The 119,288-nt window shown below is 32.6% G+C and overlaps 5 protein-coding genes across 10 annotated transcripts; 3 read left to right on the top strand and 2 right to left on the bottom strand.

The window, feature by feature from the left end:
• Nucleotides 1-1,269: 1,269 nt before the first annotated feature.
• On the top strand, nucleotides 1,270-3,748 carry LOC124544393 (muscle-specific protein 20). The gene is made up of 4 exons (XM_047122923.1): nucleotides 1,270-1,481; nucleotides 1,771-1,982; nucleotides 2,656-2,776; nucleotides 3,253-3,748. Exons 1-4 carry the CDS (start codon nucleotides 1,452-1,454, stop codon nucleotides 3,442-3,444), a joined length of 555 nt encoding a protein of 184 aa, XP_046978879.1. The 5' UTR covers nucleotides 1,270-1,451; the 3' UTR covers nucleotides 3,445-3,748.
• A 14,450-nt stretch (nucleotides 3,749-18,198) lies between these two features.
• On the top strand, nucleotides 18,199-26,040 carry LOC124544306 (muscle LIM protein 1). Of its 5 annotated transcripts, none has more exons than XM_047122799.1 (11): nucleotides 18,199-18,437; nucleotides 19,036-19,169; nucleotides 19,656-19,821; nucleotides 20,830-20,956; nucleotides 21,437-21,533; nucleotides 21,709-21,793; nucleotides 22,626-22,922; nucleotides 23,005-23,137; nucleotides 23,244-23,431; nucleotides 23,837-23,990; nucleotides 25,148-26,040. In XM_047122799.1, the coding sequence occupies exons 2-11, from the start codon at nucleotides 19,055-19,057 to the stop codon at nucleotides 25,268-25,270; spliced, it is 1,485 nt and encodes a 494-aa protein (XP_046978755.1). In that variant the 5' UTR covers nucleotides 18,199-18,437; nucleotides 19,036-19,054; the 3' UTR covers nucleotides 25,271-26,040. The 5 variants fall into 5 exon arrangements, 4 of the variants coding, with proteins under 4 accessions (XP_046978755.1, XP_046978756.1, XP_046978757.1 ...); XM_047122800.1 differs by lacking the exon at nucleotides 21,437-21,533 and adding an exon at nucleotides 21,193-21,289; XM_047122801.1 differs by lacking the exon at nucleotides 23,837-23,990.
• On the bottom strand, nucleotides 24,077-24,737 carry LOC124544308 (selenoprotein F). Its single transcript, XM_047122803.1, has one exon. The coding sequence runs from the start codon at nucleotides 24,618-24,620 to the stop codon at nucleotides 24,114-24,116; it is 507 nt and encodes a 168-aa protein (XP_046978759.1). The 5' UTR covers nucleotides 24,621-24,737; the 3' UTR covers nucleotides 24,077-24,113.
• Nucleotides 26,041-26,989: 949 nt separating the features above from the next.
• LOC124544305 (DNA repair protein complementing XP-C cells homolog) lies at nucleotides 26,990-34,206 on the bottom strand. 2 transcript variants are annotated; one of them, XM_047122797.1, is made up of 10 exons: nucleotides 33,669-34,206; nucleotides 33,110-33,225; nucleotides 32,473-32,740; nucleotides 29,872-31,491; nucleotides 29,526-29,800; nucleotides 28,915-29,156; nucleotides 28,248-28,473; nucleotides 28,000-28,168; nucleotides 27,597-27,751; nucleotides 26,990-27,455 (listed from the first exon to the last, which is right to left on the bottom strand). In XM_047122797.1, exons 1-10 carry the CDS (start codon nucleotides 34,048-34,050, stop codon nucleotides 27,267-27,269), a joined length of 3,642 nt encoding a protein of 1,213 aa, XP_046978753.1. In that variant the 5' UTR covers nucleotides 34,051-34,206; the 3' UTR covers nucleotides 26,990-27,266. The 2 variants fall into 2 exon arrangements, with proteins under 2 accessions (XP_046978753.1, XP_046978754.1); XM_047122798.1 differs by lacking the exon at nucleotides 33,669-34,206 and having other exon boundaries at nucleotides 33,014-33,144.
• An 18,589-nt stretch (nucleotides 34,207-52,795) lies between these two features.
• Nucleotides 52,796-86,898, top strand: LOC124544351 (LIM domain only protein 3-like). Its single transcript, XM_047122857.1, has 7 exons — nucleotides 52,796-53,197; nucleotides 75,488-75,578; nucleotides 82,723-82,957; nucleotides 83,387-83,512; nucleotides 84,039-84,180; nucleotides 85,326-85,514; nucleotides 85,598-86,898. Exons 2-6 carry the CDS (start codon nucleotides 75,533-75,535, stop codon nucleotides 85,482-85,484), a joined length of 708 nt encoding a protein of 235 aa, XP_046978813.1. The 5' UTR covers nucleotides 52,796-53,197; nucleotides 75,488-75,532; the 3' UTR covers nucleotides 85,485-85,514; nucleotides 85,598-86,898.
• The last annotated feature ends 32,390 nt before the right edge of the window (nucleotides 86,899-119,288 follow it).

Genomic DNA, 119,288 nt, shown 5'->3' with positions numbered 1-119,288 from the left:
AATATATGCCTTATAATAATCTTTTCCTTTATTAATGAGATATAGGTGCTAAATTAATAAAATTATTAGAAAATACATTGAGAGATATTTTATAAATAATAATATACACTACAACAAACTTTTCCAGATTGAGCTCATTTTTACAAACGAAGTGAGTGACTTTAACAAGACACGTGAAACTTAACCCGGGGCAACACTAATATGTTTCATGTGCTTAATTAGATTCATAATTAGTCATTGTTGTCCTGCCCGATTCGAATGAAACTTCGTTAGTTTGGAATTAATATTAATATTTTGATCATTGATAATGATTAAGTTTATTAAATATTATTCCTGTAAAGTTGACCAGTCAGAAGATTCTCAAGTATGATCCTCTCCATGTACTAAATATGAATAAAATTTGTTTTGTTACTTAAAAATAAAATAACGTTATATTTTATTAATCGTAAAATTGTTATAAAAATGTAATAACTGAATGAATGAAGTCAACCAGGCCGTATTTTAGACACGGAAGCTAAGAGGATGTAAATACACCTGAAGTACTGATAGTTCAATGGGACGGCAATTTGACACGATCGGGAGAATTTTAGTAATAGACAAAAGGTAAAACTTCTGACTTGAAGCCTTACTTCTGAATGATAAATATCATTCAGAAGTATGGCATAAATTTGCTGAAATATCAAGGTGATCACGTGACACTTCTGGAAATTTTTGAACTTCAGGTTGGTACCGAAAGTTTTCAATCTAACTATCGATTTGAACTCGGTATAGACTTATAACGTATCAATATAAGGCTACAGGCGTTAACACGTTGGGCCCGTCTCATATGCGAGAAGCAATGTTAAGAGCCGGTGCCGCTGCAGTAAACGCGTAAATATTAAGTATAAAGTCTACGAAAGGTCATATTTGGCATTGAATGAATTTGTAGTACTTAATCAATGATTTTATATAAAAATCGTTTTAATAAAATAAAAAATAACAAAATTTTTATACATTTGGAAATAATTTAATTATTCGTACAATTTTTGATTAATTCAGATAACAGTCTATTTCAAATGGGTATTACATGCATCAAAATTACATACAATATGCATTATTTTATAGTTTTTCAATGTATTGTAAATAAATGATTATACCATTTGAAAAGCGACTGTATTTTTAGGCGTCCAGTGAGTTGAAGTAACGTCGTTCCTCACAAAAGTAGCTGAGTCTTATTATTAGAAAAATGCAAGAGGCATTCATAATTTCTCTAAATAGTGCCTCTTTATAAAGGTTGTTGAGTCAGAAGTTTATTTCGTAGCCTCGTCAGAGTGGAGTTGCGATGCGTAAGAGTTTTCCAGAAGGGCGCAGCCTGCATGCTCTATAAATACGTGGTTGCGGCTTTCAGGAGTTCAGTCTAGCGGTGCTATTGAGAGAGAGATCACTAAACAGCACAAACACAACTCACAAACATGTCTCTGGAACGTCAAGTCCGCGCTAAGGTCAGTATTACTAATTATAACTTTCATTCCGCTCATAAAACTTTAAATTATTCGTAGTTTCCAATTAGCACTTAATAATATGATATTATACTTTGAAAATATGAATTTATTTTTATTGTTATTTGATTGAGTAAAATAATACATTTTTTTCTTAGATATCTTAAGACTGAAACACTTTAAATTAATATCATATTTATACCTAAACTTTTATTTATATTTAGTAAGTGGTAACGCTTCTTCGTAGATATAATGTTACATCCAAATAAAAAATAATATTTCACACCTGTAGCTCGCTGCCAAGCGTGACCCTGAAAGGGAAAAGGAGGCTCAAGAATGGATTGAAGGCGTCCTCGGAGCTAAATTCCCTCCTGGTGAAATATTCGAGGATGTCCTTAAGGACGGAACTGTCCTTTGCCAGCTCATCAACAAGCTGAAACCTGGATCCGTTGGCAAGATCAACACATCTGGTGGACAGTTCAAGATGATGGAAAACATCACCAAGTAAGTACTCTAATTATTATGTTCGATATCACGGGCAAATTTAGTCTTTTAATTAGACTTTGTTTACTGGCTACAAGTACCTTTATAATATATTAAATATTTATGTCCCTGAACCAGCGACTTTATGCACAAAAATTCATTTCTATTATTAAATAAATGAATAAAAAGTTTTATTATGAATGCATAATTTACGAACAAATTACAATGAAAAGTTAATAAAATATTAATTCGTGGCTACGAACTGTCAATGCTATCATGACCCACAGGTAGAGCAAGATAATATTAGAAACAAAATGGTTTGAAACTAAAAACCTCGTTAAATAACTAATGCAGAAACTATAGATAACAATTTCAACAAGTGTTTTTTTTTTTCTTAGAATAAAAATTAAACTCAGTAATGATTATGAGCCAAACTATTCTCGCTCATTGGCGCCTAATAAATTTTAGCTAATGATAAAATTGTTATTACAAGTACCGTCAAGAGATTTTTTGTTACTAGTTTATTTTATTTATCACAGAAATTTCGATAATTTAACCAAAAATAATCAAGTAGTTAAAACAAAACAGAGTCGGTTTTTGTTAGTGTGTATTGTTATTTGCGGTTTTTTACTACACCCATGTGAAACCGGGGAGAATCGCTGGTAAATATTCTAAGATTTTTTTTTCATTTCAGCTTCCAAACCGCTATCAAAGCATACGGTGTCCCTGACATCGACGTATTCCAAACCGTAGACCTTTGGGAGAAGAAGGACATCGCTCAAGTCGTCAGCACACTCTTCGCTCTTGGTCGCGAGGTAAATTATATATCAATGTGATTACCTTAAATTCTTATAACTTGGGAATTATTCTCGTTCTAAATTTAAAAACATTTACTATAACACAAAGAACTAAAGTAAAAGTTAATGAATTAATTCTATTGACAAATTAATTTCGAGATCCAAATTTAAATCTGATAGTTACAGACTCAGTAGATTACTATTTCAAAGTTAACGACTCAGAACACATGCATGTTTAGTTTATGATAAACATGGCTACATTGAACGATGAGAAACAAAATGTTTGGTTTAAACATGTTTAATTTGAGAAGTTGAAACGTTGCCAATATCAACTGAGATTTACGACCTTCGTAACGTTATTTCACTTTTTACAAATATACGAGCGGTAAGGAGAGGCCGAGTTAGGTTATTTAAGACCTGGTCCAAGGACGTTATAAACTAGGTTCAATGGCTTGTTTTTTTCAAATTATTTCAAGGTTTTTGGTTTGTTGTAGACCTACAGGCATCCCGAGTGGAACGGCCCATACCTCGGACCCAAGCCTTCCGAAGAATGCAAGCGTGACTTCTCTGAGGAGGTCCTGAAGGCTGGACAGACTGTTATCGGTCTGCAGGCTGGTTCCAACAAGGGTGCTACACAGGCTGGACAGAACCTCGGTGCTGGCCGCAAGATCCTCCTCGGCAAGTGAAAACCTCGTCTCACCACCCTTCAAAGTGATATTAATTTTAAGTTATTTTTTTATTAAACTGTGTGCACACGGACGCTATGGTAAGACTTGCGAGCTTCTCGTATACATCTAGTCTTGTGTGATGTGTAAGATTGTGTGTTCTCTTGCTTATCAAGAAAACCTTAATAAATTACCTGTAGCTGTAATACCTAGCTGGTATAATCTTATACTGTCATGTAGCACCAAGATGGTTTTACACCTAGGATAAGAGATTATATTTATTTCCATTTTATTATAGCCTTTTTGTAATAAAAAAATATTCTTATTTATTTCTTTTTTTTATAATTAATAATAACCCCTCGTCTACTTTAATCGATATGTTTATATTTAGTGATATCACCTGACAAATACTTCATTCTTTTGGAAACCTTATTTCATATTAAGTGATAATATTATTATGAAATAAAAAATTGTAGAACGTAAATGTAAAAAAGTAAAAAAAATCCAAAAAAATTACCTACATATTATTCGACTTAGCTTTGACAACAACTGGTGAATCGTCATATTACGTCAAAGAATGGTCAAGTAGTTAATTATTTTCTTCAACCAAAACTTTTCTATTACCTTTAACTGATCATATAATTTATTCCTATAGAATTATTAAAAAAAACAGTAATCGAACATCCTATCCTATGACATCTATGAAATTATGAATATATACTTTGATTAGTATAATATGAAATATCAAATGAGAAGTTTATTTACAAATGTATTTTTTGGCAAATAAAATTAATCAAATTAAAGGCAATTCTGGCTGAACGGACAATTATTAGTGCTTATCAATAGTTCTGTAACAATACATAACCATTCCTCAAACCCCCTTACGCCATCAACCTTGGGAATTGAAGTATTATATTCTTGTGTATATAGTCTTGTGCTTGCGGTCACACAAGCTCAATCACCCTTCAAACCTGAAAATAACTGAATTCCGATCAACCGACTTTAAAATGTATGAGTACATATCATGTTTGAAATTAACGAGTAATAAAACACTTTTATGTTTGACGTGTCATCGAAAATATATAAACAAATGAAATTAAATGGAAGAAGTTAAAATATTATAAATTCATTAAATTCTCAAGGTCACAATACAATTACTACTGTAAATGGCCATCTCTTAATTTTTATATTTGCAAAGAGAGTATCCACCCACAATGCATTATGTGCTCGCTGTTCCCATCTCTTCGAGATCTGAAAAAAATATTCTAAAATAATGAAATCGAAACCCACCGCATAACAAGAGAAATGCGACATTGACTATAATCATTATAAATTGTATAGGACACACGTATTTCAAAATTTTCAAGAGTTAAATACGTAGTGAATTCTTGCAAAAGCACACTGCTATTAATTAATCAACCCTTTATTATACTTTTGGCGTGCCATTAGAGAGGCCTTGTCCATTAGTGGACGAGTATAGAACGAAAAATATGATGATTTTAACTTCTACTGATATAAAAGGTGTTTTAAATAAGATTTTCAAAGTTTAACGATGTTATTTGTAAGTGTATATGTATTTTGAAGACATTATTAATTTTGATGGAATAAATCGTTACGATTTCAACATAGTTATATTTATACTTATTTGGTTATACTACAGGTTTGCTATGTATATTTGCTAAAGCTATGCTGCAGATAGATCTTCTTAAAGCACTGACATTAAATTAGTTAAGTAACAAGTTACTCTGAATTACCTTAACACAGATTTAAGAAGTTAGTAGCGGTCGTGTTACCTTGGCTTTACTAGATAAAAGTAACAACAGGAACAACAACAGTTTGTAAATTTCCCACTACTGGGTTAAGGCCTCCTCTCCCTTTAAGGAGAAAGTTTGGTTTTATGTCGGCTCTATGATATAACTAAACATTTATCAAATGTAGAATACATCAACATTTTATTTCACTCGAAGGTTGGTCTACCGACAAACAATGAGGCTTAAAATTTGTGATGAGTGAGCTAATGTCAGGCGTAAGGGAGATGACATTCTAGTTCCTAAGATGCGTTGATAATCTGAGAAGCGTTTGTTAAAAGCGGTAATCGGTGATTAAAAGATCCCAAATGATAAGTACTATCAGGAAGCAATTAACAATCAGCCAACCTACATCACATTCTTACCTATATGAAAAAAAAATCGGTAAAACTTGTGTTAATATTGGACGTAGACGTTTAAATAATTAAGTTTATTAGTTCACGTCGAAGAATAGTAATTATTTTATCTGATAAATTTGTATCGACCGAATAACATACTGAACAGTATAAAATAATATATATACACATTTAAAATCGACTTGTGAAAAGTTTTATCGGGTAAATCTACTTTTCTAATATTTTTTTTAATGAATTTAAACACAGAGTGTAAGAATAGAACTAAAAGATAATTTTTAAAAGGTAATTTGAAGTGGTAAAATATGAGTTCGTATTTTGATGTATGAAGTATTACAAAAAGGGCGTTTATCCTTTAACGGGGTAGGGAATTAAATTAATTTATTTTGATGACCATCAGTAAGGCAGGTTACCTATAACTTTGAAAATGTCTTGTGGTTCCCGAGATTTTTGATGGGATCTTTATATCCAGCACCGAATAAGGGTCAGAATACAAAGCTACGATATGGTATCATCACGTGATGTTGTAACTTTATTGTGGAAATCTACAAAGTTCACCGTAGAAAATCACAACAGCACGTCGCATCTTGGTCCGATGTACAGCAAGCATTTTTAACCATTTATATTAATAGCGATTATAATTAAAAAAATCCCAATTATAATTAAAAACTTACCCAAATGAATTATGAAAAAAAATATATAATTCAGACAATCAGAAATCTGGTCTGGTATGAGCCGAGATGGCCCAGTGATTAGAACTCGTGCATCTTAACCGATGATTGTTCAAACCTAGGCAAGCGCCACTGAATATTCATGTTGCTTAATTTGTGTTTATAATTCATCTCGAGCTCGTAACTGAAGGAAAACATCGTGTGGAAACCTGCATGTGTCTAATTTCATAGAAATTTGCCACATGTTTATTTCACCAACTCGCATTGGAACAGCGTGGTGGAATATATTACAAGCCTTCTCCTCAAAGGAAGCTTAGCCCAGAAGTAGGAAATTAACAGGCTTTTGTTTTTGTTGTTGTTGTATTCAGAATTCTGGTCTATGTTACGTACTGAATAACTATTCCTTTTCAATGGATAACTGACATGAGGTTAAAAAGCGTAACATTCTGTGACTCTTAAAATTTGACACGAGCATAAATGTGAAATTCGTATATTTCGTTATAGCAAGAGCGTGAAAATAAGCTGTATAACATTATCATGGAGTTGCAAAAATCTATATCAATATTATAAATGTGAAAGTAACTCGGTCTGTCTGTCTTTCACGACCAATCCGCTGAACCTTTCACTTGGTGGTAGGTCTTTGTGCAAGCCCGTCTGGGTAGGTACCACCCAATCATCATTTATTCTACCGCCAAATAACAGTACTCTGTATTGTTGTGTTCCGGTCTGAAGGGTGAGTGAGCCAGTGTAACTACAGGCACAAGGGACATAACATCTTAATTCCCAAGATTGGTGGCACATTGACGATGTAACGAATAGTTAATATTTCTTACAGCGTCATTGTCTATGGGTGATGGTGACCACTTACCATCAGGGGGCCCATTTGCTCGTCCGCCAACCTATACCATAAAAAAAGCAAATTGGAACTACAAGGAAGGACAGATTCATGTGTTAGGCATACATTTTTGCCTAACACCTGATAACCAACTTCTAAAGTTGAGCGAAGCCGCGGGTCTAGTACTAAATAAAAATGTTATATCTAGTAATATAATTGTTAGATAGTTCAACGTATGCCGTGAATTTTAATTATGTCCAAACGACAAAGCCGAAAGCTTAGTGATTATTGTAGAACAAAAGGTAATTTAGTTATTTAGATAAACGTATAAATATCAGCTGTAACTTTGTTTCATAATAAATCAAATATCTATAGTATTCCATTATAGATGGTTCTAGAACAAATAATTTTAAAATAACCACAAAAAATATGTTTTAAATAAAGAAACATAAATATGTAACGCGCCCGCCATCTGTCTCGTTAAACGATAAACAGACACATTCGCAAAAGCTTAAAATAACGGCGAACGAGAATAACGATGCCGCTTCTAACGAATTGCGTCTAACGCGGTCGTTAGACTCATTATAGCCTCGTGCGAAACCTTAAAATAGGATTCAGCCTGCCGTTCTCGATTTCAGTGTGGGCTTGTATTAATAGACTACTAGTTGTAGAAGCCTGCGTTATTCAGTCGGGCGTAAGTAGCGGAGCCTTCAGCACCACTATTCCGTCCTCACCGTAGCCAACAGATGGCGTACGGTGGAATTCAAACGTTTTTAATTTTTCTGAGCTCCGTTAGATGGAGTTGTACAGCAAAGGGCTTTCATGCCCTTTATGTCTTTTAGTTTTAAGGTAGTTTTAAAATGCACCAACAGATGGAGACAGTGGTGAGTAAATATTTCTATATTATTATGACGATTTTAATTATAAATTAACTTTAATGTTATTTAACAATAACACTAACCAACCAATTGTTTAATTAGTAGTCTTACTAAATAATTGTCTGATCGATCGCTGAATTATATTGCTTTTTTATAAAAGTTTTTAAGCTTATGTTAACATCATATTAATTATAAAATTAGAACTTGCTGGATAGCAACCATCTTAATATTAAAGATTCTCTTGCGAGGTATATTTATGTTCGAGCCCAAAAATGGCGCATGTCAGTATGTCGGTGGTAGAAACTGTTAATCGCGATATAAATTTAGCCGTGACTCTCAAACAGCTACGGACCGTGCTGTCTACAGCCAACTCCTCGGCTCCAAAATATTAATAATCATTTTTCTCATATGGTACGAAAAAAATTATTGTTAATATTTTCATCTGTTGTTGATTTTTGACTTTTAATTAATAAACGTTTCTGAAGCAAAAATATTTTTGTATATCTTCGTTGAATGGGACGAAATGTTTGCCTTAATTTTGTAATTGACGTATGTACAGATGTTACGTACCCACAGTATGATTTAATGATGGTGGACGAAAGCCATAAAAAATGTAATGAAATTAAAAATATATTAATTATTTATTAATGTAAAAGGCAAATATACACAAAATAATATAGTAAAGTTGCATATGGACTTTGTTTTTATATATTTTTGGTCGATTTGGGATTATATCTTGAAAATTAGACCAAATGCCAAGAAAAACAAATCGTATGACGTATTTCACAAAACCAAATTGATAAGTATAATATTCAGTAACCGTACTCAGTATTATATATGTATATGTGAAAGTTTGTCAACATGTATGTATGTTTGTTACTCTTTGACGAAAAAACTACTGAACGGATTTGGATGGAATTTTATAGGAATATAGGTTATACATCAGAATCACACATAGGCTACAATGTATAATGATTTTATGTAATTTTGTCATAATATAACGGTATAATATAACGGTCAAGTGCCCGTCCGAAGTCGCTAGTGATCTTTACATAGTAAAAAACAAAGCCGCTTCCCGCAGTCTGTCTATGTATGCTTAGATCTTTAACATTACGCAACGAATTTTGATTCGTTTTTTTTTTAATTGTTAATAGATAGCGTGATTACAGAAAAGTTTTTGTATATAATACATGGACAATATAGTAAAAAAAAAAGCTGACAATTTTAGAAGCTCCTAATGTGATGTCATAAATAAACAAATTCTGTACTATATTTATTATCAGAACCGCACTCGTGCGAAGCCAAGCCGGGTCGCTAATCATACATATCACACACATCTCACATACATAAACCATATAATTCCATATGAAATGCATATTTTATTGTTGTTTAAACTGAGCCTAAAAGTATGAATTTGAATTTTTTATAAATACAAATTATAAAGTGTGTGTCTATGTGTATGAAGTATGTGTTCGTGGTTATATGTGCGCGTCTCGGCTGTCGTTTAGTTGGCTAGCCCAACACAAACATTCTGATCTTTCAATATGTTGTTATAAAATCAGTTTGTTTTGTTTATATGAGCAAAATTCGTGGTATATTTTTGTTCATTATTATAGTTTAGGTTTGGCGATAACACTTTTATCGCTAATCCGATACTATGTTACACATACAATTACGAAATTCAGACACAATAATCTATCGATATTTTTTCAGTTCTGAATAATGTGACAATACAATGTATACTTTAGTAATTTCCATAAAATCTTCATAAAATATACTTATATATAAATATACTGATTTATTATCATTTTCTCAACATTAAAGAAAATAATTGTGAGAAAAATCTTCATATAACGAATGATATTTTGCCGTAACTATCAATTCGCATTGGAACAGCTAATAATACAAGCTATAAAGCTTTAAGGGAGAGTAAGATTTTTGTCCAGCTGTAGGAATCATATAAGCTATTGGTTATATTTACTTGGTGGTAGAGCTTTGAGCAAGCCCGTCACTCCCAGTCCCAGCACCACACCACCAGTAACCACAGTTAACACCCACTCATCAATTATTCTACCGCCAAACAACAGTACTCAGTAGTGTTTGAAGGGTGAGTGAGCCAGTGTAACTACAGGCACAAGGGACATAATATCTTAGTTCCTAAGGTTGGTGGCGCATTGACGATTTGAAGAATGGTTAATATTTCTTACAGCGTCATTGTCTATGGGTAATGGTGACCACTTACCATCAGATGGTTCATATGCTCGTCCGTCAACCTACCATAAAAAAAAAATTAGCCGTCTAAAATTATATTTTCTTGCAACACTATAAGAAAGAGCTTGGAACTCATTACCTCTATAATATAACAGAGATGATATAAATCTATATGAATAGAGTACTGTTCGACGATAAATACATAAGGGTAATTTTGAAAATGTATGTTATAATCCAAAATAAAATCTTCCAAACTCCTTAAAGTTATTCCTACTAGTAGTTGCGTAATTGTTTTTTAAATACAATATCTTTTAAGACGTCGTTTTGTACACCTTCCACCGTGCACCCCTACATATAAATAAGATTACCACCATACATACACGTACTAATAATTGGGAAACATGCTTTTAATTAATATATCTTTTAACTGATGTAATATTCTATGTAAAATCATGATACGTGTAACGTAAATGTTAAATACAAACTCATAGCGGAAAACAGCTTATTATTTATAATTATCTAATATTTTATAACTAATTTGTCAGAAATAATTTTAAAGCGAATCCTTGACTTTCATTACTAATATGATACAAAGACTATGTCATTAAATCTAATTACGTTTTGGCAACACTTAATAAAATATTTGATTCATATATGATTATTATTTTTGGATATAGGTGCAATAAATTATGAGCAGTTCATGATTAGCTGTTTTGTTTTAATATTCCACACATTTTGAAGGTTTTCCATTAAATTATTGCTTTGGATTATAAATTAATTTTCCACTATATAACATTTTATTGCAGTTATATTATTTCAATTTATTAGTTTTATTTACTTGGTTATAGTATTTTTATCCGAAAACAAGCAGAGCTAGTTTTCAAAGCATACAATATTGTTGCGGACTTTTGGCAGACATAACACTTTCACATTACTATTCAATGATAGTTTGACATTGAAAAACAATTTTTAAATAATGACACACCCGGTGAGTATTCGCTTGGCTTGCGTCATACAGGTAAACCCAATCCAATGTTGTAAACGAATCAGGGTTCCCGGCTCTCTTTATATAAGATCTTATGATTTTTTAAATAATATCAGCAATGATTTTATTCATTAGATAATCTGATTGCAAAGGGGTTGTATCACGGTTATATTCCAAAATGAATGCTTTCTATTTTAGTTATTATGTAACCTTATACTATTATTTTATAAGTAATAATTCCTAAAATCTAAAAATAAATATCATGTCATACAAAAAAAACATAAAAGATTTTCGATTATCTTATTTTCCAATACTAAATTGGTATGTAAATATTTGTAATATTTAAAAAAAATTATTCAGTATTTTTGTAGTATACTAGCGATCTATTTTAAACACATCTATCTGTTTATTGTAGCTATCTCTTTTCTTTAAAAAGATGCAAAAGTCTTATAATACGTAGAATTTTTGTTTATACGTAATTTCAGTTCAGTTGTGGCCACTCGTATTTCTGTGGCACACGCTTTCAGGTACCGAAATAGCCCCGGATACGTATGCACTTATACATAATATGATGTTATGTCCGCAGTATTCGGTCAGGAAACTGTAACATTTTACTCACGTTTAGACGGGAATAAGAAAATAGATACATTTGTTAGTTATCACTTAGCACCTGAAATAATAAAGAATATTAAAATAAGCACATACTTATTGCTTATTTTTTATTTTCTTAAATCAATATATTGAAGTAGATCTTGAAAGAAAATAATGAAATATGTTATATTAACAATATTATGTGCTCACGTTAATATAATAAAATTGGAGTGTCTGTTTGTATTATTAAAATAATCGCTTTTAAATAACATTTTTATACAATAGTAATATATTATTGGAATTTAAGATCTAGAAGAATGTTATTTCTTTCTAGCATCAGTATATGCAATTCTTTATGTATTGTTATATATATATGTTTTATCATTATTATTCAATATTCCTAACTCTAGTATCGCATGTGGTTAAATTTTGACCTCTATTTTAGTTTAGTAGTTCCACAAAATATCTGTTTTTCACGTATATTTCTTGTGATATGATTTTCATTTATCACCAGTGATAATAGTTTATGTAGATAATAATTTGAACGCATATTTTAATATAGTCGAAATGAATATTATTTATATATTTTTGTAAATTAAAAAATTAACTATTCATTGTAATATATGTTTTATTAGATAGTAGACATGTGTGCTATTCTGAAGCGCATAAATTAATTGTTATGTTATATACGTGGACCACCAAGTCGACCACCTGATGGTAAGTAGCTACCACCGCTCATAGACATATATGCTGTAAAAATAATAACCATTCCTCACATTACATTAATGCATCATCAAACTTGGGAGCTACCATGTTATAACTCTTGCGCTTCTAGGTACACTGGCTCACTTTCTTCAACCTTCATACTGCCAAACAACAATACTTAGCATTTTTTTGTTTGACGGTAGATCATATTATACATGGGAGGTACCTAACTAAACTGGTTTATACCTTTGTGTAGGTCTCTCCCTACCACCAAGTTAAATTAACGAGATAAACTACTTGGAAGAGTGTAAATTATTAAAATTATTTATTGGTTAATAAAAATCTTAACTAAATATTTTTATCTATATAAGTTAATATAAATATATACCTAATAACAAGCATTCTAAAAGATATCTCTTAATATGCAATTAAATCGTCTGTAAACAGACGTCGGGTGTAATGTAACATGACTGTTTTTACAGTTTGATCTTAAAAAGGTTACGTTTCATTTGCTTGCCAAGTGATTGTTTAATTTTGTATACAAACGCAGCAGAAGAGTATAAAAATATTTTTAAAGATATTTCTTTTTGGTTTTTTTTTTTTGAAGATGTCTTAGCTTATTGATTAATATTATTCATCTTATATGAAATAACATAAACGTAATATACAAGTTTAGAAATGTATTTGTCAGATTCTACAACGTAACGTAATAGTATGGTTTTATGATAGTATTAGATATCGTTAATTTCCCGAAAAGTGACTCTGAAAGATAGAATATAAGCTTTGATACGAGAAATTAATGTGTTACAATGGATACATTGAATTAGGTTGTTTTAGAGACCGCTGCCTGCTGAAAACAAAGAAGCGATAAGTAGAGTAGATGATGTTACATTATGATCATCTAAAAGTAGTCTATGAAATTTTAATACAGCGTAGGCGGCTACCTACAGCGGGAATGAGTAATACGTAAGACTTCTGTAGCGCTGAGTAAGCGGTGCTCTGTGAGGGTTTCCATGTTATTTTAGCAGCGGCCCACGCGCTACGCAGAGAGATCCACCACACCTGCAGATTCGGCTTCAAACACCTGAGTGTTATTTAATCTCGAATCTTTTACATTCCACGAATAAAACAATCGATTACATCTACCGAACATTACGAATTTATTTATAAACGTTGAGATCTGTAATGTGTTAATAAGTATATTTTAAACAGCATGTGTTTATCTGATCCATTTGTTGAATATTAATTACATAAAAAGAAGACGTAATTGACCTAAATATGCTATAGTGCCGAGCTGCTAATGTACCAGATCACATGACATATCGGAATATAGATCTAAAATTGAACCAATCGTATGCGAGTAAAAACTTAATAACATCAACAGTTTTTCATGGAAGCAACAGCAACGGATTAACTTTTTAAACAATTAAAATAATTTTAAATTATATATAAAATTCTGAATGTTCCTCAGCATTTAATTAGAGTGTAACGACTTTTTACATCGCTCGATGAAGTAAAGCAAGTCACAAAGGGGCGCGATCGAGATATGGACAAGTTTGAAAACGTGCCAGCTCTGAATTTTGCTGCTAGACATTTTTCACATTTCACGGCCATAAAATTTATGTTGCATGTAATAAACTTTGATACAAAAATATCGCTGTTCGTATAATTTTCACAAAATATCAGTTATTAGAGTAAAAGAGATCCCATAGCGTACATTTAATCGATCACATCCTTTAAATCGTAATTCTCATAGTTTTAATTCTGTAAGTCGATGATTTTTAATAAATGTGAGCCGAAATTTTGAGTCGTAAACTGATATAAAAAAAAATTAATGCCTCAAACTTGTTTTACAAGTTTCTGGAAAATTAGAAAAACGCACTGGATTTCAAAGAAACAATAAACACATACTTTTTTATAATTACAGTATGTTTATTGAAATGAATTAATTATCTCTATATTTTTACGCTTAGTTCTATAATTATAAAGAATATATTTTATTATTAATACTTTCGAAATAAAATAATATTGGACGTAAATTTTGAACAAAATAGTAACATGTAATAGTAATTTATATTTCCTGTCACGATGTTATATATGATGAGACGTCAAGATATAAACAATGCCCTCTCAGAAATAATACATTGCTTCAGTCTCAATAAATTATTGTTAAATAGTAAAAAGACTAATTATATCAAATTTATTACTCCGAAGGTTACATGTTTAAAAACTGACGTACAAATAAACCTTATTGACACTAAAATCTTGATATTAGTCATATACTATATACATTCTGAGCTGCAACATGGAAACCTTAAAACCTGTAAGAAATACCTAATGGGTGTCCTTCTCGATAAGAATCTGAAGCTCTGGAGATAGTCGTGCTGCACTTACATATATATATACATAACCTCGAGAAGCAGACAAAGGCGCTAGTTTAGCCCTTGAGCTAATAATCACAAAAAATCCTTTTTAAAGTATGAAACTGTAGCATGCTTAAAAAGAGTAATCTATCATGCGTCGATAAATAAGAAATATACGATGGTTACAATGATTTCCAACATAAGTGGGGCATTTATGTTCGTAAGTGTAAGCATCCCTTAAAAGGAAACATGCTAGATGTACAACTCTAATTCCATTTTAGATAAATAGCCTTGAGTACATTACGTGTTCGCCATGTGTTCTCAACTAATAAAGTTGCAGTTTTATTATATTTGTTGTTTGTTGATAAAATATTGTTAGTTAATTAAATATTCGTAACATACTCGTTTACGTGATTTATTTAAATTCTCGTCTAGATTTACTGCAAACATGAAACAACAGAGTATTTCGAAAAAAAAAACATCACAGATTAAATAGATAATAATTGCATCAAAGTTTATAAGCATGAATATTTCGTTGGATGTTATAACGTAGCCCATTTTTAGGAATAGCATGTAAATGTCCTAGTTCTGGTCCTTTTAGAAGAACCCTTATGTACAATGTCCAAGATTATAAGCAGTAACCAAACCCATTAAAACAGTGTGAAGATTTTTAGACCGTGAGACCGAAATCTTTAGCTGAGATAAACGTGTTTTAGCCATTTTGTGCACCCTGGCTTATCATTTTATGCAATCTTGTATAGTATGTAAGAATTAATTATATTATTATTATGCACTTGCTTTTATAGTCCATCTTTATTGTAAACAAACATTATTGATTTGATGTAAGCATTAAAACCACTTCATTACAAATGCTTGACCTTAAACCTTTTATAAGGTATGTGCACTTATTATTAATGATGAATCGTTCATTTTATGTTAGTAGGTAGATGCATACATATGTAGGTAAAGCGCCAAAATGGTAGTTTTTCAAAAATGAGTTTTACTAACTTATCTTTGAACTTCATTTCCGATTCACGATGTTTTTAATTTTTATCCAAATGAGCCGGGAGTTATATTCGTTAAAAATATTAATAGACAAGCAGGTGTACAAAAGTTGGCAGAGTGCGTTATACGATGCGATCCGCAACTGGACTAATTGTATACGTACAATAAGTTTTATTTTATCATTAACAACTTGTTACTTCCGGTTTTGTCCGTATTTTTTTTAATATTCACTAAAATGATCAACAATGCTTAAGGACAACTTAAGAATTAATTGATATCGCCTAATATTATCACTTCATAATCAGACAACACACTAATAAAATGTTAAAAAAATCAAAAACACCGACAAAAGGTATACTCTTATTATTGTTTCTTAAATTTTAATTATTATGAATACACCCGAATAAGCGTAAAGTAAATGAAAATTTAATAATCTTGATATTTTATGACTTTCAATTGATGTTGAGACAATACATATTAATTAAATAGAATTATTTTTAAAACGAGTTGTAAGTAATTCTAGTTTTGAACAGCTGTACGCCCTCATCACAAATCATCTTTTCGTCAGCGTTTTGTCGCACGACAAATATAAAATTGACTGTTGGTCATTGTCGATTTATGTATAGTTTAAACTTGCCAAAATTGTGACTCAAGCATGTTGATCTTCAGTCTATCTTTAATTTATTTTTGTCTAATGATACTGATTTTGGAATATGACTCATGTACCGATCGAATAGGAAAACGTCTCACTTGTAATAATAATATTTGACGTCAATATTCTTTTCACATACAATGACGTATTTGGAGACATTATTTATGTATAATATATTATTTTTAATAATTATATGTTATCTACAGTGATGATATACATTCTAAGGACCTACTGAGACATACCAATAATGTTTAAATTGCTACAAAGTGTATGTGTTCTCTGGATGAGTATATATTCCTTCTACTTTTCTTATCTTAGATAAAATACTATTTAAAGTATTAAAACTTAATAATAAAGAATCATTCTGAATAAAAATTGGCAAAAGATACAAAGAATGACTAACTTGAATAAGAGAGATAAAGTGCAAATTTTTAAATTAAGTTATTACATATTAATTGAATTTGAGTAAACTTATGAATACCAAATAAGTGTGTATAATCCAATGATTATATACACTTATTACTTTACAATTAACGTTAAATTTTATTACGTTATAAATATTATTTAAGTCCATGTTCGTCAAGAAAATAAATAACTGTTGGGCCTTTTGCCCTTCTGGGTAAATAGCACCAGACAAATAAACGCTAATATTCTTCTAACTCTTTTTTTTTTCCATAATGAAAGATAGGCAATGATTGGGTTCTTATATATATATATATATCTGATAGTAAGTAGAACACTGATAGGGAACTTTAAATAGTATATATATGATGTCCTTTGTACCAAAAATTATACTCATTGTATTTTACTCGATTGCCTATCTACACGGTAATGCGTAAGTAAATACCTAATTATTAAAAATTTCTTGAGTATATAGTAACAAGTTATATTGTTTTTTATTGAACTTATAAATTTTATTTTATTAATATTTTTCAAAATTCTTAGAAAAGTTATCTAGATTTGGATTTTATAAATTTCATGCGAATAAACATTGATATCCAATATGAGCTTAATCAGTGGCCCTTTACAAGATGACAAGATACGTTCTTGTTAAGAATGAAATATTTGTTTTAGAACTAACGCATAGTTATACTTATATTATATTATTGTTAATATTTTAATTTTTTAGGTTATATTTAGAAAGATGAAACTCTTTATTCTAAGAGCTATGTCGTTAATGCGAATTTTCGCTTTGTTAGTATAATTCTACATAACTTATTTTGCCAAATCATCATTTTGTTTCTTAAATTTATAGCAAGCTTCAATATTTATGGTTTATTTAATAAAAATAAAACACTTAAAACTTATAATATTGTGGTAAGAAGAGATTATAATTAAACATAAAATAATATAATATAATTTCGAAAAGATTTAGTTTAGATTTTTCTAGTAGATATTATTTCAGACTATAATAACCAGAAAATGAAATTTGAAATGAAAAAAAAAATGTGTCGTAAAGAATATATTTTTGAAAAAGTTTTATTAAAGAATAATCAATACTTTTTGTATTTAATTATTAGTACTTGCCCAATAAAAATGCCAATCATGAAAATGCGATGTACCTAGATGATATAAATCGATCGTATTGTAGTTTTTGTGTGAGTATTTCAGTGACGCACCAAGTAAACCAAAACATAAAATTAAATGAAAATTAATTAAATGCGATATAGAACTTTATTTAATTACTTTCAATTGAGTTTTTTTTAGTATTTTGATTGTTGTTGGTTGATGTGGTCACTGATAATCTCTTGGGGTAGTCACGAAGTAGAGCCGAGGGCGAGGGTGCGAGGGCGGCGCGGACGCCCCTCCACTAGGGCCGTGTGCAACTCGCGCATAGACTACGGTGTTCCACTGCCCTCGCGCATCATTCGACCTCCGCGAACCGCAGTCTTGGCACCAACGCCCTGAACTGTATACGCGTCCGGGAGCTCGACTCTCGTAGCGACTCGACGAACAGGTCCGTGACTGGTGAAAGTGATATAGAATCCTGAAAACAAAACTTAACCTAATCGCGAGTGTTTTTACGGCTCCTTCCTTATGCGCTCTATTTATAGAGTTGCATTGCTACTCCAGAAGCGTAACTTTACCTGGACGCCCCAAATTAGGAGCGTCAGAATTAGAGCCCACGCAGTGCCCGCCTGACTGCACACGTCCTTTTGTGATATCTTTAAAGTAATCGGAAAGAGCCGTATTAGCAATTTTTTTTTAATTTCGATGTATGTGGTTGTTGAACCATAAAGTGCAAGTTTTAAAGCGATGTTAGTGAAGCTGGCAACTTGGATTTTGGCCAATGAATGCAATAGTTAGAATTAAATTTGTCAATGATTCAATGATGCTTTATTTTCGTACTTTAATTTATGATGCTTTAAAAGTGACATAACATGATGGAAAAAAATGGAATAAGTACAAATACTAAGTATAACTTACTTAATAATTAAGTATTGACTTGACCTATTTCCAAGATGCTGCTTCAAAATAATTATTTTAGAAGTATTTAGTAATCACAAACATGAATAGTATAATTATAAGTTAAACATGTAATCTTTCTTTTTCAGGATAAGTTAAGCGAGCACAATGCCTTTCAAACCCGCAGATAACCCTAAGTGTCCGAAATGCGGCAAGTCCGTATACGCGGCAGAAGAACGTGTCGCCGGTGGACTCAAATGGCACAAAATGTGCTTCAAGTGCGGTAAGATATCAAAGCATCAGAATAAGATAGTGAAAACCTAGCCAGAATTTCAAATTATAAAAATCGTAAAAAAATATGCCGATTAAACTTAAGCTATTTTTAAAGATATTTCTCTTTCTATGCGTAAAAATTCAATAATAAAAGAGAATGTATTAATAGTCATGGAATTTTCGTTCTTTTTTATGGAAAGAATAATTTATAATTCACTAGCAACATTAAAAATGAAACATTTTTTATAATATATAATTAATAATTTATATATTAATATAAACTATTAATATATAAATTTTGTCAATTCGTAATTTGACGAAAATATCTAGATATTAATTAAAAGTTACAACTGTTGAATTTTAAATTCTATAAAACCGCAAAATAAAAGATCAAAAAATAAAGTGGAGATAATAACATTTTTGATAATCTCAAAACAATTTATCCATAAATATGTTTGTGTATAATTTAAAAGACAATTATTTTGGCGAAAAACAGGTCTTTGCCAGAAGTTGCTGGACTCCACCAACTGTACAGAACACGAAGGTGAACTTTACTGCAAAGTTTGCCACGCGCGCAAATTTGGACCTAAAGGCTATGGCTTTGGTGGCGGTGCTGGCTGCCTATCCATGGACACCGGAGATCATCTTAAAGGAGAGAACGCGTAAGTACAAAATTATTTAGAACTCCCGCCGCCCGCGCATCTGAGGGTCTTTCCTTATCTAAGGTCGTTATATCGACCGGCCTGCGGGCTCGTACGTAACAACATTAACCGCGTGTACATAATCTCATATAAGCAGAAAGTGCGCGCTCGGCTGTAAATTATGCGCTGCCCGACATATGCATGACCAGTCTCCGTTTATGTCGCAACAGGAATTGAGCGCGAGCAGCCGTCCAGCAGAGCTAGCGGGACGCCGACACGCATCTCGGCCAACCAGCGGTGCCTCGCGATCGCCACTGTACTTTAAATTATTCTAGTTAGGGTTATTTATTCGCTATCGCTTAATTTATTTTGTTTATCGGTATAATTATTTATTATTTATAAAAAAATGTAATAAAACAGTCGACTACCATTCCGAATTGTTGTTAAACGGGAACGTGGTTGAGACCGGTTTGGGCCCGACCCGCAACGGCTAAGGCTCTCGCCGGGTCACCGCGTTCCTTCCCTAGATTTTCCTTTCCTCATTTTCGGGGCGAACCGAAAACCACAGCACAACGGTGAGAACCCAATATATAAAGCCTTGGCACGGCTTTGTACGCTCGAGACGCACCACATAGCATGTACAGAAAATCTACGTCATTCTTGTTATTAGTAACTTTCTCCGCAACTGATCCAAACTAACAATTAGTTAATGCTTGTCATAGATAAAATCATAGACAATCCATGTGATGGGATAAGGAAAGCGCCCTCTGATAAGACATATGTAGTATGTGTAACTAAACTTAATCACAAGCCACACGGTGCGGGCGGCCGGGAGCCCTTACCTTCTCCCATTACGGCGGAGGTGCGCCGCCGGCATCACTTGCTTTTGCTACCATAAGTGTGAATCATTTTGTTTTTAGGGGTTATTGGAATACTCCGATGCCCAATAGGCTTTTAACAATTCTTCTTAATTTTGGCTCAAACAGATTGGCTCTGGCGAGTAGTCAATGATTTAGTCTATTTGTACAGAGGGGGTCTCCGAACAAATGGAGCCTGCATGGAGTCTCGTGTCATAGCTAAAGCACCACCGGGTGAAGGTTGCCCGCGTTGTGGCGGCTATGTATATGCTGCGGAACAGATGCTAGCTCGGGGAAAGGTAAGGCATTTTAAAATCGTTTTTTCTATTATTTAGACGGTACAGGATATAATAAAAGATTCCATTAATCTCTATACAATATTAAAAAAAATATCAGTTATACTCAACTTTCATATCATTAATAAATACAAATAAACATGTAAAATCGTATAAACACTTGTAAATCATAAAAATACTCTTCACGAAACGAAAGAGTGCTTATTAACAGAGGAATAACAGCACCATTTGTACCGTAGGGATATCACAAGCGATGCTTCACATGCTTAACTTGCAGCAAGGGTCTTGACTCAATGACCCATTGTGATGGACCAGATAAAGAGATATATTGTCGAGGTATTTGAGTCCTTACGTCCATTACCTGAACGAACATTCCGTTAGGAAAGTTTAGGTGCTAACGTTAAGTATCATTGTGGTAACCGCGTGTACCTACATCCTCGCATGAATGCTCCCACACATCCTCATTATTCACTATATGTCCAGGCGTGGCACAGGGAGTGCTTCAAATGCGGCGACTGCCAAAAGCGGCTGGACTCTACCAACTGTTGCGAAGGCCCTGACAAAGACATTTACTGCAAAGGTTCGTTCCTTTATCCAAATTACAATGAAACTAACTTTCCATAACTGTTAATTTTATTTTTTTCATAAATAATTTTATAATTTAAAAATCCCATGTTTTCTGCCTGTTTTTATTCGACAGTGAATGAATAGATCTGTCAGATGAGAGGTTAATTAATCTTATGTTTTCTCTTTAGTTTGCTACGGCAAAAAGTTTGGACCTAAAGGATATGGTTATGGAAAAGGAGCTGGAGTTTTGCAAAGCGACCCTTACGCCAATGGGTAAGACTTCGTGTTAACTTGGTTTTTTTTTATAAATATCAATATTTTCATCATCAGTGTCATATTAACTTAAAGTAAAGAATGTTATTTTACAATAATCGTGATAAGGTGTTCTTTTTTGATGAATTTTTGTCTTACGTATCAAATTACTTATAGAAGTAGAAGTCTCCATAATATATTAACTTATCTAAAAATATTTTGGGTACCACTGTTATGTCAAAAATTATCATCTCAGGTTACAGACAGGTTTAGGTTATTTCCATCGCATCGCTTTCATAAAAACAGCTTATAATACAAACAAAAGATGGCAGAATGCCAATTCGTAAATAGAATGCGCTGTTCGTTCTCGAACGAACTAATTTTAATATAGGCAAGACTAGCCACGCGCTCTTACAACATATTTAATCTGATGCAGAATCCACCCATTTATCTTATTTATTTATAGATTGGGCGCGAACTTTTAAACAAAATAATTGCATAACTGTATGTAATACTTGGTAACGTAGGTAGTGCATAGAATTTTGATAAATAAGTAGGTGACCACTGTTTTCATTTTAAATGTTATAATAATGAAACGATACTTAGCGAATAAATATAAAATTAAAAAAATTAATACGTTTTCGGTTTGCGAGAAGATGCTATTCATTTTATAAGACCATAAAGTACAACAATATTTCAAAATTTTAATTTATTTATATTAATAAAAATACTTAATATAAATGTTTATCATGAAGCACCACGATGGACCCAATTATATTTCATTTTAACATTTATTCGATCTGACTCGCTGAGCTACCTACGCTAAGTGTGTGTTTATACTTTTACCTAACAGAGACCAAGCTCCAAAAACAACGGTGATTGACACCGCCGCAATCCAGGCGCCTCCTGGAAAAGGTTGTCCACGATGTGGTGGAGCCGTCTACGCTGCAGAACAAGTTTTGGCTAAAGGTCGTGAGTGGCATCGCAAATGTTTCAAATGCCACGACTGCTCTAAGACTTTGGATTCCATCATCGCATGTGACGGACCTGACAACGATGTCTACTGCAAAACCTGCTACGGCAAGAAATGGGGACCGCACGGTTACGGTTTTGCTTGCGGCTCAGGATTCCTTCAAACTGACGGCTTAAGGTAGGTTTACAATAAAGATCTCACAAAAGTTTTAGGTAATTTTTGTTTATGAAATCTCTAAACATTGAATTATTTCTTGCAGCGAGGAGGAAATTTCGGCTAACAGACCTTTCTACAATCCTGATACCACTTCCATCAAGGCACCTAAAGGTCAGGGTTGCCCAAGATGCGGTGGAATGGTGTTTGCAGCAGAACAACAATTGGCTAAGGGAACTGTGAGTATATTTATTTGATAAGTTGTCATTTTAATTGAATTACTTTGTGATCATTGATCACACTTTATTTTAATTTACATCTTTTAAATAAAATTATTGTTAATAGATGTGGCACAAAAAGTGCTTCAACTGTGCTGAATGCCATCGCCCATTGGACTCTATGCTGGCTTGCGATGGGCCTGACAAGGAGATTCATTGTCGCTCATGCTATGCCAAGCTCTTCGGACCCCGAGGCTTTGGCTATGGTCATGCACCAACACTTGTTTCCACTGATTCTGAGCCAACTGTTACATAGTAAGTAGACATTAATTTCTAATGAAAAAATTAACTTTTATTTTCAGATTTACTATCATACAGTCCTTTAATGAAACTGTTGTTTTAAAAATTTAACATATAATTTGAGAAAATAATATTTTCCAATTTACCTATTTAAATATTTGGTTTGTTCTCCTAAGCCATTCTGTAGTCAGATATATGTTAATACTAGTGTTTAAAAATATTTTTTGTGCATTAAATAATGTTAGATTTATCCCTACTTTTTCTATAATGGTAACTGTTTGCACTGACTCACAATTGTTTCCCTGACTCTTAATGAAGTAAAAATGTGTGTTTACAATACTACTTAATTTAAAAATTGTACATAGGTATTTCAAAATGTGATAAAACACAATGTACTTATCATTAATAATACCACTACAGCACAGAACAGTTACCCTTCACTGGACAGAAGGCAGCTAAAGGTCAGGGATGCCCACGTTGTGGATTCCCTGTATATGCTGCAGAAAAAATGAATTCTAAGAATGGTACATGGCACAGAAGATGCTTCTCATGTGCTGACTGCCACAGATCTCTTGTAAGTATTTTTAGTATACTTGTAAGTATTATCTAAAATTTGGCTAGTGGGATCACATAAACTTATACAGTTAATAAAAATTTAAATAATTATCAAAATAATTTATTTTAAAGAAATCATTTATTATATAAGATTAGTTTTCAAAAACCCACGATCTTCATCCTCTTCTTTTACAAGGTGTGTGTTTAAAAATTCTTCAACTGAATCTGTATTCCATTTTTCAATTGCCACTGTATCTCTGACAATACCATCTTTGTCAAGAAGCTTAATTATTGGGTCTAAGCCACGTAGGTATTTAATTTGCAGATTTGGGAATTTAGCAGGTCTGTCACTTTTAACGAATGCTTGAATTTGTGGATAAGCTGGAAATTTGCAAGTGCAAACCTCTAGAATAGCGCGTGCATATTTCTTTTCATTCGGTGTCGATTCATCGTTATGACAGCATTGCTTGCAATGTTCGACTAACTGATCTAAGCTGAAGTCTTTAAGTTGGTCACACGATGAACATAAAAGATTTGCTTTTATGAAACCAAGGGAAGCACAGTCTTCTGTGGAAAATTCTGCTAAACTGATATCGGTCAAGTACACTGTTAAAATAACAAATGCCACTGCGTTTTTTAGGGCAGCCATTGCAATTAAATTCTTATTTGTTCATCAATACTAAATTTATATTGTAAAATGCATAACCTAATATTGATAAAAATATCCTACTGTCAGCGTCTACTTGTCAATGTCAAATGTCAACCAAAATCAATATAGATTATATTCATAATGTTGGTGGAGCCTTCTCTGTCCGCAATTTTGAATTCAATACTGACGTTTTTTGACAAAAGTTTCTTTATACATTTTCTGAATGAAATTATTAAAAACAATGTTTAAAATTGAAACATATTTTTATAATACATAATATTATTCCTAATTATGTATGTAAGATGTACAATAATATTTTGCAAAAATTTAAAAACTGAAATGTATATGTAGGTATATATTTGAACTTAATTCCGAAGCTTAAGAATATTTAAAAAGTCGGAGTTGTCGGGGCATCAGTATGTCTGTTTTCCCAATTCAGTTAATCATAAACAGAATCATTTAATTAGGACTATTTTGAAACAAAACGTTGTTAGAATAATCAAGAATACTAATTTTGCTTGTTTTAGGATTCCACCAATTTGTGTGATGGGCCCAACGGCGAGATTTACTGCCGCGGATGCTACGGCCGAAACTTCGGACCAAAAGGCGTTGGATTCGGTTTGGGTGCAGGCACATTGACCATGGCTTAATAATAGTATGAAGCTGGACTTTATAAGATTACAGAATGCATGGTAGCATGAAAGGAATCTAATCTATTGCATATCGCTACCTTATGTTTCCATCATACCATGTATTAAACTGGTTTTAATAATGGTTGATAATATCAAATAAGACTCATGTATGTAAAAGATTTTATTATTTGATAAGGCGAATATTTTATGATAAGAAAATATAAATTAAGGTTACATTCCTTTCATAAGTACAAACTGTGATGAATGTGTCTGGGCCCTTAGTTTATAAATTCGTCATAAAATATCGTAGCGTAAGATGCATAGACTTAATAGTTATTAATAAGTATGTAAGGTTTATAAACACTTTATAAAAATAAACAAAAATACAAAAAAATATTGAAAGGCTTTTTTAAGTTGGCATTGTGAATATACCTTTTAAATATCACTTTTTTGATATATGAGGTAAACTATCCTGTAAACGCGGCAAAGATTACAATAACATGTAATCGTTTCGACCGACCAGATCTTACAGACAAGATCTGAAGGACATATAAATAAATTAATATATATATCCGTACATATTATATATTTTACACCAAAGATTTTTGTACATAATATTTTTCACTTTATCGTAAAACAGCAGTGAGCTGTACTAGATTTAATACAAAATGCTTTGAAGCTTTCGCAATGTAACATAAAATATCATAATTAAATTAAGGCAGCTTATTGCATTATATTGCAACTATAATATTCGTTATTTATCATATTTAATAAATAAATAAGCACCAGTTTCGTCTTTTTTTTTCATTTAAACATTCCTCTAGATAATGGATATAACGATGATTGCGATGCTTGAATAGGTGTAATTTTAGAGCAGTTCCGTACAAAAGTTAAAGCTACTAGAACACAGTGACACAATAATGGCTAAGTGGAAAAGGGATCTTAAATCTCGAAGAGTATCAAATAAAAATGTTTAATTAATCAAAATCAAAAACATTTTTTTAACATTACTTTTTTCAATTTATAACACTCACTCACTCGTATGAGATATCAATTACGCCTCACATCGTTAATGGGTCACAAACCTAGTCAATTAATATGCTATGAGTCTGGTGCTACACTGACAAAAAATCATAAAAACTGAACATAAAAATACTTAGTATTACTGGTAATATTGCTGTTTGGTGGTAAGATAAGACCCGATGAACCCATAAAGCTCACCAAGTGTCTACGATACTCAAAGTTAAGAATAAAAATTAATAGATGGTGTTTGTCAAGTAAATCTTTACATTGACAATATTCATTGCTGGTTGCCTGACATATTATCCATACTAAATGTAATAAAACAATGAATTTACATTTTAACATTTATTTTAAAAACATTGTAAATTGACATTATTGGCGGATGAAAGTAAAACAATTCTAAAATATTAAAAAAAATACTTATTACCCGTATTTGATGATTATGATCGAATTTATTCACACCAGCCACTATCGACGGAGACTAACCAACCGTGCCAGAGTTTTATTAAAGTGCATAAGTGTCCACACGTTATAAACATAGGAGCTCTATCTTTTCCTTCGATGGATCCAGCGAACCCGAGACACTGGTTAACAACTATGAAAACTCTCTCAACTTTTAAACTGAGAATTTTATGGCAAACTTCAATAATTTTTCTTCATACCGACCGGCGGTGTACATCCTAGAACTTCTGCATCTGAAACCTTGTGAGCTAGCCAATATAGACGCTGAACGCAGTTGAGACGGATGTATTCAATTAGACTTTTTGGAAATACGTAACCAACTGAGGTAAAGACATTAGAGTTTTTAGTAACATCAAAAACGAGACTACGTCTCATAAAAAAAAACATGCAATTTAAAGCTCAAACAATTAGATCTAAAAACATTAAAAAATATTCCCTTGGATTGTTTCATAGAAAATAGGTGGATTCGATAACAATAACATTAATACTATTTACAGACTATTTTAGCCTAACTTCAACTTATATTTAATTATTTTTTCTTTACAACGAGTCTTGGACCTTTAGCTTTTGTTTTGTCTTTAGATGTGCTGGGCTCTTGGAATCCATATTTAGCTTTCAGCCTTTCTTTTATGAGTAAACCTCTTATAAGTTTTCTCCAATTACCATAGACCCGAGCATCTATTTTTTCTTCCTCTTTTCGTTCTTGTTCTTCTTGGTCCTAAATGTTAAAAGTATTTCAAATTATTCTGGTAAAACTGTAGTTAATATGACTGAAGAAAAAAATGTTGAACAAATGACATGACTATTTATATATAAATATGTATAATATAAAAGTTACCATTAAATTTCACTGAATTACCTTAAGCCATGCTTCTGTTATAATATCTTCAAATTCTTTACAAACAACAAATCCATCATATACAGGATGACAATAGCCACCGTTGTAATCAAATCCTGTCATAGCTGGAGCACAATCTATGTTTAATTTCTTGGCTATTCGATTTAAACCATGTACTGAAAATGAATTGAGAAGTTTAATTTATTTAACTTGTACTTATATTTATTAATCTACATAAATATTATAAATGTGACAGTAACTATGTCCCTTTTCCTTTTTTTACGACCAAACCGCTGAAACGAATTTGATGAAATTTGGTATGAAGTAAAGTTGAACTCCAAGAAAGGACCTAAAACTAATCTTGTTTTAATAAAGCTCTTTCGTCATCAGTTAAGAAATAAAAATAATTTCAGTCTAAGCTTACACTTCAATAGAACTGTTCCCTTTGGTAGCATACACTCTTTGAACAATTCAACATTTCCATATGGATTTCGAGGTACAATTCCATTTTCAGCTGTTGGTGGTTCATAATCTTGCACTTGCCAGGGTCCAAATATTTCGAGTGCTTTCCCTGTTATTATCTTGTTCGACAGCTGAATAACAAAATAAAAATATAAAATAACTGAAATAATAATGCTAATGATAAAAAAATATTTGTATCATAGTATTTACTTTGTCCCATTTTGGGCGTCCTTTGACAATTTTGTACGGTTCTTCGCCGAGTTTCACAACTTTTGCATCCTTTAGCCAAATCTCTCGTGACTTGCAAACGTAGACGCAATCTCTGGCATACACTGGCTCACTTCTCACAAAGCCTAGGACAGCTGCATCAGGGGGGTAAATCGCTTCGAATTTAAGCAAATGTCGCTTGAGCGCGTACAATGGATGATTTTTATATCTGTTTAAAATTTTAAAGAACATATTATAAATGTGTGATAGGTAGTTTGAAATGGGCTGTTGTTATTATCAGCAAAGAAAAACGCTTTAGATTGCTTTGCTATAATTTATAATTTGATATAGTTGACGATAGCAAATAAGAACTACTTTTCAATTCCTCTCACCATGTCTGTATAGATATAGATTTAAAAGAAAAGGTTAGAACCTTTTCATATAAAAGAAGATGAACATAATTTATTTCAAACTGAATTATAAAGCAAAATTGGCAAACTCTTACTTGATTCTAAATAAAAACAGTTAAAAACATCCGTCTGTATGTTATTTTCCGCATCTCCTGGTTATTCAAAGGGGCAGTATTACTTATTGTTAAGTTAACTATTAAACTTACAAAATATAAGCAATGCATCTAAATAACAATTACATTGATTTCAACTTCACTTACTCTGAAATACTTTTAGGTAAAGGTGCTTCTAGTAACATCCTGTTTAACCTTTCGTCTTCTTCTCTATCCCTAGCTGTTTTTGGTCCAACCCAAGGCTTAATAGACTCATCCCACCATGCAGTTTCAACGCGCTGTTTACGAGTTATAGTATTCCAATGTGGCACATATCTTCGTGTCAAATCTTTTAAATAATTATTATTATCCCATCCTACAACGTACCTCACAGGATGTGTTGCGCGATTCTATTGAAAAGAGAAAGAAGAAAATTATCAACTAATGCTTTCCTATATATAAAAATATCTGTATAATAAACATAATAAAGCAAAATATAACATATCTTACTGCTCAAGAGACCTCCCAAACTATAGGTCTATTGGCTTGCAATTTATAATAGTCATTACGTTCGAAACAACAGGATCATTAAGGTAGAATTTGAATGTTTTACCCCTACGATATCGGGAGGGACAAAGAGATATATTATTTCTTTTAAATGCAAAAGTTACTTGGTCTCATCATCGTCATTGTGAAATGTTACAAAAACGTTGTTACTACTGTAAGAAGTCGAGGGCAGCAACTAGAATTAATATAAAAATAAGTAATTTAATACTTACATATAGTTCATTAACACAATGCACTTTGCCTTTCGTAACATCAACTGGAACCCATTCTTCCAATTCTTCTACATATATTTCACACCACACATCAATTTTATTTAACGGCAATTCATCATCGGTTGATATGACACGACGGTCAATTTTTTTGACATTCGTTTTAGGTTTTGAAATGGTTTTAGTAGGTTTAAAGTCATCGTCGCTTCCCGCTTTACTTTTTGGGGATTCTACAGCCAAATAATCACTGTCATCGTCAGATTCTTGTTTGATCTTTGCTAAAAATATAAAACTGGTTATAACTTTGTCATGTCGAAAATAGTAAAAAAAACAGATGTTTTGTACCTACTTTTGACAATACCTTTCTTAGCTTCAATTTTTGTCTCCTTCACTCTTCCCTTGATAATATCAATAAGGTCATTTGTTACATCATTTTTAGGTTTTGCTTTCTTTTTTGCTATGTCTTTATGGCTGACTCGCTTATCGTCTTCTGAACCACTGTCGGCCTGTTTAATAGTCCGGGACCTCATTACAGAACCTGAACTTACTTGAACTTGTTTTTTTGAGTCACTATTAAAATATTTACTTTTGTTTTCAGTGGTGGTATGAGCACTTCTTGTTCGGGTTTTTTTAATTGTTTGCTGATCATTATTGTCTTTGGATGTTTTAGGTTCTGATGTTCTTGAACGTTTTCTACCGATAGGTGCTGTCTCTTTTTTTGTAACGTCACCAAAATATTCGCTTGAAACATTATCATTATTTTCATTTGTAACTACAATTTTAGGACCTTTCTTGGATTTATTTTTCGATGCTGGTTCATTAGTTTCATTAATCGACTGCTGTTTATTTGTCGCAGATTGAGTTTGATTAGCTACACTTTTATTACTTCTTGTTCTTCGGGAACTTATGGAGATGCTTTTTTGTTCTTCCTTTTTAGGTTCTGCAGTTTTTTGAGGTTCTAAACGATTCAAACTTAACGACTTGCGCGTAGTTTCAGCAGGCTTAACATTTTTATTTTCAATGGCTTTACTTGTCGTACATATTTTATCTGCAAGAGTCTTCAAATTATTTTCTTTTTGTTTTTTAGTGGAAGTTGTTTTATCATTTCCCTTTTCTCCCTGTGCAGTTACATTTTTTCGTGTTCTTTTAGGAGGTGAAACATTGTCTTCATCTATATTAGTGTTGCTGCTCTTTTTTGTGGCTAAGGTCTTTTGTCGTCTGGTTTTGACAGAAATTTCATTATCATCTCCACCATCTACCTGCATTATATTATCAACTTCACTTGATGAATCATAGTTACCATCAAGTTGAGGTATTTTCTCTTTTTTATGTTTTACCGTATTTTTCGACTTATCTGAATCTTTTTGTTCCTCTTTGACTTTAGCTTCTTTATTTTTTTCACTCTTACCTTCTTTTTCTTTTGTAGATAATGAACAAAGTTCAGAAGTTGGTGGTTTAATTGGTAGGGTTACAAAGTTAAACATAACTCGACACTGCAATCCAAGACTTCTTAACATAGAAACAAAAACAAAAACCATATATTTCTTAGTAGTAAAGACTCTACTCTTTATTTGTTGCAGCAAGATATTCTTCAAGGGCGGCAATTTAGGTTTAAACTTGTTTTCACTTTTGTCTTGATTTATTGTCATCTTATCATTGAACCATGTTGTAATTTGTTCTAAATACTTCATATCCACTCTGTCTCCCGGGTAAGAGTCTTTTGATGGAACTACAGATAATGCAGCTGCCAGAACTGTCGGATCATTTAGAACTTGACTAACATAGTTACCATGTCCTAACCAACACAAAACGTGGACTTTATGCATATAAACCTGATATTCTTTCTTAACTCTATTAATTTTTCTCTTCATCATCATTTCAACATCCAGTTTTTTTGTTCTCCTACATATATCATTAGGAATGTCCACTACGAGTTGCAAACCTTGTTGCGGTATACTGTTGGTTGTTTCTAAAAGTTTAAAAGAGACAATTTAATATATTCATTTGTATATATTAATATAAATCAATGATATTGGTTTTCTCATGTATGTGACTAGATGGCTCTACAATACAATTATTTTAATTTATTTTATATAATTTGTGGTACTTATATTTTTAAGATTTTTTTATTTCTTAACCCCCATAGTATCAAAAATAAGTAGTGTGCTAAACAGTGCATGTACAAACAACCCTTCCGACCACAACAACATTCTAAGTTGAGGTTCGTCCTTGAAAAATCCACTTTTACTCTGAGCCTTCAAGTGCCTGAGGCTTAGTGAAGCTTTAGAAGTCCTTTAGGATAACATCAATACATCTATTTGGTGGTCCACAAGGTAAAAATAGCCTAATTTCCAATTCTGGGTTAGGCCTACTGTTGACATCCTATAAAATCGTAACACTACAATGAGCATAGAGGGTTACTTATATGGATGAATATAATCTAAAATATGAATATTAACAATGCTTTTCTTCATAAACCACACAACATAATCAGCATAATATTAAAATTATAATTATAGGTACTTTTATGGTGTATAATTGTAAACTTATTAATATTTTGATAATAAATACACACCAGCTATATAATTTCTTGCTATATTTTTCAAATATTTCAAAATTAATTATTTGAAAAATCATTCACATTAATATATGTATTGAAGAACCTGAGAAAGACGAGTTTATTGCCCTATATAGTTTCTTTGCAAAAATACTTTTGGTACATCAAAATAAGAATTGTTAAAATTAATTTAATCTCTTTTGTAATTATTAAATTAATAAAAAAAAGAGAGTTTTGTTATGAAAATTACCCTACTTTAAATCAATAATTAGGATATTATTGTCATAAATATATTTTTACCCTGTCCAAGACTGCTACTTATTTCTACTGACTAAATATTATGCAATAATTTGGTTTTGGTAATGAATAGTATGACCTGAATAGTAGACCTACCCTTAACCTCCTCCCAGTCTTCAATTTCTGAATCACTGTCTTGTCTAGTCTTTTTCTTCTTCTTTTTGGTCATTATTTCTGTTGGTACTTCTTCTTCACCCAGGGCAAGTAAATCTTTAACATCGGATTCATTGATTTTATCAATTTTTGTTGTATAATTTTGTATGGATAATTTTGTTTCTTCAATTTTTAACTTTTGTTGTTCTAGTTCTAGAAAAGTTTTCTTTGCAATTTCTGCACTATCATTTTGTAAATTATTCGACCATACCTGGAAATTATATAAGGTTTCATATATAATATGAACATATTTTATTATTAAAAGATTTACGTAACATGAATTAGTAACATCAATAAAGAATAGAATGCTTTAATACAATACCATTATTTAAATTTATTTAAAAATTAAATTTATTCAAATAAGAAATTTTAGTGAGAGAACAGTTCACTTGTTAACTATAGTTCTAATAATTATTGCAATGATAATTATAAATGTGACGAAAAAAACATAAGTATATTAAGGAATGCAAATATCATTATTTACCTAAATTGAGTTCAACAATTATTGTTTGTGTACATCTGCCAAATCTAGTGCCAAAAGTGATTTTGTTGTATCAGACAAGTTACAAAAACAACTTACATCCTTATATTCTACTTTATCGTCTGTATCGTCATCAGATTCATTTGTTTTAATGGTGGTGAAACTCGGCAAGTTATTTCGTTTTGCAATTGTTGGCGATTCATCATCACTGCTGTCTGAAATAAGAATGAAAATCATCAAATTAAAAGTATGAACTTGATTAAACAAACATATGATACAATTAAAAATTAATATAGGCAGTTTGGATGTTACTTATTCATTTCCAAGTTCATAGTCATTAAGCAAATTTAGTGTTACTAAATAATATTTAAGCATGCATCACACTTTGGATCAGAATGTAGATTCTACAGAACATTAATGGTAAGAAACTTATCATAAAAATATGCTCAAAATTCCCTTATTTATAAATAAAACAAATTACGATAATTGTCATTGTTTATCGTAAACATAATATTAATAAAGATTTATTTATTATTTATTATAAAAATAAAAATGTAAAATTGAGCATTGCAGGAATAGGGCCTGTATTTTATTGATAGCACTTGGAAACACTTTGGACTCGACGTATTTATTTTGTCTTAATAAAATAATGACTAACCACTTTCTGAGAGATTCAATATAGGTAACAGTTTATCGGTATCGGTTAGATCTTTGACAGAAAAAAGAGCCGGAGAAACATCAACATTTTCTTCAATGTCTTGTTCCTGTTGTTTATTTATTTTGTGAATAATAGATTTTGTAAAGTTTGTTTTCTTAACAGCGTTAGACTTTTTAAACGATGTCGATCTTTGCTTTGACTTCGGTTTTTTAGGTTGAAAATCATCTTCTGAAGAATGATGCTCTTCCTCTTCCTCTTCATCTGAACTGGTTTGATCAGTTATAACTGCTTCCGAGCCGGAATCACTAAAATCACCCCCTTCATTTTCACTATCTTCATCTTTGTAAACTGTTTTTATAACCTTTTTCCTTGTGGTCGGCATTATGCCATTAAAATAATTTAAAATTCAATGAAATAACAATTTTGAAACATATTCCGCAAATTTTAAATGCGTGTTTAAACAAGTATCTGACCTTCAAATCAAATTTTATCAACATAAAAAACTGGTAAGTGGGGGACGAGCGAGTGAGTATTCAGTATCAAAATTTGACATTGACAATCGCAGTGCGCACAAACTAAGAAGAAAGAACACTTTATGTAGAAACTAGAAAAGAATGACCCTTAAAATTTAAAACAATATGAATTTTAGATAAGTTAGGTATAGGTACCCTTGCAAAGGGCTTTATATTTGAATTAATCTTCAAATTTATAAAACCTAGTTAACAATTTAAATGTTAATTTAAGGTCTCTTGGTCCATTCTGGTAATTTATAAAACTCAATTCTTTTCTATTCATGCCTTTTATGTCATATATAAGAACTGAAACACTTCTCCTTACATATTTACTATTAAATATTACGGTACACAGATAATTTAATAACAAACACGACCAGAATGTTGCTTTCATAAAAAAACCTCCCCAAGCTGGACCAAAATATTCTTACAGTTATCGAATACATTTTCAAATTTCCTTTAATTATCTATGTAACCTAGTAAGTGTATTAACCTGGTTATGTTATAAGTATATATATTTACGTTCGAAGCAAAATATATTAATTAAGTTTAGTTACGTTATTGATATCCTTGATATTTTATTGATAGCCCAGCAGTGGGAATTTACAGGCTGTTGTTGTTTGATATCCTTGTAGTAGAATTCACAAATCTTACTTATTAGTTTTTGTAGTACGTTTGACTAGCTCAGTAAAGTGTATCAGGCTTCTCGCTTATCAATTAAAGAATTAAGTTGTCTGGCTACCTTATTATTCCTTCAGAGCACAAATGATGAAATATTCATCTCTTTATATAGATTTTGTCTATACATAAATGTTTTTCAGTGAAAACTCTTAGACCTTGGGATTGGAGTAACGCAAAAATCTTTACTAAAACTATAACACGTCGTCGTTCCCTCTACTGGTTAGAAGAGGGTTCTATGATCTATGAGGGCTCTATGGTTCATTCTTGGTATCATTTGAACGCTCTCGTGATTTGTACTGTAGCTATTTTTATTAATTTATTGGCCTATAATTATGAGACCTTAACGTTAAAATATAAATTGAAAACAGTTAATGAAGTAGGTTATTCAAAATCGGAAAAATAGTGTCTTCAAATGCTCTTGTTTATTCAAGACTATATGAAGATTCAACATTGATTTCGTGTTTAAGATCAAGTTTTCAGAAAAATGAAACAGGTGACTTTTTTCCACAAGCTTAAGTTCAAATGGTTGAACCATATTTTTCCAAAATTAGCATTTTTTTTATTTTATTATTATATTTTTTGCGAAAAATAATTATATTTAGCGTTTATAGGAATTACAAAAATCGAAAATTTATATATCACAGCCTGATTTACGAGACGTGTTTTTGCAAAATGGTTGTGAAATGTTTGCGATATTCAACGGGGGTTTTATGCGGAAATGTTAATGATAATATGTGATCGAGAAGGTCGCTGCGCTTTATCTTTTTAAATTACTATAACATAGGTGAAACGCAGATCAAGATATTCAAGAATTCCACTTATTTAAACTCAGCCAGTCGTTTATTGTAAGTCTGTCAGTGTGAGTGATGACACGCTGTACAACATTTTGCCTTGTTGTTTTGCTGTACAGAAAAAAGTGTATACTCTCAGTGTATTTTAGTGTGTAAAAGACAAATTACAGATAATAATAGCGAATTTAACAGTTATTCTTGCAAAAGTATAAAAATATTTTAGCATTAGAACAAAACTCATCAATTTTTTTTTTAAATAAATCTTATAAACTGCTCGGTTTTAGTAACTGGATTGTGTACACGAGATTAGAAGGTTACTTTTTGTCAATGTTATACCTAAGTTTATAATCTTGAAATTCCATATGGACAATAGAATAAGCAAATACAAACTAATTTGCTATTATTTTATACATAACAATTTGTATGCATTTAGAGATACTGTTGAAATCAAATCAACTAGTTATTCTATTCCGGTCATCATTTGTCAGCTTTACGTAACCTAGAGATTTTATAGGTAATTTTTTCCATCATCAATAAATAATAAGCCTTTTTTGTAGTAATGTCTAAACTAAACTACCTACTTGCTAAAAGTGATACTAGAAGAAGCAGAAGCAAGTATTTAAAATAATAAATATGCTATAAAAGAAATAAGTGATCTAGCATATGGCGTTCTTAAGTACAACTGGAGGCTTTACACTCCTAGACAAAAATGAAATGAGCACCAATGAAAGGAGCAACCAAATCTTACTATCCAAAAAATTACCCCATTTTAGTTTCAACTAAAGCTAAGACCAATCTCTGTTGGAAGCAACCCTCTTGACAAAAAGTGCCACAAATAAAGTAGGCGAAGTACCAGGGTGTGGAAAAATAACTTGGATCATACTAAATTTTAATATTGAAGAAGTAGTTATAGTGATCGATACAGCAGACTATCCTCACGAATGGTATCAGATAGTAAGACAGAGTATGTTGCGATCGGTTCTTAGTTGACGCAATAAAAAGTCAATTGCGTCAGAGTAGACAAGGAGCAACAGGAAATTTCTTATTAGGCGAAGAAGATATTGGTTTTTGGGAAATTTTATCTTTGTTTCACCAGATATCTGGTCTCGTCCATAGACATCGCAGCCATGTACGAAGTACGAACTATTGGCCATTACTTACATTGACAATGCATCACCCTTAGACAGTTTACTTACCCTCGAATAAGGGTCGGATCGGAACACAACACTACTAAGTATTGCTGGCGGTAGAATATCGGATGAGTGGGTGTTAACTGCCCTGACGGGCTTGAACAAAACTCTAGCAGCTCAATGATGAATAAGAAAAAAATGCACATTTAATATACCTGTTTCAATTTGTTGTACTTTACTGCAGTTTTACAAGTTAAGCACTTTATAGGTATTTTTTTGAAAGCTGTGGCAATAAGTAAAACAAATCCTGGGGCCTTGTAAGGATCTAGCTGTCCTGTTTGTATTCCATCTATATCAGATTTATCAATATTGTTCAGTTTCAATACTTTCCTTCGGATATTATATTTTAGCAAAACTTTATCCTGAAAGGTTGCAGATTATTGTATTAACCCTTTTAGTAGATTTACAATCTAATACAATAGGTACATTTACTTACTAAATTTTATTTTTTGCAAAGTGCAATTTATGCTACATTCTTCTTAGAAATAATAAAAGTAGGTACTTTCATACAATATTTTAGACGAAATGAAATTAATGCAAGTTGTAGCATTATTGTTATTTTTATTAAAATTGATGTAATTGTCATTTGTCAAATGATAATAATAATTTAACTTTTATATTATGAAGGTAGATTGATCGATATCAACTATTGATGGTTTAATCTTGTCACTTACATTTTTATATACAAATTGGGATTAACACATTACGATTACATTTTAAAATTAATCAATCGTAACCTACATCTAATATTTTTAACTTCGTTTTGCTAAAAGGTTTTATAATTTACGATAATGGAAAGGTTTTTGTGTTTGTTTAAAGAATGGTAAATGGTCTGAATCAATCCCGTTAAGTGCTTTTCAACAGAGCTTTATTGCTTGTATAGCGATGTTAAGTGGATGAGTCGCAACCTGCAGAAATGTCTATTGACACCCCTTCCATTACCTAGGTGATCTTTTAAAAACTTATTCGGGTTAGGACTCAAAACAAATATATTTTTTTGTTACAACATTGACATATATCCGGTACATAGTGTGGAAATATATTTATTTATTATATTTACATATTAATTGTTATTTTATATATTATAAAAAAATCATGGATAAAAGGCATTCATTTGATGTTACTTGTGACTATTTTGAGACGCTATTCTAAGAAGACAGTGCTCGCCATAGAGCATAAACTAACGTAAATAACTTCAATTGTTTGCTGCCTTATTGTTAACTTTAATTACATTTTGAATTAATTTTGTAATTAAAACGGAAGCTAGAGCGCGGCGCGTGAAGTTTAAGTGGCTGGAAACGGATCGACCCGGCCGGGGATGAGGCGCGGGTGGAGGGGCTTTTAGATGCAATCTCTGAGTGGATTAATTAATTCTGAGGTGCCGGTTATCTCCTGTTATCATTTAATAAAGTTATGTTAGGGTATAGAATTCTCGCTTTACAGCGCGGCGATGATCTGCGCCCGGATCAACAGTAGTATTGAAGTGGAATAATTTGATGCGTGCCAAATCTGTTATCGTATTGATATGTCGTTTAATGTTTCATGAGATGTGCAGGCATCACCTGGCATGATGAAAATAACGAATTCAGAATGCTTTTCAAAACAACACTCTGTCGGTGCTACATTATGCATGAAGCACTCCATTTACTGATCCGCTCAGGAGTTCTACTCGCGGCTCGTTAAGCGCTTACATTACCTACAAGCACTTATTGATTTTGTGAGATTGATGTCATTTATATTTAGAAAGCCTCCGATGCCACACACCATTGTCATTTCTTTACAGATTTTCTTTGTTTATTTATGTAATGTAACGATTTTTTTTTTGATAATTTTCCATGCAGAATTTTTTTGTCGTATTTATTGAATCTAATCCTTCAGGTCCTCCTTCTCACAGGATGATGCTAAAGTCATATTTTTAATTATTTAAAATAGTAAATAAGAAATTATTTTACGTTTTCATAGTGTGATTTATATTTAATACGTATATGTGCCATTATCAAATTGGATTTCAATGAGAAATTTATGTTCCATAGAAAGTAGTGGCGGTTGCGGGAACTCGAAGGGAGAGTTAGAAATGCAATATTAATAGTAGTACCGAGTGGCAGCCTGAGTGCATTTACTTAATGGATCATAGGCGAAATGTTAAGGCAAACGAAAAATCGTTAAAGAAACCCAGTTTCAAGTCAAATAAGTCAGTTATATTTTATGATTTATGTGACTTATTGGGGACGTGTTAAGTCAAACAAATAAAAAGTGGTACTTCCGCTGTTCAAATAAAAAATAAACTTATACGACACCTCTACGACGTTAGGAAAGAGTGGGATACATTACCGGAGTGGAAAAGTTAAAAAGCTTAAATGTATCTCCGGCGCGGCTAAAAGTGTCTGACAAAAGTTCGACTTCCATTTTAAAAAGCTCCATTACAAAACATCGAGATTCGCTTCCGCCACAGTGCCGCCACCATATCTGGTAAGCTGACGGTGAGTTGGAGAGATGGAATGAAATCCTAAATTCAGGCTCTATTGTTTTATGGATGTAAAGTAAATACACGAACTTAAACTAATATTTTAATACAATGAATAAGTGGTGTGCTTACTAACTAAATGAATACATAATTATTATGTCCTATTACATAGTATAATATAATAGTATAAATAAAACAAAGGCTGCATGTCCCTACGTATATGCTTAGATCTTTAAAATTGTGCAACGGATTTTGATGCGTTTTTTTTTTAATAGATAGTGTAATTCGAGAGGTTTTTGTATACAATTAATGGACAATATAGTAAAGTAACAAGAAAAAAAATCTGTAGTATATTTAGTATACGCATTGCATCCGTGCGTAGCCGGGGCGGGTCGCTAGTTTATTATAAATTTAAGTTAATTTACAGTTGTTACATATTACGGCGGCTGGAATTTAAGCACAGAGAGCATGTTGTTTTTTGAAGCGTGTCTCTATCGTGACCCAGTGCGATGCGGTTTTTTCACGTTTTGCGATGCTAAACTTGAATTCGTTACATGAATTCATATAGATACTGCGACTGACCACTCTTAATACGTCTTAATAAATCTTAAGAACTTACAATGTATTTTATACATTAAGTTAGTTAATATTTCTAGTGCTTTAATTTGTGGTAAGTGTTGCTTTTGAATTTAAACTCATATGAATTGATTTGGTCATTTAATGAAATATAGTTTTCAGATGAAGATTTCACTATAAAAACTACCGTCATTATAAACGAAACTGTAAATGTCTAAATCGTTCTGTATTTTGTAAGCAAAGAAGCATCAAATTACTTATAAAAAATATAAATCCAAGTTTCATATTAAATGTATTAATAAAACGAAGTTTCAAGATTATCTTTAGTAGTACACAGTTCCATATGGGTATCGCCGCGCAGAGCAAAGTAAGTTGAATTCGAGAAGAGTTGTAAGGCTTTGGCTTCGAGATAGTGCTTTTAGGCCCTAACCCCGGGGGTGATGCAGTGGGTCCGTGGAGCTTCTTAAAATGTTTTCACTTATGTATATCTGGGAATACATTACCCTTCCTTCGGGTTACTTGAGGCGCACACTTACTTCTAACACAAAATTGAAGTGACGTAAAGCTTTCACTCGGCTCCCGGGTGTACGTTAACTTAAATTACGTTGTATTTGAAATCTGAAACATATAGCACTTACTTATTATCTCACTGAGGATTTCATTTCTTATTTGAGCGAATTCTTCAAAAATACAATAACAATTTTGGCTTGAGTTAACGTATATGTAATTACGAAAGTTTTTCAATCGGAATCCTCCATAGGATGTGCCTATCGTGATACGTTTTCTATTTGTTTTAGGAAATGTAACAATACATATGTATATACATACCAGTGTACATGTATGGATCATGTGCTACTATAATTATCGAAAAATTCCACTGACAGTTTAATTTCATTCAACGTCGCTATATCTACAGTCATAAGACTCATCGGTAAGTAATTACATATCTAGGCTTTCTTGCATCTACAATAATCACTTAGCTTAATTACGGGCGTTAATTACCGCCGATCTCGCCGGTTCAAATTACGTACTCTAAAACGCATTAGCGCCTGACAGCTGGAGATTATCCGTCTAAGCGACGACGGCCGGCCGCCGCGGGACCAATGCTATAATGAAATTTAATGAGTCTTAATCGTCGACGACTTAATGAACGCACTGTTAAGATAAGTGCCCATACCCACTCCTGAGTGCCAAAAAGGAAAAAAGAACCGTACATCCCGGTAGCTTTATGCAATGTACTAGACTACTAGATATTCTGTTTTTGCAACATAAAAATACTATAATGGAATGATAGAACGCTTTTTTATTTTGTAGAGATTGTAGTGAATTTTTTTTTTTATGTATTATATTTTTACGATTCAGATTTCATAGAAACATTTTCGTAATTAAATAGTTTATATCGAATTCCAGCTGAGATGGCCCAGTGGTTAGAACACGTGCATCTTAACAGATGATTTCGGGTTCAAACCCAGGCAAGCACCACTATATATGTGTGCTTAATTTGTATTTATATTTCATCTCGTGCTCGGCGGTGAAGAATTCACCGAAATACTGCCACATGTGCATTTCACCAACCCGCATTGGAGCAGCGTGATGGAATATGTTCCAAAACCTCTCCTTAATAGGAGCGGAGGCCTTAGCCCAACAGTGGGAAATTTACTAGCTGTTACTTTACTACTTTATATTTTACTAGCGACCCGCCCCGGCTTCGCACGGGTGCAATACTGACACTAAATATGCTACAGAATTTGTTTAATAACGACATCACATTGCAAACTTCTAAAATTATCAGTGTTTCTTTACTATATTGTTCATGTATTGTATACACAAACCTTCCCCTTTAATCACACTATATATTAAAAAAACCGCAGACAAAAACCTCAGCCAAGAAAACCCCATAGTATATCTATCAAAAAAACAATACGATATACTTTAAGATATATGTTTTTACAAATTAACTTTTACAGGATAATATACTGGGGCTCAATCAAGGGGCTCTTACCCTCATGCCCGTGGCTAACACCGGCTCCAAATATAGCAATAATTATAACTACAGTAGATAATCGTAGATCGACTTTTGAGTAGACTAATATTTTTCATTTCATTTTACTTAGGAGGACTCTAAAAAATATACGTTGAATACGCAATTATTTTTATTATATTTTAGTGAATATTTTTGTTTGAAGTCTCTTTTTCTTTTTGTTAAAATTTTCATTTTTGTATTAACTATTGTTATTTCCCTCGCTACAGAGCTCCGATAATAACCGCGTCCGATTGTTGCTAAATTGAAAGTGTTACGAAAATTAGCCATTATGGTAAAAAAAAAATGACAAAAAAATGTTACTGTGGGTTATAACTAACAGATAGACACATACCATCGCGGCGTTTTTTATAGACATTTTTGAGGTGTATAATTCTGTAGAACATTATTTTGATCTATCTCATAGTATTCAGCCAGCGTTTAATATATACGCAAAAATGTGTCTTTTTACGACATCACATTAGAAACCTCTAAAATTATCAGTGTTTATCTACTATATTGTCCACGTATTATATATACTAAGTCATTCTCTTTAAATCACTCACTCATGCTATGCAGTGATAACAAATAGGTACAATATACACACACAGTTTTCACTCATTAGGAAATACAAACCTCTATGTTCCGTGCGTTTTAAAACTGTAATATCTTCGAAAATATTCATTTAAATAACATTTTTTTCTCGTAAAAATAAAACATAAAAAAATGTTTATTGTGGGTTATCTTAAAGAGATAGACATATACCATCGCGGACTTTTTTCTAGACATTTTTGAGGTGTACAATTCTGTAGTACATTATTTTGATCTATCTAGTAGGGTTCAGCCAGTGTTTACAATGTAAGTGCAAGTAAAAAAATTAAAAAAATTACGACATTACATGAGGAACTTTTGAATTATCAGTGTTACTTAACTATATTGTCCATGTATTATATATAAAAACCTTCCTCTCAAATCACTCTATCTATTAAAAAAAACCGCATCAAAATCCGTTGCGTAGTTTTAAAGATTAAAACGTACAAAGGGACATAGGGACAGAAAACGTGACTTTGTTTTATACTATGTAAAGATATCGCATTCAATTTTGATTACAAATTTATTCACAAAACTTAACAGTTTTGTAAATAACATCAAGTAGGTAGTAAGTAGATTATTTATTAATAGTCGATACTGTTTTTTACAAACATTATTCGTCTATTTTAGTTAGCCTCTATGAGCTCCTATATACTTATAAGTTAAATTTTGATATTATAATTGGTCCCTTATTATTTAATTATTGTTTTATCATAAAAAGTATATAATCCATAATTTCTCATCACTTATGTTGCCAAATATATTTTACTATCTTGTAAGGTTGAACAATTTGTTTGTTTGCATCGACTAGTGGTATTAACAGTCGGATTTGAAATAATATTTTTGCTTGTGATAGCAACTTTATACAACAAGATAGATCCCACAGTGCAGAACGGTAATAGTTCATTATTATAATCTAAACATATAGAAACGCAATATCCTGATTGATTTTCAACACAAGCATGTCTCTATGTTTTATACTTTTTTAACAAAGATATTTGTAACTTGGAGGTTTTATATGTAATTTTTTATTATTTCATTTCACAAGAAATCACTGTCAAAATGATGCTTGTGGTGAAATGTAACGGGCATGTTTCGAATGACATCTTGCCACGTGTGTTTATTACTTAGACACTGGAGTCCGAACTCAAATAATCCGAACTCAATTGAACAAAAAATTGCTTTTAAAACTAGTTTATATTAATAATTCCTGCAATCTAATTGTACATTGTTACGTTGTCATTAGTACATAATAAGTGAATAAATAACAAAAGAAAATCACAGAACATTCGATTTTACACATTACTTTTATTTTTGAATGTTGTAAAAAAAGGTTTTATATATGGCAAATTTGTTGATTATAATTAAATAAATTTAAATGTATATATAATATAGATTTAATTAAAATAAAATTCGCAGACGCGAACACGTTGTATCCAGCAACTTAGATTCAGCATAAGCTAAAAATATTTTCGTCGACAGTATAGGACCTCAGCAGTTTATAGGCTGTTACTTTGCTGTTTTGTACCATCCATTTCAAAATATATTTTAGGCTATAGATAATAGGAGGCGCTCTTACAGCAACTCCTGAGGTGTCATATTACAAGTTTAATTTTATGTTAGAAACAGTTTCTACCGCTGTGTAACACCAAAGAACTCAGTAGTTTTACACAGGTGACCAATATATTATGTACTTGCTACTTTCGTCCATAATAACCCCGTTGTGTGGGACTAGGGTTATCTTATTATGACGTTTTAACTCAGTATGTAATTACGGGTTCGAAAAAAAATGTTATAATAGTTTAAATTTAAACACTGTATTTAAATTAAATGGAACAAAATTGAATTTGAAGTTGAGTTGAATACATAAAGTGTTCACATAAAATATCACTTTTCACACAATTTTATTCTGTTAGGATTTTTCACCTTTGATTCTACTACTTATGTCGGGACTAAGTAGTCAAATAAAAAAAATAAAGAATAAATAAACTTCCTTCCTTCGTCCTTGTTTAGTGTTCTTGTAGTTTTTTTTTTGGAAAAACGTGTAACTGTTTAAAAATAATAATATTTTATAGTAGTATTTTAACGACTACCAGTTTGAAATAATTTTATTGCTAAACGGTATTTGTAAAGCGTTACGACTCGGTTTGAAAATGTTTACTTATAATAGATATTCTATTACATCGGTATGACAATAGTATGTTGTGGGTATCTTGTTAACTGATTAGAGGCGAAGTGGTGTCATCTTGAAACGTTCCAATTACCGGGAATGGGGCCGGGTGGGGGTGGGGTGCACGGGGTGCGAATGATCCATTTCGAAAACTAATTTAGAGTTGGCAACTAAACAAAGAGCACTCTCGCAGATAATAATTAACGCTTGTGGTTTAGTTCCACTAAGTCCGTAACGTTTAAACCTCATCGACCGACTTAATTAAATGTTTTTTTTTTCCGGTGTTTGAATATTAGTTTGCGATGCTAATTTGCGTTAGAATTTATCACTTCTGATGCAAAGCTAATAGCAATATCATTAGTAAATTTATCGCATTGAAAAACATTAATGTGACTGAACTTTCATTACATTCGTGTAAACTGGTTTCTAAGATTACCATTTAAATTTTCATCTATAAAACGTTTTACATTGTACTTTATAATAACGTGAGATGTGTGAAGCAACATAATTATAAATTTTAATTTTATCACGTGAATTTAATCAACGCTCGGAATTGTAGACAATTAATAGTCATAAATAATTAACAAGATTATGTTTGACGGAACCATTTCTGTTTATTTTATAGATATATGATCTAGACTGTTAGAGTATCATGAAAGGGAACGTCCTGACTGACTTTCAATAAACACAACCTTAAACCATAACAAATAGGTAGTTGAAATTATTATGAAGCCTTCTATTGTTAACATAATCGGGGACTTATATAGCATTTCCGATAATTTTATTCTAAAGAGGGCGCCCAGACTTCGTGTATTATGGTATTTTACCACGAAACAGCAATATTTGGTATTGTTGTATTACGGTTTAATGCGTGAGTGTACAAACATATAATATCTTACTTCCCAAGGTTGCCGGTGCATTGGCGATGTAATTAATATTTCTTACGGAGACAATATCAACGGGTGGCATTGTGGCACTTACCATCAGGTGGCCCATTTGCATCTGCGCCATCATATTTTATGCATAAAACAAGTACTATATTTTTTAGTAATTTAATATAAATAAACATGGTTTAAGAGCTGAGATGGCCCAGTGGTTAGAACGCGAGAGTCTTAACGGATGATTTCGGGTTCAAATCTAGGTACCATTATACATATCTAAGTGCTTAATTTGTGTTTATAATTCATCTTGTGCTTGGCTGTGAAGGAAAACATCGTGAAGAAACCTGCATAATTTCGTCGAAATTCTGCCACATGTGCATATTCCACCAACCTTTTTGGACGAGTGGTGGAATATGTTCCTCTTCCAATAAGGAGAGGGTCCTTATTGGAAGAGGTGGCCTTAGCCCAGCAGTGGGAAATTTACGGGCTGTTACTTTATTTTTTACTTTAAACATGGTTTTATAAGTGCGTTATTGGTAACAGATAAAATTGCCAAGTTGAAAAATTAAAATTTTTTTTCACTTTCCGAAGACTTAGGAACGATGAGTAGGGCTTAGGTTTAATTAAATGATACATTTTACGTATGATAATATAATTTGAATTAGTTAAAATTAGTTAATTTATTTAAATAAATTATATGATGGTGAGGGTCCACCACTTGTTCTAATACCCTTCCCCTATTCATATAGTGTCAGTTATCATTGACCATAACATGGATCGTTTTCTCGTATGTCTTCTTGATAAAAATTTAAACGTGAATTGTTTACATTATAATGATAACAATACTATCGCTTTGAGTGCCCTTCTCGTTAGTTATATCGATAAACTTCAAGTGCATATAAATTGTAAAATCATGTCTTTTAACACCAAATATATTTAGCCTTGGTTAATAGAATAGAATTAAGAGACAAGTGTTTCCCTTCTATTTTTATAGGCTTCTCTCTCGGACATTCTGCTTCCATTGATGTTATTTTTGTAGAAATATTTTTATTTACCGCTTAAAAATAAAGGTTTTTACCGAGTCATCTACTTTATTTTTGTTTATATTTAGATATGTTGAATATATTATATAATTGCTATCATCAATTGGTCATAAATGTAGGATTTTGTGCAAGTCTCAGCGTGTAAGGACCAAACATCACAAATTCAATCGCCAAACAGCAATAATTAGTACCTATGTTGTGTTTGGTTTGAGGGGTGTCGTAAGGTACTAGATCTCAAAGTTGGTGGCGCTTTAGCGTTGTTATAAATGGTTAATATTTCTTAGGACGTCAATGTATACGGGCAGACGTAGTCTCTTACTTACAGCTTGGCTTTTTACCGGTCCTACTGCCTATTTTATGATGATCCTTAACTCATTAATTTGCTATTGTTGCTAAATATAGTACAGCTTTTGAATTTTTGTTCTTGAATTCCCAAAAATCCTACATCAGTCTAGATCTTTAATACTAAACTATAATGATGTTTTTTTGTGTATTTTATAATAAAAGCTACACACACAAAACACTACCCCATTAGAAATCAAGAAACATAAAAGCTTTTACAGAATAAAATGTAATATAGAAAAGGCACATTCTTTAATCAGTAAAGAGCAAAAAGCTGTGGCGGCACGTAGGGGTTTAAATCGCGTTATGTTAAAGTGAATGTCTCTGTCTTTGAGTGTTTGCGCCGCGGCCCTTGTCCAGATAAAAGCTTCTCCATTGCACGAAAAAGCACTCACTCCAAATATTGATTTGTTACTTCGCTACTAAAATAGGATATAGGTGTGTCTTCGCATTCTTCTAGAAGCGGAAATGGACAGATTTCTTCCATTTCAGTCCATGTCCATCCGGTTTGCTTTAAAAGTTATCTTGATAAACAAACAAGTTTTCAATAAAGAAACTTTGATAAAACAGTTTTGATATTTGACAATACAGCTTTAAAGTATCTACGGTGAACACCCAAATATACTTTTTAATTCAGATCTAAGTATTTTTTTTTTTAATTCTTTATGCTACATAAAAGTTAATTGCTAGTCGAGTTGTTCATTATATTGATAATGTAGCTCATAAATATTTTTCTGTAATGTATTTATCTTTAGAATGAATAATACTAGATAATTAATAAACTCATACAAAATATAAAAAAGAATCACAATCAACTGTTAATATGTTTTTCGGAAAAGATGCATATTTACGGACCTATACAGCCTAAGTTATATACAAATAACTAGGATTCTTTGAATTACTTGATTTAGATATTAAGGAGGATTATTCCATGTTATCACTTCTTAAAATATATTTCTTAGGATACATAAATAATTGCTGAGCTGGTGAAAGCGAAGCGGGACACGGGTGATACTTACGTCAAGCCCAAATTAACTACTATTTAATAGGTAAGTACTTATAGAACCGTAATAAAAAAACTTGTCACGGCAATTGGTATTGCTAATCAAAGTGACGAAACAAGCAGTAAAGATTTGGTAAATAATTTAATCAAAGTAAAATACAAAAATCAAACTCGGTTAAGATTACTTTACAAACACATTATACATAATTGAATATAGCACGACCTTGCCAAAAATATAAGTGATATATCGCTCGCCAATTAATTTATTATGAGTTTCGTTAATGATTTCTCGTTTGGGCAAACACGTAAAGAATTTCCTTATAAAAATAAGAATTAAAGGATTTCTTTATTAATATTGCGGGGCACTAATTGCAGGGTAGGTAACCTTCATTTAGTCGTGACGCCCCCGTTGGAGGCCGGCCAGGGCCGTATGTAGACACGGTAATAATGTACCTCGCAAGATTGCAATTATAACCTTCTATAAATTTACCCCTTAACCTAAACACAAATATACTAGCAAATCTCCACAACTTATTACTCTAGTGTAAAGTTTAAAACTTTCCGGGATATTTTTATATACTGTACAAACTATATCTCCATTATTACTATTCCGCAATTTGTAAATTAATTTCGCGTACATAAAAATACCTTTGATTAGTTTAATTAAAAAAATAATGCATAAAGTCATAAATCATTTTGAGGCAAATGCCGTCTGATATTAATGTAACTTGTCATTTTGTTCGGCAGTTTAATAAGAGATGTTGAATACGACTCTGGCAGGCAATTACAGTACCTATTACTTATTAACTTTCAACCGCCCTTAATGGTTTCGGTATTACAGTTCAAGCGGAATGTTGCTTTGGTTACATGCACAGTTTCTTCTTAATTAAAGATGTTAAGTAATAATTTTTATTTTTAATTGAACTTTAATATACTTGATCTCAATAAAATAAACTACTTTTATTGTTAACTTTTAAACACTGACGTTAATAATGAAACCGATACATATACCGTAACGGGTGTCTGAGTATTCATAATAAAATGAAAAAAAAAGTTCTTAAACTCAGAGCTTTTAAAAGGATATTAACGCAATGACTTTATTGCTAAATTGCTTTAGTTAGATAAACCCGACCAAATCGAACCCACAAAAAAGTTATTAGTGTTATATATTTTTAATAAAAAAGAGATAAGTTATTACGTTTTAAAATTTTAACATGTCATTACTGAGTTTTTGCACTTAAAATTACAGTCGTTTCAAAGTTTAAAAATATTTGAATTGTTTTTGTAATAACTATTAATAATAAATTTGGTTACGTCTTAAAGAAATAACATTGGCGAAATGTTATCATCAACGCTACCGTGTCAAAGGAGTTGCACCGCGCCTCGTAAGTGGCTACAATAAACCTCTCGCTACATTAAGCTTCCGCTATTGCGCCGTTAGCGAGATAACGAGACCCAATGCCCGCACCGCACATAATTTATACCGTCCGAGCTCGTTAAAAACTTATAAAGACGCACATTGTTAGTGCGGCCAATATTCGCGGTTATCCTGGGATATACGACCGGTCTAACGACTGCACGCTCCATGTGAACCATTGCAACAACTAGCAACGAACAACTAATAGCCAACGAACAAAATTATCGGACTCCGCATCGCCTTGTAGCCCGGTCGCTTAAACTTCTTTTGCTATACCTAATCTACTATTACTAAAAATGGAACTCGTTAAAAATCGTTGGAAAGTGCTGTTTCAATTTTATTGCAAATGATTACTACAGGTCCAATGTGTAGCTGCATAAAGAACCAGTAATGGAAAATCCATGTGCTGATCCAATCTGCCGAGCTTTTAGGCCGACCGAGTGTTTCGTTTTACACTTAGTTTAATATGCGAGCGATCAAGGAATGAGCTAAAAATGCAGCACCCCTTGTTCTATTAGAGCCTATGTACGATTTTTTTTTGAATAAATAAAATTAGTACAATTATTATAAAATTTTATCGAATATATATATACGCTACTCAGTTTAATGTATACCCCAGTAATTGTTTATCTCTATTGCTCAAAAGCACTTAAATTTGTATTTCCTATTTTATGTTGTAATAAAACACAAAATAACTTTATAAGCTTTGCAGCAATATCGATTAACGAAACTGGGTAGGTTTGGCGACGCGGTCGGGCGGGTGTGGATCACGGACTCTAAACACAAATCAACAGCGATTCTCCATTTGTTAGACACGGGAATGTAATTATGGCCGGAACACTTAGCGGGCGGCGCGGGGACTGCAGCGCACGTCATTCAAGCTTTTAGTTCTGCTCGACAACGATACTTACTTTGGAATGGTGCTGTATGCTCAAAAATACATTCGTTTCGATTGCTTGCCAAAAAACGGCAACATAATTTGTATTTTTATAACATTCTAAAAGGCTTAATAATTTATTAATAAGTCGAGGAAATAATCATGTAATTTCAATTTGTGTAATACTATTTACATTTTCAAGGCGTTTAAATAAACTGGTTCGGTTTTAATTGCTAGCCAGAGACTGAGATGCCGATGATGCAATTTTGTGTAAAGTGTAGCTATACTTTTATTAAATTGAAAGAAAACTACAATTACTTTACTTCACTTTTACTTTTACCGGCGGTATTATTATATTGATCTATTAATTGCTTTTCGCGTGTAAGTTATTGTAAGTAATAATAGTGTATTCAAATTAAAAGATACGTTAACAGCGTGCGAGCTAAGGCAGAACTGCTGAACCGGTGCCGTGACACGAGTTAAACTAAATTAATAAACTTGCAGCAGTCTCCGGCTTTATTAAAAAACACTCATTAAAGCAGAGAAAAAGTAGGTAAAGTCGCCGGCGGGGACAGCGCCGCTAATTGCGCCGCCTTTATTGCTTAAATAAAGTTTTAGTGGGAAACACAAGTTTTAATTAAAAATGTGAGAATAGTTTTTAATAAAGGACGGACTCGGAGTGCGAATATTGCGAAACTTTAAGCGATACGCTTAGCTTACGGGAAGTCCGGTCATATTACGTCTTGCGCTCGAACCTATTGACCGTGGGTTTGCCTTTGTCTTGAATGTAGCGCTTTAGAGCAATTTATGCTTATTATAGGTCAACGAGTGAAGCTACCGTAGGATGTTTACCGTGCTGTTTTCAATATATAGAAAGTGTCTTTTTAGATTACTTAGTAATATTATGTCGCTTCTCCTTTTCTATATTATTGTATTTTATATATAATATGGCAAAAAACGTTTAATTTAAATGTAATTTTTTGTTACGGTGATATCATTACTATGCATCAATATAAATGACAAATAGCACGAGTAACAAGAGAAACTAATAATGGTTGTGATTTACGCCCGCCCTTGTTATTACGACTCATGCGAAATGTAATTTCGGCATACTGCGTGTAGTGTGGCACGCACACATTGAACAAGCGAGTGTGCAATACGTTTAATAAAGGAGGGACGCGAAGTAAATCCTTCAATTTCGCCGGCACACAGCGGCGTATTCTCGTTAACCGTGGCAATAAGTTAAACGGGCGGGCGGGCCGGTGGGCCGGTGCCGCGCGGCCGCTGCGCCGCGCCGAGCCTTCGTCCGCTCCAGGAAATTAAAAAAGGTCTTGAGCCACAACGTCGAACCGCGGCCTTTCGCTGCCACGTATTCGCCATAGCTTTAGATACACTAATTACCTCGTGTTACTCGAAATGGAAAACGATTAGGTGACTGGTTACTGGGTTTGGTTCTCGATAAATGAGTAAAAAAATATAATTACTTTATTATTCAATATCGATTATATTCAATAACACAGATGTCATTCGTTAGTAAAGTAATTGAATGGATATAATTTACTAATACAATAAAGTCAATTTAACTTTCTGCATAATGCCAAAACACAAAGGATTAGTATAATACATAGCTCTAAAGAAAATACAAAAAATATCCAGCCTCATTATTGTATAATTTTAGTGCAATATATGTAATATTCATATTTCAGTTCGTCATTTCAATCAAAGTTAGTTTGGAGCGAACTTAGTTCAGCAAGATTGCCTCATATCGAGGTAATATAGGCCGGGAGTAATATCTGTCTAACAAAGAATACACACGTTCCCTCCCGACTTGACTGCACTCCCAATTAGATGTTCGATGAAAGTGTAATCAGACGTTGGCCGGATCCGGGACGTAATTAAACGGCGCAGGCGAAGAGTGATTTATTAATAGAAAAGCTCGAGCCGTAATGAAATACTGAGCGGACAATGGCGGCAAGGGCGGCCCGCCCGGGGAAATTAAATTCTCAGAGACGTTGCTCGGACACTGGACATACACTTGCCGTTTCTTTGCGGCTACCGTTGACCACCGGTTGCTTAATAATGTACACTGTCCGGCAGCTATCGACTCTACTACTCACAAGCGGCTACCTATCGTGGGGACGTATGGACGAGCATAAATTTGTCGACGAGGGAATGTAAAGAAGATTGGTTTTCTACGGAAAAGGGTATGGAGAATGGGGTGGAATTGAATTTAGGCTGTGGTATTCACTAGCGATCGAATATTATATTCTTAGCGGTTCGTAGAATGTACAAATGGAATAAAATCGGCTTTCAAATTTCTATAATTACACTAGATATATTTGATTAAAGGGTTCTTAAAAAGCGAAACGTTTATCAATGAATTAAAGAGCACACACCTGCAGACTGTTTACTAAAGGTTTTAAAGCTGTTGTTGGTGTACTTTTCAAATTAAAGCATTAAAGTGTTCCGACCCCATCATTATATTAGAGTGTTGTTCCATTCCACCCCGTTTTCTGGCGCCCGCCCTTAGCACTGCGCCCGAACCACGACGTCGTGTCGGCCTTCTTTCGGCTGTCGCTCGCGCTCGGCTCATTCCGCCGCAAGCTCCCGTTGAGAGTGGACGTGTTATTTTGCCTCTTCTGAGCAGCAAACTTTACACGTGTTCGTTCATTAAAAACATTCACGATATTTTCTTAAAATTATCGTGAAGCATTTTAATAGACCGAGGCGATATCATCGTTAAGACCGTCAGCTCGAGTGCGTCACTAGCTGCTATTGAGACTTCATAATTCGGAAGCGATTTAGGCTATAAATCGTATTCAAAGTGACAATATAAGTGGACAAGCGAAATTTGGTTTAGTGTTTTAATATCATAACTGTGAAATTGTTGTTTTGGATTTGAAAGACACGTTGAGAAAGAGCACTTTCAGTTAAAGTGTGTATATTTGAGAACAAGACAACATCTGTAAAGGTAAGCTTAATACTATTATATTACATTGTAGGTGACATAAGATAAAATATTAACATAATAAAAGTTTTTGTCTGTTATGTATACATGCATACAATATTTAAGCGTTTAAAATGAGTACTCGATTTTGTTTATATGACAATTGATGTGTTTGTTTATTTATATTGATTACTCTTTCTTGAGTCTTATTTTTTTATTGTTAAGTCATATTCTTCAGAGATTAGATTTTCATGCTGCCGTTTTATTGTTTTTGCTGAATGAATGTAACTAACTGCATACTGCACTGCAATATTTTCCAATCGCGATGGTACCAAACATGAATAAGCTTAGTTTATTAATTTTGACATAGAATAGAAATAACAAACAAGAAGAAAATTAATATTTTCATAAATATTTAAAAACAAACCCTTCACTAAGGAAAGTTTAATCTACTTTTATTAATCTTTAATAAGTGTAGGCGTACATTGGAAAGATAAGTGTGTATCTTATAGACTTTTTTATTTATGTTTACGCGATTGTTCCTACGACAACATATTAAACTTCCATACGTACATAGTTAATCCTATATGATTCGAGTTATTAATCATTGCCATTGGGCAGAACTGACGCAGTAATGAACAAATTTTGCAATTATGTATTTAATAAGCACATTATTATTGCTTACATCGTATGTTTTTTAATGATTAAAGTTTGATGTCGTTTGTTTTTTTTTATATACTTTGTGTTTGTTCGTAATAAAAACGTATGACAAAATAAATTCACTAAGGTATTATTGTCATGTTGACATTTCTAAAAAATTAAAAATGTGTCAATAGAAAACCAAACAATAATTTAATTAGGAAATTTTAACCTTGAATCTAATATCTGAGTTTCCATGGCCACGCAATGAATTAGCATGGTGGAACGAACTCTAAAGTGTTCTCCATATGAGGAGAACTCTGTACTATTATGGGATATGTACGGAGTGTTTCTTCTAAAATAATCTTGGAACTAATAGTTATGCTCAAAAAATGTTAAAAAAATAAAATTAAAACGCAATTTTTTCGTTCGGAAAAATATTAAGGCTCATCAACGTGATTTATTAATAAGTACAGTACCCACCTAGGTATAGTCATATCTAGATATATACATATCCATGAGTAAATAATGACATTATTATTTTATCACACGCTTTACATGAGCAGAACAAAAGAAAAAGCAACAAAGTACGTCTAGTGGATTAGTGACGTCGCATGCGCTCCCATGACCCCGCATAATGACTCGCCACGCCCGTCGCTTGTTATTTTAATTGTTGTGTCTTAATTAAACTTCGTTCTTAGACTCTTTCCCCTCCGACAACACTCGACAACAGCTGGAATCACTTAAACTCAACCTACTACAGGACCAACTCTTTACATCGCCTTTTGAAGTTGTAGTTTGATTACAAAATAATTTATTTCATCGCGCCGAAACGTCCAACACTTTCAAACTCATCCGATCGCTTCTTATGTTATCGCGATCATTTAAGTATTCAATTCACAAAACTTGACATTAAAAAACAAATACTTAATTAAACTTCTGCGTGATATATACATTATTATTAGTGTTGTAACGATTTTATCGATGATATAGACCTACAGATAATCTCCCTAACAAGATTATGCTAATTAAACAAGCCCATTCTGTGTTAAAAAATAATTATTAATTTAACGGGCTATATTTTAATTAATAATTATATAATTTATTAGTGTTCCAATTAATGAAGCGGTCGGTAATTCTAAACTATCGTCGAATTAAATTTAATTAAAATGTGGTCTCAGCGCTATTAAAATGTAATGCATTTAGTCATCATTATTTTAATTGTTATAACATAAAATAATCTCGATTATAATATGTTACCACATCGTAATTTGATCGCTTTAAAAAAAATATATATTTATGTTTTGTCTTTTTGTTAATATGTCCTTGAACTAAAAATAATATTGAATATAATACATTCTATAAATAATGGATACATAATTGTATATTCTCGTTGATTTAGCATTGTAATTTATTCATTAACAGTCTTGAACATATTGTTTCCGGAGCCGCGAAACAACGAGTGATCCTAACGAATGTCGTCGACCGTGCTTTGTTTCCAATGATTTAATATTGCGTATTCTGTAAGTGCTACTATGGCTGCTGAAATATTCAGAATTAATAATACAAACATTAACTAATTAGGTTGCGTATTGTGTCCCAATTATAATTGATTCCATTAAGTAAGCTTTGGCTATAATTGAAAGTAGACAGTTTCTGCACAAGAGGGTAAGGTAATTACAAGATCCAATTTAGAATTGCCAACTCTACACTTTGCTGTTAGTTTGAAACAAAAGCTTAATTAATTAAGTCGAGAACAATTTAGTTCGGAGCCGTAATATTCTCAGCAATTACGCGAAATTCGATGTGTTTTGTAGTCGTCGGTAATTGCCGAGTCTCGGATCAGATTGTAACCGACACTAATACGGCACACATCCATTAATTAAACAGTGAACGCAAACACAGCTAATTGGAAAATCTAATAATTAATTAAGAAGCTTGAAACTGTCGCTAATTATAATTATTTTTAATTGGGTAGTATTCTAATTGCTTCGTTTTATTTGTATTTGTTTTTTAAATAATAAAGAGAAAATATATGGGAATAACACACACAAATATATATAAATGTATATTTATGTGGAGCACAAATATATAATTGATCATTGGATTTGATTTACTAGAATTCACATCAAAATAAAAAAAAATATGAAGACTTAACATTGTAAGTATCGTTAGTTAATTAGCACATTCATAAATACATATATTAGTGTCACTGCCGTCAAATCTGGTAAAGGGTTAGTAGTCAATTTTAATGTATAGGCCGTGATAAATCAGCGGCGGTGTCAGTGAGATGGGATAGGTAGGCGCGAGTAACGAGACACATATCCGGCTGTATATTCCCAATTAGTGAGACGGCGAGCGCGGGAGCGTACGCGGACGAGGAAGCGGACGCGAGCGCGGGTAGGACGCGGCTGGACACCGCCGCCTGCGCGCGCTCGTTACTCTCCCGCCTCGTTACGAGAATTGTTTGTTCGAGTATGTAAAAATGTGTTTATTTGCACGTACGCTTCAGGCTAAAAAATATATATGAAAAGACCCTTTTAAGACTTTTAATGATTTCCCGGCAAAGGGAAATTGGGTTAGTTATTTTCCCCAGGGTTGCCCCTCGTTAAGTTTTAATGGGGTAGCTAGCTACGACGTAATCAAACGTGCTTATTTAAGTTAACGACGTTTACAGGTTTGTATACTTTGTTGTCAATAGAAGTTACTTAAAGAAGACTGCTCGTAGTTACGCCTTTGTTGTACTCAAATAAATACTTTTATAAAAAGAGTGAAAATGTACGAATGCCGCAAATCGCGATTTCTATGGAATCATTAATTAAGAGAGTTTTCAGCGTACAGCGCCTAAGGAACATGTTAATAAGTAACGAGCTAGAAACAGAAGAGTTTCCGGTGCGGGCAGTGCCAGTCCCTGTATAGGCAGAACGCCTAATTAATCTTCAGTAAAATGTCGACGTCGCTTGTTTTTGCCAGGAACTCAGCTCATTAGAGCGACGAAGCATGTTGATTACATTCTGTTGCGCTTATTAGCGCAAACTCTCATTAGGGGCCACTATTGTTGTAATTAAACAAGCATCAACGTTTTCGATCGAAACCCTCATATCGACGCGAAATCGCCCCTATCCAATTGTAATACTGCGTCAAGAGGTTCAAGTCGTGACTGGCGATAGAGCTGTGTGAATTTAATTAACAACTCAATAGTTACGCAGAATGAAGGGGGAGTTCTTGTGTTGTCTGACATAATTCCATTGTTATCTATGGCATAAAAACTGAGGTTTGTTTAGAAACAAGTTACACAATTACGCGAACGTACTTGCTTCCGGGCTCTGGCGGTACGTTGTCGACGGGTGTGAGTTTAATTGGAAGACGAGAGCCGGCGGCGCGACTCGGCGCGGTAGTAGCTACCTCCCTAACACTTCTAATTGGCTCGCCAGCACTAACAGGAGTGCTTTTCTCTAAAATGTTCGTTCATCGTCATTACTTATAATAGGGTCTCGGTACTCGACTACACCTGTCCTATTAAATCTGTGTTTACAAGACTTTTTAAAAATATCAAACGAATGATGTGTAAGCGAAGAAAAATATCATAAAAGTTTCTAAACATAAAGAATGTCGTGCGTCTTAATTGCCTTTAAACTATTTAAGTTATTGTTATTAGCATTACTTATGATTTACATAGCAGTTCAAGGAAAACAAGTAGGTTTAACGTATTTCTAAAGAAGCATAATAAAATACAATAACGTTCATACAAAGATCTCGCGATGATTGTTTAGCCTTAAAACAGTTTATTAGGATTTATTTTGTAGCTACACATTTGTCAGACTTAATTGCCCCGTTTATATTCTTGGTAATATCTATCTGTGTCAGCATTTGATCAGAATTGATTGGCTATAATATGTTTTGATTGTCGCCTCACGTTTGTTGCGCGTGCGCTGATACGACGAAACGGCTGTAAACATTGCTTTAATTGCTTATTGAGATAAATGTATTTGAATAACAATCTATTGCATTTATAAGATCTTAAGTAGAATTGTAAGTAATATTACATACATTGACTGTAGAATAATTATGACATAAATAATTATTCTGCTATTACACATAAAGTATGTTTATAAACATTCTATGTTATATATTTTTATTAAAATATACCCTTCGAATTGCTGTGTAAAGCTTACGGGACAAAGACCACAAGGACAAGTGGAATCAAACTATACACGGCATCGAAGAGATTAAAGTATAAAGAGTAATATTTACCCTCCATGAAAGTGAAGCATGAATAGGAGTGAGAATAGCCATTTGTAAAACTCGACTGGTTTGTGAAGACTGCGTCCGATGCACGATGTACGTGCATCGGTTCTATCGAGAACGACGCGTCGAGGCACACTTCACAGTCCGGATATGAGCGGCTATTTAATTTCCGCGCCGCCAATGATCGTTTGTGTGCCTAGTTATATATCAATTTTAAATTTTCTGATCTCGTTCGTTGCATGAGATTTTACTATCGGATACTTATTTACTATTGGATACTATAAGTAGTCATTAAGAACATTATTATTATTTTGTTTCTTGTAATTTTAAAAAAAGAATAAAAATTGAAATTGACAAATTTCATATACATTATCGGACCGTACGTAAAAGCTGTACTGAATCCGCAAAAATAATTATCAAAATCTTAGTTGTATAGAAAAAGGGGATTTGTCAACGGAGTTCAAAAGAGCCTAATAACCATCTATGGACGACTACGATATCCGATACGTACACATTTTCACGTGATTGACGCACAAAGAAAATGATATATTCATTTACAAAAATAATATAAGCAGCCAAATTGCCATAAAAATGATGTGATTACAATTGAAATCCAACTACACACGTTCAACAGATAGACAGCAGTTCGTTACACGCTAATCCGCAAGTCAGTGGTAATATATGATTCAGTTGAGGCGGCATGATTCAATCGTATTGCACGCCCCGCGGCGGATTTAATTAGCGCTAAGTGAATCGTCGACTGATTCACTACACCAGCGCTTTAAACATCTTCTGAAAGTTTATGCAATTATTGCACGATGAGATTTATTTTGCTCGGTTCTTGGAGAAAGTGCATGTTCATATTTTACCTTTGATTTATTTATCGCTGCAAAATTAATTTGACACGTTAATAATAACCATTTATATATTCATCTTTATCACTATTTATTATTGCATTAGAAATTTATTAATGAAACGCTATTATTTATTAATAGGTATAATTTGTCGTTATTGCTATTTATATGCATATTTTATTTTAATATTCAAAATAACTCCGCTTAGGTTTTAATAATATTGCTGATCGAATGCTTACTTTTGCATAATATATAGTAACGAGATGTGACATAATTTTCTTTCTTACCAGAAACCGATAAAGTAAAACTGCAATACAAAATAAATGCTAAAAATAAGCGATGTAGTCATCAAAAAAACATTTATAGATTATATTTTTATACGACATACAAGTATTCAATCATATTTTCAATGAAATCGTGCTAAATACCCAACATACCACGAATATTCGGTCTTAGTAGTTATTACTTATTACATAATGGAGAGAGAAATTTGTATTCGCAATGAAATACGTTATTTTTAATGTTATACTTTATTGTTCAATACAACTTCGAAAGTACCTATGTTATTTATATAACGTAAGTTTCGCATTTAAATATCAAATCCATAAAGTTTTATTGCTATTGTAACATTGCGACTGCTGCTTCGCTGACCTTTATTGGCCTCAAATAAACATTAGGTTAGTGTTTATATTCTTGGTAATGGTTATTTAAATGAGGAGACTTATTTAATTAGGTGTACGTTAATTACATATTATTTACATTTATAAATATGCCAACATTTTTTTAGCGTACATATAAACATTATGATATAACCATCTACATTGTTTTTTAAATATATACTCTATGTGTTTTATTTAAGTTAAGTAGGATGCTAATGCATTATCGGGTTTATATAAGGATTCTAAGGCAATTATTTTAATAGATTCAGAAATAGCGCGCAGGCACTAAGGCAAGAGAGCGGCAATTAGGGCAGGTCGGGCACGTCGGGCACACGTTTGCTCACCGATGTTCCCGCATCACTCGCTCTGCAAGTCCACAACAAAATATCTTGCTTACTCGTTGCATTATAGCTCTTACATACAGCCAACCTTAATAAAATGCAATAACTGCAAATTGCTTAGTACACCAGTATCTAAGTATTGTAATTGTTGAGTTATTCCTTTTTATTTGTGTACCTTCTGTGACGTATTACATCTTTTTTGATTATTACGAGATTTTTACTTTAAACTGAACGACGATAGAAACAAAGTAAAGTGAATATCTTTTTAATTAATTACATGTAATATGTAACAAAAATCATTATGATTACTTATGTAATCAAAAAAAAATATTATTCTCTACTTGCTTCTTTATATTTTTGTACAGCATATTAATTGTGTATACATTACTAAATCAAAAATGAAACATAACCTCTTCGACATAGCTTATAAAGTGCAATTCACTATAAGTATTAGATTTCTTTGCAGATTCCCGCCAAGCAGCCGGGACGATCTGTCTTATGCGATAATAATCTAAAGGGTAACAAATATAAAGTCAATGTTTACCTTCTAACAACTCAAATATATTGTTTAAATATTTTGTTTCGATGCGTGGAATACCTTCTCTGATAGAGGATTTCGTAATGGAGAATCTTAGACATTTTTAGTGTATTTTTCAGAAGTATACACGTAAATTTTATGATAGTATTTTGTACGTGTCGGGGTACATCGCGGAATGAGTTGAAACCCTCTTTATCTATTCGGCACCACTCACTCATCAAATATTCTACCGCAAAACTTAACTACCCTGTATTGCGGTGTTCCGGTTTGAAGGGTGAGTAAGCCAATGTAACAACCGACACATCTTGATCACATGCTTGCCGGGGCTTGAACGGTTTAATTTTTCAGCACCAATGTCTATATGGGTCACTTCCTCGTGTGTACGTTAAGAAAATTTATTACATAATACAATACATTACAATGTTATTATGCATTACATATGCGTATTCAACTACACGTTTTGAATAAAATTTGATCACAGTTTATTTTAATCCATATGGCTTTTAAATCATTGTCTATAAATAATTATACTGTAAGTGGTATTTAAATCTTGTAAATGTCACATTCATTACCCGTAACTGATAATAAATTTTCTTTAAATATTGGCGAAGAATTAAAATTACACGTAGGATTTCTCAAAGGCAAACGACGATTGTTATCATTGATTGCGCTGCACGACTTAATGTTATGGTTGGTTTTGATACTGGTCTGTCCCGATATACTTTGTAGAGCAGTAGTTTATTTAAAGATTGACTTTAAATATAATTCGATTTATATATGCGAAACAATAAATATAACAATAACAAAATACGCCAAATAATAATTAATTTAGTTCCTTAGCTGATGTCGAAGTAAATTAACGGTCCATGAATTCGGCGAATTATTTAAATCACGCGATGTCGTACATAAGTAATCGAGCGAGCATAGTACCAATAATAAAATTGGATATACAATACTTTCTTGCGAAACTTTAAGGTAGTCTTATGTTTTGAGTGACAAATCCAATTTTATTCTCGACTGGCCTCCCGCCGCCCCCCGCGGACCGATCAGGCCTTATCCAAATTGGATCTTGAATAATAAAGAATCGGGCCGATTGGATTTTATTCCTTAAATTCAATTAGCACACGAGGGTCGTGTGTGTGACTGCAGACGAAAGATAGAGAACATTATCGTATTAAAAGGGATCGTAGGGTTTTGTTATGTTGGAAGGGAGATTTACCCCATAGTAATACCGCATTAGCTTATTATGATTTCATGGATGTCATAATTATATAATTAAATTATATTTTAATATTTTTAATTATTATTGAGAATATTGCCAATTAATGGTTTATTTTTATAAGAAAAAATGACCTAAAATAATAATAATAAATAAATAAACTGACGTATACTAATCTATGAGATACCTAACTATAATGTATATTTTAATTATTATTTTATTATTATTGCCAATTAATGATTTAATGTTGTAAGAGAAATTGAGCCAAAATATTACTATTATTAGAAAAGTGATGTAATCGAGCTCATTAAAACTATTTTATAATAATAATCTTAGGCATACTAATCTATGAGATACCTACCTATTGCGATATATTATTATTTTTATACTTAAAGTAGTAGGTCGTTAGCTTACTAAAATTATATTAATAAACTGGGAAATAGGTTTTTAGTCATGCAAGCAATTTTCAATTTTACAAGCATTTTATACGCAAGCCTTGAACAGCCATAAGATGTATAAATTAAGACTTAACGACGTTAAATGAAGCATAACTTTGCGTGTTCCCTTAGTGGTGTAAGATACGATTTAATATTCATAGTAATCATGTGAAAATATGTACGTGTCTATTAATTTGAGTGAACGCTTCATTCCACCTACACCCCATTAGTATGAGAGTATATTATAATAAATCGCTGTATTATCGCCGCTGCGTTTGACATAAACATCGAAATCTACTTAAAGTAATGGAAACGATTTAATATACTCGCGACCAGAATCAGGCTGCGATAAGACGAGTTTCTTATTTACATACCGTTTTGACGTAATATTTTACTCAAATTTCTAAATGTTTTATGTTTATTACGAAACCGTTATAAATTTGTACATAATCCGAAACTACGACAACAGTCAACAAGTTTGTGTAAATATATTCTGCCGAACAAAACTATTTTCAGTCAGCTGTAAAATGTTATAATTTAGACGTTCTATTTTTAAATTAAGTTAAAGTTGTGTTGAAAAGGAAGAAAAATTATTCATTTTAAAATTAAATCAAAAATTTGTATTTTTTATGACTTTTACTTTTTTTAATATATTTAAGTACAACATACTGCCTCATTTTAACAGATTATATGATGTACTAGCTGTGTGACTTCGTGCGCGTTTGAATATAACAAAACAAAATATTTTAGCTAATTGCCTTGCCTTAGCTAATAAGTGAAACACGCGTCAAAATCGGTCAAGCCGTTCCTGAGTTTACCGGGAACAAAAAATGATTTTTTAGTATGTGAACCGTGTATATGCATTTAGAAAAGAAGCGATTATTTTAATATTACAAAATCCAATTTCATTGTTTGTGTAGTTATATATTATTAAACAATTACTAGTAATAAGTATATTAAGTAGCATATCAGTTCTATTGAATTAAATTTTTAGCAAGATAATTTTGTCTAATTTAAAATGAAGCTCAAGTACAGTAACACTACAATAATCGAAGCCAAAATTGAAAGTTAAGTAAGTATTGTAAAAAAAAAATAGTTAATGGTGTTTTTATACTCATACGTTTTAATTACTGAATGTGTTGCAAAACCGGCTAATTGAATCCACATGCTATAACGTTATTATAATCAGTAAAAGGTTTTGCCTTTTCAAGCTACACAAATCACATGGGTAACGTTAAAACGAAAAAAACTTAAAACATGCGACGTGAAACACGTGGGAACCTATTTAACAAAATAAAAATTAGCGGCGAACCGTTTCGTCATTATTTTAGAGTTATTTATTACTATTTTTAATTAAAAATAGTCAAAGATAAGTATAACTAGCGCTCCGGCTCGGCTTCGCACGGGTGGACATAAATTTTTTCTTTATATTGTTACCTTTTATGTATGTATATCTTTTTGTTGCTTTTTTCCTATATGTTTAATAATTATCGTTCTATTTCAACTAATTTACAAAAACCTTAATAATTATTTATCTAAACATTCCTTATGAATCCCTCTGTCTATTAGTGAAAACCGCATGAAAATCCGTTCAGTAGTTTTGGAGTTTATCGCGAACATACAGACAGACAGACGCGGCCAGGGGACTATGTTTTATAATAAGTAGTGATAATTCAGTCTCGCAATTAGGGAGGGCATTATTTTATTAATTTATTAAATGGGTAATGTTATCGCTTAGTGATGGTTTGGCTCGAGGAATGCGTGTCATTGTAAGTGGCGCGCGGGTAGCGTAGCGAGAGCGGATGATGCGAGTATTTCGAAGCGGTGGCGTGCGGCGCAACCTTAAAAGCAATATCCGGCACCGTGCGCGTCGTCCGGAAATGAATCGGAAACAGCGGTGTATTAAGCCGCAGGTACCAGCCCTTCAATTTATGAACGCTCGCGGCCATACTACAGCCTTCTCCATGACGCTCTCACTGTTTGGCTTTATGTGATGTATGAACGATTAAATTCATTTGTAACCTGCACTCATGTTCAATCATATACGTAAATGTTGACGTATAAAACAAAAAAATATGTTCATTTGAAGCAAGTACAATAATTTATTGGTGATGTTGAGTTTCGTGGAGGACGGTATATATAAAATTATTCTCTCGGCCTGAACTAACAGAGAAATGAAATAAAGTCCGCAAACAAAAGTTTGCAAATCCAATATGATTTGGCGCGTCGGTAAACATCGGCGGCATCCCGGTGATATCGCAAACGAATAACATTAAACTTTGTATGGATTGAATGTAGAAAACCAATTTCGGTGCTCGGCGAGTGCGAGCCAATAGGATGAGGGTGTCAGAACGCTTTGACAGCTCTCTGATTGAAAAATACGGAAGCCTGTTTATAAAGCAAGTGAGCTCCAGTCCGTGGCCCGGCCAGGCGTTGCGTTTCTCACTTAAAATTATATTTACATAAGTAGCTAAACTTTTTAAAGGTTCTTATTTCTTATTTGCATAATATACAACACAAACACTGATTTATTTATTTAAGAAAATAGGTTATACGAATATTTTACGATAATAACAAAATAAATACAACTCCGTAAATAAATTCACTGTATATTAATAGTATAAGTTTATATAATATCAATATTAAATTATGCTATAATATATTGTAATACACTATAAATAAAAATAATACATAATTCATAAGTGTCAAATAGAGCAATTCAATTAAACTTAAGCAGCTCATGTCTTTTTTATGATTATTATATCGCAACAAATTCACACAAATTCCTTTCGAAAATAAGTATTATTTAGCGCGGCACTTTATTAATTATCACGTGTCTGTTAAAAGCAGCAATTTATGTTACGTCTTTTTATTGAAATGTATGTATTAGCAAGACGACGACATGTTTCCCAAAGAGATTAGTGGTAATGTGACAATGTTTTTCTCAATCTTTTAAGTAAGTACTTTATTCGAATCACTTCTGATTGCAAATTAACTTCTAACAATTTCATGAGAAAAAAATGTATTTAAAAAATTAAAATATATTATAGTGCAGTTTTTTAAAAGTATATATTTTAACAATGTTGCTAATTAAGCTGTTGCAAATGATATCGTTGTTATTATACTATAACATTTAACAAAGTCATCCATTTCAGGATTTACTCGTACTTAAAACAAAACCATACTCGCCTTTTCTGTTTGTACGCTTAGAATTTTTAAATTGGAATCGGTATCAATGAATAGTCCTAAATTTATGATATGAAAGTCACATTATGGACCAAGATCATGACAGGTTGTGATGTAATTTGCGACGAACATAAGGAATTACTTGAAATCGCGTTATGAAATATCTCATAAACAGGCGAGTCGACCCTCGCATCGATATATCATGAATTTGGACATCAGCACTCTGCTATTGGAATTCTGCAGATGATTTTCCTTCAGAATTTATACGAACGCCGGAACGAGCCAATCGTAGCGAGGATTTCGGGATGGGATATGAGCTCAGCGATTCATTTAAAACGGCGAAATTAAATGTCTAGGAGATTACAGTGGGACCATTTGGGGATCACTTAGAGATAACTAAGACCTATATTGAACTGTTCTAGCGAAACTTTTATTAAACCTATATTAAGTCCGTTTTAATTAATCCGTACATTTAATTGGCCGATACGACATTAACACCGACAAGGTTTCTATTTAAAACGGCTACTCACGATAAAAATACATTTTGAAAGTAAATTTAATAAAACTTTTTAGGTACTATTGCAAGGTTAATTGATTATGTGAATAAATAAAAATAACGAATTTTGACCTTTGGATCAGGATAAAATACATTCAAAAATTCGGAAGTAAATCGATCAATACACGAAGGGAAGGATTCTCACGCGAACAACAACTAAAAATATTCAGTACCTATATTGGTTTGATGTATAAAATATTTTTTCCAAGAAATATAAAAATCTCTACATTTATATGAACTTACAAAAAAACATATTCAATTTTGCTGTTTTTAATTCCGCTGTACCTTAACTAACTGTAAAGGTTTGAGCATAAGTCACGTAGCTCTGTTGTGCCCAATTGAATCATGTCTTAATTACAAATGGGTGAATATTTAATTAAAAACTTTCCGCACGCGAGTAATTCCTTATTTCCATGTATACGAGATTAAGTCAGCTTCGATTTCGTTCTGTGAAGCCGTCGACATTCGACAAGGGTTTTTAATTGAACGCCGACCCATTGTGCTCGTTAAAGCGATTCGGAGTTAATCACCGCGTTTTTCGTTCAGTAATGGAAGAAAGTAATTATCAATTAACTGCTCGATAATCGATTGCGGTCGCTTATATCCGACAGTTTATCTGAACGTGTACCCACTCCCTCGACGAAATCGAACAATCTATACAACAATAAATTTCGAAACTATATTTCAATTTCTATCTTAATCTAAATATTTAAATAAGCAATCACTGAATGCGTCATTTTGAATATATCCTTTTTTAACGAGTTATATTTAAAAGTTATAGTTTTGTAACAACATATGTTATTAGGATTTTTGGGTGTGGTGATGGATGGCTGCGTATTTCACGCACAGCGCGATTGTGAAAACGAGAAGCGCGTCGGCTGTTGACGTGATATTGTGCCGTGAATTAGCATTGTAAATGCAATCACAGGTGTCAGCCAGCCACTAGCTCGTCGAATTTATGCGTCTTCCGCTCCAAGCGTTGCAACACAACAAATTAATCCGCCTAAGTAATGATCAACCCATCAAACACCCACTTGAATTTGATTTCGTTTTTTAACTTATTAAGAATAACTCAGGTTAGCTCGTGACTTTTTAAATATTATGTCAACTATAATTATATTAAATCAAGTATTTTCATTCAATTGCGGTGTTTAATGCCAACAATGTTACTTATCTTTATACACTTATAACATGCTTTCAACGATAAAGTTTATTAACATAGTTTAGTTTGCAAGGATCACGCATACTTTTTTGCAGTGGCCTAAAACCGACGTAATAACACATTTCTGTGGTACCGCCTCTTTGGTTATTAAACTACGTCAAAATTAACCTAGTGGTAATTAACAAACCAAACAATCATCTGTGTAGCACAAATAGCCTTACTTTTGTCTGTAATTAATGAAGAAATAATATACCGGAAAATGATGTGGGGTTAAACCGCAAATTTTAATGAGTGGTTTTTTTTGGCATGTTTGATTTATTAAGCCATTTTAATCGAAATCGGTTTTAAGTCTTGATACATACCTTTATGTAATGAGGTAGTGTACAGTGAAAGAATAAATTATAATTGTCAGGTTTATTCTGGTAACGGCAATTGTGTGGGAACGATTTCGTTCTTAATTCGAAAAGTTCATTTCAATAGAGTTCGTTCGAATTTTACAAAATATTGGGTCAAAGTTTACTTCAGTTCGATAAGATACATATATGTTCCAGTCGGTCACGAGATGTCGTGTATAATGTAATTACTATTATGCCAAGCACAATCGCACTTTCAGCTATTATGTTTTGACCCTATATTGCGACTAATTATGTTTGTAAAGAAAACTCATAGAGAGGTCTCTGCGGTAAACAATGATAATCAAAGTTTCATTTAATTTGACTATAGACTAGAGTTAAAAATGTAGAATTTTAAATAAAAAAGTCGTAGACATGACTCATGACCATGTTTTAGGAAATAAATCTATTAATTTATTATGCTATAAAATTAAAGAACTGTGGTTTATTCTAGGCTCTATTGTTAGGATTACATCAGCACTAGTAGATAATATATAAACTATTTAATTTACTCAACATTTGTTCACGTGTCTTAACTTATATGTTAATTATAATTAACATTTAGATTTAGTACATACTGAGTATGAGTATATGAGTATATACTGACAATATTCTTTTATGATAAAACAGTTTGCGATTTTTAAAGTCATGCACATATAGCAACTAAATAAATGTTTTTAATGGCAAATTTACTTCTGACAAATATGTCTATTTGCATTTGATAGAAAGGTAAAAATAAAGGTACGTTACCGAATGCCGGGCGGCAGTCACTTCAAGCAATCTTTCCATACTCTACAGGTTCACACTGATCGTTTCAAGGACAAATACTAGCGCACTTGCTGAAAGAATAATACACTGGATTGAGAACGAAGATCCTGAGAATTTGACGCCTATACTTAGTATTGAACAATTTTAAATTTATCAATGAATACTGAACACATAAAATGAATCCTGCACAATCAGAAAAACCTTAAAAATGACAAGCGTTTATTTTACGTTCGAGAATTTTTATTGAAACAAAAGAAAATGCAAGTCGTCTATTGTATGGAAAATTAGCCAAAAAACTGCAAGACAAAATCAAACGTAAGGCAAACATAATACAATTCATTTCTTATTATGATTTAAAACCATCCAGGTTACCGGTGACAAAACGATAACAAATATGCACAAGTAAATTAAATTAAATCAAAAACTACTACTTGAGTAAAATTGAAATAAAATCATCACCTTAATTCATTTAATTAATATCACCGATTGTAAATATTATATTCATTTTAAATTGTTACTTTACCGGCAAGAATAAAAAAATAATGATTATAGTCCTAATCTTATCAAAAAAGATAAGGAATAGCCTCCTTAAAACATTAAGAGCACCTGATGGCTGGCCAATTTCTACCAAATATTAAATAATAAATAAATAATAAAATATTTAAAACAAAACGAAAATTTTAGTTTACTTTAGAATAAAATAGAAAAAAAGATGTAAATGATCATTTCTATTCACAATATAAATGTCAAAAATATAATACATCAATCGGCAACAAATACAACCAAATCGTTGTTGCAAACACACCATTTTCTTGCTTAATTTAATTTAATTCTTGTATGCTATATATAACTAACGACAATCAAAAAGATACTTTAAGTATATAAGCTCTGTATATGTATAGTAAAATTAAATGTATCTTATATTTAGTTGCATAAATTTGTATTAATTTCTTTTACAATATTTAAAGTAATCCTTTTAATATGACAACACTGAATTTGTCGTATTGTAAAAATCAATTTGTAGACTAGGGATGTAATGAATATCAATTCTCAGACATTCTCAAACTCCCTTGCGATTGTGATGTATGATATAATAACTTGTTAAAATAGATATATGGCATTATGTTTTGGGTCCTTTTGTAACTTACTTTTTTTCTAAAAGAAAGAGTAGAATTATTAAATATTAAGGAAGTAGGTAGAAAAATTTTCAAGAGTATATACATATTGCTCTTTTCCTCATCATTTCATATCATAATAATATAATTTTTGGTAATGTCATTTTTAGTAACTATATAATGTTTTGAATTATTGAATTAGGTACATACCACAAAGCAGTTCAAACAGTATGAATTATTCGGTGGTAGGTGGTGGTAGGAGGATAACTGATATTATATAATATAAACTAGACGTACCCTTAAACGGAAGGCACACGATCTGATAGTAGGATTACAATATATATTGCTTTGTTTAGACAAAGGAACTCTTAGGAGTTCTTACAACTTTTCTTATTTATTTTGTAACTAGTGACCCGATCTGGATTCACTCGGGTGCAATGCCCATTACTAAATATATTACAGAATATTTTTTACGACATAACTTTAGAATCCTCTAAAATGGTATTTCTCTACTATATTGTACCTATATTACATATGTACAACCTACCTATATAAACAGCTTATCTATAAAAAGATACGCATCAAATTCCGTTATGTAGTTTTAAAGATCTAAGCATACATAAGGACAGACAGCGGTATGCGATTTTGCTTTATGCTATATATTTTGTTATGTTGAAAACAATTGCAAAATATAGAAAACCTATTAACGTACAATACAGTCACTATTATGGCTACTCCTCGTTAGTTTAGAAGAGTTATACAAGATACATGATCTAATTAAAAAAATTTTTGCGAATCCGATAAATATAAGTATCTATGTCATCGCATCACTACGCTGATAAGCGGACACTAAGCAAATGATTATGTAGTATCAGATAAGTGGCAAATTGCACTAAATTATGTATAAGTTTACATTTTAACGTTTTTATTATTGTAATTTTAACATAATTAAGTTAAAGATACATTAGTTATCTATTGCTAAAAAGAAATAAAAAATATCTTTTGATATACCTACATATATTATGAAATAAAACCGTTTCTTTGTTTGGGAAAGCGTATAATATGTTAAAAGGATATAGAATATTAACATACCTAAGAGTGATTAGTTTGTATGGGGTTTCGTAATATTGAATAATTCGAAAATAATCTCGGATAAGATCAGGTAGGGCACGCGACGTCGCGAGGCAATAAAGGTAATGTAGGCAAGATATTTCCCAATATCTTCGTGGAGTGGCCCTCCCGAATATTTCGAGATTGTGTTCTCCCTACATAAAAATTGTTCCAGAATAGAGATACTACCCGGATAAATATTCAATTTCACTACGGACGAAAAAGATTTGATACCTTTGCTACGTACTAGCTTTATTGGATGATAGCCTTTGGAATGGAGTAGATAATCATATTCATAGTTTTTCGAATTCACAACTTATATCCAAGTTTATTCGATATTAGATATTTTATTACTATTCCTCCTTATTACATTCACTTAAATATATTTCTTGATATTTGTTTAAATGGATGGTTTATTATAACGAAGGTTGTCGTTCATTACAATCGCTAGTCAATAACGGCACTGTTTTCACTAGCCAATCACTTATAAGGCATATCTCCTGTTTGATCCCCTCGAGAGGTAAGAACGACATGTAGATGAAAAGGGCAGCTGAATCTAATACAATCGGGAAAAGCGATACTGACTACTACAGTAGGGTTGATATCGCAAAATGAATTTAAAAAATAATTTCCAAACAAAACGAATGTTAGAGAATGATCTAGTATGCTTTTTTATACACATTAAGTTCGCTATAAATATATATTTCATTTTTCTTAATGCAAACAATAAGAAAAGCTAATATTTATGCCCCATTTCGTATCACACGTTGATAACTACGAGGAAGTAGTTAAAGAGAAATATAAAGTTTTATTGCGTCTAGTGATATGGCGCGCACAAAGTATCGTATTGTTAGCAACCCTAGCGCTGGGTGGGGGAGGCCGGTATTGAATGAGATTGCTTCTTACTTCGCCAAATGGATCACGTAGTGGATGAGATGTCACAGTGTTTTAAGATACCAATTCGGACGATCTGATGCCGAAACATGCTCCTATTATTAACATACTGTTTATGTAGGGCTCATTTATTTTTTGTATTATTTTCGAACACAAAGGATTTAGTACATTATAGTAAAATATTATTACGTTATATATAAATATTGTTATCTTTAAGTTCTTGATAAAGTTAGTTAAATATTTACATTGTACATACATTCGCTTCACCATGAACTATTCTTACAACCGAACTTATTGCGTAACACTTAAGCGCATTGCCAACATAATCAAGTAAATACATTTACACTCTGTAATTGGGAAATTCCCGAGCCGGGCGCCATAGACGCGTCGGCGGTGGGCGGGCGCTGAAAAACAATTTCACGCCAAATCTTAGCTTGTGTTTTCCTATTTCCTTTTTATTTATCTTTTCGTCTTTTCTTTCTCGAGAATCAATTTCACGGATGAGTGTCGCGATGATCTCAGTTCAAAAAGCGCGAGGGTTCGTGTAAAGAGGTGCACGTGTGCAGTCCGAGGATGGGACCGCTGGCCTCATACCGCTCTTATTATACACTCGATGGTAGAACGCTTTCCGATAATAAGCTCCAGCTCGCTGCTCTTTATGATTGGATTGCTCTTGTGTTTGTTATCTCTGTACACGTGGCTCCGTCCGATTACGTAAGTTTTAAATAGCATTACTTCTTGTTCATAACATCAATTTAAACAGTGAGCATAATAGAGAATGTAGTGTAATGTTACTCTATAGTACAACTAAGTAGTGAATAACAGTGATTGTTTTGGCGCGCACCCAGATGGCATGGCGTATTTTGCTGACGTGCCGTTGTCGAGCGTTGTTGATTGTGCATATACAAAAGTAACAACAGATAAAAATATATTAATCGCTACTATATTATTGTTCGCAAAAAAATATTATACCATTCATGTGTTTGAAGAAAAATATTTAAAATTAATAAGTTATTTATTTCGTTGCTGCTGACTCGCACAAATGCCAGCAAGTAATGACTTCACAATACTCTACAGCGAGAGAGACCGCGACGGGCCGGCAGTCGGACTATTCAAAATTGTCGGGTCCAGGCGCCGAAGTTCCCTCGGAATTGACAATTTTACGAGCGGTTTATTTCCGGACACCGAACTTCCTTGCTTGGTCCGACCCGCGCTCCTAACCGGCCCTCTACACCCACACCCCTTTCACAGCTCCGGTCCCATCACTCTTTCTGCCCTAACGTACAAGTACACAAATTGACGTCTAGTTATTTTTGTGTATTTTTCAGTGTATATAACAAAATTGTAAACATAAATTCGAGTTTATAATTAGAATGTGTGTAGAAAGCTACTAACGTTATGTAAGATCTCATAAATATCCGCTCCGTTTGTTTGTGTATCGACGACACACATTTCCGAGGTAGTACATAAAATTTACATTGTATGTAAGTGTCTTAAGCGAAAGCTTCCCACTTAAAAGCTCTACAAATGCACTGAAAGCTCTTTCGCGCACTAATCCCAAACCTTTTAGCTGCAATCAAAAGCCCCGAGCGCTCGGTGCGCGGGCCGACGTGATGCTTGTGGAAGCGCCTAGGAATTTAATTTACATTTTTAATTAAGTTAAATTTTGTTCGAAAAGCTTTCACGGTATAAGAGTTTTCTTGATTAGAGTTCAGCTTTAGCTGAAGTTTGAGATTGATTAGTGGAGGTTTAATTGCTCTCAGCTGGTGAATAATGAATTCGATCAGTGTCGAGTCAGGGGGGAGTGTAGCCAGATTAGTTTTGCGTGATTAGATCAAATTGTTTGTATTTAAAAATAAAAATATTTTACAATGTGTAGTTTAACAGTAAATAATGCGTTCAATAAGGAGTGTATTATAAATGTTTGTTATTTTTTTTAAATCAAAAATAATAGTCAGTCGCGTTGTAGTAATGTCCATAATAATCTACCGTCACGTTTCTCGACAGTTGTGACGTAATTGACGGCTGGGGTGAATTTTAACGTACTAATGCTGCTTAATTGATCATGTGGATAACGAAATCATAATAGAGGTATATGTATTTGCTAGCTGTACCAACCCTAGGGCGCTTAAATGGATTTCCGCCTCATTCAGCTATTTAACAAAAACGTAATACGTAAACCATTTAATCACATGTTATTTATTAGATATAATGAAATGTGTGTTCATTTTCTAGTTGAAAAACTCTGACAACTTAAATGAGAAAACACGGATAGAATGTTGTTAAACGAATGAAGTACGGAGGTAATCAACACCCACATCACGCACTAGAACGCTATAAAGTACCCGCATGGTCGCTTGTAAATCGGTAAGGGCACAAAAGAGCCGTGCCGCTGACGTTAAAGCGAATAAATAAGAGACTCCCCCAAAGCACTCTCGGTGAGAACAAGTTGAGAGCCAGTGACGTACGATTTGACATAGAATATTTTATTCGAGCCTGCGTCGCCGCCATCCATTCCACTTATCCCGGCACTCTGTTGAATTTTTGACACGTCGGCGAAGGACTGATCTTTTTTATGCCTGGTTTAGCACGACAGTAGCCTTTAAATTCGCATTATGCGGCGTGTAAGGCACGGAGACAATTACTCCTTTGTCGGCGACTTCGGGTGTCAGATTATGTTGAGGGCCAAGCCTAACTATGAGTGATTGTATTACGGCTAAGATGGATGGATGTACTGAACCGCTAGACGATTGAGATTTTTTTATTAAAGATATTTTATAATATCTAAGTTGAGAAGGACGTGTTACAATAGTTGTATCTTCTTAAAATCTTACGTCGGCAGTAAGTCGCATCGCGGCTCAGCTGCCTGCCCCCACCCAATAGGACCGAATCCGGCGCAAGCAATCCATATTAGATTTGCTCGCTCTCTCGTATCCATTCTGAGATGTTCATATTTTATTGGGGCCAATAAAACGGATTCATGAATATGAGAAATGCATAACGAATATCGTATTTATGGATGGAGGCGAGCTCGATCTGCCGCGGGTATGTCGCGAGTAATTTGATAGCCGCCTTTGTAACAGGTGCTGATGGGAGTTTCGATGTGGCTTTGAAAGTTTATTCATTCCTTTTAAATTGGATTTCTACTTGGGATATAATGTTACGAAATAATGCGACTAAGGAGCGAAACATTCTGCAATAAATAGGATAATATCACATTTCAAAATTCGTTCAGAATTATACGTTCGGATGTGTATTATCGGTGATAGAGTAGTAGAAAACGTGAATTCTTACCGAATAATGCGACTTCAAACCAATGCAAGAATCACTTAGCTTTTGCGTGCCTAATTTATCTATAATTTATCACGCGCTAGATGGAGAATGGAAATATCGTAGGGAATCTTACCTGATTCCGATGAACATGCATTGGAGCAGATAATTGCAATAAACTTAACCTCTCCTAAAGCAAAGAGGATTCTTTTGTCCAGTATTTGGACACTGATAGGCTTACTTTTAAGAGCGTTCTATAATTAATACCGTACTAGCGATATTTGTAACTGTTATAACTATTACATTCCTTTACACATAAATGGTAGGTGTACTCTGTATGCACAGTATCAAGTTTCGATCCCGAGACATATTAGTACCTCCTTCGAGTTTCAATTTACAGCATGCATGGACGTCTCAACCTTTTGAGAGAGTCACTTCTAATAGTGCGTTTATTATTTTCCTTGTACTCGAATATAGACTTTGTGTCTTCTCCACAAGGAACAAAGATATTGTTACACATAGATAAACAAGCATTCTCCTAAATAAGACCTTGTTACTTTGACAGAAGGTACATTTTGGTAAAACGTAAATTACTTAGTGTTGCCGTTTGACGGCATTTTGTTGGAGTAATAAGGTCTCGCCCAGAGTGGACGTAAGGAGAGGATATCGTTTATTCTAATGAGGTTTCACAGCGAGACGCGTGCTGCTCAAGTCCGACGTTCTCAGCGATATATATTACTCGTATTGCCTTTTAAGATAAATACTGTCTAATAAAAATTCCTTTGATCTCTGCAAAATGCAATTTCATAAAAGTATTATCTACATTTGTTATATTGCGACTCATATGCTACTGTGATTGTCATAATATAATTATATGATATGATTGCACGGTGATCGTTACTAATCCTCTTTCTCTATTGTTCCAGGATAATAATATTACCGCTGTGTGATGCCCGAGTGACAAGTTCAATATGATTCGTGATCCGCCGGCCATGCACAAGCCCGACAATACCAACAGTAAGTAATTAATTAATTTGCCTTAATAACAATTTGCACTCTATCGACCAACCCGGATATATACAAATAAATAAAGTTTTTTAAACGTATAAGCCAGAATACTGAAATGTATACTATTGCATTATGATATATATATGTATAACTAAATTAAAATACAAGGTAAAATATTTTTTATTAATATTGTTGACAACGCCCAATCCCAAAATATATCATCGTAGGAGAATAACTATACCATATAAAGGTCCAACAAAAAAATTAAATAACTCGAAAGAAGAAAATCAAATTATTATTTAATTTACGGCGACGTCATCGCATATTATCTTATATACATTACAACATAGTATAGTATATATGTACTATGTTGTAATGTTTAGTATTCGAGCTCCAAGAAATCACAAGCACTAATTCCGCTCCACAATATTAAGAATGTTTGAGGATACTAGTTCTCTTGTACTAACAGAATATTTCTATATTGTTGCTAGGCATTACACGTTTACATAAGAAGGGAATTCATTTGTATAACATAATAGCAAAACAAAAACACTGCCAGAGTTATGCTCTTTTCGCTGACGTAATTTTTTATAATATTAGGACAAACAGGTCGTGAATAAAACGGGAAGGGTTGTGCCATAAACCGCCGGCTACGTCCGTCGCGATATTAAAAAGGGGACGAACGATATTGCAATATCACATTTATGCGAAATGTCCAACATCCAGATCGTATTGATAAAAATAAGCGATTTTTTATTGTTGCCCACAATATCACCTTATCTACTTACCCAACACGAAATGACAGTTTAACATGATCCAATTACTTTTCTTATTCCCTCTATTTTCTAAGAGAATTTGTTTTATCCGGTCTTAATATTACAGTAACTCCCTTAGAAGGCAACTCCGTTTCGACTTTGCCACAGTTTATGGGACCCTTATCATAATCAAAATCGTGTTTTGCGTTATTACAGCTATTAAGCAAATCGACGAGATGGAAAATCGAATATCTTAACGTGGTATTACATTTTTAGAATATTGACATTTTATCTTGATTACTTTATATTATTATAGAAATAAAAACGTAGTTCGGTCATAAAGTCTTTCAGCGAAGTATTTAGATTTTTCATGTAATATCGCAAATTCACATGCGGTGAATGCACAAGCAACTGCGGAAAATTGCAGAGACAGTCGGGTGGGTACAAGCGTGCATGGCGCACTGTGGTGGTGCGGTGCGGCGTGGCGCGGCGAGGCGTAGCGTTGCGCGGCGTAGTGGCGGAGGCAGCGCGGCGCCCGAGGCTGCTTGGGCGGCCCTGATAAAATTTATGGCCACTTCCCCTTTAAAACAATATTGAGGGCTCAGTTGGGATTTATGTCTCGCCGCTGCTGCAGCGACTCAATTTATTCTTCAATTTTTCATACAATAACTCACATACGTATTACGAGTGATGGATGAAAAGGACTAACTTTCGGGCTTTAATAAGAGCCTCCAGATGCGAATCTCCAAATTGGCTGAAGTTTATTGCCCACTTATGTCAGGCTTACTTGCCCTCGTAGCCATTCTCAACGAAAATAATTTACGACGTTGATTGTGTTGACTAAGTCAACGTTTGATTGTCTCATGCAGTCGGCGTTCCTTGTCTTAGGTGTTGCCTTAGCTAAATGAGTAATCTTAAAAACTGTTATAAAGGTTTTGCCAATGAAGTATTTATATATTACTTACAAAAATATTTTAAACAAATATTCATTTGATTTAATAATTTGGTTTATTAACAGAAACAACATTTTGAATATATATTTATAGCAAACATATTGATAAATAATCACCTGCATTTTCCATTTCTTGTCACGTTCACAATTTCTCTTTGCAATAATGAAACTGTAACTGTACCCTGTCATTTACGACGTACCACAAGTAACAACAAAGAGCGCCTTGCTGTTTTTATATAATAAATATTTCCTATTTTTAACGAACATTGATACTGTATACATATGAAGATCACTGAAGTCTTCTCTGCTTGATAATATGTACTTGAGTTTACTTATATTATGTTTTTTTTATTGTTCGGTAAAATGAGATGAATTAATTGTGAAATAGCTTCAACCCGAATACGATAAAATTATGAGTTTCAATGCCTTTCCAAAGAAAATCTTAATTGTAAATAAACTTTAAGTAGTTAGCTTGGGAGTCCTTATACACACACACTATATCGCCCCAGCACTTAAAAGTATGTATCTTTTTCAATAGTTACTATACTGAACAAAATATATACATATATATATATATATATATATATATATATTAATAAATATATATATAAATACTTCGCTGAAAGACTTTATGACCGAACTACGTTTTTATTTCTATAATAATATAAAGTAATCAAGATAAAATGTCAATATTCTAAAATATATTTATATATATATATATATATATATATATATATATATATATATATAAATTAATTCATAATATTTTTATAACAATGCGTAAATTGATATATAGCATTCATCGCACAAAATAGCCATCGGAGGGTTAAATCGAGCTTTGAACACTAACAACTAAATATCCCAATCAAAACACCGTGCATACAAAGGATTAACGAAACGTATTATTTTGTATCTATCATCCCTCTGTATGCAATTACAAATTATACTCATTATACACAAGAACAAATTAAACAGAAATTAATTGGTCGTGGTTACAGTTATTGCTTGAAAATTACAGCATAAATAAATACCCTTATTTTCTTGGAAAAACAAATTATCTTTTAATACCAGCAATGAAAAGTAATTAAGATACGGTTTTCTGACATTAAATAATTGGAATTTTAATTGCTCAAACAGAAAACTCTTTCTTTAGAAATCGTTTACCACTGCCATTAGGCTTAATTCAAAAATTAATTTAAACTTTCACAAGGTTGCGTCGGGAAGCGAGCTCCAGCGTAAAGGCAATATCAATTTCATAATTTTAATTAAAAAAACTAACTTCTCTGATGACAAAGTCTCGTACTTTTTTAATAACGGAAATGTTAACGATGGTGGATTTAGGAGGGAGAGGGAAAAGGCAGGGCGATGGCGAGATCTCTTTAGCCATTGCTTAGTAGGAATTTTAATAAAGTTGTTGACAAAACATAAAGTTAACGCGTACACGTTACACGAGCGTGAAGCTAGGTTCGTTTTATTAGTTTTTCATGGAAAAAAATATTACAACCTGCCTTAACTAACGATTCCACTAATTCAAATAAAAATAGAACAAAAGAGAAAAATAAGTATTATCAAAATCATCAAAATCAAAATAAATTTTATTCAAGTGGGCTTTTACACAACTTTATTCAAGTGCACTTTTGACAATTAAGTAAAGCTATCACCGGTTCGGAAAGTAGATTCTACCGAGAAGAACCGGCAAGAAACCCAGTAGTTACTCTTTTTCAACATTTAAAAAAATACAGTCGTGTTAGTTCATACAATTATTTAAATTAACATATCCTGCCTGGAAGTCAATAGGTTCATTATCATATAATATAACTTCTACAAGTTTGAATTAAATTTTAAAATTCGAAGTAACCTTTGTATAACGTACGTAATCAAGTTAAAATATAAAAATAAATGCGTGTTACGTGAGCTGGTCATTATTTTTCGCTATTTTACATAACACATCTATAAATACAACATTCCATGTATAAACTAACATTAAATAATCTACATTTAAATACATCTAAGTAACTAATTATTCGATCGCTGTAATTAAAACTACGTCTTCATAATTAACAATTTATGTATTCGTGGAACATTGTTTTTAGAAAGTATAATAATGATATTCAGAACGAGCTTGTTATGTTTTTACATTCGTTCATTATTAAGGCAAAACCCGCATTTGGTTAAATCTAATTAAGCCCGCATAATGGATATCGCAACAACGCAATCAGCTACATTGTTTAATGAGTGACCGACAAGTGAAACTAAATAAACCATAAAGCATTTGGAATAGCAACCGCAGTAATTGTATCTGTTAATCAGCCTATTTTATATTTGACTGTATATTTAATTAACAATGTGTAATTAAATTCAAAAGAAAATTAACTTAACATATTTCGTATGCGAACAACGTCTTTTTATATTATAATTTTTGAACACGTAATAAATAATTTATATATTTTATACGTTATTAATTGAACATACATAAAATGTATTGTTATAAAAAACAAATTCAACTGAAATTAAAATCATTACCGTGGAGGATAATATGTGCGTAGCACATTGACTATTCATCACGTTTTGTTGGTACGGAAAGGCCACGTTAATTGCAAAACGCAGTGAACGATTGTAAATTGCACGGAATGATTGCGGAGTGGTCGTGATGCGGGTTCATTACAATAACCTGGCATTTAATTGAATCCAAGGAATGTTACCTACTATGGAGATACGGACCACTACACCCATTTCGTTATTACATTTCTGCACTGTATTGTGATTGTTTTTATATGTATAGTGGTTAATATAATTCAATCAACAACACAATATAACAACTAACTCAACGAAGCGGCATATTGTTTATTTGTCTTGCGCTAATTTATGTTTAGTGTTGTTAGTATTACGCCTCTTCGGTCTAGTTGCCGGATTATAAGGCCTCGGATTTCAAGGCGAATTCAAATCTCGGGTCGGGTTATTTGATTCTTCTGTTGTGAAATGTTCAGTAGTAAATCAGAGTTTAGAAAGCAGTAGTTCTTAGTATTTTGGAATGCGTGTAAAGCTGTTCTGGGTCTGAACTTGCTCTGGCCCTTTTGGATATACCGCCCCATCAGATTATGGGAATAGATGTGGGGATAGTGCATTTCTGCTTCTGTCTTGAGCAGACATTTGTGACAATATACGTCCATCACAGTTTGTTAGTCTCCCTTGAATTGTAATCGATAAGAAAGTCACCATAGCCTTGCAAAATATGGTATAAAATCATATAAGTCAAAATAATTATAGTAAAAAAATCTAAATTCAATATAAATGGTGAATTAATGGTATACAAAGGAATATGTAATTACGACATTTAAAGCGGCTTTTCGGAATCGAAATAGCCCTAATATGTGGTCGCACCATTGTCGTTTCACTCGCGCTAAAATAAATTACTTTTCATCCATTTCCGGGTTTCTTTTCATTTCAGCGCCTTAATACGTTGGCTGCCGGCTGTGTTGGCGAAATTATACGAGCAGGCCAGTTCGCAGCCAAATCTCTATCAAATTCACGACGCGGTAGCAATAAAAATGGAAAATACAAAGCGACTTCCTTCACTAACGGACATTTATGTAAATTTAACTTTATTAACTCGCTCCACTTTATTGCTATCCTCGGTGAGTTTATACCAACACGTTCTGAGCCACACCTTTGTTGAAAATACCATTAAAAAATATTTTGCAACTCTTTGACATTTATAAAAAGTTTCACTACGTTGCGAAACCTGAATAGGCTCAAATGTACTCTGATACTCAGCAAATACATTTATTGTATCGTTTTTGTATCAAGTCAGTATCGGCATGGCATTGCATAAAGATAAAGATTATTCAAAAGATTTTTTCTGTTTACATGTAATGTAATGACTGTATGAATAAGGCTAAGAATCTATTAATTTTCATAATCGCTAGTTAGAACAATCGATAATTACAACTTAAACATCATATGCAGCCTGAAATGGGCATAATGCGCTGGTAAGAGCGCGCGCGCTGCGCTTCGTAAGGCATTCCTTGGAAAAATACAATTGCAGCTATGCTTATGAATAAGCCTAGTGATTTTTTATTGCGAAAAGAAGTTACTACATTTTTTCCTTGTATGAAGTATGAATCAGAAATGTAAACATTTTTTAATGATTTTAGTCGTATGGTTGTTGTTGTTAATATTCGTTTTTGTTATTTGAAGAACTTAGAAAATATAAAGCTTTAAAAATATACGATAATATCCTATTAAGTAATATGTATAAAGATTTTAAAATTGTATGCCTTTATTTTATCGTTTAATCAAATACATAACAACGACAAATAAACAGTTACAAATAATAATGAATATATATTTTAATAAAATAAAATTGAAAAGTTTTTGTTTCATCGCTCGAATTATTGTATGAATTACTGCGCTTATTTAGGAAATAATCCCGCGAATGTGGGCGGGTCTCTCCTCGCAGCTTACTAATTGCTCCTTGCAACGCCCGGAGGCGGTACGTCATCTTTATTATTTTATTATTAACGAGCCACCATTAATATAGTCCAATTAACTTTATTGTCACGACGTCGACTCCAATAAACGAGATGTATCGACGATGCGCAAGATCGATCGAGATGAGTTATGTCCACCTAGTTACCCTTTCAATTGGATCCTTGATTGGTTTGACGTGCCATTATTATAGGATCGACGCGTCACATGAAACTGATTGACTTTCGTGACCGTTTTATATTTATTTTAATCATTTGATATCGATATGCATTTATCACTTATGTAATGATTGCTTAGACAAACGAGTTGAATAACTTAACTCTTAGGACAATAATTATTGTGACGTTTATGTAAGACCTGTTTTGTTCGTGATTACGCAGAATAACAAAACATTGCAAATCAGAAAACTCTAAGACGATAAAATCTAAAAGAAAGTTAAACAGTGTTCTTAAAAGCCTTTATATAGTAGACGCGCCATAAATTGTAATGCTCCATTAATGTAACGAGTTCTCATCGCTTATACAGTTGCAATTCTTTCGCTCAGAAAAAAATGCGTATGCGCATCCCAATGACGTCAATGAGTGCACGTCACGCGGACGCGTCTGCTCGAATTAATTGAAGCAATTACACGGGAGAAAACAATCAAGTTAGATGAATGCCGTAATGAATCGCGTATTATGGACAATTATCTACCAACCTGTAGCGAAACAGAATGCGTTATGAGCTCACGTTCCTTCGCAGTTAACTAAATTAATCATAGTGCTGTTTTTTTTTCAGGTAATTTAACATTAACAAGCCATTGTAATTGAAATAAATACCTCGCTATTTTTATACATATAAATGGTTTATTTATTATTTTACATTTTTATTTTGTGTTATTTATTATGGTGACTTTTGGTATATACTTAAATAAAAAAAAACTACTTCATAATTCTTAATAAATAAACTTTTTTAATAGGCCAACAAGAAGACAACAAGTATGCGCTCAGCAGTGGAGTGGCTAACACAGGGGGCGCGAGACTTTGCGCTCAGTGTGGGAAGGTCATCACTGAGCGATTCCTACTAAAAGCCATGGAGAGGTTCTGGCATGAAGACTGTCTTAAATGCGGCTGTTGCGACTGCCGTCTGGGGGAAGTCGGCTCCAAATTATACTACAAAGCTGATCTTATGCTTTGCAAGAGAGATTATCTAAGGTGAGTTAGCATAATAAAATTTACAATTAAGCAGTATTAAGCCGAGCTTTATTTTTACTAAAAAAAAAAGTATGGGAAAATAAATATAAGATAGAAGCTGACATATTGTTTAAGAATAATGAAAGGCCACACGTCAGTAAATTGATCTCAGTTTTTACTAGCATTTTCTATCGTAACTTGACACCGCGCTATTGAATAGATTACAAATTCTATGGACTGAGGATTCGTATTGAATTTCTGATGCTATTTGTAATCCATACAAGGATATTTATCAGCGAACGGTCGCGTTTACATTAACTCCCAATAACGGCGACGTAGCACTCAAGATTAATGTTTTGAATTGAAATTTACTTGACATGCGTCATGTAACTAAAATACGAGATTTTAAATTGCATTTCACATTTATAATATGCCTTGATATATTAACAGGTTATTCGGTGCCACAGGCAACTGTGTGGCGTGCAATAAAGTCATTCCCGCCTTCGAAATGGTAATGCGAGCCAAAAGTTTCGTTTACCACTTAGAATGCTTCGCTTGTCAACAGTGCAATCACAGGTAAACCTCTTTCCTTCTTTTAATTATAATAACACACGTTGGCTATATTGTTAACAGTTAATTCATTTTATTTATTTCATTATCGTAGTTCTTATTATTAATACGTTAAAATGAATTGCTTATTTTACATGATGATCCTGATAAAAATATAATACACTGTATATTAAATATATTATTTAACTTTTAATTAATATAATTAGAATATTATTAAAATATATTACACGGTACCGTACGTAGGTGTACGGTATAATGTGTATTACTTTATACTAGGTTAATATTCAGAGGGGCCAAATTCCTTCCTCTAAGTAATATAAAAAATAACAAATAATTTTTATAGTAATCAATAAACGGTACAAAAATTGAACTTGCATTTTAATCCAAATTATATATAACGCTGATAACCGGTATGTTTGAATTTATTAAAAGTAGACTTATCACATTTATAACAGATGCAAAATATTCTTCAGTAATCTTATTCTATTTAATGACTTGCAACTAGTATCACAGGGTCTATAAATCTGTGCAGGTTCTGTGTGGGCGACAGATTCTATCTGTGTGACAACAAGATACTTTGCGAATATGATTACGAGGAGAGGCTGGTTTTTGCCAGTATGGCAGCAAATCCCAGCGGCTTAGCGCATATCAGGCGACAAGTTAGCGGATTACAGGTATAAATTTTATCTATTTAGAATTCATTATTTTAATAACGCTTAAACTAGGGCTGCACCTGCTAAAGGCAGTTTAAAATACGTCAATTATACATACATTAAATATAATAACAATTTATTTATTCATCTATATTATAATGTTATTTATTTTACATTAAAAGACAGCGGCTAACCGTCATTTACTTAGCGCTAGGTATACATTTGAAACGAGTAATTGGCTAACACAGTCTCTTATTACGTGAATATTATATCTTTCATGAGGTGAGTATCACATTGCGATTCTCACCACGTGGATAGCGGGCCGACCGCCACGTCGCATCAATTACAGAATTATGTGTGACGTGGACCAATAAGCGCCATTAGTACTACCGTGTTCTAAGCACTTATTTATTTATACAATTAGTGATATATGATAGCATGTCTTGACAGTGAAATGATTACACCTTAGTTGTTTCTTTTTTATTATAAAAACTGTAAACAATGTAAAATTAAACGTAAATTATAAAATGAAATATTGACCTGCTTAATTTAATTCGCCGGTTCTTTTCGGATTTTGGTTCTATTTTCAAACCGTTATGATTTTTTTTTTCATATTGTTATATGAAAAAAAAAATATATTCAAATTATAGATCAAAGACTTATAAAAGAAACATAATACTATTCATATATTTCTCAAATGATAACGAGTTTGATTATTACATACGACAAGGGCACAACACTATTTGTCACATTTTATTATACATAATATAACTATCATGTACGCCATATTATGTAAATAAATTTCTTTCAAATTTCCCGTCCTTAATAAAGGCACGTGAAAAAGTAGGCTTCGTAGGAGTAAATAACTCCCACAAGGACACTGTTAGTGGAAGATTCTATCTCCACTTTATTATGTTTCTTTTGTGATCATTAATCTTTCTCGTACGAACGCTTGTCGGAATGCGAATGTGGGGGAATCTATTTCATTTTATGAGTCGCGCGAGTGGAGGGAACCCATTCAGCCGCACGACATTTCTAATCGACTTTTTGATTGCGCTCACAGTCTACTGTTAGGCGTTTGACAGGAGAATTGCTAACATTGAAATGGAATTAGCGTTGGAGTTGTGCTTTTATATTTTATTCGAATAATGTTGTTTTTATTTCAGTCACCGAGTAGTGCATATGTCGGCGGGGCAAGTGGATGTGCGGGGGGACCGGTAGGCCCATTAGGCGATAAGGATAATGGAGGCTGCGCTGGGGCAGACGATGCGTCCAGTGGGTACGGCAGCCCACCTGACCCCGACGTGTGCGATGCCGCGCGATGACCGACAATGACACGCCGACTAATTGCCTCGGTTAGTCCTATTACACTAAAAAAAAATATATGTTAAAATATGTTTTTATTAATGTGCTATAATTAATCTTTCTCTACCCACAGGTGAAGCCTCACTGAGCCTCGAACGTTTTCAACGTCATGAGGCGATGTTGCATCAAGTCATCCAACCCAGTCATCACCCATCAACGTCATACAATAACTTAGATAGTATTGACTTATCTTCGTTTTACGTCCGTCTCTTCACATTTCACACTGCAAAATTATTTATTATTATTCTGCATCGTTATTTATAAACTCTATTAATAAAAAAAACAGTGCAGATTCACGAAAAAGTGCAATTTTAGAAAGTAATAATGTTTAAGCGAACATAGTGACTTTATTCAGATCATACAAAGTGCAGCTACATCGAAGTGTCTCGAACGTTGTTAAAACTGCCGCGTGTAAATGTACTTTACATTAGGATAGACGGTGGGACATGCATGAGGCCACTTTACAAAATGTCCAGGATGAGTCGCGATAGCGTCGTCAGAACACGATATTTCCATTATGTATACGATTTGAGTCTACATGTTAAGATAGCGTCGCGTGGGTAGAGCGCGAACTCTCGCCCCACTCTACTGTACCATACACAACGCTTAGCCTTTTTAGCGATCGAGGTAACAATAGTTAAAAACTTCGAATTACGTACATTCATAAAATATTTGTATAATTTAGTTAATTTCTAAGTTAATATTAATATTTTGTATAAATTTTCATACAACGAGTCAGGTCCATAGTTGAAACTAATTGATAAAATCGATCTCATTGTTAAAAAATGTGTACATTAGCGTACCTAATATTGTTATCATACAAGGTATGAACTTTGATTGTGGTTATTTTTTACATTTTATTTTTCAATTTTTTAAATCGGGTAAGTGGGTATGTTAATGTTATTTTGTACCAAAGATATCTTTCCGTTTGAAGTTTTTAGTTTTTTTTGCAGATGATGCTACTTTATAGATTATAATAGTAATACCTTATTCGGTACTTTAAAGCGGTGCAATGGTTGATAGTTAAGTACCTCTGTATAAATAATATTATATTAAGACATTTTGTAAATTGTATTTTCTTACTTTGCCATAGCTTCAGTGAATGTTGATCGCACATACCGATTGTAAATAAAATACGTGGTGTTGAATCCCTACGTTGTTTTATATTTATGTAAAAGAAAATTCTGAATTTAGAAATATGCTTAAAAATTTTAAAATTAAATAAACATATTGTAATATAAAAATTTCTACGACTAAAAAGATGTATTTATGTAAAAATTTGAACTGTCGTTACTTAGAGTTATCTGCTAGGTTAGTGTGTCTCGTCTCTCGCGTTGTATCATAGAAACAACAAATAAAAATCTCAAACATCGACGAAGTTATTTTTTATTTTACCGTTAAAATGTAAATAAATATATTTATTTAATGACTACTCATTTGTTTTATTCTTAGATACGTAAGAAAGTAGTTTTGTAACAGAAATTTTAACCACTAAACTACGTTAACACTCCATAGACCTATACTTACGAAAAATAACATATGTAAATACAATAAAACAAATTATGCGATGAACAACTTTATTTTAACCAAGATGCAACCATACATAGACATACGACACTTAGTTCTTAAAATTAATGTCAATGCAATTGAGATTATTCGCGCAAGCAACAATGATAACTTCGGATAAGGTTTTTGAATATACCTTGTAATGTGAGATGGCAAATGATTGATAGATCAAGAGCCGGCGCGTACTGGATACATAGGGTTAAGTGCGCGGGGACACTTGCGCATAAGAGCGGTTATACAATTAGCATGCTATACCAATGCTGTAGAGGAATAGTCGGCAATCATTCATTTAATGATCTTTTTTTATTTAATTTGAATAAAATAATCTATTTAATGATCATAGTTGACCCATACAGTGTCCTCTGTGGTCTGCCACATATGCGTTCGGTCTTATTCTACTTTTTTTTCTATATATGTAAGATGCGTTTGCCGCCAAGCAATACTGCTTGTTTTGCTGGTACTGTTGTGTTCCTGTTTGAAAGATGAGTGAGCCAGGCATAAGAGACATAACATCTTAGTTTCTAATATATTGTAGTTTAACAAATTTGACTGAATTAATCGGTGGAATAACTGAAAAAAAAGCATTTAATTCTCCATGGATGGTAACAAATTAACAATAGACTTGAGTAATCGTTAGTACGTCTAAAGTAAATGTTTGGATAAATATATAAACTTCTCCCAGGTAGTCTGTTTGCTCTTTTGCAATTTTAAACATATGTATATTTAGGTACTTATATGAGACATGTAAGAATAATATAGAGAAAAAAGGCAAATTCATCTCTATGCCCATTATGAAACATTAACCTATACATTTCGTGATTCGAGGAATATTTAGAATATTCGTATTGAAATTATTAAATGAACTATAAGGAAAAAACACACAAAAACATCTTCATTGTGTTTGTCAAATATATGAATATAATCAATGTTTCGCACGTATATATTTACTACAATATAAGTAGTAGGTATAACTAAAAGCATATTAACCATAAACAAAACATCACCTTATATTCACATGCAATTATTGTTATATAGTTTAGTAGTTGTCGCCCGCGGCTGTGCTCGCTTTACTCCTCAGGTGTTAGGCATAAAAAATGACCATCCTTACAATTGGACCTCGCTTTATACCAAATTACTTCAAATTTGATTCAGTGATTCGAAACAGACACACCGAATTACTCACGCATTTATTATATTAACATACATACATTTATAATTAATTTCATAAGATCGCCGTCACTTAAATAATAAAGAAAAATCACCTTCAAATGTTGACGATATAATAATAGGTCTAATATGCAAAATCAAAAATACATAAAAAATAGACAGATTTAGTAATACAAAAAAAATTATACGAAAAAAATTAAAATCGAACCGATAATTAAAAGAAAAAAGTTACTTGCTATAGGTGCCTACCTAAAATTTTTTATGCAACCACGTCTATTAAGGAAATATTTCTTTAAATTTTCCCACTCGTTGTTTCGAAGCGTGTAGGTAGGCAAAGGTAGACTACTTGTAAATAAACCATTTCATTTGTAAAGTGGATTTAAAAGAATTCTCGCGGCCATTTAATATATTTTGGGCTTTAAAGCTTTGAACATTGTGCTAATTGGCAAGAGACCTCATACAACAACAATATTTTTGAATCACTTAAAAATACATCAGGTTGTTAAACAAAACGCTCGTCGCAATCCCGGTTGGAAACATGGAGACATGCTCGAGTAAAATATAACCGGTTGTGGTCGGAGGAGTAGGAATAAGATTCTTAACACAGTATGGAGTTATTTGTTATTGCATTTTGCATCACTAAATACCTATGTCAGTATAAATTAACGATGCGACTCTTATGAGTGTACATGATAAAATTGAACAGAAAAACTCGAACGAGTGAGATGTTTGACCCGACGCTTTTTGAATACGCTTAACAACACAAATTCAAACATGTGTGTTTTATTCTTTATAATTAGGTCGGCTCTGCGTTTTTATTGTGTACCGCGCTCGTTGGGAATGTCCATAAAATTCTCCACGACGAGACGCATTAACGAGCGTCGTTTAGTTGTTTGCTGTTTAAATAAGAGCAGTAATGTAATTTTAATGAGCTCACAAAAATGTGTGCGTATTTCTCTGTATCAAGCGACGCCGGCGCACTGACTAATGACGGTGTACATAAGTACAATATGGTTCCATTCTTTATGTTAACGTCAATTTTAGTTTTTTTTATCACTTACAATTCAAGTTTTTGGCATGGGCATTAATTGTTCAGCCAAATCTTGTTTTTTTTTTTTCTAGGATGTTCAATATTAATTTTTAAAAGAACAGAATTTGCTTGCGTTATTAAGAGTTGCGAAGCGTACGCTCGACAGTGAAATCCCACTTAAACTTTTTAATTAAATTTCTGATTTTTCTTCGTGCCATGAAGAATCTTATAAAGGACCTTTATTGAAAATGTTATATTAATTAGTTGGCTTACTGGTGGCTAATGATTGTAATCAACTTTCAAGCCGCTCCGACGTTTGCAGTCACGGACTTTGTTGTCTTTGAGGTATATAGAACTTATAGATATAGAACAACAAAATACCTTCTTTAATATACACATATTATAAATATCTAATGTTATTTATTTTCCTAATATTAATTATAAAATAAGCTAAACTATATAATTAATAATATTATATTTAAACGAATACAAACTTTAAAGGTTTAAAGGGTTTAAATTATTAACTTGAATATATTTAGCGTGACGAACATCCTGTTACACATTATGAAAATAAATGAAATCATTCATATTAATAATAAAAAGTTGTTATCCACACAATTATCTAATTGAAAAAAAATGTTGTCTTAATCTAATCTCCTATTAAATGCTTAACTACTTGTCAGTTTAATAAAATGTTTTTTTTTTAATCGTAAGCTTTCTGCATCCGATCGAAAGATTAAACCTTAATAGAATCACTATGTATCTGTCCACTATCGCTACCTTTTGTTTTCAATCTAAACTGATTGAATTATGTAATGCACATAGTTACTGTAAACATTATAATTATCCGCAAATGTGTTTGCATATAAGAATTTTGACTACAAATAATAATACTGTTTATCTAAAAGCTTAATATAAAACAAGAAAATAAAAATGTAATCGTTTTAAAAAATATTTAATATCAGTCGAATCGGTGAGAAAAATAGTCGTATGTAAATATATATAAATATTGAATAAAAATAAAGCTATTTATTCGTTTTACAGTTTTTAAATAGTTGTTTTTAATTTTGTAATCTGTAATAAAAATCATTGTTAAATATATTTGAAAGTGTTTGTAAATGTTTGCATAGAAATTATTGACATTAGAATTATGTAATGTAATGTTGTCGAAGGAATATTTACTTAACTTTCTTAATTTCAAAGATGTGTTATCAATTTTACAAGTTTACTCAGTAAGTAAACACCATTAAATGAAAATAAATGAACGCGTTGACATTTATTGACATCACAGTCCGGATAATGGAGCCACAGAGAACTTTCTGTTGAATCATTTAAATAAACGAACTCGCATCATTATGTCAGATCTAAGGATCGAACAAATTGCCAATTAGTGGCGCGCTAGCCTTCGAGCTTGAAGACCGGGACGCTGCAAGCGGGTGTCGGGACTCGGGATGACACGCCGCCCCTCTGTCCCGCCACCCGGCTAAGACATACACTACCTAAGACCCCCGTTAGACTTGTCGCTATTAATGCTTTAATTTTCTTAAAAGCAGTTTTAAAAGAGTTTCATTCAAACTTTTACATAGAAAATTGTGACAAAGGAACCACGAAAACTATGGAGAGGTATAAATTATACACATATATTTTTATAATATTAATAAAAAAAATATACTAAATATGAAATAACTTGTTATATTTAACGTAGATATAGTCTAGTAACATAATAATATATAGTAACAATTGCTTAATTTTTTTAACACTATTAAAAACGGAAATAAAAGCTATATATAATAAACAAAATTCAGAAATAATATTAATGTGTTTAAAATAAAACATTATAATAATTGTACATGTCGCTCTATAACGTTCTATGTGCCACCCCCGAGGGTAGCGGGTGGAGGCGTCCAAGCGCTCTCAGTATTCAGAGTATCGCAAATGTAACTTTCGGTTCTTTTCATGGCTAAAGTATGTTGGCGGCAATCCATAATGGGATCGCCATTATTCTTGCCATTAATTCGCATGGCTCGGCTTCCGTGCATTAGCGGGCAGCTTCGGTGCTGCCAATCCAAAAGAAGGGTCACCATCCGAACAATATTCCCCTCTCAATAGAACTAACATAAATATTACACCTTAATAATATAAATGTGCTAACTACTCTTATAGAATTTTCCGTATATTAAGTGAGTCAATTGATACCTATTAAAGGTAGAGATTTTGTATGATTATTGCTAGATGATGAGCATTCATAGCCATATAACAAATTGTGGATTGATTGATAACTTCTGGTTCCAAACGTATAAAGTTTTCAAAGGTACTTGTACAGTTAGAAAATATAGTATGTACAGAAATGCAGTATCTAAATACTATTGCGATGTTTAATGTTATGATGAATCTTTTGATATGGCACTAGAAAAAAATATTCATAAAGCTAATAAGTGCGCTTATACTCAGGTCGGACTTTGCAAAATTAATTAACAGTGGGTGGGAATGCAGTAAATAAATCCTTCATTTTCCTGCGCAGATTGCATAAAAATAATCAAATAAGTGGCATGGACATTACTCAAAGCGCGTCGCAGCTGCATGTTAGAGCAGGACGCAAGACGGTTCTCGCTCACACACTCGCACCTCCACGCCTCCACCTCCCTTACTGAAAGAAAAACTCTCGAAAAACTAATTACAAGTTGTAATTGAAATTTTGCGTGTTATATAATCGGATACTTGAGCCGTGAGTAATGTATAAATACGATGGAGAAATGAATGGACGACGATGTGGGTGGAGCAGAGATGACGGGAGATTATTTTGTTTTCAAAGTGAGCATTTTTAAATAAATTTTAATTTATAAAAATACAATAGGTACTTTTTCCGTTTAGATAATCTATGTTTCATATTGTCTTTTTATGTAAATAATGTTGCTGTTCTTATATACAATATTAACTTTAACACTATATAGAATCATTTAAAGGGATCATTTTTTACTTTATGAAGTAATTCGAGGAAATGGGTCACCTTTGTTCACAGATAATGTCACTGTATAAATCTTCTTACACCATCATTGTACCGCTAAACATGATATCTGAGGTGTATTGAGTTATTGGCCGGTCTGACTGTAATAACATTGACTCATCATTTAAACCTGAACACATTATATTGATAAAGTATTGCTGTGAGGCCGAAGAGTGACTTGTACGTTTTAGCACCCACCCTAGTAGATCTGCACAAAGCTCTTTTAATAGAACGAATTATATCAAAAATGAGAACATTTACCAATCATATTTTCCAATGTCAACAATTGAGTATTTATTGAAATACAAATAGAAAAAAAAATACGCTCAGCTCAGTCTAAACAAGCATTTTTAATTAAAGCCCCCTTCAAAACTGCGCCAACAAAAAACCTTATCACAATAGCAACAATCTAGGAAACGATCTGACTGTATAAACGCGAGAACATAGAATATGTTAGAAATGCCACGTTTAAATTTAAAAATAAAAAAAATGTTTACAGAGTTGACAAACTTTTATATTTTTTTAACGACGTTTGTTATGTGAATTATACGCAATGGTATTATAAAATCAGCCTTATATGATTTTTCGGTGATTGGTTAGAGAATAATTTTATAAGCGGAACAAAAATAGCGGACATATGTGCTATTTTTTGGCTATGGCACGTCGTATAAATATTTGCCACTTGTAATGTTTTCTTTATGCTGAGATATAAACACGCGAATAATGCGCAATCAAAAGGGCAGCGGGCAACCACAAGGGCTATGCGAGGGCGATGCAACGAGGGAGAAACACCCATCCCACCGATCTTCTTTTTACGAATTAGTTTTAATTACTTTTTCAACAGAAATTCTCACTTCTCGTTCAGACAATCAACGTTTATAAATTTTGTTCTTCTTATCGTCGTAAAATAAAAAAATAATTATAGCGATATAATATTCCACTCATTAATATTCTCATATAATATCTGTGCATAGTACAGATAAAATAGTTTCTTTTTTAATTAAATAACCGGGTTGGAGTTAAAGCGGGTTCTGAAATTAGCTATGCGTATATAAGTCATTTTAAATATTTATCAAGATATCAATTTTAATTATATAGGATGCTTTGGCATGTTATACGTCATAAAAGGCTTTCGTTTCAAAAGGTTATGATTCAAATATAGTTTAATAGCTACTGTATGTACTATAATAAACTTTCAAAAGTCATTAAACTTTTGCCTTTAATTCAGCTACCGGCTAAAAACAGCTCTCTAAAGGCTTTTTGATTTTAATAATTTAATAGATCAAGTGAAATTAATAAATTCTTTGTTGTTTAAGTTCGATATGTTTATGAATAGACTACAATTATTATGATTATTTTGGATGATTTTTGTTATACTTAAACATCGATAATAATCAAGAACATTAATATTAAGTAGGCTAAATAGAAAAGTACTATTATTTAGTTCGTAAATAACATTTCGGTCAAGCCGCCATTCAGGCGGGGGAGGGGATTGGTATAGTGGCGGGAAATGGAAAAGACATTAACGGATATGTCAGTGCCGCATCAACAGAGAGTGCCTGCTTTCTAATGCTGAATAAATACCATCTACCTCCCTCCTCGTGTCCAGTGATACCGACTAACTGTCCGTCAAATGTGAACGAATCAACGCTAGCCAATCTGTATCAACTTTGAACCAGAATATATTTTTGGTTTAAAGGTCTGCAGAAATATTTCACTCACTATAATTTTGAGCCAAATATTCCCATATGCAACCCAGTTAACGATCGTATAGCGTGAAACTTCGTACCGCTTTTTTAAACTATTAATTTTTAAAGATAACTTGATGTAGGTATGCATGTAGAAAAGTGAATATTATTTTTGGAAATTTTCACAGCTAATCAGTTACGAATATATTTCTCTCTTTTCTTAAATTTGTTGTTAACATTTTTTGCCTACGATACAATTTTATTAAAGCTATTGCTACAACGCCAATTTTTTTGTGAATCTTCTTGTACAAAAAACGATTTACATTGTAAGTGTTTTAAGTTCTTAATCGAAATCATTATTGTTTTGATCACAAATCTTGTGTTAACGTTACGTCATTTTGTATTTGATAAGTACACGATATAGTGCAATTTCCAAACGTCGATTAAGTTAAAGTATGTTGTGCGGTGAGACAGGGCTCATCATAAGTGGGCGAGACGTCCCATTTCCCGTTTCTGCGCGGGCATGGATCGGGAATGTTTTAGCCAAATCGACTCCGAGATTAGATGGATATTTTTAAAGCATCGTCTCGCTTGATCCATTAGCGGGATTTCATGAACTACTCCACTACGAGAATTATGTGTTAACGTTGGGACATAAACTTTAGATGTTACTGTTTCATAATAAATAGCAAAGTTTATTTAATGAACGTATATACACGTACATAATTCCTGATACACTTGTAGCAAATTTAAGTGCTTAATCTGAAGGTAATCGCCAATAAAAAAAGGTAAAACGAGATTTCAAAGTAGTTCAATTAAGCGATAATTGTTTTTATCGTTCGAACACAGCTAGTAAGTTTGTAATGGTATTAAAAAAAACACAACTGAATATCTAAAATCACCAATCAATTTAATGAATTCAGTTAAAGTGATATGTGTTATTTGTTTTTAAAGTAGAAGCGGACAAAAATGTCTTTAACAATGTTATTACTTGCATAATGCTGGTATTTGTTGTAATTACTTGAGGATGGTGTCTCAACGTTCTCTGGAATTTAAACACGGGAGCCACACGACAAACTTATGTTATTAAAGCCCTAGTTCAAGCCTACTTTTGTTATGTATATGTTTGTACACGATGTAATATAAATTCTTTAGATAATTATGTTTATTTCATCCATACAACTCGGGCTTAAGTTAGTTAAGTTAACATAAAATAATTTCTAATAGCATAATTCTTGAACCGTCACAACGCCGAGTCTGCAGATTTGAACGGAAAAAACAGATATTGTTATGCCAACAATTTATTATTATAGGACAATAAATTCAAGAGTATTCCGGTCGTGCACATACCTGTTTCTCGTCGGCGATATCCGTTGATGGTTTTGTCATAAAATTTTATATGCGCCCGCGCATTTTTATCACATATTATCATAATAAAACTAACATCAAATGTGTTCTGTATTTCCTCCCAATCGAATAGACATGAAATTTTATTAATTTCTGTCACATTACTAACATTGTTATGATATATGTATATATACATCCTCTCTTGACTTACTAATTACTTATTTAAAAAAATCATATCTATGTTATAATATTAACGAGGCATCTACAAAATTCAATTCTCGGGGAACATATCCCCTTAACTTATTTTTCTCACGGATGGCAGGGCCCCTTGACAACAGGGGGCATAGCTAGGTCTGTACAGGTAATCCGGGGCGTTGTATTGACATATTTTCTAAGGAAACCTGTATCAAAATAATAACATTTATTACTTGTTCATACTATTAGCGATGGTAATCATTTTGGAAAAGACCTCCGACATATTATATAACTCTTATATGTACATATTATTATTTTAAGTTATTGTCTATTAAGCCTTAGTATAAATAAAAATAAATAAAATTCATAGTTATTATATCTATCTCAATTTTCCAAAAAAATTGGAAGATATAACATTTGATACGTATTCGCTATTGAAAATAACAAGAAAAAAATATAATAACTCGGTTTCCCTTTTAAAAAAATATGAATTTTTAACTATATTTTAAAATAATATCATTTCTAAGCTTATTGTGCGTTCTTTTTAAATATATTTAATACTTTTAATGGAAATTCATCAGGCTTATGGATGAGTAGCTGACTATCATTTTCTATTCCATAATACGTCAGGATCTATACTTCATAAAGGGGAAAAACGAACAGTCATTGAAATTTACTTTTGTGTAATTTTTACTTTTACTTTCTTATGAAAAACACGCAGTCTAAAGTAAAAGTCTCTGACACAATAGCTCTTTGATATACATAATATATTGACATAAATTTTGTCTTTTTGTATTATATTAACCGTCGAATGCATGCATTCGTGAATTTAGCGGATCCCTGTTTTGAGGTATACCCTCGAGCTCATAAGATTTACGTTTTGACCCAGAAAATTGTGTAGAGAAATGCAAGCGCATGCGCACGCTCAACTTGTCGGCACTAATAACTTTTTCTTAAAACACTAATGAATAACTTGCTCCTTATTACTGGGCACGTTTTGCCACTCGAGCCCGCGGCGACGACGCGGAGTACCGCAAGTGCTACGGTAACCACGTCATGACTTTCTCGATTTTTGTATAATCTGTGCAAAATAATAAATTAATACTTTCGGATAACAATCTTTATATACGATTGTTATATTATTTTTTTATGAATATTGAGTTATTATTAATAAATATATCAAAGAAATTGATTAATATAATTTCAATTTTATTATGTATCTTTGCATGATTAAGCTGTTTTTAATGTATTGTATGTGGTTTCGTGTCCGAACGAAGTCGTACAAATGATGGTCACTGCGTTGTAGAGAGTGCGCAATTCCAACGTTGGCGCCAATCTTATGACTTAACATTAAGCAATTTTCATTATGATACTTCCTTTTTAATGAACACATGTTCTGGATTTGATGGAAATGATTTTATCTTTATAAAACTACCAACTATACAATTACAACTTTGACATATATAAAAGTATCATTAAAAAAATCCCCTATCACTACTTATTATTTTTTATAAAATCGAAGAACACATTTATTCGAAATATAATGGGTCTCTTATAAAAAGTATTAAAATCAGAACTTTATTTTAATGATTACAGATAACGATTCGATACTATGTACGCTTTAAAACATACTGAAACAGCCTTTAATTAAGCTCTCGAACAACTTAAAAAGCCAATCGTTTATTTATCTATTTGATCATATAACATGACATTTAATTAGTGAGCAATCCTTAGCGCGGTTGCCTTAAAAGAATTGTTATAATTGACAGTGGTTTTAACGGATCATTTATACAGAATCAGTGATTAAAGAGGCCTTATGAAGAGCAACTCCGGATTTGTACGAAGCCAATTTAATTTACAACTAGACTCGCATGCGACTTTTTCTACGCAAATCGTAAATTAATTGCAATTAGGACTTAAACCGCAGTACGAAATGCCATAAAATCGAAAAAAAAATGCAATCATTAAAGGATAATCAGATATAATTCAAGAGGAAAAAAATTAAACATTAATTAGAACTTGCTTCTTATTATTTTTTTACTTGTACAGACGAAGCTATTCAAACAATTTTAGCTTACGTATATTATTGTAAACGATGTCTGCCAAGTACGGATTTAAATGGGTAGTTTAATAATGACTCGGATCGAACATCTGTCACAGATACATACACTAATGATGCCAACAAAAAATGTAATGCTAAGTGAATATGCCATCGCTCCGACTCTCTCATACATTGGTTCTCACTCGCATTGGCTGTTTTATAAATAATATCGTGCATCATTCTTTGTATAATCGTTTTAATCGCAGAACTTAGTTTTTATATGTGTTCTAGAACCGGTGTGCTAGATATGGCTGTGTCACTAGACGTGGCAATATTATTGTCAAACGTAATTAATTATGACGTTTTAAAGCTACAATTTTTTACAACGCATGTATAATTATGTAACATCTGTCGGGCTTTTTCATATAATAAGTATTATTTAGATTTTCAGCGAACGAATAAAGTTAATGAAATTAAACATTACGTACATGAATGTAATTAAAATAACTGAGCTTAAGTAATATCCTTAATTGGAAACAACGTATATTCTGCAATGTTCATTAATGAGAGAAATTGCTCTTTCAGTAATGAGAGTTTTATGGCGGAGATGCAGCGATATGCTTCATGCGGTGCAAGACTGCAGGCGCTGTCGGCCCGAGCTCCTGCCTAATTGATAGCGCCCACATACAAATTAATTAAGAACAAGCCTTTGTATCATAATTAAAAGCAAAGAATAATGAATAAAGCCATTACCGGCCGGCAAAGAGAATCCACTGAACACTAATTAATGACTGTTTTCCTCATAATCGCTAATAAAAATTGCTATAAGATGGCGAAATTGTAATTACGACGCAATTATCTTTCATTACTTTGTTAGAAACGAATCATATTTGCTGTTTTTTAGAAACACCAAACCGGGCAGCTCTAATTACAAGGCGCGTTCTACTAATAAGCGGATGATATATTCGAGCCGGTAACAAAGATGCGGGAACATTAACTATGTATACAGGTTTTTGTGATGAGAACTCGATCCTGTTATTCGGCTAACGAAGGCAAGGGTATCCCTTGATTATTAAAACGAACTTGGAGCCACCCACGGTGCCACCCGGGTGTTAATTGGGCCCCCGTAGACAATACTAATAAGGCCCGTCCGCGCCTCTATCTGTCTAATTAAACGCGAAACTTGAGAGTAGCACCCTCGGCGACGAGAGCCTGTTTGCCGAGCCTCCTGAATACACTGTAATAATACCAGCTAAGCGTGTTTGAGTGCCTCTTTTTCGGATCTCTGTAAACCCGCGTTTAATTAGCAGTATTATGCGTCTGAGTGTCGACTCTCGGCTTGTTTAATTAAGCTAAGTCAGTAGCAACAATCCATTAACGCAATCATTTTCAGTGAATATTATCGACGAGCGAATTTGGCGCGACTATAAATATTGACGTATGATACACATTATGAATTAATTTAATCTCTTAATTATTTACATAGGATCTAATTATGGAAGGATTGTGCCCGGTTGGCCGGGTCGGACATCCAAATACTTTAGAAGCTCTTCCGGCTCTTGATCCTAATTACAGATAGCGAGTGAGGAGCCCGTCTCATCTAGTTTGACTTTCGTGAATGTTCGGGCTGGCTCTGTGTGAGCACGGGCGAAAAGTAATATTGCGATAGCAATGTTATCACAAAAGAAAGCTATAATGAATAGACTAAAGTTATTTTGTGAAATGTATTAAATATATGTAGGTATTACGTATCTTTATTATTTTTACGCTTTTTGAATTCAAAAACTCACTAAAAAATTTAAGTGTCAGCGTAAAACTCGACTATAAAAAGAATGAAAAGTACATTGTCTTTACTAAGCACGGCAATGCAGAACAATGTCTGAAAATTATAAGAGTCAAGAGATACCAATAAACCTGTCGGGACTAACACTTTAACAGGCTGCGTGGGGAGTAACCGACCGGGCGCTACAAGCTTTAAATGCGTACAACACGGCCTTTATCGTCACGTCCATTGCTACAAGGTATTATTGTACATAAGTCAACAAAGGTTTTGGTAATGCTGCACTTCAAAATAGAATTAGAAAGTTATATGAGTGATATTGTACTCTGTATTTAACACCATTTATCCAATGATTTATAAGGTTTAAGAGAGGCCGATAAATCTACCCTACCAAACGTTTTAAAAGCCTGCGTGGGGCTTAGTAAAATTATAACAGCAATATCTTAAATACGTGCAATACAATCGTTTTTGATTACATAATACTTAATCTAACTACAGTTTGCATAGCCTGGATTTATATTAATATTTTTAAGATACTTTTCTAAAAGGCAGGAATTTTGATTGTAAATTTATCAGTGCGTCAACAAATACTTAAAATATTGAAAACAGACGAATACATATTTTAACTAACCTAACACGCTTTTACGATTATATTAAAAAGCTTTTACATTTTCTACATGTGTGTGAACGAAACATTGATCTTAAGCGGAAGTCACCGGTTTATTTTTTATTTATGGATGGTTTAAATAATGAGTTTATAATTCAAGTTATACTTGGAATCGAGAGAAACGTCGTGAGAGAACCTGCACGTGTTGGATTAAATTTTGTCGCATGTGTATCCGTCAATCAGCACTTGAACTGCTTAAGCTCCAAACCTTCTCCTTAAAAGCAAATGAGGCCAATACCCAGCAATAAGACATTTCCAGGTTGGTTCCATTTTTAATTATATACCATCAGCAAAACCAAAATTAATTAATAATAAATATTAAATTAAAAATTTAAAGGTTAACAATGCTAAATAAACCCTATAAAAAGCAAAAAATAACTTTTAACACTACGTAAGTAACAAACGACCTGATGATCTTGAAGACCTATTTCCGTATAATTAAGAACCGATTTCCACCAAACATAGGTAAGAACACTCTCGACTGATATACCTTCAAACAAAAAAAAACGCATTAAATTCGGATCATTCGTTTGGGAGTTACGATGCCACAGACAGACACATACACATTTATACAGACACGTCAAATTTATAACTACCCGTCGTTTTTGCGTCGGGGGTTCAAAATAAAAACTACTTTGAAGAACTGTGTAATATTAAGCACTTTAATGTTGCCGATTGTACTTGTAAGTCTAATCAGTATTCAAATCGACGCTAAGCGATGATTAATTGACTTTAGCACAACAGCGTACGGATAATGCAAGACTGTTAATTGAAATTACATTTATTTGCATATTATTAATTAAACTCGATTGCTAATTTACTTATTCGTTTAATAAAAACCTGTCCTGTGTCAGATTTTTTGTATTTTATGCGCGAATGTTAAAGTAATATTAAAGTATAATTAGCTAGTTGTTTTTTTTTGTGACCGGCCTGTGTTTTCTCATGTGCTTTCGGATTTATACCCTTGACATTACGTGTCGTATATTATGTCCGAAAAACCATTAAATTTTCTTATTTATACATTAAACTGTGTAACACGTAACAAACAAACAACAAAAACCTATAAATTTCCCACAGCTGGCTAAGATCTGCTCTCCTTTTGAGGAGAAGGTTTGGAACATATTCCACCACGCTATTCCAATGCGGGTTGTTGTAATGCATATTTAGCAGAATTTATATGAAATAAGACACATGAAGGTATCCTCACGATGTATTCCTTCACCAACACGAGATGAATTATAAACACAAATATTAATTATTAATTAATACAGTGTCTTGCCTGGGTTTGAACTCGTAATCATCGGGTATGATGCACGCGTTCTAACCACTGGACCATCTCAGCTCAAACACACTCGCGTAATTATTTACTTTCTTAGTTACATTTCAAATGTCAACGAAATAGTATTACTAGATATAACGTTGCTATATGGTTCCGCAACTAAAACTAAATTTGTCAAATATTTGTTTTAGAATAAAAGTTTTACCCAGTACAATAAACTGTTTTAAATAATGTAATATTTCATATCCCTCCTAATAAATTGAAATTTAATGTTATGGACATTTTTATAAAAGTTCGCTGTGATTTATTTCATTTTTATTATTTATTTGGTTTCATATGTAGTTTATGTTTGAATTTTAATTTGTTATAATCTAATTTATAGTTTAGGCAATGTAATAAACGCGTTTTTTTTTCAAAAAATACTTAAATAAGTAATTACATAAAAAATCAAAACTTTATTCAAGTACGCTTTTACAAGCACTTTTGAATCGTCATTTTACAATTAAGTGAAGCTACCGCTACTTGTGTCAGAAAAACAGTGCTAAGTGTCGTTACCGCTTTGAAAAAGGCTTAAGTGAACAAACGATGCAAATATCCCATTTGCAGATGTAACACTTTGACCTTGGTCCATGGAGCCTCAACTAGTGACAGAAGGACTACTTTATTTTTCGCCCAAATGATCGGAATGACTATTCAACGGGAAAATTTTGTTAGCATCCTTACCAACATTCTACGCGATATAATGCTTTTTTATGACGTTAATGACCTTAGTATAATTAATTATAATGTTAATTTATAAATATAAAAAAAACAATCAAAGTAAAAAAATATTGACTAACTATTGTAAACATATTCAAAGTCACTCCAAAAAAGACACTAAAATCTTTAAAAATTTGTTCCGATGTCGTCAATTATCATTGCTTTTTGTTCAATACATAGTGTTTTTTATTCTTTTGCTGTCAAAGCTGTATAAGTTTATTAAGTTATCAGTTAAACTTCAAGAATATATTAATTCAAAACATGCTTAATTAATTAAAGTCTAACACTGGTCACTTCCAGTCTTACATATAATAGTTATTCCAAAACTCCAAATTTTTTCCTTTTATTTTGCAAAATATATTTGTATATCTTCCGGTATATCAATCCGATGAAGTACATAGTTGGATCCTTACAATTTTAATAGACGCAATATTGTCACTTACCAAGTGTTGTTAGGCTATAAACAATACTAAGCATTTGATGGATAAAAATAATAAAAACTGCATTTTAGAAAAAACAAAAACCAATTAAAAATTTACTTTTGGTATGGTTCGATACTTCAAGTTTCCCTGGTAATATGAGTAAGATGTCCAATACATTACTAGTATAGTGGCATCATACAAATATTTAACATTATAATATTAACGTTCTAAAGAACACAGAAAGGGAAAGACATGATTACGGTTTGAATTATGTTATTTTAATTGCTGCTGGTATATATAAATAACTGTTGGATATTCCTATATTTTGTAGTTTTTTAGTAGTGGAATTTAGTTGTTATATTGCTGTTACTATATTTATTCTGTAGCTGACTGACTACGATCGTAATTCGCAGTCGCCACACCGTGAAAGGCGCAGTAATTAACTCAATTAACTCCATTGTTTAGTTACTCTTAATGAAAGCTGCAGAGTTGCCACCTCACGGCTCATTGGAAGCCCGACTCCCAGTAGTCCTATCGTAATGCTATATGACGATATAAAATATAATATTATACTGGAACGCTAATTTAATATGGCATTCTTTATTTAACGGGTATATAAAATTATTAACTAATTAACCATCAACAGACCAAATAATAATATAAACAACAAAATGTTTAGATGTATGTATGTATACGAGAACTTATAACGCCAAGTTTTTCACTGCAATGTCTTTCAAAGGGCAAGGTATTCCATTCAGATTATATTGTAAAATCACGCAGACAATTTCTACGTTTTGACAACTCTCTTTTTGTGCGTTTCAAGCCGTTGGTAGCTCTAAAGTACACTTAATTTTAATTTAAAAAAGTTATTAAGATATTAATGATATTTAATTTAAAAAAGTTATTTATGATATTTGCGTTAAATACGCGACATAATTATATATATTTTATTTTAGATAAGTATTACCGTATTTCATTTGTAAAGAACTTGTCAATACAATGTTCGCGATGGAACGTCTATAAATGACTCAATCAAAATAAATGATTCAGTGGGCTATTACGTTTTGATACTCTCTCTGTTAATAAGCCAATTGCTGTCAGCGTGAGCTCGCCTACACGACGACTAGACTTATTCAGAATAGACTCCAACGCAATCCCACGATTGATTCTAATTAACGATAGCAGTATTTATTGGAGCAGTTCGCAAACGGACCTAATTGATTTCACTGCTATGCCATCGTATAGACATAAATAGACACCGGTGAGTGCTGTTTACTGTCCATCAATTAATATTTGAAGAAGCAATAACCATTTCTAGCTATTGGTTGGACAAATTAATACCAATGAAAGGGCTTACTGCGATTTCAAATTAGTCATCTATAAACTACGCTTGGGTTTGATTGATTCACTATTGTAAACTAAAGCTAAAAAAGAAACCTATTAAAGCACTTTAATTAGCTGTCGTACTTTTACGATGAATATTTATTATATAAATAGCTAAACGATACCTATTTACTAAGAATACAATACTACACTAAGAATTGAATATTATTTAAAGGCTTTCTATGCTAAAAGATGTTCTCTATTCAAGTTAATTGTAAGTATATAATGAATATAGTATTAACGCTTTGAATGCATACATGGTACGGAAATTTCGGTGTGCACGTTAAGTAGACTTCACAGACATGTATCCCTCTGTAATTAGGCCACGCTTCAACTGCCCTGTAATCCACCTGTCTGCTAATTAATACAGCTGAATAAACAACCTCACAGCAAATGGAATGAGGTTAGCAATTCCGTGTAATTCATCATTAGGTACCTTGCACCACAGTGCGGCTGTCATTTACGTTATTGTCTTTTATTAGGAAACGCGGCTAATTTAAATTGAAAATGTTGTACGTTTTAATTATTGTCTTTTTTAAAAGTTTTACTGATCACTAAAAATAATTAGCAGGAAATATAGTCAGTGTTAAAATAATCACCTTTTTTAATAATTACGTATACTTTTTCACAACGGTTTGTACATTTATTTAAATTTGGCACCAGAATCAGTCGTTATACGCAATGTTTAATGAAATTCTGTAAAAACGTTGTACCTTGAGAAGGCGATAGAAAAACTCACAAAATATTTACTGACTAGGCAGTGAATTATTCTTATGTTTGTGACCTCAAGTCATTTAGGAATATGACAAGCAGAAAAGGATCTAAGATTGAACCTAGAAGCACTCTCCTTGTAAGTGTTAGGAAAGTCGTATGCACATGTTCCAACTCAAAATGATAATAATATATACGTATAAATGATATGGTTTCCTCCCTAGAGTTTGTAGTTGTACAGATATATGACTATTTTCCATTACTTGGTGGTAGGTTTTGGGACAGCTCGACTGGAGATTACACCTTCATTAAATATTCTATCACCAAACAGTAATACCGGTTTCAAGGCTGAGTGAGCCAGTGTAACGTCAGGCACCAGCCACATGGCACCTTATATCCCAATGCTGGTGGAACATAGGTTATATAAGATACTTAATTTATTAGGAAGCAAACGGTACATAATGGACACATTAATATTTAATGGACAATATTTGTAGCAGCGGCAATATCTATGTGCGTTATCAGTAATGATCACATAACTGATATGACCGCATGCTCACCTATTATGATTATATTGTTTATTTTTATAAAATAAAAACTCATTGGCGTTACATAAGTCACAGAATTACTTTCAATAATCGTTATTTCATTACACAAGTTTAAATATTTTATAAAATCGAAATAGTGTTTTCATCTTCAAAACATTAAACAATTGTTTTGTATTAATTTCATATAACCTAAAAGGATGTGATAAGATAACCATTTGAATAGATAAAAAACTTATATACATTATACATGTATAAGAGAGAAATATTAATTTTTTAAATTTATAAATTCACGTCTAAATTCGTTAAAAAGTCAATGAGAATCAAATTGTAGTCGGTATCTATAGGCGACTGTTCGTGCGGGTAATTAAAGCCAAGCGTCGTAATGAGAGGCCGCTGTGCACACTAATTAGGCCCCATCGCTCCAGAAACTGTATACCTAAGTCTACCAATTAGCAGCTAGGTACATCATTTCAGTTTTAAAATACAAAGAAATCTTCCGCTCTTGTGCAATCAACCTTTATTGAGAGAATATCTTTAGACGTGTACTTACGTCAACGTATGTATAAAACGTATACATAGATCTTTTAATATAAAATTTGTCCCTTTTTTATGAATATTTTAAAAAGTACATAATATTTTTCAATATTTTTGGATACCATACTGATACTCATACCTATAAATTTGATTTCGATAAAATTCATTATTTTTATTATATTATCAAAATATGGAATAGAGCTATGACATTTCAAATTAATTATTAATATAGCAAGTGGTGTATCTGACAAAAACATTCATTACGTAATTCGTCACGGAGTATAAGTTCATTATATTAAATATACATTACTCAGATGAAATAATACTCGGTGAAATTAGTTTTTATAACCATTTCTCCTCCATAAATATAATTGCGTTCCACTTATTGCCCATAAAAGGAAGGGAACGTGCGAACGGCCCTGTTGCAAAATTGTACAAAAGGAAAGTGATATTAGGTGGAAGTGGAAGCAGTGCTACCCCGGGCATGTTTCGGTGACTGGAGCGGGCTTTCAGATAAATTATTTATCAACTGTATAGCAATTTTCTTTATGACTCCTCCGACGGAGCAGAGCAATTTACTCGTGAAAGAGATGCGTAAACTTGCAAGGACGCCTAAATTGAGAGTGGAACGACGAGCCCAGTAAAGATTTCAATAAGGATATCGAATATTAACGAATAAACTACGTGTGTAATGATTTTTTAACAGGAAATATTGAATACATAATAAAAAATTAATTATTTTATTCTTAACGTTTGACCTGGCAACATCTATACATATTATAAAATTGGAGTGTCCGTTTGTAATATTAAAATAGTCCCTTTTCACTCATTGCATGTATATGAACACAGTACATATACCAAAATAACATTTTTTTACAATTTTTGTCTGTCTGTCTGTCCGTCTAATCTCTGGAACGGCTGGACCGATTTTGACGGGACTTCCACTGGCAGTTAACAAATCAAATCAAATCAAAATAAACTTTATTCAAGTAGGCTTTTACAAGCACTTTTGAATAGTCATTTTACAATTAAGTGAAGCTACCACCAGTTCAGAAAGTAGATTCGACCGAGAAGAACCGGCAAGAAACTCAGTAGTTACTCTTTTTTAACATTTAAAAAATACAAAGTCATGTTAATTAAATACAATTATTTAAATTAATTAACTGACATAATGAGTAACTTAGGCTACAATAACATTTCTTTTTTGTCAAATTCAAACGCATACAAGGTAACGGGCACAGCTAGTGTGTATATAATAAAGATCATATTGTTTTATACTACGTCTACGTCTTATTTTAGAGTGTCACCAACTGACACACTAAAATGTCAAATAAAATACAAGATTTATTCAGTAAAGTATTTCATTATTAATGTTAAGTTTTACGATAAAAGTGTATTTTTTACGCTCATTATAAATTATTAGTTTTCGAACACGTGTAATTCATTAGTTCCCTTTTAATCAGTAATTTAACGGCTTTACAAATGAAAATGAGATGACACAGTTATGTTGTGTATTAATTAGTGACTGTAAAAGATTTGTCTCGGCAATCCTCAGCCTACACTCATACACTGAGACACTCGATAGAGCGCTTTGTAAATTTAGTGCGGCTACTACATCTGCGATTGTATCAACACAATTGAAACAAATAACTTCTGGTCATAAATACGTTAAGCAAATTTAACAGTGTCTTGCTTTTGCTTAAAATATTTACAAATCGATGTAAGGGTTTTTAAATAAAACACAAATTGTTTTGAAAAAGACAGTCTTCAGCTTTACAATAATCAATTACACGCTGATGTACATGTACATCTGAACATACATTATTAAAAATATCAGTTTGATACAAGACCTAATTTTAACTCATTTCGAATTTACATAATTTTTTTTTTATTTATAAAAAAGCGGATATAGGAGTGTACGTTACTCTAATGGTCGTAATTTTTATTTGTGTGTCTGTATGTATATGTGCTATCTATATGGGACAGAGTACATGTATTATAATTTTAAAAGGAATCCACATCGAATAGAAATTGATTTAGTTCCCTTTAATTTTTATTTAGCATTTGTAATAATAAATGAAATTAACCATATTTTCAAAACTTCCACAAAAATCAAGAATAACATCAAAAACGGTCAATTTAAATTGATACAATATTATTGCACCCAGAAGTTTAATTTATAAAAGTGTTCATGCATAGGTACAATCATAGTTTTAATAATTTAGATAAATAAATCTTCTAAATAGACAGTCAAAGCTGAGAACGCGATGGTAAATAATGGCTAATAATTGACCAGTACACGCACACCAAGATAAAAAAGGTGGCTTGTTTGTTTGTAGACCACCTTGTGTAATCTATCTCGATAAATAAATAATTGAATAATTCACATGGAAACTTAACACTATTTTCAATTGATTATCGAGTACAAAATACCTATTATATTCAAAAATATCAAAAATATTCTTATTAAAATATAAAATATTCTTCATTGTTCTTATGGCCTGGCACGCGGTTCTATATTCCGGCTTCTTTGTAAGAAAACTCTATGATATATAGCCTATTCCAACCACAAGAGGACAAAAGACAAATAAACAACATATGTCATCGAATTGATATGATGTTATTGGTCAGTTAGAGCTTGGATAATCATCTTTAATGTTCATTATGGATTTGTGCAAAAATGCCGTTTTTAATGTTCACGGAGCTGTTATCGGATATAAGTTTAAATAAAACTAATTATAACGGATGAATCGCGTATATTAATTATTTTTAAACATCCCGACGTTTCGAGCACTTTGCAGTGTTCGTGGTCACGGGTAGACTGAGTGACCACGAACACTGCAAAGTGCTCGAAACGTCGGGATGTTTAAAAATAATTAATATACGCGATTCATCCGTTATAATTAGTTTTATTTAAATGTGTAATAATCGCGAAAATTTAAGACAACGGATATAAGTTACTGAATGGAATAGTTTTATATTATAATATATAAATAAACATATGTCAATCAAGATCTGCTGGCAGTGTACAATGTAACTGAGCTATAAGTAAATATTTTACTTATGTCTAATAATTACCTTAATTACATATTAAAAAGAGTCAATCTATCTTTTGGTTATAAGGCGATTAACAAAATGAACATTCAATTCTAGTGGACATCAATAATTATGGGTTCGAAATATAAAGTATTAAATAATAAAATGAGCTTACACTTGATTTTATAGAATTGTTTATAGATATTTAAATTAACATATATAAAGACAAATGGTAATTCTGAATTCATCAACGAACTTGACTTAGAGAAAACGGATCCACTTTTCCATTTTTGTATCAGCATACCACATCGCCGCGATTGCTTCGGACGTTTTTTCACAAACAGATTCAGCACCCGCGGTCGTCTGTGTGCGTGGAAAAATTTAGCTATGTCGAAAGCGTTTAACGAGCCTTCGCCTAACGAACAGTTCATTGGCAGCGTTCATTTTTAATTGTTCGATCGCCTGGAACAATGAACAATCGAACGAGAACAATGCCAATAAAGCTATTCACAATAAATCTTTGTTTGATATATAAGCGGTGAGTCGTGAGATGGTGCAAAAGGCAGTAAATAAAAAGCTGTGGTATTGGCAAGGTAATTGATGGCGAACAGCAATCAAATTAGCTCCACGTCGCGAATAATCGGCTGAAAGCTGCCCGGCTGAGCGCTTTGTGGGTCAGCGGGACGCCGGAAAGAACGATGGCCGATGCAGTTACGCTCTCTTAATATCGTCGTTTTGACGTTTTAACATTTACAAGATTCTTGAACAACTCGAGTATTATTTTCGACAGTTATGTGAACAACTTTTTATTGTAATTATATTATATACAAATGACTGTACTTATTCAATATCAATTCATATACCTACTACGTGAAAATCAAACGAAGTTAATTAATTATTCGAAAAATAAATACTATAGTTTTCTATTTTAAATAATGTTTTCTTTTAATATTATATAAAATCATTTTTGTTGCTTGACACTTTTAGTTATTCCTATTATTTGTAAACAATAACTCGATCAGCAAAAGTTGCTAAAGTAATTATATCATAGCATTGTCAATGAGGTATTAGTGAATCATGCAGGCGTCGTGCAGATCGCTCACACTAGACGAGGTTAAAGTGGTGCCGATATGGCCACGCAGCATCACTCGTACGTTCGTACGCTTAGCTTTTATCATAATTTAAGTTTTCCATTAGCCGTAATTGACGCGAACATCGTTCGTCGCTTACGGTTGCCTCGGATTGTTGATACGATTGTTATTTTTAGATACATAAATATTTCCTATTTTCAAAAGGTTTTCAAACCTCATACCTTCTTAATTGACAATCCTATTAATAATTAATAAGAATTATGGCACATAGCTTTTATCTTAATGTTGCTTTTAACGGGACATTTGTATTCGAGAGTCCATTCCGATATAATTTTCAACGGCGCGACTGTCTCACTAATGGAGAAATATAGTGTTTTAAATATATTATTAATGTATGAATAATTCACTTGATACTCTTAGTTAAATACTTATACGACAAAGATCTTAAAAACGTTATAATCAGTATAATAATGAAATAATTCCGATTGTCCAAACAATCGCGGTACCTTGAAATACGCCCGATATCAAAATGTTGTCGGGTAGCCTTTTTAGAATATCTACAAGGGCTACGTATCACTGCGATATCACTAAAACGACTATAACTACACAATACAAATTATTAAGAGTGCTTGGCGTCACGGGAACGCTTTCAGAAGTAATGAATTAGAAAAGTTGCGCAGCACTCACTCGGATTGAGCCGCGCGGCTCAGCGTCGGCGCGCCACTCGCTACAACATTACTTTAATTAAATCTATTTGAACAACAAACTTTAATTAAATTTCATCCAGCAGTTAGGCGTCGCGGAGGAATAATCGCGCAATTAGAGCGGCCGTGAGCGTCGCCTTACTCGCTCCCAGTTAATTAACTCACTTGGGCGACCTATCCGACTCGAGCTCGGTGTATTAACACGCCTAACGTTTAGCGGCACATATGGTGAAATAATGTTTGATGTTCATTAAAACGGTTCTATTATAATTAAAATTAATCATTAGCTTTGTTTTGTTTATTTATTATTCTTGTAATCTTCTTTGCTTATATTATAAATACGACAGTAACTCTGTCTGTCTGTCAGTCTTTCACTTTTGTATTTATGCCAAACCATTGAACCGAAAGAATTGGTTTATTAAAAAATTGGTGTGAAGCAAACTTGAACTTGAACTCCTAGGAAGAACATAGACGCGAGTGAAGTCGCTGGCGACAACAAGTTATGAATAAATACATGCGCTGTTGTATTAGTGGGTTTTATTCTACACAACTCCACCTAGTCAGCGATACATGTTAACAGATCTTACCGCAATTAGTTTATCATCACGTCATTAAAACACATAATATTAATAAATACGAAACTACTATAACTATTCAAATAATAAACAAATATTCTTTGAATTTAAAGCACTTACTTTGTAAATTAGTATAATAAAGATTGTACATTGACATGTATCTTGACAATTTGAAAAAAGTAAAAGTAAGTAAAGTAACAGCCTGTAAATTTCCCACTGCTGAGATAAGGCCTCTCTTCCATTAAGAAGAGGGTTTGGAACGTATTCCACCACGCTGTTCCAATGCGGGTTGGTGGAATGCACATGTGGCAGAATTTCGATGAAATTAGACACATGCAGGTTTCCTCACGATGTTTTCCTTCACCGCCGAGCATGAGATGAATTATAAACACAATTAAGCACATATATATAGTGGTGCTTGCCTGGGTTTGAACCCGCAATCATCGGTTAAGATGCACACGTTCTAACCACTGGGCCATCTCAGCTCTGACAATTTGAAAAATAAGCTAAATTTGGTAGCTCGTCCATAAGGATGCTATTACGCTTTCTTTCGAAGACTTGTTTGAGAGCTTGTAATTTTCCATAGAATGTTTTGGTATATGATATATTTTTAATGAGGTTTTGCCACAGAAAGTACTTAAAGATCGATGACTTTCTCTGAGACTATTTAAAGTAATAATCTCATGTGAATGGCATAATTTCTGTGTGAAAATAAACATAAAAAACTTATGATTCTTTTATTATTATTAGCCCCGTAGAAACAGAGATGACTTTAGATATTGCTAGTACTTATACTTCTGTGATTTGAAATCGCATAATCGCTTGTCCTTTGCCGAAGAGCCAATCGTGTTGGATTGCCATCCCATCTGACCGATACAAATGAGGGAACATATAGGGGACATATAGTGCACTTTTGCGCAATATACTCTTGTGTGTTATAATATCTTCCGCCAACCTAAATAGTATACATCTACTAAATAATATTTTATCTACTAAAAAGGTATTTTTTCTTTAATTATACAATATTGTACATTATCCATCTTACATTTATTTATCTGAATAGTGATGTCTTAAAGTAATAGGAGTAATATCTATAGCATAGTGCTTTGTACGAACGATTGTACCGCTTTACCGGACTTATTCGATTAATACTCATAGCGACACAATGGCTTGCCGCTTAGGGTTCTGTGTTGCGTTTTCATTGTACAACTTTAATTGTTTTCCAGACATGTGGCTTGCCGTACATTCAATTTAATTTGAAGAGACTGCTATTGCTAGTTCAAGTTAATTAAAATTGTATACCGATGAAATTCTGAAACGGTGAATGTTATCTGATATAAAAATATATATATGCATGTTATTTTAGAAAACACTCAACTTTCACACACATTATTTTGTCAAATAAATGTAAAGGACAAATTTAATTATATTTTTGGTAGCTATATAATAGATCCAACTTTATTTAATTGTTATAAGTTATAAAATTAGATATACCCAATTTCAATAGCATTTTTTTCTTTTCTTAATTAATCTATAATTGAAAAGATTATGGTGAGTTATAATTTACCTCTTTGGAATTCATATTACATAACACGATAAATTAAAAATATATATATCTTAGTCAGATTGGCAATAGGATCGAGAGAAGAGGTCATCACCGCTCATAGATATTATAAGAAATATTAGCCAATGCACCATCAACCTTGGGGACTAAGTTACGTCTTTTATATCTGTAGTTACACTGGGTCACTCAACCTTTAAGTCGCGACTCATCGATACTAGTTTAACATTGCTGCTATATAATAAGAAGGTGGTACTTACCCGGTAACTAAACGGGTGCAAAGCCCCAATAGACTATTTGACTGGTTTTTAAAATCAATTTTATATTATTTAGTAGAAGCTAAGGAACCCAGTAAAAGTTGTGTTTTTTAATTGTAGTACGTATTTGCCGAAAAATATCATATTAAAAATTTCATATTTCAATAGCGTACAAAAACGGTACTTGGACAATATGGCGCTGCAATGCGATCGGTGACGTCACTTTCCTATATTTTAATTTGTGGTACATATAGTAGAAAAGCAAAGTTTACAATAAAATGACTTCATCATCGTTTTGTGTCACGTGACAAACGTTTGAAAATTTGCATTTTTATTTATGGACTTTTGAATAAATTAAATATTATTTTCAACTTTCGTTAGTAAACAACCATTTTTTCAAACTCATCAAACTCATAATATACACTGATTACAATAATTCACATTTTATTTTTAGCATTGTCAAATAGCCTATTAAATGTTAAGGGGAAAATTTATAACGCTTCAGATTCCTTCAGATTTACTTGGTTGGCTTTGTGCAAGCCTGTCTGGGTAGGTACCACCCACTCATCAAATATTCTACCGCTAAACAACAGTACGCAGTATTGTTGTGTTCCGATTTGAAGGGTGAGTGAGCCAGTGTAACTACAGACACAAGGGACATAGCATCTTAGTTCCCATGATTGTCTATGGGTGATGGTGACCAGTTACTATCAGGTGGCCCATATGCTAGTTCGCAAACCTATTCCATAAAAATAAAAAACAAAAATTCCGATGCTCCGAGTTCAAATCTCACGTTGAGCTAACAAAAGTCAGTCATTTTGATTTCTTAGTAGCAGCTAAGCTGGGCTAAAGTAAGCGTTGTCTTCTCACAAGACGATAAGATGAAGAGACTGAGGAAAGTATCTCAGTTGTAGCCACACTTAAGCACTACAATATCTCCTGCGCAGATTGTTCGTCATGACCGAAATTCGTTCAGGTGGACATAATATTTAATACTTGCCAAATTCCAAGAAAATGTCATCAACTTAATTTCTACCCATTCTCGTTTATTGCTAGTGTAGCTAGAAACGTACCTGCCAAGTTTAAAATTGGTAGGTCTTATGTAAGTAGTTAATCAGTTGTAGTCCAATAAATCTAAGAAATACCTTTTCACAATTGTAAGATTTATTGGATAATCTTGGAATTGCCTTTTTGAGTTGGTTATCGAATATAGTCATTTTTTCGTATAATTGATCATTCGAAATAATTATGTTTCTTTCAATTAATTAATTTCTTAATGGCCACGTTGTTTGATACATCTAAGAAGAAAACACGTGTTTTTTTTTAAATAATCGGTGGGCTGACAGTCGTTGCCAAACTCGTGAAGAATTTAAACAAAAAAATTTTACATTTACATACCAGGTTAAAAACCGCTATAATCATTGTTTTTCAAAATAAAGTTTGTATGTAGTTCATTATAATGATATCCATTACTTTAATTGTGTCCGTTAATTAATTTCAGTTGTGTATATGATCATTCATTTATCTAATTTTAAGAAACAAAGATGATTTAGGTCTGTACCAATTAATAATGTATTACCTGTTTTTTTTCAAACTTTGTAATTTTATTGAAGTATTAATAACTTATAAACAGCTTAATCTATCCACTTGACTAGCATAGCTTAGAAAGCGACAAAAAGCAAAGTTCACAGCAGTCTGTAAACGTTCCACAGGTGGAAGATGGCCTCCTCTATTTAGAAGAAAGCTAGCAGACTATTTCACCATACTGTCCCAAATGGTACGATACACATAGTATGGCAGACATGCAGGTTTCCTCACGATATTTTACTGCACCACCGAGACGAGATAAACTATACAAATGACACGTTATAATTTGGTGCTTGAGTGGACTTAAATCTTAGGTAGAGTTATTCATCTGTTATACTGACATTATAAATAAAAAGAGTTAACAACAATACCTCAAGCACCGACATAATGAGCAATTTTATGTTACCAAAAGAAAAAAGGACCCAATATTGATCCTTGTGGAATACCTATTTTAATATAGTTGCAAAAGACTTTATTTCATTAGTGCAAAGTCGTCGTTGCTTTTCATATAACTGATCATTTTATTTTTATAGAGTAATAAAAGAAAAATGAGCTTATATTTAATCCAAGAACCAGGACCGAAGGTTTTGAAAATCAAACCATAAAAAATAAATAGTACTCCATAAATTATTAATTACAATTTACATTTATCGATTTTTCGTAAATGACAGTTTAATTTTTTTTATCGTTTTGGCAAAAACATTACGACAACAATATTATTATATCTTTATGGTTAATTAAATCACTTCCCTAATGGAGCCGGGAGTGCATGCGGTATCATAAAAATCTAAAGAAACGAGATCTCAAAATGTCCTCATATCTTTTTACTGTGCCAAAATTTATTCATCGTAAAAACTGTACTTGTATATGCGTTTTTTATGACACGATTGGTCTCTTTCACAATAAAACTTTGTGATGTGCATCGCTTTGTTCTGAAAAGTATTAAGAATGGCACTGACAGTGAGACGTTAGTAATGTAACGTCAGCTAGACTGGCTGAACGCTTGTTATCTCTTGCTAGTAGTTCAGGAAATCGTTTGGTGGGATAAGAAGCAGGGTATGTGATTTAAACGTTCATAAGGTGACTAGTATGCGGTGATGCGCGCCGTAGACGCGTTAACGACGTGGCGCGACAATTTTAATCGCCCGCTCCATAAACATAAATTAATGTACAAAGTATGTACTCTCGCAATAACCCTAGTAAATGTTTAAGATAGTTTCTATAGAAATTCATAATTGCTTTCAGCGTTTCAAAACGTTTTCCGTTCGGATTAATAACCTTCACTATTTTATTGCTTTGTAAAATATAATTATATGAATGCGAATTGAAAAAATATTTTTTATCTATACTAGTTGTCGCCCGTGACTTGACTCGAGTGTGGGTGGGTGGAGGATACATTAACTAGTAACTATAATTTTGTACATTAATTTACTTAAGTTAACTTTTTTTAATGATGTCATAAAAAAACAAACATATCAAGAGCCAAAAAAAATTTTAACTTAAAAAATATCCTTTACGATGTTTTTATATTCAATAATTAACGACCAAAAGTAATCTAAAAGCAATTAAAATAATTGTCCTTACTGTAGCGAGCAGAAAGGAATTAGCATTTAAAGGTATTATTACTGCCTTATAAGATATTATCTCAACAGATAACAGTAAAATCGAATGAAACGTTGTTAATTAAAACGGATCAGAAGGATTTACCACATTTCTGAGTTGAATATGGCAGCAACCCGTTTTAACAGCTGCATAGGAGCTCCTAAGAAGGAAAGTCCTATAAAAACTAACTACATAAACAATAAGTAGGTGCTTCAATAAAATAAACGGTTACTAATCAGTATTCAATAAAAGCCGACTTAAAACCGCTAGAAGAAGGAAAGAAAAACAGCTATTTCAACACACATTAAAAATACACACTAGTGTTGTTAATAGTTTATTTTACCAGTTAATACTTTAAGTAATAGTTTATTTCCTTGGCTAATCATCACCAAACTCTCTACCAAACTAGGATATTCTATATTAAAAAACGAATACAAGTTAGTAAAAAAATATTCTCAAAATCCTATTCTTCTTCGTCCTCGTATAATTACGGAATGTCGAATCCTGGAAACTATGTACCAATTTTGCCCAAATACAGTAAGCGGGCCCTTAGTTGGTGCCGGGCCATTGCAAAATGTTTCGTATAAGAATAAGACTACCCCGAATTAAATAGTAAACATTTTTATTGTTTCTTTTATTGTAATTCCTCGAAGTAGAGCTCCGTCCAAAGGCAAATGGGTATTTCAATCTCGTTAGACACAGTGGCGCGCAAAAACCGCGGTATTCTCGACGCGCGACATTTGTGCGCATACGACGGATACGACGTGCGCGCATTTTCTAATGAATTTAGATCAAAAGAAAAAAAAATCCCGTAATGCTCGAACCAGCGCTGCTGTTTCTTACGAGAAATAATTGTATTAATGTGTGCGCTCTGGAACCGCAATCGTTTTCTGGATCAGTTTTTTCGACGTACATCAATAGAAGTTCGATGCATCATTTCCACGACATATCGTTTTGAATTAATAATTATCGATACATGTTATTGGAAAATAATTAACGATAAGCGAGCTTTGTCGAGAATGTGGTTTTTGTTCCCAGTAATTATGTGTTGATTTTTAAAATGATTGTATAAATCGCAGCTTATGATTATAATTATGGACTCGTATTATACATAAATGAATGTTATTTTTTGTTTTTTATGATCATAAGCCCTTCTTCAATTGAGCTGAAACTTAGTTTTATTGATAATGACAGTTGCGTGGAGGTGCTTAGTAACTTCAACATAAGGTGACGCGTGATTTGTTTAATTTATTCATTTTGAAGAAAAAAGTTAGGACATATTTTTTAAAGAATGTAATCAATATAGTCAAGAACAGAAATATTCGCTCGGATGCAATTTATTCATAAATAAAATGATAGGTGGCTTAGTAAGGCAATATTAAGTAGGCACGTATATTCATTTGTGTAAGTGTAATATAATTAATAAAAAATATAAATAAGTTTAAGTGTGAAAGTGTATGTAAACTCTTTTGAAACAATCACCGCGATTACTCCAATCAATTGCAATCGAAGAGCGAGAACTCGTATTTTATGTCGGTATCTGGCACTCTTTGTGTAAGTATAAGCTGAAGTTTTTCGACTATGGATATTTTTTTATGGTATAGGTTGGCGGACGAGCATATGGACCACCTGATGGTAAGTGGTCACCATCACCCATAGACAATGACGCTGTAAGAAATATTAACTATCCTTACATCGTCAATGTGCCACCATCCTTGGGAACTAAGATGTTATGTCCCTTGTGCCTGTAGTTACACTGGCTCACTCACCCTTCAAACCGGAACACAACAATACTGAGTACTGTTATTTGGCGGTAAAATAACTGATGAGTGGGTGGTACCTACCCAGACGGGCTTGCACAAAGCCCTACCACCAAGTAAATTACCTAAATAAATAATAAAAAAATAATAAAGTTTGGCTACCGAATCCTAATACTTATTTACGTAAATTAGGAATGAATTGTAGAAATTTTATATAGCAAGCCCATATAAAGTATTGATTGATATGTTTTTGTGTATGTAAAATTTACAAAGATTAATAGCTATTATTATAACATAGATAAACCCGATCTCATTTAATTGTAGTACGTATATTTTTCGAAGCACCATATCCCGCTAGACTAAAACTATATTTTCTTATCCAATATCAGACCATAAATTCTACGAAATAACATTCTTAACATGTTCACTAAGACAATATTACATATCGTTTTGGTTTAATTTAGGATATAGCGATAGGGTTGCTATATTATTACAGATGGAAATATGATCAGATAGAGAATTTAATATCGAATGTTATAAATAAACAATTTGGGGATAATAGAGGTGGCGAAACGTATTGTGCTGATATACAAAGAGTGGTTCGTAGCGCGCATGATTAGCGGTAGATGGTCGCGAGGGCGGGCGGCTGATTGCTTGCCCAATTGGGTCTTATCCACCCGCACATGGGAAATATTTTTAATCAACACCTCCATTGAACTTACGAGCGGTCGTACGTGAGCTCGTGTACCAGGGCCGTATTTGAAGAAAAATAAATAACTCATAAATTAACCAAACTAAATTATTGTATAGATTCATCTGGGTACTGTTTAATGGTTTTTTCTTTATAATTGTTCATGCAATTTTTTGGAGTGCCTTACAAAGTTCGGTTCTATCTGCTATTATCAAAATACCCATAAACATTAAAAACTCATTATTATCACTTACACGAGACGTTGGCAGCGTAATTGCGATTAATGAATACTGTGGTCAAGGCATTTCGAGATGAATGAAAACAAAGAATCAGAGCCAGCCATTCGCGATCGATACAGGTATTTTTTTGATAGCTATTTGGTACCAAAAAGTTAATAGCAGCCTTGTAGCAACATATCCTACGGATTTTATTTACCCTGGCATAATATGTAGCAATAAAGTATTCTGTAATACATTACATAAATTATATTTCTACATTAGTACATAACATACGTATACATAGATACAAAATTAAATAATCATTTCTATAGATAACAAATGTGCCAAGTTTCAACATTTCAGTTCTCGTAAATTTTATTGAAATATGAATCATATTAATTGCATTACATACCAGATTCGTGCCTGTATAGGGTGGAGGTACACTAAGCGGGTGGCGGTGGGTCGCTGATTGGCCCTATGAATGTGAGTAGATTGCATTGCTGCCCTCTCCGCTATACGCTCGACAGCTCGCGTGCGCTTCCGCGTTCACTGCCGCCGTAC

This window comes from Vanessa cardui, chromosome 4 (assembly GCF_905220365.1).
Source record: "Vanessa cardui chromosome 4, ilVanCard2.1, whole genome shotgun sequence".
Lineage (NCBI taxonomy): Eukaryota > Metazoa > Arthropoda > Insecta > Lepidoptera > Nymphalidae > Vanessa > Vanessa cardui.
This window is presented reverse-complemented; position numbering and strand designations above follow the sequence as displayed.

What these genes read in the sequence shown, in the direction of transcription:
- LOC124544306 (XM_047122799.1), top strand. Translation starts at nt 19,055, where the DNA reads ATGCCTTTCAAACCCGCAGATAACCCTAAGTGTCCGAAATGCGGCAAG. An exon ending in TCTGAGCCAACTGTTACATA is followed by an intron (nt 23,432 to 23,836) that starts GTAAGTAGACAT and finishes ATACCACTACAG; the next exon opens with CACAGAACAGTTACCCTTCA. An exon ending in CTGACTGCCACAGATCTCTT is followed by an intron (nt 23,991 to 25,147) that starts GTAAGTATTTTT and finishes TGCTTGTTTTAG; the next exon opens with GATTCCACCAATTTGTGTGA.
- LOC124544308 (XM_047122803.1), bottom strand. Translation starts at nt 24,620, where the DNA reads ATGGCTGCCCTAAAAAACGCAGTGGCATTTGTTATTTTAACAGTGTAC.
- LOC124544351 (XM_047122857.1), top strand. Translation starts at nt 75,533, where the DNA reads ATGATTCGTGATCCGCCGGCCATGCACAAGCCCGACAATACCAACA. An exon ending in TGTCAACAGTGCAATCACAG is followed by an intron (nt 83,513 to 84,038) that starts GTAAACCTCTTT and finishes AAATCTGTGCAG; the next exon opens with GTTCTGTGTGGGCGACAGAT. An exon ending in GACAAGTTAGCGGATTACAG is followed by an intron (nt 84,181 to 85,325) that starts GTATAAATTTTA and finishes TTTTTATTTCAG; the next exon opens with TCACCGAGTAGTGCATATGT.
- LOC124544305 (XM_047122797.1), bottom strand. Translation starts at nt 34,050, where the DNA reads ATGCCGACCACAAGGAAAAAGGTTATAAAAACAGTTTACAAAGATGAA. An exon ending in ATTGAATCTCTCAGAAAGTG is followed by an intron (nt 33,226 to 33,668) that starts GTTAGTCATTAT and finishes TTCTTATTTCAG; the next exon opens with ACAGCAGTGATGATGAATCG. An exon ending in GGGAACAGTTCTATTGAAGT is followed by an intron (nt 27,752 to 27,999) that starts GTAAGCTTAGAC and finishes ATTCATTTTCAG; the next exon opens with TACATGGTTTAAATCGAATA.
- LOC124544393 (XM_047122923.1), top strand. Translation starts at nt 1,452, where the DNA reads ATGTCTCTGGAACGTCAAGTCCGCGCTAAG. An exon ending in AACGTCAAGTCCGCGCTAAG is followed by an intron (nt 1,482 to 1,770) that starts GTCAGTATTACT and finishes TCACACCTGTAG; the next exon opens with CTCGCTGCCAAGCGTGACCC. An exon ending in TCTTCGCTCTTGGTCGCGAG is followed by an intron (nt 2,777 to 3,252) that starts GTAAATTATATA and finishes GGTTTGTTGTAG; the next exon opens with ACCTACAGGCATCCCGAGTG.